Source organism: Setaria viridis, chromosome 1 (assembly GCF_005286985.2).
Source record: "Setaria viridis chromosome 1, Setaria_viridis_v4.0, whole genome shotgun sequence".
Taxonomy (NCBI): Eukaryota; Viridiplantae; Streptophyta; class Magnoliopsida; order Poales; family Poaceae; genus Setaria; species Setaria viridis.
The window spans coordinates 38,774,722-38,912,667 of record NC_048263.2 but is presented as its reverse complement, the minus strand read 5'-3'; the positions used below and the strand labels follow the sequence as shown (position 1 = coordinate 38,912,667).

General features: G+C 46.1%; 16 protein-coding genes, 1 non-coding gene and 1 pseudogene across 24 annotated transcripts in view; 12 read left to right on the top strand and 6 right to left on the bottom strand.

The window, feature by feature from the left end:
* LOC117839996 (replication protein A 70 kDa DNA-binding subunit A) overlaps window positions 1–2,081 on the top strand; it is a 3,428-nt gene extending 1,347 nt beyond the window's left edge. Inside the window, exon 2 of the mRNA XM_034720452.2 lies at window positions 43–2,081. Within this exon, the coding sequence (XP_034576343.1) occupies window positions 43–1,726 (1,684 nt within the window). The 3' untranslated portion in view covers window positions 1,727–2,081. The remainder of the gene's footprint in view (window positions 1–42) is intronic.
* A 75-nt stretch (window positions 2,082–2,156) lies between these two features.
* Window positions 2,157–6,918, bottom strand: LOC117840006 (uncharacterized). 2 transcript variants are annotated; one of them, XM_034720463.2, is made up of 9 exons: window positions 6,695–6,918; window positions 5,738–5,897; window positions 5,455–5,620; window positions 5,186–5,247; window positions 4,008–4,958; window positions 3,143–3,250; window positions 2,805–3,056; window positions 2,676–2,732; window positions 2,157–2,580 (listed from the first exon to the last, which is right to left on the bottom strand). In XM_034720463.2, exons 2-9 carry the CDS (start codon window positions 5,837–5,839, stop codon window positions 2,407–2,409), a joined length of 1,872 nt encoding a protein of 623 aa, XP_034576354.1. In that variant the 5' UTR covers window positions 5,840–5,897; window positions 6,695–6,918; the 3' UTR covers window positions 2,157–2,406. The 2 variants fall into 2 exon arrangements, with proteins under 2 accessions (XP_034576354.1, XP_034576362.1); XM_034720471.2 differs by lacking the exon at window positions 3,143–3,250.
* A 4,766-nt stretch (window positions 6,919–11,684) lies between these two features.
* Window positions 11,685–13,100, top strand: LOC117856726 (uncharacterized). Its single transcript, XM_034739103.2, has one exon. It carries the CDS (start codon window positions 12,037–12,039, stop codon window positions 13,018–13,020), a length of 984 nt encoding a protein of 327 aa, XP_034594994.1. The 5' UTR covers window positions 11,685–12,036; the 3' UTR covers window positions 13,021–13,100.
* Window positions 13,101–19,168: 6,068 nt separating this feature from the next.
* On the top strand, window positions 19,169–28,454 carry LOC117837523 (nuclear transcription factor Y subunit A-5). Of its 4 annotated transcripts, none has more exons than XM_034717297.2 (5): window positions 19,169–19,336; window positions 24,732–24,838; window positions 24,961–25,044; window positions 27,433–27,603; window positions 27,725–28,454. In XM_034717297.2, the coding sequence occupies exons 1-5, from the start codon at window positions 19,297–19,299 to the stop codon at window positions 28,130–28,132; spliced, it is 810 nt and encodes a 269-aa protein (XP_034573188.1). In that variant the 5' UTR covers window positions 19,169–19,296; the 3' UTR covers window positions 28,133–28,454. The 4 variants fall into 4 exon arrangements, with proteins under 4 accessions (XP_034573188.1, XP_034573114.1, XP_034573266.1 ...); XM_034717223.2 differs by having other exon boundaries at window positions 27,430–27,603; XM_034717375.2 differs by lacking the exon at window positions 19,169–19,336 and having other exon boundaries at window positions 24,759–24,852; window positions 27,430–27,603.
* A 7,587-nt stretch (window positions 28,455–36,041) lies between these two features.
* On the bottom strand, window positions 36,042–37,073 carry LOC117856716 (protein ALP1-like; annotated as a pseudogene).
* A 21,465-nt stretch (window positions 37,074–58,538) lies between these two features.
* LOC117854140 (uncharacterized) lies at window positions 58,539–60,079 on the top strand. The gene has a single exon (XM_034736471.2). It carries the CDS (start codon window positions 58,957–58,959, stop codon window positions 59,974–59,976), a length of 1,020 nt encoding a protein of 339 aa, XP_034592362.1. The 5' UTR covers window positions 58,539–58,956; the 3' UTR covers window positions 59,977–60,079.
* A 10,512-nt stretch (window positions 60,080–70,591) lies between these two features.
* On the top strand, window positions 70,592–81,982 carry LOC117839899 (kinesin-like protein KIN-7D, chloroplastic). Its single transcript, XM_034720334.2, has 23 exons — window positions 70,592–71,036; window positions 71,142–71,239; window positions 72,213–72,302; window positions 72,616–72,668; window positions 73,112–73,177; window positions 73,283–73,336; window positions 73,492–73,551; window positions 74,645–74,723; window positions 75,913–75,980; window positions 76,171–76,233; window positions 76,399–76,503; window positions 77,010–77,114; window positions 77,189–77,296; window positions 77,408–77,554; window positions 77,790–77,972; window positions 78,133–78,288; window positions 78,472–78,690; window positions 79,127–79,267; window positions 79,347–79,472; window positions 79,561–79,611; window positions 80,054–80,101; window positions 80,187–80,387; window positions 81,016–81,982. Exons 1-23 carry the CDS (start codon window positions 70,780–70,782, stop codon window positions 81,532–81,534), a joined length of 2,997 nt encoding a protein of 998 aa, XP_034576225.1. The 5' UTR covers window positions 70,592–70,779; the 3' UTR covers window positions 81,535–81,982.
* A 1,463-nt stretch (window positions 81,983–83,445) lies between these two features.
* Window positions 83,446–84,455, top strand: LOC117839907 (uncharacterized). The gene has a single exon (XM_034720344.2). The coding sequence runs from the start codon at window positions 83,659–83,661 to the stop codon at window positions 84,118–84,120; it is 462 nt and encodes a 153-aa protein (XP_034576235.1). The 5' UTR covers window positions 83,446–83,658; the 3' UTR covers window positions 84,121–84,455.
* Window positions 84,456–85,578: 1,123 nt separating this feature from the next.
* LOC117839878 (replication factor C subunit 3) lies at window positions 85,579–88,992 on the top strand. The gene is made up of 9 exons (XM_034720313.2): window positions 85,579–85,903; window positions 86,293–86,509; window positions 86,622–86,701; window positions 86,795–86,954; window positions 87,126–87,207; window positions 87,473–87,602; window positions 87,680–87,743; window positions 87,863–87,931; window positions 88,597–88,992. The coding sequence occupies exons 1-9, from the start codon at window positions 85,717–85,719 to the stop codon at window positions 88,691–88,693; spliced, it is 1,086 nt and encodes a 361-aa protein (XP_034576204.1). The 5' UTR covers window positions 85,579–85,716; the 3' UTR covers window positions 88,694–88,992.
* Window positions 88,993–89,070: 78 nt separating this feature from the next.
* LOC117839870 (metal tolerance protein 3) lies at window positions 89,071–91,476 on the bottom strand. Its single transcript, XM_034720303.2, has 7 exons — window positions 91,215–91,476; window positions 90,913–91,106; window positions 90,639–90,837; window positions 90,305–90,483; window positions 89,971–90,121; window positions 89,554–89,687; window positions 89,071–89,437 (listed from the first exon to the last, which is right to left on the bottom strand). The coding sequence occupies exons 1-7, from the start codon at window positions 91,402–91,404 to the stop codon at window positions 89,258–89,260; spliced, it is 1,227 nt and encodes a 408-aa protein (XP_034576194.1). The 5' UTR covers window positions 91,405–91,476; the 3' UTR covers window positions 89,071–89,257.
* A 665-nt stretch (window positions 91,477–92,141) lies between these two features.
* Window positions 92,142–96,594, top strand: LOC117839889 (DNA-3-methyladenine glycosylase). The gene is made up of 8 exons (XM_034720323.2): window positions 92,142–93,446; window positions 93,671–93,742; window positions 93,842–93,965; window positions 94,739–94,809; window positions 94,902–94,959; window positions 95,047–95,508; window positions 95,596–96,057; window positions 96,145–96,594. The coding sequence occupies exons 1-6, from the start codon at window positions 93,057–93,059 to the stop codon at window positions 95,208–95,210; spliced, it is 879 nt and encodes a 292-aa protein (XP_034576214.1). The 5' UTR covers window positions 92,142–93,056; the 3' UTR covers window positions 95,211–95,508; window positions 95,596–96,057; window positions 96,145–96,594.
* Window positions 96,572–96,653, bottom strand: TRNAS-GCU (transfer RNA serine (anticodon GCU)). Its single transcript has one exon. It is a non-coding gene; the product is annotated as a tRNA-Ser (tRNA).
* Window positions 96,654–105,046: 8,393 nt separating this feature from the next.
* LOC117839850 (uncharacterized) lies at window positions 105,047–105,666 on the top strand. The gene has a single exon (XM_034720283.2). The coding sequence runs from the start codon at window positions 105,186–105,188 to the stop codon at window positions 105,474–105,476; it is 291 nt and encodes a 96-aa protein (XP_034576174.1). The 5' UTR covers window positions 105,047–105,185; the 3' UTR covers window positions 105,477–105,666.
* Window positions 105,667–106,012: 346 nt separating this feature from the next.
* Window positions 106,013–107,961, bottom strand: LOC117839841 (thioredoxin-like 3-1, chloroplastic). The gene is made up of 5 exons (XM_034720271.2): window positions 107,488–107,961; window positions 107,207–107,278; window positions 106,974–107,040; window positions 106,797–106,814; window positions 106,013–106,707 (listed from the first exon to the last, which is right to left on the bottom strand). The coding sequence occupies exons 1-5, from the start codon at window positions 107,793–107,795 to the stop codon at window positions 106,609–106,611; spliced, it is 564 nt and encodes a 187-aa protein (XP_034576162.1). The 5' UTR covers window positions 107,796–107,961; the 3' UTR covers window positions 106,013–106,608.
* A 6,728-nt stretch (window positions 107,962–114,689) lies between these two features.
* On the top strand, window positions 114,690–117,899 carry LOC117841728 (protein trichome birefringence-like 1). Its single transcript, XM_034722213.2, has 5 exons — window positions 114,690–116,265; window positions 116,345–116,537; window positions 116,630–116,826; window positions 116,931–117,089; window positions 117,182–117,899. The coding sequence occupies exons 1-5, from the start codon at window positions 114,947–114,949 to the stop codon at window positions 117,522–117,524; spliced, it is 2,211 nt and encodes a 736-aa protein (XP_034578104.1). The 5' UTR covers window positions 114,690–114,946; the 3' UTR covers window positions 117,525–117,899.
* Window positions 117,900–120,505: 2,606 nt separating this feature from the next.
* LOC117839820 (uncharacterized) lies at window positions 120,506–123,095 on the top strand. The gene is made up of 3 exons (XM_034720251.2): window positions 120,506–121,079; window positions 121,242–121,309; window positions 122,364–123,095. The coding sequence occupies exons 1-3, from the start codon at window positions 120,714–120,716 to the stop codon at window positions 122,800–122,802; spliced, it is 873 nt and encodes a 290-aa protein (XP_034576142.1). The 5' UTR covers window positions 120,506–120,713; the 3' UTR covers window positions 122,803–123,095.
* A 1,134-nt stretch (window positions 123,096–124,229) lies between these two features.
* LOC117839831 (uncharacterized) lies at window positions 124,230–125,162 on the top strand. Its single transcript, XM_034720261.2, has one exon. It carries the CDS (start codon window positions 124,340–124,342, stop codon window positions 124,946–124,948), a length of 609 nt encoding a protein of 202 aa, XP_034576152.1. The 5' UTR covers window positions 124,230–124,339; the 3' UTR covers window positions 124,949–125,162.
* A 2,692-nt stretch (window positions 125,163–127,854) lies between these two features.
* On the bottom strand, window positions 127,855–137,532 carry LOC117839784 (probable cyclic nucleotide-gated ion channel 20, chloroplastic). 4 transcript variants are annotated; one of them, XM_034720205.2, is made up of 14 exons: window positions 137,338–137,532; window positions 136,533–136,604; window positions 135,697–136,143; window positions 135,411–135,596; window positions 135,164–135,262; window positions 134,206–134,343; window positions 133,342–133,590; window positions 132,704–132,958; window positions 132,222–132,367; window positions 131,295–131,372; window positions 130,645–130,774; window positions 128,645–128,891; window positions 128,397–128,559; window positions 127,855–128,219 (listed from the first exon to the last, which is right to left on the bottom strand). In XM_034720205.2, the coding sequence occupies exons 3-14, from the start codon at window positions 136,132–136,134 to the stop codon at window positions 128,051–128,053; spliced, it is 2,298 nt and encodes a 765-aa protein (XP_034576096.1). In that variant the 5' UTR covers window positions 136,135–136,143; window positions 136,533–136,604; window positions 137,338–137,532; the 3' UTR covers window positions 127,855–128,050. The 4 variants fall into 4 exon arrangements, with proteins under 4 accessions (XP_034576096.1, XP_034576118.1, XP_034576104.1 ...); XM_034720227.2 differs by having other exon boundaries at window positions 136,533–136,595; XM_034720213.2 differs by having other exon boundaries at window positions 137,275–137,350.
* Window positions 137,533–137,946: the final 414 nt, after the last annotated feature.

The window sequence follows — 137,946 nt, the reverse complement described above, 5'->3', positions numbered from 1 at the left end:
TTCTTGCACATTATGATAAGCTGATTGGTTGCAATATCACAGGGCTATGGTCATTCTTAACATGGAAGTTCTTGTTCCAGAGTGTGAGATTATTGGAAATCCAACACTACCTCCTGAATCTGGAGTTTCTAATTCGAATTCCATGAGAGCAGACCAGTTTAATGGAACACCTGGTTCGACTGCAGGGAGTACTTTGAGCACAGTGGCAAGGTCCACTAACAATGCTCTAGTAATCCAGCGATCGATGGCAGGGAACTCTTCGAACATGATCCCTAGGCCAAGTGACAATGCACAGGTCTTCCAACCAACAGTACAGCCATCCTATCGCCCCACACCTAATTACAGAAACCATGGCACAATCATGAAAAACGATGCTCCCGCTAGAATAATCCCAATATCCATACTAAATCCTTATCAGGGCCGCTGGGCTATCAAGGCTCGAGTTACTGCCAAGGGAGAGATCCGCCGGTACCATAATGCAAAAGGTGATGGCAAAGTGTTCTCTTTTGACCTGCTTGATTCTGATGGTGGTGAGATACGGGCTACATGTTTCAATGCTCTAGTTGATCGCTTCTATGAAGCTGTGGAAGTTGGTAAGGTCTATGTGGTATCAAGAGGAAGCTTAAAACCTGCAAAAAAGGACTACAACCATCTGAATAATGAGTGGGAAATTTTCTTGGAATCTCAGTCAACCATTGAACTTTGTCCTGATGAGAACAGCTCCATTCCTGCTCAGCGGTTTAGCTTTACATTGATTGATAAAATTGAAGATTCAGAGAACAACGCTATTGTTGATGTTATTGGTGTTGTTACATCTGTCAACCCTAGTACCACAATACAGAGGAAAAACGGCATGGAAACTCAGAAAAGGACCATTACCCTGAAGGATATGTCTGGTCGAAGTGTTGAGGTTACCATGTGGGGTGACTTCTGCAACAGAGAAGGCTTGCAGCTGCAAGAAATGGTTGAATCTGGGGCCTTTCCTGTACTGGCTGTCAAAGCTGGAAGAGTGAATGATTACAGTGGCAAGTCTGTTGGCACAATTTCTTCATCTCAACTCCTCATAAACCCTGATCTTGCTGAAGCTCAGAGTCTTAGGCAGTGGTTTGATTGCGGTGGAAGAGATGCTTCTACTCAGTCCATATCCAGGGATTTCACTCCAGCAGCATCAAGGAATGAGATCCGAAGGACAGTAGCACAGATAAAGGATGATGGTCTTGGTATGGGAGACAAGCCCGATTGGGTCACGGTGAAGGCTACTGTTGTATTCTTTAAGACTGACTCCTTCTGCTACACAGCTTGCCCCAATGTGATCGGAGAGAGGCAATGCAATAAGAAGGTGACAAAGTCTGACTCAGGCAACTGGCTCTGTGACAAGTGCAATCAAGAGTTTCCAGAGTGCGATTACAGGTATCTCCTGCAGTTACAGATCCAAGACCACTCTGGAACAGCTTGGGCAACAGCATTCCAAGAGCCTGGGCAGGAGCTACTTGGTTGCTCGGCGCGAGAACTCTACATGTTTAAAGAGAACGAGGATCCTCGCTACACTGATGTTTTGCTCCAAGCCTTACATCGGGAGTATCTTCTGAGGCTGAAAGTGAAAGAAGAAACATACGGCGACGAGCGGCGGGTGAAGAACACCGTGGCCAAGGTGGAGAGGGTTGATCCTTCGGCTGAGAGCAAATTTCTGCTTGATGGCATTTCAAGGTTGACAGGATCATATTGACAGCTTTAATTTACATCTAGCAACTGCTGTGTTGGACTCAGAGGTGTGGTAGTATCAGTAGCTCACTCCCACTCGCACTCCCGGAGGTTTCTTTGGCTAATTGAATTTTATTCATTCAGTACTCTTGATCAGTAGAGATTTCTCATTTTTCGTGAGTTCCAGTTAGCTGCACCTTGCAGCTGTGATGTCTCATCTGCTTACAGTTTTTTTCGTGTTTAAGTGTTAATTGAACAATCTGTTTGTAACTGTAGTTTCTCTGGAAATTTTGTTTTGTAAAGTTACTAAGTGGTAACTTAGTTTGGTTTAATTTCATGGAATCGAACATCCATATGGCTCCCAGGAGTCTGTTCACTTATTTGATTCTTTCCGGCAAGATTTGCATGTGCTCTTTAACTCGGCTTCATCGTTTTCTGCCTAGAAGCAAAGCATCTTTAAGTAAGTTTGTTATCGGAACATGTTCGTTAACCTCTGCTTGTTACACGGCAACAGAGCCGCCTGCCCTTTACACAAGTAAGATACAGCAATATTTTCTGGGCATCTGATTATACATGTTGCGCGTGTAGAGAACATTTTGAAGATGATAACGTGGCTTTACTAAGTTGTAAATATGTACTCATCCTTCATCGTCCAAAGCGTACAGCTATCTAACTTCCTTTTCCCCTATATCTACATGACACGTATCACAAAAAACCTAGCCCTTTTCCCTGTACAACCTTGCTGTTCTGCCCGGAGAACTTGACTGGCGCTGTGAAGCTGCCCCCTTGCGACTGCAGCTCATTTAGCTCCTTCACTCGCAACAAAATGGATGGTGGTATAGGTATGATAGAAGGGTTAATCTTCCGTGGACACACACCCTGCACACAAAAAGAAACAATTATCAGATACTACACAAAAGATAAGAACTAATAAGCAAAAATGATGTTCATGTGCGTTGGGGAGAAGTGATTACATCTTTTTGTGCAGGAAGCTGTGTCTGGGTCGCTCTGATCAGGTTCCGCCATTTGTCCTGAATAAACAGCAGGTTTGATTGGAAAATGAAATCGCAATGAGCAAGTTTCAGCTGTGCAAGAAAACACACCTTGAGATCCACTGAAGTGCGGTAAGAATATGAGGAAAAGGATAATTTCCTAATCTCAGACCACTTGCCAGCTCCATACCGGGCCACACCATCAACCAGCTTCACGACTTCACACAGTGTCCATGCTCGATGATGCTTCCGCGTCAAACCCTGCTTTATTTTGGGCTTGGAAGCAGCTTTGTAAACGTTTGCTTGTAGGTTTTGAACCCCCTTCCTATCAACTGCCTCTAAATGTCCTCTCTCCGGATTTACCTGGCAGCAGGTTCAAGAGCAGAAACAAATATTTGAATGTGTATGAAACAGGTAAAAATAGCAACAGCCAAATACAAAAGGCATACTGTTGGTGGAACTTCAGATGCTTTCCTCACATGGTTCCCCTCTTCGCACTCTTTTGACAACATCCCAACTGTTGTCTGAACATTACATTGAACAGAAGGTTCCTTATCCTATTATAAAAGGTATGGAAACAAGTTTAGCAAGGAAATACAAGACAACCAAACGTGTCTAACAGCATATTGCTGCAATTTAATCCATCCATTTAGTTGGATCTATGGAATATAGTATCAGCTTTCTGACCTCCAATAATTAGGTGACTCTGCAAAAATTACTTTCCCATTCAGGAAATCCACCTGACCGATTAGCCTAAATTCTAATAAACACTAGATTTATTAAACGGACTATGGTACAGCAAGGCTCCCATAACAATTATCCATAAAAGATCCCGACATCCCACATCAAACAGACTATTGGCATGTGGATGGAGAAAGGGTGCATATAAGCGAAGACAACATGCTGAGCTCTTTTAGACACCATGAGTGAATGGCTTAATGATGTCAGAGATTTGCTAAATTTGCACAAGGGATTGTAAAGTCTAAATGAGGTAGAGTTTAGATGGAAAGAAAAACATATGTTACCTAATTGAAACTAAATCAAGAATAGTGGATCAATAGGAGTGCATTATTTTACAATTATCTATTTTTGGGGCCATGTTGAAAATTACAAGTCAAACTGAACTAAAAACTTTATTCAAGTCATTCTCATTTTAAGAAATAAATCTAGCTAATGGTGAAGTATTAGATGAAGAGAATGTACTTCCATGAAAGAGATAGAAAGACATGACAAAACTACTGTCTTGTTTCATGGTAATAATAAAGGATCTTCAAATTGGCAAAAGCTGTTAAAACATTATATGTAAACTATTACCACAAATGAAATGAAGTCCTTCCTAGGGCGCCCCCTCCTCATCCTTGAAACATAAGGAACATGCACACTAAATCCTCCAAGAGTATCCTTTCTAGTAGGATAGATCGTGCTGAGAGACTCAAGCTCATGGAAAGGTGCTGCCCGCGGTTTCAGCAACACTTCATCATGTGCAGTCCTTTTTGCTGGTGAAGAAAGTTTTCCAGTGGACTCGTGAGTTTCAATGTCTGAAAGCTCCTCTATGTATCTTTTTGTTGGCTTTCTAGTTCTCTTGTTAGTGCATTGTCCGGCAAGGAGATTTCCTTGCGGTTCATCATTATGTATTGGTACTCTTTTGAACCTCTTGGAAGATCCTTGTTGGTCCTCACTCTGATAGTAAGAGCTAGATGGTGAGTCCCCTTCGTTTCCTGGATATGTGACTTGATCCCTAACCAGAGTAGATTGAAGTCCAATCTTAGGTATTCCACCTGTGTTTGATACCTCTTGTCTGACATCCTTTCCAACAATTTTATAGTCTTTAACTACACAGCCGGAACTTGGAACATCACAGGAATTGGTTAAGCCCATTGTAATCCTTCTTTTGAGCCATATCTTGTCCTTGACAGTAGTCTGACGCCCAAATGTGGCTCTAAATGCCTCCTGAAGTTCTCTAATAGTAAGATCATCCAAACAGACCTCTCCTCTTAATATTGAAAAATCAGGCACATAACTAGTAACTCCAGAAACAGATGGTTCTGTAGATGTGTCGTCTACAGGTCTTGAGCAGGCATCAGCCTTGTCCTTTTCAGCACTGCAAGAGTCATTCAACACTATTGGTTTTGTAGTCTCAGTTGAAGCATTGTCCTGTTGAGCGATGTTGCTGTCCCCTTGTTCTGCAAGAAATTTATCTGGCTGCTGACCATGAAGAACTTCAGAATTTGAGGGAGGACCAAGGGAACCATCCAACCTGTTTTCCTGTGCAATGATATGCATCTTCTTAAAGTTGCATCGACTTGAACATGTACAAAAGTAGTTTTTTACTTAAAGTTGACATTATATAAGTAAAATTTATTGAAGCAGGCAAATTGAATTCTCAATAATTCTACAAAACAAGATAATAAGTACTCCATATCAACACCATGCCAAGTTTAATGTTACTCCTATGGCAGATAACTATGATGAACAAGAGAGAAACAATATACCTCTAAGTCAGTCCCCATTTTTTGTGTGTGCAGTTCTAAAGTCTTCACTTTGGAAGAGCCATCTGCGCGAATTTAGTAAACAGTGAACATCACTAGAAGTGTAAGCGGTTGAATTAATACAGGAATCTTGTCAGTTTCTAGGCTAGCAAGCTGCATTCCCTATTCCAATAAGACAGCATGAAGTCTTGTTCTAATTTAGTGAGATTTACCCAAGAAAACATGTACTAACAAAGTAGTAGTTCAAAACTTGATAATTCTATAGAGATCACCTTCCAAGTCTGACTTCTTCAGCAAGATACAATCGTTGCTGAAAAACTCTTCCACATGCCCTACATCTTCAATAGAGGGAAAATTAACCTTCTCATCCTGAAGAAAATGTTCAAATTCCAAAACATCATCCTCTGTAGCAGGAACAAGTGTTCCATCGCCTTCAACCTGCACAGCACAAATTTAAGTAGTTCTCGAAGTACTCAGTAATCATCTAGAAATATCCTGCTGAGTTTTTTATATTAGTATATGAGTATATGACCAATATAACAACTATGAATTTACCCGAACTAGCTGATAAACCACAGGATCAGAACTGCCCTTCTTTTCAAAGTCATTCTCTTCACTTTTATTAACTAGGGCACTGTTTGAGCCATCCACTTCCATAGATAAGTACAAACTTCATCCAAAGCTTGCAGCAACCAAAAGAAGCCAATATCAAAACCTACAATCAGCGAGCGGATTCAAAATTATAATTTCACAGGATTAGTGATACAGTGTGTCAATTCATCATAAACCTAAAAGCTGAAATAACAGAACAACAATTGCTTCCAGCATCTTGCTAGACGAACAAGCCACATCACCAGTTGCTCCTAAAAGCTAAAATCAAACGATAGCTCTAGGTTCTTTTATTATTATTTTTACAAAAAAACACCCCTAGGCAATACTGAATTTGTTAGCTAAATTGATCTCGTGGTAGAAAATAAAAGGGATCAAGTCCAAAGCAAGGCCTTCACAAACCTAAACCCATCTGAGTTCCAAGTGATCTCAGCAAAAACTCCTGAAAATATTTATTCCCACAGTTTAATCCACACTTACAACCTCTCCACTCAGCGGCACCTGTGACCAAAGATTCCCCACGTATTTACAACATAGATACATAGACCGAGTTATGGAAACAGAAACAAAATCCCCACCAAGAATAGCAATTTCCAGTACATGGATAGGCAGAATCAAGCCTACTTTGCACCTCACACGAAACCCGCATCACGCGCAACGGTTCCAGCACAAAAAAAACTCACTAATCCACTACCACATCAAAGCTCTGGAGCAATCACCCTCCTCGAAGCTCCACCAACCACATCGCAATTGGGAGCAAGAACACATCAACCAAGCAGAAGCCGAGACGTCTGACCACACAGGACCCAAATTGACACAAAAACAGCCGAATCGCACCGAAACCAGCCGCGAAAAGCAGCCTGCAAAAGCATCAATCGAGCGGATCCCAGTGGGACGGCTCACCGTGATCAGCAGCAGCTGCAGCTCGATCCACGCAGCATTGCCCCGGTCGTCGGAGCCGTGGGGCCGATCAGATCGCGCGCCGGGTCCCGATTGCTCACTCCGCTTCGCTTCGGCAGGAGGGGGAGCTCGGTTCCGTCGCGATCTAGAGAACAGGGGAGGAAAAGGGTCGGGGGGAGCCGGGAGGCCTCGTTTGGCATCGGGAGGAGGAGCCGAGGTGGTGGTTTCGAAAAGGTGAGGGGAAGAAGGGAGGGGGATTCCAGGGGTGGCAGCGCCGGCGGACGGCTGGGATGGATTCTGGATGGGGATCGTACGGCTGGGCGTCGAGGGACCACCGCCCACGCCCCAACGGGGATGGGCTTCTCGAGCACGCAAAGATTGGCGAGTGAGGTGAGCCGAGCGGACCGGGCGAGCCAGAGCGAGCTCACTTCCGCGAAAAAGCGGTGACGTGTAACATAGGGTGTTTGGATACACGTGCTAAAATTTAGCAACTGTCACATCGGATGTTTGGATGCTAATTAGGAGTATTAAATATAGGCTAATTACAAAACTAATTGCACAGATGGAGTCTAATTCGTCAGACGAATCTATTAAGCTTAATTAGTCCATGATTTGACAATGTGGTGCTACAGTAACCGTTTGCTAATGACGGATTAATTAGGCTTAATAGATTCGTCTCGCGAATTAGCACAGGGTTCTGCAATTAATTTTATAATTAGCTCATGTTTAATCCTCCTAATTAGCATCCGAACATTTGATGTGACACTGCTAAAGTTTAGCATCTGTTTGTTTCCGTGTGCTCGGCCGCTCGGGGAGGCGGAGAGTTTGGGATACCAACGTTCCGTAGGATTCGCGTGTGTTTGCTTTTGTTTGCATTGCTCAGGCAAACTCTTGCAGAATATTTCGACAATTTTTCTTCGGTTTGAATTTAGCTTCTTTGAAGGCCTTGTGACTACAAGCGAGGCTAAGCTCAACTGTAAATACCAGTACTAGCATGTTAGAATTGGATAGTTTTGCTTGAGGCGAAATAGCAACTGCCTGGTTGCTGTCCAAATTAGTGTTTGCTTGGAGCAGAATGTGGTTATGGTTGCCGAATTAGTTCCCGTGCAGAGTTTGAGAGTGACTGTACGTGTTGATCCGTGCATATTTGACTTTTCGAAAGAGTTTGCGTAATACGGTCTTCCAAATTCAAACCATGACACGAGCATGGGCTTAACTAATCTTAGAGCATCTCAAAGAGTGCCCAAAATAAAATCCCAAAAAACAGTTTTGGGAATAAACGAGAAAAACACCAGCTCCAACCGTGCCCAAACTGGTACCCAATTTATTGGCTCGGGCCAATCCTGGCGGTGAATCGAGCTAAATTTGCCTCCCTCGCTCACACGCCTAATCCTCGATTTTTTCCATCCTCCCCTTCCCGGTACCGTTCAAGCTATTTTGCCACTGCTGATCTGCTCCATCCTTTTCTCTTCCCGGAGGCGGCAACAGCGCACACCTAGGGGTACCTCAATCCGGCGGCCTCTCCGCGCTTGGCAATCAACGGTAGTACGGCAACAGCGGCTCGCCAGACCAATCCTTGCCTCCGTTTCCAAGTTTTCCCCAACGGCCCCATCTGCTTATCGAATTTTTTTTTCCGAACGGGCATAATACCAATTTCATTGATAGAGAAGATGATACAAGAATACAGTCCTGAAAGGCTATAATCAAAAATAGAAAAAAAAACAACAACAAAAAGCCACACCACCAGAAGACTCCACAACTCTATCATCACCGGCCACCACCGCATTTCTAGCTTTTGTATCAAAAGATCGAACACTTGTATCAAAAGATTGAACGGAGTACCTCCCAAAAACCACAACACTAGCTCGTCGCGCGAGATGGCTGTTGCCACGCAAAGCCAATGCAGCCACAGCACTGGATCAACCTCGTCCACAAGTCATGCACATGTAGTCGTTGAAAACCGCAAACATATCTTCACAACATTAGAAAATTGAAGGAGAAGTAGACTACATCGTGCCGAGAAGGTCGCCGCCATGCAGGTAACATTGCCGTAGTGCTGCAGCCACATCGCACTCCCAAATTGACCAAAGAAATTCATCAGATCTGGACCACTCAAGGCTGCCTCACAGTCACCGCTACGAAAAACGGGGGGGGGGGGGAGGGGGGGCTCGCCACTTCCACCGTCGGACTCCTCGCCTCAATCTCGTCGCCTTGAAAGAAACACAACACGCAGGGCTCGCCTCGCCCACCGTTGGACTCCACATCACGGATCTATCTTATGTATCGCCATCAAAGTGATAACGCAGCACTGCCCCACAACTCTAAGCTCTGCCTCCTTCTGCCAAGTCACCACCAAAATCTCAATTGCACCTCCTTCTGCCAAGTCACCACCAAAATCTCAATTGCACCAGAAGCACAGCCACCAGAAGCCTCTAAAAATACTGGTCCAACTACTTCTTTTTCCCACCTTGAAAATACGATCACCACCGTCGTGTCAACCAGCCATCATTGCTGCTTGCGCTGTCTTTCGACGATGTCCCACGCCGAATTAGCCCTAGCTGTGCCGGGCTAACCGCCACAGGTCGTTGCAAGGTGTGTTGCCGGCACATTGTTGTTGTTGCAAGCTCCATCTTCCGACGTTGTTCCGCACCGCATTAGCCGCTGCAAACCAGGACCAACCGCTACGTTCCGCTGCAAGCAACCTGACCAACACATATGTTGCAACCTGAAGCCATCGCCACGCCATCGATGAACCAGATCCATCTCCTTGGCGTTGTCATCTCCCAAAGCCACACAATGAACCATCACAGCCTTCGGCACCGGTATAAACGCTCGCCGCTTGCTATAGACACTTGCATCACCAACGACAAGGTAGCTCCGGCCAGCCGCCGCAACACATGGCCGCCGCAAGCCGCAGCGCCGGCGCAGCGCACGACTGCATATCGCAGCTCGCACCGCTGACAGCCGCCCGCTGCAGCTGTGCGCACCATTCTGCCAAGGCGCAAGCAAGCCTCGTTGCCATCGCCGCCGCCGCCGCCACGCACCCCTGGAACTAGGCGCACCTGCCCCTGCCCCAGGTCCAGGCTGCCAGCAACGACAACTGCCAGAAGCCCCGGAAGCAGGTTGCGGCCAGCGCCCCTGTCGCCGCCACACGGCCCCTGCCAGTTGTGCGGGCACGGATAGATCGCCGCCAAGACGCGCGCAGCAGGGCCCGCTGCCTTAGATCCGGATAAGGAGGAGCCGAATCCGGACGTGCCCATACCGGATCGAGCGTCGCCGGGTCGGAGCAGGCCTCCCAGGCGGCTCATCTGTGCAGCCATCGACGGATTCTGCGGGGAAGAAAAAGAGAGAGACGGAAGGGGAAAAGAAGAGGAGGGCCTCGCCGCCACCGTCCTCGCCGCCGCACGGACTTCCGGCGGCATGCTCTGACGGCAGCACGGTCGGGAAGAGGGTGGGAGGTGCTCGGGCGACGTTGGTGTCGTTCCGCCCATGCTGCCCGAGAGGGGCGACGCGGGGGCGCTCCCAGCCAAAGAATGACTTGCTAAGGCCTGGTTTGGTTCCACTGACTTATTTTTAGCACCCATCACATCGAATGTTTAGATATTAATTAGGAGTATTAAACGTAGACTATTTACAAAACCCATTACATAAGTGGAGGCTAAACGGCGAGACGAATCTATTAAGCCTAATTAGTCCATGATTTGACAATGTGTTGCTACAGTAAACATTTGCTAATGATGAATTAATTAGGCTTAATAGATTCGTCTCGTCGTTTAGCCTCCACTTATGTAATGGATTTTGTAAATAGTCTACATTTAGTACTCCTATTTAGTATCTAAACATTCGATTTGACACGTGCTAAAAATAAGCAAAGGGAATTAAATACCCCCTAAATCTGTTGAAGCACGGCGCTTGTGATTTGTTTTCCTTTTCGACGGAATCTCGCATGCTTCGTCATGGAGTGGGCGTTCGGTAATTCCCATGGATTAATCATATGCTGGGCCCACGCATAATGATACGCCAGTAATTAAATTTATTTTTGGAATCGATTTTTTGGGAACTGTTGGAGATGACACTTTTTTTTCTCTCCCAATAATTTTTGGACACGTCCCAAAACTAGTTTTTGGACTTTATTTTTTAGGCAGAGATGCTCTTATTGCTTTGTAACACGATTTTTGGGCGGCGCAAATCGTAATCCCACGAAGGCGGTTTCTGTAGCAACATTGGCGCGTGTCAAGCATCATCGACTCATCGTCGTTCATTAACAACGTGTTGATGCGTTGCTCTTCGGCCTTTGTGGCCCAGCGGAAACCGGCTCTGTTGGGCTATTGTGTGTAAGGTGCAATGTGGCCGAAAGGCTCTGTTGGGCTGTTATAATCGCCGCATTCCAGCCCTCCTCCCACCCAGCAAAATTCAAGCCCAGGTGAAGCGTGGAATGTGGATGGACCGCGTGGACAAGGCAAGAAACTGCCAGTGCGCGGCGATGGTGGATGCCGCGGCGCACGGCCCCGCCCGGCGTGGGTCATCATCGCTTCGGCGCGGTGCCTCTGACTTGCATTACTCTTCATCTTGTTGATTCGACTTCGGCAGCGGGCAGATCCGGAGCATCCAGCAAAGTATCAAAGTCGGGACAAAGATCATGGCGAGGTGATGATCGCAATTAGTGATTCCTAGGTTCACTGGTTTGTAAGCTCTGCACTTTTTCTGGCTTTTGTAGGGATCATCAGGCTTTCTAATAAAGTTCGTCTAACAGCACTCTCTTTAGTCTTTATGCCCTGGTATTGGGCTGCACAATCATGAAACCGTAGTTAGAAAAGGCAGGGAGCGCATCATTCGGGTGCCTTGCAAGCAAAGCCATCCGTCCATTGCACCGGGCGCGCCGGAGAAACGGCGCCTCTTCTTTGGCCCCGGCCGGAAACAGCTTTGGCGCCACCTGGGCTTGGCATTCATGCATGTGAGATCTCTCGAGCGCACACACTATCAGAGGGTGCGAGGTCGCAGTGCAGTCACTGACTCGCACGCACGCATCAGTCATCAGCTTTCGTCGCCCCATCAGCGGCGCAGAAAGCTCCCCGGCCCGGCCGTTCCCAACAAACTCCATCGTGGGGGGAGAATCGCAGAAAAGTAATCGGGAACTCGAGTGCGGACGGTGCCACCCAACTCCATTTCCACCTGTGCCTCTGTGTGTGCGCCGCATTTCCCAAACCCCCTGATCGTTCACCCCCGCACGAACGCGCCACCACCACCAGCGCCAACCACACCACAGCATCCTCCTCAGAGTTCTCTCCTCGCCGCAAGACGCAAGTCCACCCGATCACCTACACCACCGCACGCACGCGGCCACCATGTCTTCCGCGCACGAGAGCGCCCGCGCCCCGCCCGCTCGGCCAAGCCGGGGGCACCAGCCGTCCTTCTCCGCCGCGCTGCTCGACGCCATCTACCAATCGCTCGAGGCCGACGCCGACGCGCGCTCGTCCACGGAGACGCGCCCGGCGCCAGCGTCCCCACCGCAGCGGACGCCGGTCTCAAGCCGTCACGGCCATCGTGCTACGTCAGCCGTATCATCGCCGTCCCGTTCCTCGGTCCGGTCTCCGCGGCTGCAGAGGCCGCCGCGGCCGTGCCGTGTCCGGCCGGACCCGCAGCCCAACTCGCTCCTCCTGCCGCCGCCGCCGCCGCCACCACATGAGCCGACCGGGGACCGTGCGGATCAGAAGAAGAAGGGCAGGAAGAGCAAGAGGAATGCGAAGAAGACCAAGGTGGCGCCGTTCGCGTGCCTTCTGAACGCCCTGCTCTGCAACAGGAGGCCGGCCACCAGGTCGGTCGAGCACACGCCGCGGGCGACGGCCGCCGCGTTCGCGGCGCCGGAGCCGGCTTCCGCGAGGTCGATCCTCTCGTCGCGCGCGTCCCGGCGGGAATCCATGGCGACGGGAGGGATCCTGACCCCGGCGCGGCGGGCGGTGAGGTTCTCGCCCGTGGCGGTGGTCGTGGACGACGACCGCGGCGGCGGGGGAGCGGTCGTCGGGACGGCGACGAGGCTGCGGGACGCCGCGGAGATGGAGACGATGGTGCAGGCGAAGGAGTCCGCGGCGGAGGCGGAGAGGAGGGTGGAGGAGCTGCTGCGCGCGCTCGGCGTGGCGGAGGAGCGGGAGCGGGAGAGGGCCAAGGAGAGCAGCGAGTCCAGCTCCGACCTCTTCGAGCTCGAGAGCTTGCCGGCGGCGTTGGACGATGCCGAACCGCCTCGCCCCCGAGCTTCCGCCGCCGCAAGGCTGCTGGCGCGGCCGCGGCCGCGGCCGCGGCCCCGAGTTGTACGAGATAGTTCGCCATCGTAGCTGTAAATCTTGTACTACCGTGTACAACGACGAATCCCGCGGTTTCTGTGATCTTAATGAAGGGGCTTGTCTATCCGTCACTCTGGTGAATTAGAGGCTCCCGTCTCTCGATTTACGAGCCATCCGATTGTTGTCCAACGTTCATCTTTCACCTCCCTTCCCCTATCTAAACCTCGCTTCTCCGCGGCTCGCCGTCCACCGCCCTCGTGCCTCCACCCTTGCCGCGGGCAGGCTAGGGTCCTACCGGAGCTCCGCACCAATTTCGGTGGGACCATAGCCCGCTCGCGGCGGCCAACTTCCTGCCCCTCCCGCTGCCGCCTCCAAACATCGCTGTCGTCGTTCCCCCAACACAGCATTGCCCAACCGTCCTCCTCCACCGCCCGGCCGATGGTGCCACCGCCGCTGAGCCTCACCACCCCGCACCCGCCACCTCCGCCGGGCCGACCTACCACTGGCAACCTCCCTCTATAACCGGCATATTTTAGTGAACCCCAACTCCGGATCCCGAATCCCTAATCCTGATCCCTAATTTCTCACCGGAGCTCAATTCCAACTCTCAGATGGGTTCAAAAAATTTGAGCGAGGAGTGGCTTTAAATCACTCGGTGTGAGTGATAGCTTTTCCTTATTGGAAAGTTGCGCGCTTTTATTTTTATTCTTGTGAATCAGTGAATCCTAGCTCTGCAGAGAAGTTGGAAATGGATGACGTTCCAGACTTGGCAACCAATGCGATGACGCCTCTTGCGAGTTGAGAACATGGATATTTCACATGTGCATGTGACCGCATGGGTTATCCGAGCCATTCATTTTTGAATCAATAATGTGATAGATCATGGGTAGGTAAGAAGTACGGTAGTGAATCAACGGTTGGATGGAGAAAAACCAACAACTGAGATAAACCATGTGATCATATGTACACGTGATTTTGCATTTTTCAGCAACGCGGTAGCACTTGCGACGTGGTTTTGCATTTTTCAGCAACGCGGTAGCACTTGCGGTGCCATGGCTTGATTGACAAACAGGCGCAGCATTTTATGCACGTAGTTCTTTTTCTACTTGCAGTTGCATTTGTCCTTTTCTCTTCATTTTTTTGAGATTAACTGCATTGAATTTGTTGATTAGGAACGTCGATAAAAAAAAATACAGAAGCAGCAGCGTAGCAAAAATATAGAATACAGGCCATCCAGTGGGCCGCGCATATAGCTATCTGGATTATATTTAACGAGAGTGAGACCCCGGCCCATAAAGAGTAGACATGCATGGTGTGTTTTTGCCTGGTTGCCTTTAAAATGTAGGACAAATAATAAGCAACTAGTGATTTGCACGCGTCCATGCGCGCGTGGAGTTATTATGTTTAACAATAACTCGAATCAAACAAAGAGCCATTGTGCTGATCGTTGAGTGTATATCTGCTGAATGTTTTGATGCAAAGATAATTTGGACCGTACATGGTGTACAGATGGAAGATAATAAGTAAAATATATTTCACAATGTGTATGGATGGGGTCAAGCTAAGCTATATATTACAAGGAATTGCTAATGATCTTAAGAGGTTATAAGTGTGAAACAAGCAGACATAGAGTCTGAACATAATAGCTACTGATCTGAATACAGTAGGGAACTATGGTGAAGTCAGTGGTGACGGGGTGCATGCTATGTAGATAGTTCTTCATCAGCCTTTTTTGTTTCTGCAGCCATCGTCAGAAACATTGTCAAGGCTTGGGGTTAGAAGAATCAACAAGGTAAATATATAAAGAATTAGAAAAATCAAAAGAATGTATGCAGGCCGTATGATTCCATAATGCTGCTGTGTACCGACATGTTGTTTTGCCAATGTTTGGTTGGAAATAGAAGGGTACAAATAGCTAAACCGAGAGAACATTCATGACTGAAATATAGTAGTGACTGTATGTGAGTTCTGTGCATATGTCTCTTGCATGAATGATCTTTTGTGTGGTGAGCATTGAAGGGCTATGCTACGGGTGCTGTGTAAGGGATGATTATAGTTTTGGCTGAGATGAAAGAGGTTAGAAAATAGTACCAAGTAATGATAAAACAACTTCACCTGTGAAACGTTGCACTACTGAACTGAAAGCACTTGTGGTCTAATAGCAAAAAAATAAAAGCCACTTTGAACAAATTGAAGATGCTTCTGCCCATTCAATTTTTTTTTGACTGGCTAATTACCAAACTTATTTGCAATTTATTGAGAATGTTAGCCATTATTGGTTACACAACATTATTGTTTAGGGAGGATGTCTGTAGTCTGTACTGTTTAGGGTGGTTGCCAGCAACGGTGCTGAAAGAGAAAATGGAAAGTAGGAAGTGAAACTGGGAAATTTTCCATACACTTGTGCTAGTAATTCTATGGAGTATTTCACTCAATAAAAAATATAAATTACATATATAGCAAGCGAAGAACCAGATTGAATTTGTAAGCTTAAATTTGCAAAAGAAAAAAGCAAATAGCAATATTGCTAACAACAGAATGGTTAGCTGGAAGTTACATGCTGCAAGCATGGACATGGACTTACCTGGCACTATCAGCAAGCAATCAGCACAAAGACATACACTACCATCAGTGCAACCTTCATTCTGGAAAGAACCTCTCAAAAGTTAGGAAAAGAACATTAAGATAAAAAGATGCATGGAACAACAGTCAGCATGAGGGAAGAAAAAAAACAGAAGGCACTTTTTTCTTGATCTAAGAAAAGTACATGTGTTTCCACCGTTGTTCTGTAATAGAGACCTGCGCCTTGGTTACGCCGAAGAAACGGCTTCAAGCATGGCAGCAGCATATGCTGTCAATCTTTGTCTAGGCCCATTGATCGGTTGCTTTCCGCCTGTCTGTTCAGTGGTGAATATACATACCCTGCTGCTAACTTTCACGGTATGCTGAAAAGGATCCCATATTTCACACTTACTTTAAAAGACACCAATCACCTATAAAAAAAAACTGGAATATTCACCAATCTGTGGACAAATCAGTACCCCATTGAGGTTCTGCACATGCACATGCCACTCTTTATTCAGAAGTGGCAACGAGCTGAACTTCTGGTTCTCCACTCTTTTTCCCGGCGAATCCTGAGAAAATAGATATTGAAAAAGTTCTGTTACTTCCAGTGGGCGGCTGAATGAAGCTTTGTATAGAAGGTACCAAAGTACAAGCATTCCGGATAGAGTGGTAGGCCAGCTAGTACCCATGCCATTGCACTTGCTCGTCCTTTGGAAACTGGAACTTCCCCTGGCCACTGTACTGACTGCTGACTATTCTTCCATGGAGAAAGGCAGGCAGCCTACCCAGATCTCACGGGTCACTGCCATTGGAGTTCATCATGAAAGCTAACGGGGCAGGCAACCTTTCGCAGAAATAGCAAGCGCTGGGGAGAATCATGCTACTTCGGGAGCCCTGGCAGGCACGCAATGGGCATGGAGCCCCCAAAGTGGATAGCATCATCGGCTGCATGCAGATGCAGGAGGGCTTTTCTGGGTGCTTCGGTGGTCCGGCGATGCCCGATTCGGCACAGGTTCTCCATTACGGCAGAACAAGTTGCTGCTTTGTAGGAATTCTTTGTTTTTTTTTTTGAAAGAAGCTTTGTAGGAGTTCTCATTGGGACCATTCCTCGTAAGCGTGCTGCTGCTTGCTACCATTACTAGTAAGCTTGAGATTCTCATGGTGGTGCTTTGAGCAGTAAGACAGTCACAGCGGCACTGCAGTACTGCACTACTGCGCGGCAATGGGAAGAAGAAGATTCTTGGTATCTTTGCATGACTGCCGGTGAGGCACATCTTTCTGTGAAGCCGGCCTGAGTCAGAAACTAAATTCTGACAGTTTGCAGATTTCGAGCGATATAGGTAAACTAAGGACTATAATCTTTTGTCTGCTTGTCGAGACAGGCAAAACACTAAAAACTGTTTGTCAGCATGTCGAGACAGGCAAAAACACTAAAAACCGAAGATATCTAAAAATGACTGAAATGCAGGGTGCTTATTATTTTAACGAACTGACAACATAGGCATGTATGACTTGTCAAAAGATGCAGTTTTATGCCAATTGCTCAGGCAGAGCGTGCAAAAGTTATCTGTCGGTCTCCTTAAAAGTGGTCCTAGTCCTACTGCTAATTTTCAAATATGTGTTCCAACTTTGGTTATGTGTAGTGCTAGTGTAGTTTATACATGGGATCTATATAATGTCGGCAGTTTTTGGATATTACCACTTGCCTTTTTAGTAGTATTGTACTACTAATCTTGAGTCGCTAAATAATAGGTACTTACCAGTAATGTAGGAATTTAGATATAAATATATAAGCTTCACCAAATTTGTGGTTTCGAACAAGATAAGATTCAGTTTGAAGAGCTAATGTTTCTGGAGCAATCTTTCTGCTTAGTACCAGAAGATGTCGATCGGCCTAATTTCTCATAGGAGTTCACAAAGACAGGATTTGCATGCGTGTATGTATATATATGAGCGTTCGTTTGAAGCGTACACCAGCGCAAGTTAACAGTTAATCCAAATTCGCGCACCGTCATTGCCAAGCCTATGCGTGCCCAGAAGCCGTACTCCATTACATTATCTTTAATGAACGTTGCTATAGATAGCAACGCCTGGAATAAACTACTGGGACCTAGCTACCAGCCATTCATCGAACCAGGCCCACTCCCAGTTCTATTGGACCATCTGATGTTTGCCCCAACAAACCTCGGTGACCTCAGGGGATGGGCCACGGCCTGACGTTGCCAATTGGAAATTTTGGTGCTCATGATGTTTAGTGCCATTTTTCTCTTTTTAATTATATTGAGGTGTCATGTTTAACCATACTTATTGCTATGGGCACATCAACTTGGGATATAGTAGAACGGTTCTCTTTCCTTTTGCCTTTTGAAGTCATGTAGTCGGCGGATGGCTTTTCTTTTTTTCTTATTTGGAAAGATCATTACTGTGGCTAATTCAACATGATTCAAATAGAGTTAGACACATGATATATTGATTTGACTACAATCCTTGTTATATAATTTTTTCGAAAAAATATATGAAGAATAAAAGAGACCAATAGTATTGTTTCTCTAAGTACTATAGGATTTATGACAATATCCACATGCCAAAACCCAATATAGCAAACTAGATCATGAGCATTGTGTTCTTCAAGAAATGTATACTGAACTTTGAAAAGTGGCCACAACAAACTACATTTTACGCATCATGCTGCACCATTACCATTTTATAATTGATACTCGAGTCAATACAATTACTATATCTGATTATACTATTTGTTTGTCGTGTATAGCAACAACTATATAGTGCATTATTATTATAATACAAATTGGTCCCCTCTATTAATAAAACAACACTTAGTAAAAGACAAAAATAGCTCATGTAAACAAGCAATAATAGATATATTTTTTCTAGCCATGTGATCCGTGTATTCTTTTATCTTTATTTACTAGAACAAATCATTACCACGACTAACTCAACATTATTCAAATCGTGGCGTGACCGAACATACATAATTTGCCTGCAATCCATGCTATATTTTATTTAAAAATATGCAAAGATGATTGAAAATCAATGATAATGTTTGTTTTAGGTAGCATAACAATTGCTATCATAGCAATGTTGGTATTGAATGGCCTTAAAATAAACTATGAGCATTGTATTCCCGAAGAAAAGTACACCGTATGTCTGAAAAGTCGTGACACCCACCGCTACATTATATATGACAAGATGCGCTATTATTAATTTGTTACTCTCTTCAAGAATAAAAATCTGTTACCTCGACCCACTGATCAGACCAGGCTAAGTCATAATAATACCTGCTTGTATGATTCGTTCCTCGCTTACAGCGACAGCTACTACTTAATGAATCTAGAATCTAGATACAAATTGGTCCCCTACGCTGAGATAAAACCAACAACCACACTTAAAAATAACAGTTGCACCCTCTTGTTCCTGATATAAACCTGCAAAGCCGGAATACAACCTTGCCTTCGGGTAGCGAAACCATTGCTGTCTAGTGTTTCTGGCTGCCCCCACTCGCCAAAGCAAAAAGTGGCACGCTGGATGTGGCCATGTGGGCATACAAAATCGCGATAAAATAAGGAGCTGTGGGGGCTCCTTGGAACAAGACGAGGGGATAAAAGAACGGCGCAAGTGGAGTGATGCAGTCGAGGGGGCAGGGTCCAGAGTCCAGTCCAGAGGAAGGGACGGCCGGGAGGTGGCAAGGCGCAGAGAGCAGCTTTGCTAGCTCGGCGGACGCACCGAGGGAGGCGCGTGGGAGCCATGCTTCTCCCCTCTTCGTCTTCCTCTTCCGCTTCCAAAGGTTTCCATCTCTCTCTCCGCCATGAGACTAGTATGAGCATCCTTCTTGCTGCGTTGATCCGCCTTTTGGATTGCGCTCGTAATTAATCCTACACCTGCTTTCTTGGAGCGTGTTTCTTCCCCACATGCGTTCTTGATCCCCGAAACGGTGGCGGATTAGATGTTTGCGTAATTACTATTAAAACTTGTTGAATCTTTAGGATCTTGGTTGGGTTCTTTGGAGCTAGCGTCTTCTTTTGATATGGGATTATGTGTGCTAGCATATTTGGTTGCTTGCATGTCCTCTGGACACACAGGTTGACTAGTCTTCTGGACTTGGGACGCTGCTATTGGATGTCACTGCGATGGAGCATTTCTAAGTTAAACTCGATGGTAGACATGGTGCTTCTTTGCCTTCCTTACCATGAACTAGCTAGTAACTAGGAGTTGTTCTTGACTTGTTGTAGTCTTTGTACTACGTCTTGCGATCTATATGCATGTTACTGGAATTTTGGGATCATATCATTGTATATACTTTTGTTGAATTGTTGTAGTTTTGTTAAAGATGTTCTGTTATTGCCTAGTATTGACCTTTCGTAGATGTGCTTGTTAGTTGCAGTTGTTTGGTCTGAAACATGTTTTATGGATCATATACTGATGGTATTTACTAATCTTACGTATACGGCCGGCATTCATATTTAGGTTTCGTTTGTTCTTTTCCCCTTCCCTCTTGTCTTTCCATATGTATACATTTTTTTAGCAGGTTTCCTTGTTATGTGTGTATACATATATATGTTCCTAGGTAGTGAAATTATTAACTATTGTAGTCTCTTGAAGCTTTGATTTGCTGATCTTTGCCTAAAAGAACGAATGAGGTCAGGCCTGTTCTCAGGTGAAGCTAGACAGCTTATCCAACTTGTTTAGTGTGCATTATGCAGATCAAGCATGGCAACTGTTATATTTCTCATTATGCTATGCTATATAATATTTTTAATGGCAGATGAAGAGTTATTTTGTTAAATGGGGTCTCACCCCCATAGCTGTAAGAGAAGTCCGCCATGTATGAGTCTGTCTTAAGCGACGATAATGCATGACGAACATTGACCTCGGAGGCATTATGTGTGTATGCATCATCTTCTTTTCTGAGCATAAGTTTATGGTGTGAGCAACATAACATTAACAAGCACATGACTCCAAATTGTCATGAGTAGTAAGATGCTTGTTCCCAAGCAACACAGACTGTTTTCTGCTCTTGCTGGGTAACTAATTAACCATTCTGTGGGATTCCCCTCCATGTCACAAACAAGTGTCAATTTGGTATTTAAAAAACTACAAAAATATAACTGTGTACCCATATAATTTTGAAATGGCCAGTCTTAATATCCATTAAGATATTGTTAGTGAAAATTAAGAGTTTGGCAACACACTCTACAACTCTACTTTCTTTTCACTGGAGTAACTGTTTTCTTGCTCTAGTTTACTAGGGAAAAGCTCCCCAAAATAGGCAGAGATGACTAGTCTACACAGGATATAACACACTACATGGAACTTAAATGACACTGACAAGATATCAGTTCTGATCTTTACTCTGTTAGTATAAGAAACACATAATCAAGAAGTACTATATATTTCAGAGGATATTATTTGAAACGACCCGAATTCCCATTTCCGAGAATTCAAGCCTACACACCTCCATGCTAGTCCCAGGAAGGCTATCATGTGCGAATCCCTATATCAGATAGTACAAATCCATACCAACACAGAAATATAGAATAGCAACAGAGTAACAATATCATAGATATCGAGTACAACACTTCGGCACATGCCAGTACAAGTCCATCAGGACTTAATCGTGAAAGGTAAAATATCTACGCAGCGGTAACACGTAGCGTGGCGAACAACAACTCTAGAGGCGACTTGAGCGAGGGACCATCCCTAGTCTTCCCATTCATCGTTATCGAAGTCGTAGTCGGGCTCCGACCCTGAAAAGCCACTATCTACTCGAGAAGCGGGCAGGCCATGTCAACTCCCAAAAGCAGCAAGCCAAGAAAATGGGGGAAGAATAATACTATATGCATGGTTCAACCTATATATGGCTGTAGAGGTATACGCAGCAGCTGCAGCTGCAATCAAGGATGCATCAAGCAATACCATCCTCGAGGTCAACACCTCATATCAAGAAAGTTGTCATAAACCACTAGATCCTTCACCCAAGAATTCAGCACCCAAATACACTAGGCGATGTGAGAGCTTCCTCCCCTCACATCTCAACGGCAACCGCCGGCCTATCTAAAAAAGGGAAGGTAGAAGTATAATAAAGTCTAGTCAGAGTAACAGATCAGAGGACTGTCCATACCAGTGGACATGGACTATAGCTACAGGTTAGACACTCTATAGAGGTTGTACATCTGTACCCGCCCTGATGGAGCCTGAACGGTAGCTAGTTGTCCAGACCCCACCTAACGACCGGAGCCCTAGTAGGTGGCTAGCGCTCTCCTGTTCCCTCGAGTCTGGTAGTGTCTTCGACTACAGGGCACGCCGTCACCAGTCGGAGACCTCGAAGCTGTGAAACCTACCCATACGCGGGGTGCAGTCTAGTTGGAGCAGGTCAACGCCTCGAACTCCTTACACTGATCTTCCAATCCGCCTACAGGCTGAGCACTATTCACCACTAGTCTCGGACCAAACCCCGCCCATAACAAGGTGAACGGTATGTACGTATATAGTCCAAAGAAACATGGTTATACTGACTCGGTCCTTAGGGGCCGAGAGCGAGCACTCAACTCCACAAAAATATGTGCCGAAGCACCTGCAACATACAAGTACGCCACCTACTCCTCAGTGTCAAACAAGGTACTAGCCACAGGCACAGGGGGGTGGAGAGAGACTAGAATGTTCTCTCCTAGCAAGGCACTCCTTAGTACCAACCGCGGTTCGCTCCCGTCCCGCCAAAACACGTCAAGGGATCACACTCACCCAAAACACACGCGAGAGTGCACAAGGAACCCCACCCCCAAATCCATGGCATATACCCATCTATAACTCAAAAGCATGTATATGGATATAAGTAAGGTGGACTAGCTAGGGGTCTGTAGCTAGCCCACAGGTAGGTAACAAGGAAAAAAGGATAAACAATTATCAAGGCATGGCTAGAATCATGGAGTATGCAGTCAATCATCATCCAAGCATCATAAATAAAGCACTAACAACTAAGCGTGCATAGGATCTATATGATTGGGAGTGACAAGACACCTTGTCCGTAGTAGTTAGGATCCTCCTCGGTGTAGTCGGGGTCTTGAGAGTCTTCCGGGTCGTAGCTTGGGTCTGAACAAAACGACATACGATGCAATATAAATTAATCGGCATTACATCTAGGCAAAAACTCCAAGAAAACCAAATTTAGAAGATCCAAATAACATCAAACTAGCTATTAACAGCACGGGCTTGATTTTAATGCAACAGGTTTCATATTTTTTTGAGTTCCAATGAATTAGTTATGAATTTTTAAAGATTAAAGAATTTATTTAATTATTTAATTAATTTTGAAAAAACATTAATGAGGGTGACACGTGTCAGCTTCTGGTCGTGCCATGTGGTAGCACGGGAGGGTGCCACGTGTCAGCTGACGATGTTGGCCGGTCAGCGATCAACTAGGCCCCACCGGTTAATGGGCCCCATGTGTGGCCTAGCCCATGCCACGTCAGCGCCACGTGGCAGCCATGTGGCCAACCTATCCTACGTGGCACTGCCACGTGGCGCACACGTGGCCGCACAGGGTTAGCTCGGGATCCGCACACCGAACCCGTGCGCCACGCTCATGTAGCCGAGCATGTGGCGCTCGCCTGATTGGCTGGCGGAGCTGCGGGCGGCGGCGAGGCGGGCGCACGGTGTCGCGGCTAAGGGCGCGTGGTGACCGCGCCCTCAACCTCGTGGCCGGGAGCACGACGGCGCGGCATGGCGAGGCTACAGACGGCGTGGCGTGGCTGCGGCCCGGCCAAGGCTCTGCCTTTGGCCGTGGCGAGGCAGGGTGCGGCAGCGAGGCTACGCGTGCGCGCGGTGCATGGAAAAGCTCCCTGCCCGCAGCACGGCCAGCCACGCACATGGCGCCTCGGGGTTCTAGGGCCGCGGCGAGGGCGTGGCTGCTTGGACGGCGGTGGCGGCACCTGCACAAGAAGCGTAGCACGAAGGCCGGTAGCACAACGGCGACGACAAGCAGCGGCGGCTCGAAGGCGAACAGGGGTGCCAAAGGAAAGAGAAGAGGGAGCGGCGGCTCGAAGGCCGAACATGGGTGCCAAAGCAGAGAGAAGAGGGAGCGACGATGCTCACGGTGGGGTGGAGGAGTAGAGCGTGGCCGGCTCGGTGGTGACTCGCGGTACGGCAACAGTGGCAGCGCGTCCTTGGCTTCGCTCAGGCAGCAGCTGCTCCAACGGACAGCGGCTCCGGCTCCTCCCCACGACGGTGGCCTCGTCTTCCTTCCGATGCGGCCTCCCTTCCTCTTCTCCTCCTCTCCTCCCTTCTCCTCCTCTTCCTTTCCCTTCCCCTCTCTCCTCTCGAGCGAGCGTGGTGGCGGCGGCAAGGGGAAAACCCCATATGGATGGCGAGAGGCCAGGGCTCTGCCTCCTTATATAGCGGCTAGGGCTAGGGCTTCGGGGGTGCAGCGGTTGTGAGCGGGCGGCTAAGATGCGACGGCAAGACAAGGCGGCGTGGTGGCCATCCACGGCCTCCAGCGCGAAAGCGGAGGAGTGGGGGAGGGTCACGGGCGCGCGCGCGGGCAAGGTAGTGCGCGCTAGCACGGACGCGGCCGGCGAGCCCGTCCCATCGGGCGCGCACGCGCTGAGCGTGTGACGCGTACGACGCGAGGTGGAAGAAGGGGCAATAGGGTCACGGTGGTTGACGGGTGGGGCTCGCGTGTCAATGGTGGAAAGGAGAGGGAGAGGGTCGCGGCAGCCTGGCGGGCCGGTGGGGTTGGCTGGGCCGGTCCAGTGGGCTGCTGCAAGAGAGGATAGGCAGGCCAGGCCGGTTGGTTGCGGGCCGGCCTAGTGGGTTAGATGTTAGGTTAGGTTTTTGTTTTTATTTATATTTAGTTTGAATTTTGAATTAGATTCAAAATTCAAACACACTCATTTTTGAAATCCAACAAAATCCAAAAAGAGCCAAATCAAACTAGCACATAAATTCTGAAATTAAATTGAGATTTAATTTATTAGGGAATTTCTAGAAGAGAGTAGAATTTCTCTTCCATTTCAAATGAGCACAGAATTCAAATAAAAAGTTTTAAATTTTTGAAATTTCACTCAATTCAATATTTCAATTTTTTGGAATATTACATTATTACTTCTCTTTTGCTGCATCGGCTTACATTGAAATTTCTTTTAGTAACTTACACTGTGCAATAATGCCTTCATTTCTTTTATCAGGTAACTCCTTAAGGAAAATGGTTAATGATCACATGAGATCAACTTTAACTTTTGATAATAAGCAACCTCTATTTGCAAGTCAAGACATTGACTACATCCAGCCAATAGTAAGACTCACATGGTGATCCATAACTTTATTTGTTTTCAACACTGTTAAAGTCACTATTCTAGCTAAACAATTTTGAGAGTTCGTCCCTATTGTTTACATCTGATTGTTTTCTGTACCCAGGCTTGCATTTCATACCCATACAATGATTCTGGCTCTGGAGGTGTTTGGGCAGCCTATGGGTCACGCGCCAGTGCTGCCACTGTGGTATGCCCCTCTAATAAATTGTTGCACTAAATTCTCTCAAGGGCTTTGAACATAAGTGCTGATGGCATATTTTAGCGTTTCAATTTTCAAATTTTACATGATAACATTTAATAATTTGGGCAATCTCCTAGTTTTCAGTTCATTCTGAATCGATTCTGTTATTTTATCAGAACTGTCCATTGTACTACAATCTAATGTAGAAACTTAAGCAGACTAGTAGCCTAATGCCTTACTGATTTTCCATTTCAAGCAGACACTGTTTGGGTAGATCCTTAGTTCCTTGCATAAGCTATCAACTCAACACAAGCTCTTCTCGGAAGCATATTTACATTGCCTTTTTTATTTCAAAAGCACAGCCTCCCTGACAGGTATAGGTCATAACTGTAATGGGAAACATATGGCTACTCTGCTAGTAATATATAAGCTTTTTTTCCGAAAACACGCAGGAGAGCTGCGTGTCTTTGTATTAAGAAGAAATTATTGGTTACAACGCAGACCAAACCAGGCACACGCACACGGACACATTACACATAAGGCGTTTATACAGCCAAAAACACGCACACAATAGCTAGCTAATGTTGTACATGATCCCCTGAGCCTAGACCAACCGTTGCTGTCGCCGGTCAGCCCAGAGCTGCTGGATGCGTCAAGGAGACTAAAGTCCCCGGCGATCATCCAGGTGCAACCAATGGAGGTTTGGATTAAACGCAGCTCGTCAAGGAACTCGATCTTGTCGACATCAGCCTTGCGGAGATTGTCGCGACGACATCGCACATTCAATCCGCGAGTATTCCGCACGAGGATATTGTAGTTTTGCTGATCCATGAAGAATGGCGACCAAGTGGCAGCGCCCGGCTGATCAACAGACGCTGATCGCCCCGCTCAGCTGAACGGCTACCGCCCTCAGATCATCATCTGAAAGTGCCTGGGCAGCGGGGAAGATGTCCCTGATGGCGCAGAAGTACTTTGCGTCCAGTGGCCCTTGGAAGATCGAAGCCAACTGAGGGTGAGGCTGGTCTGGCGCAGGTCCATCAGTGGAGCAAAGGCCAAGCTTGCGCATGACGAGCACCTCACCCTTCTTGGATGCACGAACCGTGGAGTTCAGAGTTTGCTTGGCCAATCTTCCGCTACGGCGAGGTCCGGACTGAATTGGTGTGGCCGGTACTGACGATGCCATGGCAGCGCCTCCCCTGGCTGGCATGCTCGCCAGGGGCACCTGGAGTGCTTGACTGACGCTGGCGAGGAAGGCTGTTGTCGCGGCCTTGGCCTCCTCCAGGCTTCCGCGGCGTGGGGTCGATGTTGGGCCGTCTAGCTTTTAGGCCGGTTCCTCTGCTTGACTGGGCTTCGTTTCCCTGAACCACGCGCAGCTCGGAATCGAGAGATCCTCCCGGCTCTGTCGGCTCAGCGGTCGGCTCGCAAGGCGGCTGAGCCTCGCCTGATGGATCCAGCTCCTGATCCTCGGCTGACTCCGTCGTCGGGTCGCAGGCTTGCTCAAAGCTGAGCAAGGTTGGTGGTGGCAGCAGGGCGGCCTTGTCACGGGCCGCAGCGCTGCGCACCCTGCGCCGGTACGACTTGATAGCTAGCGAAGGCGTCAGCTGGTGTGGGGCGGCGCTGCCTCCCTCCGGGCGGGTCCTCGAGGGCATCATCAACTTTCTGGTTGGTGCGATGGATTCAAACAGCATCGGACCCCCAGAGGCACCCCCTTGGCCGTCGCGGACGGGGCAAGTAATATGTAAGCTACTTGCAGCTGTTTCTATTCTCCAGTGATGAATAGTATCTTGAAGGCAAGGATGAGGCCACTTGATTTTGGTCTATTTGCGCTACTCTTAGCCAGATTTTGCATTTCTACTCACGCACATACATTGTTCCATAAATCTTTCTACTATTTAGCACATAGAAAATGGCCAGTCTCCATTGATTCTCAAGCTCCTTGTGAGAATCTAAACTAAACTAGCTAGTTTTCGGTAGAGTAGATTTTGATATCCGGGTTGACAAGTGAAAACAATACTTGAGTGGGTGCCATGTCTGCTCAACTCCCTGGTCTAGTACCGTTTTCAGAACACTGGCCACCGATGCGTTGTGTGTCCACAGGTACTAGCGTTCTGGCAACTCTCATACACGCATATAGCACAGTTTAGATGGTTGCTGCTGTTTGTACCTGTATAAATTGACCTGTGTTACGTTTCAAAAAAAAATAAATTGACCTGTGTTATCAAGACATCAAATCTTTTCTCTAGTATTCCATTATATTCCAATGTTAAACCACATATAGTGCAGAGTTATCCACATATCTTTGAGGCATCCGTCCATTAAACAGCTCACCTGCATTTTTTAGTAAAACAATATCAGTTTTGTGAGTTTGTCTGATCAGTTGTACATAAAAAGCAGTTTCCTCCCAAAATTGCTGGTGGGGGGACATCTGCAAGAATTCCGTTGCCTTTGGAATTAGCAGAGAATGAGCCCATATATGTGAATCCGAAACAATATCACGGGATACTTCGCAGAAGACAGCTACGTGCTAAGTTAGAGGCTCAGAACAAGCTAGTCAGAGCACGAAAGGTCCGTGTTATTAGTCCCATTTTTATTTTGATCTTGTTGTCTCATCCGTCCGCTCTTCTTTCAACTTCTTATCTGCAATCTCTTATGCTTGGCCTAATATCGGATATAATCTGCATGGCAGCCTTACCTTCATGAGTCTCGGCATCTTCATGCCATGAAGAGGGCAAGAGGTTCCGGTGGACGATTCCTCAATACTAAGCAGCTCCAGCAGCAGCAGCAGTCTCACACTGCCTCCACTAGGTCCACCGCAAATGGCACAAGCTCCTCAGGTTCAACTCATCTACGGCTTGGTGGTGGCACAGCTGGAAATCAAGCTATGCCGACAACCAAAGCAATGGCTTCACATGACAATTGCAAGAAGGCTGTTGCTTCAGCTCCTGCCTTCACCGTGACCCCAATGTTGCGCAGAGATGACGCCTTCTTCCAGCACCCAAGCCATCATCTCAGCTTCTCTGGCCATTTTGGGCAGGCAAGTGCGCAAGCCGGCATGCATAAAGGGACTCAGCAGAGGGTTCCAGTTATGAGATGACGGTTTGGGAACCTTAGTTGGTGATCCAGGATTCTAGGTGTCCTCGTCCAGTGTCATGGTCTCTCAGGCAATTCATCCTTGGCTTAATTTCTGGTGTGTTAGAAGCTACCAAATGTTTCATACTGTGTTGTGGTTTGCAGAGCCCATAAGTCAGGGCTTGATGGTGAACACTGCTATTGTTGCATTGGTGTGTACGTGTTACAATAAACCCATATGCTTTATGGTGATAGTTGTACGTTATGCTGCACGATTTGCCCTTCTTTCTGTTCATACAGTCTGATGTAGTGTTAATTAGTGGTACAGATTGTGTCAAAGAATTCAAGACCTGTCTACCTGCCTGTTATTTATAAGGGTATTACCAATGCTTTGTATCATACTACTATATTCAACACGACCAAATCACTTAAGAGTACTATCCATGGGCAGAGTGATCACTATTGGCAGTGCTTTCTCTTTGATTTTCGTAGTCTAAATCACAAGCAGTAGTAACTTCTAGACTCTTGGACACAAGGTATCAGTAATTTGCTTGGAAAGCATTCACAGAAAAACGTTAGTTGAAAACTGTGCTATCTGCTATCCTTGTTTGTTCATGTCTTGACTAGGACCCAAAATGTGGGGCGTTTCATGTTCCACAGTAATCTCGGATTCAGGGCGTGTTTGGATTTGGCCCTAGCGTGCCCTGCCAAACTACTTCGGCCGGCCAAAATCTGGCGAAGGAATCGGCCGCCCCGATTTGGCACTGAACAACCTGCAAAATGAACTGCGCATAGGCAGCCTGTACAGTGCCCTGCCAAATCGCGTCAGTCATCCAAACGCTGCCTCCACCCACGGTCAATGGCCGAATATTGGCTTGGCATCTGCCGGCCTCAATCCAAACGCGCCCTCAGTTTCTCCAAATCCATGGAAAAAGCAAAGCAAATCAAGAAACACCAAGCTCAGCCTGGGATCTGCCACTATATAAAACCTCACCTCAACCCATCAGAAATCAAGAATGCGCATAGAAAGGACAACACTCAGCAATGTTTGTCAATCTGCAGGCACAATGCTCAGCAATCAGCTGGCTTAATCAGTGCAATCTTGCATGTGTGTGTAGTCCCGCCGAGGTTCAGAATGACAGAACCACCTGATTCAACAAAAATTCGGCATCTACAAACTCAAACAAGCTCATGAAAATACTCGTTCAGATTGCTAAAACATCACGAAAATTCAGCATGACAGCAGCGCCGGCTAGACATTGTTTATGGCCCAGCCTGTCAGGCGAAGATCACAACCACCAGGCTGATGGACTTTGCAAATACTGGTACGACTGAACAATGGACTGCATGGTGTTGGCAACTACCTCGATTGGGAAGGTTCCTGCGCGCGGCCGGCGGCGGTGACGTGGCCTTGACCCGGGAGAAGGTCCGCAGCGGAACGGAGCCCGGAGGGAGGTCGCACGGCGCGGCGAGCGCGGCCATCTCCTCGCCGCGGGCGCGCGAGCTGGGCAGTGGCTGTTACAGGTTCATAGGCGAGGTAGTGATGGTGCACGGACGGAGGGCGAGGGTCAATAATAGCCGCAGAAGCTCGATCCAACGGCCGCCATAGCCCCAAAGGGTGGACGGTATTTCATTTACCGTCCACCCCCAGGGTCCAGGGCGCGGCTCGCGCATGGCGTGTCGCCGATGCGCCACCCCCGCCTCGGCCGCCTCCTGCGTCCAATGATCCTTCGTGGAGTTCTCCGGCCGTTGCACGGACGAGGATGTGTCTGCGGACCTCGCGGGACGGCCTGGTGCCGGCGGCATCCTCGGCAGCTGCCTGCCGCCATCGCAATTCATAAAGGATTACACAATTTGCAACAGCTCATTCCACCGTCGCTCTCTGCGATGTCGCGCTTCCGCCATATTTCAGCTGCCCAGCCGACATCCGTGCTTCCTGGAGGCCTGGATGGCCCCGATTCCCTTGCCGACTTCATTGTCTCGCCGGAGTACCTCTGCTTTTGCGGCACGCTCTTCGTACTCGGGGGATGTCAGACGATCACCAATGGGCATGAAGGCCCTTGAAGGATCTCGAGTGCAGGGGCCGGCTCTAACCCCCGGGCATGAGGGGCGACGGCCATGGGCCCTTCCCAGAGAGGGCCCAAGTATATGTGTACGTAGTACGTATACGTGCACATGACTATGTGAGGCAACGAGACCCAGGTCTGCTAGTATAGCTGCGATAGCAATCACGTAGAAAAACAAATCGTCGCTCGCGGCCGCCGTCCCTGTCGCCGCAAAATCAAGCGACCCATTCACAAGTCGCGGCCTCACGTTTTCCGCTCATCGGTATTCGATCCTTGTCCACAAAATCAAAACAAAGTTAGCAAATCAATCTTCAATCGTTTGCCCTCACCCCTGTGCTTCGATTGGTAAACAATGAGTAATTCTTTTGCTTATCAAATTACTGATTTACTGTCTTAGACTAGGTATCTAGGGTTTTAAATTTCTAATTTCAATGTTTATTTTCTTTCTCAATTTAGGTGTTAGAATCATAGAATGTTTGATGCCAGCTATGTTACAAGAAAGATTGAATGACTTGCTATGTGCAGATAGCAAGCATTGAGAAGTATGTCTTAGACAACATTGATCTTGACATTGTTCTTAATGATTTTGCATCAAGAAATGCACGAACCAGTTTTTTTAAAGCACTAAAGCATCATTGTCGATGGAATCTGGTTCTTGATTTAAGGCAATCAATTAACCATACTAGTTTCATTTTGTTGCTCTTTTAGTTTGTAATATTAACATTATTTTCCAAAAACTAAGTACACATTATAAGTACTACTATCTATTTTTTATATTATAACTGAAAAATATTTAGATTAAAGGGCCTATAGTTTCCAGTTGCTCAAGGGCCTTTGAAAGCTTAGAGCCGGCCCTGCGTGCAGCGGCGTGTCATGTTCAGGACGAGGGCGGCGGCATCTCAGAGGGAGGGCGCCTGGCCGGTGCGGTGGACGGCGATGGGTGCGCGTGCGGCAGACCGGCATCTACAAGCGCGGCTGCGCGGGTCGTGGACGGCGCTCTTGAGAACAGAGGCAGAGTCAGGTTCAGCATGCATGGTATGCAGTAGCCTGTTCGGCTGGACTTATAAGCCAGCTGAAAAGCTGAAACGGATGATTTGTTGTGAGAGAAAAATACTGTTCGGTGGCTGATAAGCCGGCTGATAAGCTGAAACGAACAGGCTTTAGGTGGGCATCCGGCCGTGATGATGTCAAGATCAGTGTCTAAATCCAACAAGCATCCCTACTCTGAGTCTATGAAATGGACTCCGTACTCTATCGCGGCATTGCCCTGAATCTGAATGAATAATTTCCATAAAAAAACATGAATGAATAATGATCATAAATGAATGGTTTGGATTGCTTATCTTGCTGCTTACAGTGTCTTCAGTCTTGATCTGTGCACCTGTGCTATCTGCCAGCACGAAGCTAAGCAGCAAACAGTGTGGCCAGCTAAACGATTCAGCCCAGAACAATGTGCCAACGCCAAACGGAAAAGTTCGCTGAATTCTGACATAGGCATCACAAATCTGAATTCCAGGGAGACTTGCGCTTGGCAGCCAGGCCGCAGGCTTTCTTCTGTCGAGGCTTTTTACGAAAGGGCGGCCGGTCAATCGACGGCAGCAAGTTTCAACTTGTTCAAACTTGCTGCAACCGTGGATCACTTCAATCTTGGTGAGCAGCCGCGGGCGCCACTGTATTCAAGCGGAACGCGCGGCCGAGTTGCTCCGACCCTGACAGTTTGAACAAGCTTCTGAAGAAGAGGAACAGAGATTGGTTGTCGCCCCAGCCCAATCACAATCAGTATGGCTGGATCTTGCAACCAGCCCATGCCACCATCTTCTTCGTGTGCTGCCTTGACGAGGTATTGCCTACCGACCTCCAGTGCCATTCCTGCCTTCCTGGTTGGGCGCTGCGGTCTCGAGTCTCGACTCGCCGGCGGCCCGGCGCTGCCCGCTGCCGCGTGAGCATCTCCAGGGTAGCTAGGGTCATGACGGGCGCGCGGAGGGATGATGTGGCGGGTGGGATCTTGAACAGGAAGAGGATTACTCAGGGGTGCATGGCGACAGGCTAGCGGAGAACGCCGCCTCGCCGGCGGCGGCGAGCGACCTCGCCGTTTACCTGGTCGGAGTCCCTAAATTTACATATTGCCCCCTGATTTGGATCGCGATTAATAATCGCGATCCAAATATTTACATATAACCCCCCTATATTGGATCGCAACTAATAATCGCAATCCAAATATTTTGCAGAAAGATCTATATATATTTACAAATAGGCCCCTTCTTGGGCTCACCTCTCTCTCTTCCTCCTCTCACCGGCTCCTCCCACCGCCCAGGCACCGACGGCCGCCATGGTCGTCCTCCCACCTTCATTTCCAGCCGGAAGCTAGAGCATTACCCATCCCAATCATCCCACGCTGAGGCTGCCCGCACCGGTGAACGCTACGTGTTCCTCCAGTACCACGGTAGCGTAAAATGGACCCCACCGCGGTACTCGGAGGGTCACGCTAAAGAAGAGGAACGGTCCCCTCCCTCTATTTCCAGCGGACTCCCAGTATACGCCATCTCGGCCTCCCGCCGCCGCCAGCCCCAACCACCCCACCCTCGCGCCCGTGCTCAGAACCGAGAGGCTGTGTCGTCGCTTGCCGAAGGAGGGTGCCGACGAGCGGCGTCGCAGTGAAGAGGCCGAGTGCGGCCGCTCCGGCCAATTTGTTCGGCGCAAGAGAAGGGCGCCATCCTGGAGAACGCAGGTTCTCCCCCTAGATCCGAGGGCCTCGGAGGTGGGGGAGCAAAGGAGGAGGCCCGTTCCGACGGCCGGAGTAGCGTGGCAGGTGGAAACAGGTGCGGAGAGGTTCGGCGAGAGGGTGGACGTCCGCGCAAGCAGCGGCGGCGAGGTTCACCGGTTCGGGCGGGCACATCTGAGGAGAGCTCCACCGCGCGCTCCAGCCGGCGTCCTGCCCAACTCAGGTATGTCCTCCCTTGGTACCCCCTACATTTGTCCAAGATCTAGCTGCAGATGCCCACAGCAGCAGCGCGCGACTACAGTTCCTCCAGGAAGCACCCATCCAAGATCTAGATGTAGATGCCCACAGCAGCAACTGCGCGCGAATACGGATCCTCCAGGAAGCACCTGCCGGCGAACCTGGGGGCTGCGTTCCTAGCCAGGGTGGCCAGGAAGCACCCGCCGCCAGCAGGCCTCGTCCCTGACATGGACGACTTCCTCCAGCTCCTCGAGGAAGACAACAGGGACAAGCTGCAATGTTTGCTTTTTATCTATTGCCGTGAACTGAATCGGTCAAACCGATTCACTGTCAAAATGCAACAAGTTTTTTTTCATGTTATCGTTTCAGATCAGAGCCTCAACAGGTTCATGGAGATTTAATCTTTGAGGGATGAAACCAATATTATTTTGATTGGATTTGCAGCTTTGTTTGTTTTGAGAGGGCATACTTGTGCTTGTTGTTTGCCTTTCATTTAGCCTGCAAAAATTTGTCATTTCCTTTTTGTCAGATGGTTAATATTTTGCATTGTTTCATCCAGCAAGTTAATTCATGAACCAAACTGTCCAGCTTATCAATTATCTTTCTGTTGAAGTTTTCATAATGGTCTCTTACAGGAGCTAGTAAGAGATAATATTTTTGTGTAAATTTAGACTATCAGCTCCTCAAATGCCATTTTCATAAGACCATTCGGGCTGCCCATGTGAAACAAAATAGCTTAGGTTGTCTCTTCCTTTTTTAAGGGGAAACTGAAAATTCGTTCAGAATATGGCGAAGTATGGTGACCTATCTTCATGAAGTTTTGATGGCAATCTAATGAGGCTGGCAGTGTGGATTTATAACTAGCAGAAAGCTGGTACATTTTCTCTCATTACATTTTAGTAAGTGCAAGCTTGGCTCTGACTATTTGCTATGACTTGAATTAAGTTTATGCATTTCACAGTTAGTGCTTAGGTTTTGCTTGCTGTTCCAAAGTCTGGATTTGAGCATAGCTTTGATCTGGAAAAAAAAATCCAAAAGGTTTTTATTAATCATTCTCAATTTCAGCATACCTGCAGTATCTGAAAAAATAAATTCCTGGAACTAGTTTGTTCTGATGGAAAGCTTGCTGTTTCAAAAGTAACCTATCATTATTATGTTCACAATGCACCTTTTTAGATATAACCAGTTACTTGAAAAAAGTAAATTGTGCCCTACATTTAATCTAAATTTGGTAGCTCATAAGAACTTTGGATACTCACATATCATGCTTAAATCATGCTTAGATATAACCATTGATATCTTGTTTGCCTATGATTTCAGGATGGATCCTAACCAGTCCAAAGTTCCTGATGGATCCCAGGGAGTTTTTCCTAGTGGCAACAGTTCTTCCTACCAAGCTACCTGGAACCCATACATGTATGGCTTCCAAGGTCCTCCATCCTGGTTCCCCCAAGGATTCCAGCAGCTTCCACCCAATGTCCCAATAATGCATCCAAGTACTGATGATCCACAAGTGTTTCATCCGGCTAAAATGGCAGATGCATCTGTGCAAAATGATGAGGTAGATGTGGAGGAAGTGCCTATCCCACCAGCGCCAGATCCTATAGGAAAAGGAAGGAGGAAAAGGATGGTCAATAGGACCAAGTTAGGCAACTTCAACCCAGACGAAGATGTAAACATTGTGAAGTCATGGCTTGAAATAAGTTGTGACCCAATTACAAGTACTGCACAAAAAAAGATCGCATGTGGGATAGGATTGTGCAGCGGTACAATTTGAGGAGGGGATCCTACCCAGAAAGGAGTTTGAGGTCTTTACAGAGCCGTTGAGACATAATCAAGGCTGAAGTGGGGAAGTTTTCATCCTTCTATGCTGATGCCATTTGAGAGAATCCTAGCGGGATGTCGGATGCCGATAAGGTTTGCGGTTTGTTGACCCATTTTATTTTCTATGCATTTTGTTATAAATTTAACAACAATTATTTCCTGTTGCAGACCACTCATGCAGCAGCTAATTTTGCTGGTATCCTCAAACACAACTTTTCTTACATGCATTGTTGGGAGATTATGAAGGATGAGCCCAAATGGCAGAATCCAAAGCCTAGAGGATTTGGAAAATCAACTGGAGGTGATGGTTTTGGAGAGGACAGTAGCCATGAACCTGACACCAACGACCTTGGAGATGATAATTCTAGCCTTACTGGATCAGCTAGGAGGAGGCCCATGGGCAGGGATTCAGCTAAAGCAGCCAGGAAGAAAGCAAATTCCTCTGCGGGTTCAACATCATCTTCGGAGTATGCTTCAAGGATGCAAGATCTATCATTGCAAAAAAAATTTATCCTACAAGAAGCGGTTTGAGGAAATACGAAGCCACAATCAATCACTGTTAGACATTGAGCAAGAGAAGATTCGGATCATGCGTGAGAAGCATGACATAGACAAGCAAGAGAAGGAGAAGCAAGAGGATGAAAGAATCCTTAGGATTGATCTTAATGCCTGCACACCAGCTCAGCGAATGTATTACGAAGCTCTTTAGGAAGAAATTTTTGAGAAGATTGCAGCTAGGCGCGGGAAGAGACAGGGGTCTTGAACCATGGATGGGAGAGGCAACCTTATTTATGTTTTCTTGATTTTATTTCAGGGAACTAATTGTAACTGTTATTTGTTCTATCATCATGACACAATTTTATCTGATGTTGAGCTCATGCGGAATTAATTGGAACTGTTATTTATCTGGTGTTGCCCTATGTCTAGTGAATATTTGTTGAATTAGATGTTGTGTGTGATGATCACGGAATATTACAAGTCTTAATAAATATTACATGATCACCGAATATTACAAGTCTTAATAAATATTACATGACCACCGAATACTACAAGTCTTAATAAATATTACATGACCACTAATTCATCTACTGATGATGAGATCCCAACCTCATCCACTGGTGCTCGATGAGATCATATTGTAGCTGAAAGTGCGTGTTTTGATCATGAAGCCTATGGTGTGCGGCAACAAATGCCTCCCTGTCCGGATTGTTGCGGTACCGAACTGCTAGTTCTCCAATGTTCAAGAAATCAGTATCACGAGCATTGTCTTGTTCATCCTCCACTATCATGTTATGCAAAATAATGCAAGTCACCATTATATCATTAATCTGGTTACGGTCCCAACCATACGCGGGTCCTTGGATGCAAACCGAGTTTGCAGGATACCAAATGCACGCTCTATATCCTTGTGTGCACTTTCCTATGCAGTGGAAAAGTGCTGGGTCTTTTGCTCCATGGGGTAACGAATAGTCTTAACAAAGGCTGCCCACTCGGGGTAAATCCCATCGGCGAGGTAGTACCCCATGTTATAGGTCCTTCCATTGACCGCAAACGACACGGGGGTTGAATGACCCCTAAGGTAAGCAGAGAATACTGGGGATCTATGAAGCACGTTAATGTCATTGTTACTTCCAGGCATGCCGAAGTAAGCATGCCATATCCATAGATCATGCGATGCAACCGCCTCTAAGATTATAGAGGGATGCTTCCCTCTGCCCGTGAACTGACCCTTCCATGATGTGGGGCAGTTCCTCCACTCCCAGTGCATGCAGTCAATGCTACCTAGCATCCCCGGGAACCCACGATCCTCACCCTCTTGAAGAAGCCTAGCTACATCGGCAGCATTGGGTGCCCGTAGGTAATACTCGCCGAAAACATCAATGACAGCCCGACAGAAATGATGCAAAGCTTTTCGAGCAGTTGACTCACCAATACGCACGTACTCGTCAACGGCATCCGCTGGGACACCATAAGCGAGAATGCGCATAGCGGCGACACACTTCTGAAGAGCCGATAGTCCTTCCTTGCCAGTGGCATCATACTTCTTTTTGAAATAGTTATCTTGATTTTTAACAGCCTCTTTAATGTGCTTGAATAAATGCTGACGCATCCGAAACCTGCAAGAACACTTCTGATATGAGGTACTAGAGACATGGGCTGATCGATCTTTGAAATATGCTCAACTTTACCTTCTACGGAACTGCTTATCATTGTAAACAGGGTTTGGAGCAAAGTAGTCGGCTTTGATCCTCTTGTGACCAGAAGGAAGTTCCCTCGGCCGAATGACCTTTCGTGGCGCATCAAACTGACGGCGCGTGCTAGAGCTCTATGCTTGCACTAGGTGGTTGTATGTCGCGGCCTCCGCTTCATCATCATCAACCAAGAAATGAGTATCATCGTCTTCCTCCTCCATCATCCAGTACCTTGCGAAGGAGCCTGGGTAGTCTATGGCGTTGGTAAAACACGAGGAAGTGAAGTTGTCCATGGTGCTTGGCCACTAGATGGAGGCAGGCAAGTTGTAGCTAGCAAGGGCATCGGTTCATATACTTGTCATTGCCGTGCAATCATATTGTAGTGCTTCACGAGTGCAACAATCCTCGCAAGAACCGTTTGCATGTGATCATACAGACTGCTTTTGCAAAGCTGCACCATGCTACTTTGTTCAGCAGGTGAGCATATTTTTTAATTACATATCATTAATTAAATAGTACTACTAACAATTACTACTTAATGAAAAAGTTGTATTACTAATTATTCGCATTCCATGATTTAGGATAACCATTCTAAATGACCGTGTTACGAAGAAATGTGTTTGTTTAATGAAATAGTAGTTGGAGATGGTTGAAAAAAATATGGGGTAGTTGGTATAGAGTATGTGATATAGAGTAACACGGGTGCGGGAGAAATTGGTATAGAGGAGAGAATCTCGATGACTAGGATAGAATATTCTTTTTAGAGTATGGAAATAGAGTACGACGAGTGCGGACAGCCTGAGACTCGGATCAGCTGTCAGCTCCTCTTCCTCCCGCGGCAAGAACAGGAAAGCGCCCGGTTCGTCGCCATCGAAGCCGGGCGACCACGAGCAGCCGCGCTTGAGCTCGCGTTTGGCCGGGAATGGCGGCTTGTTCCGTAGAGAGCGCGCATTCGTCTCGTCCGTCACCACCAACCGCAACTGCCATGGGGGCGTCTGGTGGTCTGGTGGACAGAAATCTCTTTCATTTCGCTTCTGTTGTTATTTGTACGAACGGTAACCTGCTCCGAATCATTTAGGTGCCATATGCTCACAACTCAGAAGTCATGTTGTTCTCTCTTTAGGATGTAATCTAGGCATCTAGCACATGCAAAATCAACCCTCCAAATTCATAGAAAATCGAAGTGAATCAAGAAACACCAAGTGCAGCCTGGGATCTGCCACTATATAAATCCTCACCTCAACCAATCAGAAATTCAGAATGCATTTCTTGACAGGAAAATGCTCAGCAATATTTGTAAATCTGTAAGCACTGCACAATGCTCAGCAATCAGCTGGCTTAAACAGTGAAAGATTGCATGTGTGTGTAGTTTCAGTCTTTCAGGCTTTCAGTAACCAACAGAGTACCAACCTCTCAAACCGATTCTGGAGTGCATTTTTGTGCTTCCTGTTAACTTTACTAGAGAAGAACTGAACCAGGATTTGTTATCCGTGTTCTGTTGTAATGATATGTGTTAGAATAAACACACTATAAAGTTAAGCTAATACACTTCGGCATAAGTTGCTCCTTTGTTACAGGTCTAGTATGCAACACAAATTTGCCGGACTTGAACTTGGTGGCATAAGGGTACATCGATCTACATATCCTCGACCAACCGAGCCCCTCTTCCTTGCGTCAAGATACAGTTCCGTCATGACCTTATGCTAAATGATCACAATGACGTCTGTTACTACAGTTGTCAATTAGTACTACTTGTGCTTCCTTAATTTTTAGTAGCACAAATCAGGATGGAGTAACCGTAATCGGCTAGCTAAATACATCATGATTTTCTTTGGCAGACACTAAAAGTGTGCTATACTTTGTATCTGGATGAGAAGCATATCAATTTTTACCCTGATGATCTATCAGGCAGTTACTCCAAATCGATTATCTAAACAAAACGAATAAAAAATTAATGAGCTCAAACCTCCAATTTTCCAGTATAAAACCGCCTCGCAACCAATCAGAATGCATATGCTCTCGGTCACTATCTAAAGTAGACAATCAATTGATCAACGATCCCATCTTTACCAGCACCGACCATGAGGACCTGCCACGGAGCACTGCTCCTCGCTGTTGCCATGGTGCTCCTGTCAACAGGTAACTATCTCCAACTCTAAGCAGTGAGTGCCACTGATTTTCAATCACACGACCGTAGTAGCTGTTCGTAGCACTAACATGATATGCATTTCTCCCTGCAGGGATGTGCACAGCGCCGGCGCCGGGTTCAGGCTTGCACGAGCACCACCCGCCGAAGCACGCGCCGGAGCCGGGCCCGGGCTTGTACTCCTGCTACAAGATCCTCTACTCCGACGGCTGCGACGCCGAGACGTGCCTCGACAAGTGCTTCAGCAAGATGAAGGGCGACGGGATCTGCATCCGCGAGGCTTGCAAGTGCTCGTACAAGTGCCCGACACCGCCTCTTGACATCTGATACGCTACGCATGCGGCCCGGCCGAGGTGATATCGAGATTGTTGGTGTCTCATCCAAGTATCCTAGAGGCTGTGAAATGGATTTTGTACTTAGTCGTGGCCGTGACTATACTTGATTGCCCTGAAGGCCTGAATGAACAATAATCGAAGTTGAACGGGCTCGATTGCAACGTTGCTGCTTACAGCTTGAATCTTGATCTGTGCACTTGTGACTTGTGCTATCAGTTTGCAGGGTGGGTGGGTTTCTTTACAGAGAGACCGGCGCTTGGCCACTACCAGACCGTGTTGGGTCCAATAGACCGCAGGCTGACATGTCACATGTTCAGAGTTGAACTCGACATTTTAGCCAACTCATCTTCAGTATTCACTGCACAATAATGCGTGACATTTAGATTAATTAAGGTTAGAGCCTTGGACAAATACTATTCTCCCAACGCAACACCCAGACTCATGATGGTGTCAATATATTTGTCATAGTATGTGTTAAAATAAACACTTATATGATCAGTCTGGGGTTGTTATATGTCGCTTAAACTACTAGAACTTGTTAGTCGCTTAAGACCCGATAAGCATGAGCCCCAGCTCGCCTTATTCTTCTTCATGGGGAGTAGATGCATTCAAGGAAGACAAATCGTTGATGTCACCGTACATGAAAAAAAGTAAACTAAAAAACCATAATACTCAAATAAAATATGCAAACTAAATTCGGATAGCCTCACTACACTTCTTATGGCAAGATCTTCAAGAAGATCGCGTTTGAATGCCATTTTCTAAGAATATTTTTACCAAGCAGGAGTATTTTTATGAAGCTGGGATAAATATTCCATGTTCAAGACAAACTTATTCCATCTACAAAAAAATGTTCCATTGAAATATAGAATATACCACAGAATAATACAAAAATATAACATGGAAAATAATTACAAAAAATATAAATGATAATAAAAATATTCCAACTTCCAAGGAAAATATTTTGAGGTTCATGAAAAAAATATTCTAGCATCACAAAACGTTTTAAAACACAAAGAAATAAATGTTACAGAAAAACAAAGGAAAATGAGAGGAAAGAGAAAAATACAAGTGAAGGGGCCTCTAGCCTAGTGGTTAGAGCAACTGAGTAGCACTCAGCAGGTCCAAGTTCGACTCCCATAGGAGCGAATTAAACGGGTCTGAAATAAAAAATTATAAAAAAAAATAGGTAGGGGCTTCCCTACTGACTTCGGTAAAAAAAGAGAAAAATACAAAATGGTTCCTCCTGGTATTATATGTTGATTAATTTTCATTCATAACCACATTAGTACCCCCACTAAGATAATTCAATTATCATAATTTTTCAAAATGTTTTTTGTTCTTTTACTTTTTTGCTCCATGATATATTTTAATTTGTTAACTATAAAATTTATTGTTCTAAAAAATGTATTCAATTTCTAATTAATTTATACTAATATTTTTTCACCATTATTTTATAGTATTAGGTGCATATCCATATGTTCTTTCTCAAGTGGACAAACTGTCGATTCATGAGTTTGTATGATTTTTTGGTCAGAGAATGCAAAGTGTTTGATCCTCCTGCACCTTTCTTTTAAATATTCAGTATTTTTCTCATCAAGCTAGAACATTTTTCTTCTCAACTTGGACTAGTTTTGCCAAATTCATCAACGATCAAAGTAACAACAATTTACTCGCAATATAACCTTGACATGATTTAGCTTTTTTTGTGCATAGCAGTGGTACAAAGTTCTTTGTACACACTTCCTCTTCAGAACGCGTTGCCTCTCTTAAGTCTTAAGAAAAATTGTCAGGATCAAGCAATTTCACCATTGTTCTTGGCTGTCTCTGCTCTACATAATTGATCTTTTAGGCTTTGAAATATTCTATGTTGGACCCAACATTTTGGCTAGTTCATCTTCAGTAATGTTTTTTTCGAGGAATCTTCAGTACTCACTGCACAATGCACACTAATGCATGACAAAATTTAGATTGAGCTAGACTAAACTAGCCTCGTAAGGCCACTCCCTGACTGCACCTGATGCCAATATCGCGGCAAGGGGTTCATCACGTAGAAATTGTATTTTCTTTGGAGCGGAAGGAGAAGTTAATGGTGATACTGATATCCATGTGTTGCTGTATTTGTATGTGTCAGAATAAACACCGTCAGATAGGCTAGTACACTGTGCTGCATAACTTGCTCCTTTCTTACTAGTTTAGACTTAAATTTGCCAGACTTGAACTTGGGTGGCACAAGTATACATCTACATCCTTCGCCAGCTGAGCCCCTTTCTTGCGTCAAGAACTCAAGATGCAGTTCACCTGCCTGCATGTCATGACCTATGCTAAATGATCACAATGACGTCTGTTAGTACAGTAGTCGATTAGTGCTACTTGTTCTCCCATAATTTTTTGTAGCACAAATCAGGATGGAGTAACTGTAGTTGGTTGGCTAAATACATCATGATTTTCTTTGGCAGACATTAAAAGTGTGCTGTACTTCTTTGTATCTGGACGAGAAGCATATCAATTTTTACCCCGATCTTGCAGGCAGTTACTCCAAGTCGATTATCTAAACAAAACTAGCAAAAAAAATAATGAGCTTGAACCTCGATTTTTAAACTATAAAACCACCCCACCCCATCAGAATGCATATGCACTTGGTCACTATCTACAGTAAACAATAAAACAACTGCATCTGTAGCAGGCCTGATACCAACACCGATCATGAGGACCTGCCACGGAGCACTGCTCCTCGCCGTTGCCATGGTGCTATTGTCAACAGGTAAATTTTATACTCCATGCTACTGATTTTCCGTCATCATACTATCGTAGCATCTGTTCGTAGCACTAATGTGATCTTCATTTCTGCCTTCAGGGATCTGCACAGCGCCAGCGCCAGCGCCGGCGCCGGGCCCAGGCTTGAACGAGTTCCCACCGGAGTACGCGCGGGCGCCGGGTCCGGGATTCGATGAATTCCCGCCGGAGTACGCGCCGGCGCCGGGGCCGGGCATGGACAAGTTCCCGCCGGAGTACTCATGCCCGAAGATCCTCTACTCCGGCGGCTGCGACGACAAGACGTGCCACGACAAATGCTTCAGCCAGCTAAAGGGCGACGGACTCTGCGTCGGCACGGCGTGCCAGTGCTCGTACTTGTGCAAGCCGCCGCCTCTTGACATCTGATGCGCCGCACAGGCGGGCGGCCGGGATGACATCGCCATTAGATTGGTGTCTCATCATCCAAGTATCCTAGAGGCTATGAAATGGATTTTGTACTCTGTTGCAGCTGCAACTGTGGTTGGTTGCCTTGCATGAACAATAATCACAGATGAACGGGCTCGATTGCGAACGTTCCTGCTTAAAGCTTCTTGAATCTTGATGACTTGACCTGTGCACGTGTGCTATCCATTTATGCGCATCAGTCTTGGCAACACAAGGGTTTCTTTTCAGAGTAGGCCAGGATACATCCTTATTTCAGAGAGACTTCACTTTGCCACTGCCAGACCGCAGGGTTTCTTTTCTGTAGAACTGAAGTGGACGCCGACGCTGCGATGAACCGACGAGGGATTCGCCGCGGCGGCCGGTGTCGGAGAACGGCCCGATCGGCAGGGCTTATCGGCGGGCAGCGACTTGGTGAACAGCCGTCGGGCCTGTAGCACTATTCGCCCAACGAACACTTGGTGAGCAACCGCGCACGCCACCCATGGGGCATGGGCCATGGCCACCACATGCAAGTTTTTTTTTTTTTGAAACATTGGGAAGGAGCACTACCTTACATGTTCCAAATTACAGGGGAAGGACTGTTACATAAGAACGATTGATCTCTCTCACTACTAAAACAAAATGTAAACACGAAGACATTAAGATACATGGAGCTCATCAGAGTCCCACACGCCCGTCTACGTATTATGATATCGTTTTGAATTAACCCAAACATTTGATCAGGCCAAAACGTTGTTGTCGAAGACCCTTCGATTTCTTTCCTTCCATATATTCCATGTTGTGTACATCAAGATTGCTACTACTGATCTTCGTTGCTTACCATGTAGTGGTGCCAAAATTTTGCTCCACCACTCTTAAATATCACCGTCGTCCCCTCTCAGTACACTTGCATTATGACCCACCTAGTTGGAAACAAGGAGCCAGATCTTTTTTGCATAGCAGCACTGCAAGCAAATATGTGATGCAGTTTCCAGGACTTCATCACATAGTGCATACATTTCTGAACATGGCTGATTTCTTGCCATCAGCTGTGAGGATCTTACTTTGGACTAGGAGCTATGCAAAATTTTTGTTTTCCTTCAGCATGAGCTCTCTATATGTTACTGCCTTGAAAGGTTGAATATGTTCCTTGTAACTGTGCAAGCTACGCGAACTTTGAAGTGTATCCACCAGTTGATATCCAACGCCACCATATGCTATCTTCTTCTCCATTTAACTAGAAATTTTACATTATATCCCACAATGTAACAAACTTAGCTATTTTTTCAACGGAGTTCATACGCCAGAGCTCCACATGCAAGTGGAATCGCGGCCTTGCACTTCATTTTTTTTCTTTTTTTTTTCCCGGCTATGTCATCCTCTGCACAACGTGGTGTAATTTGTACTTGCGTGCTTTTTCTTCCTCTTGATGAAAAACGCCGTGAGCGTCTGGTTGCCCCAGCCCACACCGTAATACTGGATCTGGCCCACTGGGCTCGCGATACTTCGGCGCTAAGCAAGCAAGACTGTGAACCTGCATACTCCGTAATTGTGTTTAGATCGACGAGCTGGTGACATGGGCCTATTTGTGTCAGTTGGGCCCATTTGAGTCGAGCACCTCGGTCACTCTGGGGCCTGATTGTTCGGTTCCAATTTACCAAAACTATGGCATGCTTAAAATTTCTGACTATCTATTGGTTCATTATCAAAAATTGGCATGCTAATATTTAGAGCCAAAATTAAGGTAAGTCACTAAAAACTTCTTGAGATTCAAAAGTGTGGAAAGTAGTGGTTGCCATGCATTGACACCAAACCAAATGGATACCAAAATTTCTTGCTCTAACTTTAGCATGCCTTGATTTTGGCAAGCCTAGATTTTGGCATGCACTGATTTTAGCTTGGCACAAATCGGAACCCAACTTGGCACGAATCGGAACCCAACCAATCAGGCTCTCTACCCCACCGCCCGCACCAACCAACCAATGGGGAGCCCTCTTTCAAGATTATCTTTGGTCCAGTAAATAATTTTCTATGAAACATACAGTGATGAACTGAAGAGTGTGCGAGGATCGTGTTGTGTGTCTTTGGGTCAACATGGGCCAATAATATGACGTGGGCTGGTCTGGAGTGTAGGTGACGTTTTGTTGCCTTGCAGTAACCTGGACGATGATGAGCTTCCTCTAGCCTAGACCAAAGATGCAACCTGTAAAAGTACTACTAACATGGTGGTTGGATTTGTAGCAGTATTCAAATTCATAGATATAAAACATTGTGAAAACTAGCTACTAGTGATTATTATAGCTTATATAGAATGCATAATATAAAGTTTATCCAAATATAATGTCAGCACATCTTCTATACATGAGACCCAAATTTTGGTGCAGCTTTTACCATTGACACAACACACTCTGAGCTCTAACTTTCGACGACATCTCTACCGTGAACCTGCAGGATGAGGATCAGTCCCCTGTTGCTAGCTGCCATCGCCCTCCTGCTAGTATCTTCAGGTACCTTGATCCTTCGGAAGTATGCTGCACATCCTGTTTAATCAAGATATTGCAATATTTCAGAGCAGGTAGCGATCTGTTACTGATTTATTTCTTCTGACTTCTGAGATTTATAGGTACGACGGTGAAGGTGTCGGTCGGATGCACGCAACCCCAATCGGTAATCCTGTACCCAGGCAAGCCGTGTAATCCCCAGGTGTGCAAAACGAATTGCGCCGAGCAATACAACGATGGTATCGGCACCTGCATGAAGCCCGATGGATGTGATTGCGAGTACTGCCAGGGCCGGGATATCCCAACTCCCTTGACACGAAACTGGACGGAGTAGCAATGTAGGTGGATGCAATTGAATGATGTGCGCAAGTTTTCCTACCAAAGTAATTGACGGCAGCAAAGTAATAATGTAATCCCTCCGTTATAAAATCATAAGGCCTGTTCTGTTTTATTGGGCGGAGACAAAATACAATTTTTTTACGATAAAGGTTTGATGTCATTACTGCTAAAAGTATTTTATAATAGTTACACTTCCGTATCCTATGAATGAAATATTAATTAATAGAGGAGTCAAAATCTTATCATAACAAAATAAATACAACATATTAAAAAAGATTAGAACCAAGATGGTTTGGAGCGGTGCTTTCAAATAGCTCAATTAATCACTGACTAGTCAATGATTAATTGAGGAATCGGTTCCTAAACATCTATCAGGCATTTCGAAATCAACCATTAACCGAGAATTCAGTCCCCAGCTAGCTGTTTAGTTGACTATTCGTCAATTAATCATAACTAGTCGATATGTCTAGTTGAGAATAGCTCTGAGTCTCCGACGCCTAACTTGGGTTAGTTTCACCCTACTTTAGGCCTAGGCAGGCTACCCGACAACATATATTAGATCAGTTTTTGACATAACCCGATTTGTAGCCTCCACAGGTCGTTGAGCACTAGTAGGAGGGGTGCGTTGACACTTGTTAACGACATGTTTTGAGTATTGTTTAGTGGTTTTTTTGAATTAACTTTTTTATTAACCTGCCACTCAGAGGTTTAACTCGTATGTGCCTATATGTTGTGTGTTGGACACTTGGACTTTACTGTAAAATTATAAGACAACACCAACAAATAGCTAACCTCATAGTCCGGAAGAAGTCTCCGACCTCTCAGTGAATCGCTGTCTCACGTCTATTTTTATGGTGCCGCGTTGTTCGCTCCTAGGATTGAAGGGGACTTATGTACCTGCTACACTTGTGTTACTAACTTCTTTTTTAGGCAACAACGGGGAGCTAGCGGCCCACCTGAACCATTTTTCATTAATAAACGGTTGTGAGTGCATGTCACATAGGTATGAATCTCGGTGGAGTTGTAGTAACCGTGGTGTTTAGTATGATTTATGGGGATATATCAATATAGTGTATCCCTGTGTAGCGAGTATGCAGGACAGTATGCATGAGGGAAAAGATCAAGCATGCATATAACCAATTAACCATTGTGTAGCACCTTAGATCAGTACTGTTTTGTAATCATGTGCAAATGAACCTAGATCTGAATGTTTCGAATATCTTGTTTGCACCCACTTTAGACGATCTCCACCACATGGATACCTTATGCGCATCATTACATGGATTTCTACTTGTGTACTCTTGCTACCTGTGTGTGATTAACTTCACTAAACAAAATCCTTGTGTGATTAAATTTGTGTTAGCTTGCAGTGTGGTTCGCAATTAATACAACAAAGATAAGTTACAACATGAATTAATTTTCTTGAAAATTAAACTTTTTGCTACGAGCCGGTAGGCTATTGGCTAGGGGCACTCCAAAAAGGTTGGTTGAATTTTTAGCAGGATGTGAATGCATCCAAATGCAAATCAGTCAAAAATAGCTATCAATAACTTTTGTACTTATCTTAACTCAAAAGTAACGCCAGTGTAGCTTCTATAAAACCCATTGGTTTGCAATAGCCCTCTCCATCATAAGCTTAAGAGAGATAAATCACCAGTTCACCATCAACAACACAGTCTACTGGCCATCTTAGCTTTCGACACTTTTGTGAGAAAAACCAGCATGAGGACTAGTCACTTGTTGCTAGTTGCCATCGCCCTCCTGGTAGTATCTTCAGGTACTTTCGATCGTTCAGATATGTGTACGCTTCAATGTACGGAGTAGTTAGTAACCCATAATTTTGCGACGTTTTAGAGCTCGTCCTAATAGTCTCCTTACTGTTTCATCTCTACTGAGATCTACCACAGATAAGACAGTAAAGGTGTCGCCCCGATGCCCGGATCCCGACTCCGTAGCCCTGAATCCAGGCGAGCCGTGTGATAACCAGACGTGCAGGACGGACTGCGCAACCAAATACCATGACGGCGTCGGCATCTGCTTGAATCCCACTAGCTGCTACTGCGAGTACTGCCTGGATCATCACTCGACCCTTGCGGCCTCCACTCCCGCTACGCAAAGCAGGATGAACTAGCCTATCGGCAAGCAAGATGGAACATGTACCGCAGCTTTTTGATGCAAAAATAATGACAGATATGTAAACCGGTTTATTCGAGCATACAAACCTTGCTAAAATTCATGGTGTTTCCGAATAGCTTGTAGCTGACCGCTGCGAGATGCACTCTGAGTCTCTCACGCACGAAGCCGCAACGTCGTTTGGGCTGTGATGGGCCGTATGCACCGCAGAAATCTTGGAAATTAGGCTTATATTAGGCTTTACGTGGTGTAGCACAACCTGGGCTTCTAGTGGCCTTCCCTCCTCTCTCTCTCTCTGTCTCTCTCACATGCATGTCTGCCAGTGGCCCACCGAGGCCTTCGAGATGCCTCTATGAGTACTCCTTTTTTTTTCTCCTTGAAAATGCCTCTATGAGTACTTTGGCACTGCTGCTAGCACAGGACTGCAGGAGGCATTGTTGGATTGGTCCCAGGCTAGTCCCGGCATTGAACTTGATCACCGACCAGCATCGCAACACCATGCCCTCTCTGAATTCCAGCGAGGTGTTCTAAATGCCATGTTCCCTAGAGACAAACCTCTGCACTATGGTTGCAGTTGCACACATGCATGATCGGCGAGTTAGGCTCAAATCCTAGACAGCTCTCGGAAAAGAGAGAGAGAGCATCCAAAGTCACCGTTTCCTGCGACTCCGTGAGATCGATCTGCAAATGTGGGAAACAGAGGCTTTGCCACAAATAAAAGCACCCCGACGTACGCGGTTGCCTTCAAGTGCCGCAATCCCGACGCGATTCCCCATCTTGAGACAGAGACCTGCCACTACGTTACGATCCCCGGCAGCTTTTGCCTTAGCTCTCTCCTCCTGTGCGGCCTGCCAAAATCGAGTTGGCTCACAGCGACGTCGCTGGCCGCGATTCTTTCAACGATCCCCGCAGGAGCTGTGCCTTTCAGGCAGAAAAAAACTCGAGGGTTCAACGTGTGGGCGCCCAACCAGCCACGGCTGGGGCGAATGCGAATTACCCTCGGATCGGAGGTGGACGAACCCATCAGCTTCGGTTCACGTAGCTCTCCGACGCGATGATGCCGCCTTGCCGCGGCTTCGTTCTGAGGACCCGCGGGCGCCACCCACACATGCGCTGATGCGCAGGCGGGCGTCACGTCACGTCGACGGACGGCAAAGGAGCCTGCGAGAAAGACAACCCTGCAATATTGATGATGGTCAGCCTGATGGAGATTGGGAACACACAGTTCCTAAATTTTTCCTCTGAATTTTTTCCCATCTTTAGGAAAAGCTGGCACGACAGGGCCATGCTACTGCTCCTGAAAAGATATGCGTTCAGGTTTGTGTGATCCGAGGCTACCGTCATATCAACGTCGGGACACAGTGGAAATATATACAAGCATGTGACAAACCAAGCGTTCATCAGGGGGGTCAGATCACTTGGACCATGTAGACACAGGTGATGTGGTTGGTTGGGCTATAGCCATCCCAACAGCACTGCAGTGTGGCTTCCCCTGTTCGAACAGTACATCATGTCATCAATCAAAGCGAGATCGTTTGATGCTAATGTGAGCTTATTAAGCGTAGCTTAGCCGAGGCAAGCAGAGGCACATAAACGTACACCTATCTGTCAGTTGTTGCGCCCGTGCATTATTGGTCGGCCATGTTCTCCGGAGAGGAGGCTAGCAGCTTGCGTTGCTGCAGATAGGGCGTCGCTCTCATGCAAACGAAAATGGAGAAGTGGACATATCCTGTACTGTGCAGGAGCCGGAAATTGACGAATTGCCATGCCAAGGTCTTATTGAATTAATATGGCAGTTCACTACTTGTCCCAGAAGTTTCTCTCTCTCTTTTTGGAAATAAAAGAACAGTTCATGAACCAGAACAGGATAAGGGTGCCTACGTGGCGACGTACCTGTACGGCATGCGTCCATCCACATTAGCTGCGCTTAAACCTTGCCCATGCTATGACCATCAATTGCAGAACTCAGCTGGTTTCAGGTCAGATCTTGGTTCCTGCTGATCTGGAAGACATTGAAGGCGACCTTCTACTTCACAAATCATAAGTTGTTAGAAGATTGAAGGGTAATCAGCCAAGGAGAGGAAAAATTGCGAAAACGAACAGACTATCTCTCACTTCAATTCAGCATTAGTGGTCCTGCAACGGCTAGCTACAGTGCACATGCTTGCCACAGTGACTGGTCCCATCCAATCAGCGAGCAGCACATCAGGGCGAAAATAAATACACGGAGAAATGTGGTCTACTATATTTCTTCTTTTAAAAAAAATGTGGTCTAATGTAGTATATACAAAGGAAAGTTGGGTGCAATTTCAATACCTGATACATATGAATGCCCTCCATTTGGTACTAGAAAACAAAAGCGCCAGGAACCCAGGGGTCCCATGTACTTCCCCCATTTGCTCCTTTTCGTTTGTTCTGCCATGCATGGCATCCTACTGCTTAACAGCTACACGCAGCAGATGCAGTACTAAGCTTTACTTCAGGACCACGTTTAAATGATGCTCAGAGTGGCTTCTGGCCCGTTCGTCTCATCATAAAAAAGCAGGGTGGTAGCAGCAGATGCAGAGCAGTGTGCGACGTCATGGGCTTGTTCAGTCAGTCAGCCTACTACATGCTGCTGGCGCTGGGACACCGGAGGCACAGTAGCATGCACGGCTTTCCTACCACTTGTGGATCCGGCGAGAAGGAATTGAATTCCCCCGTGGTACTGAAACCAAGGACGAATGGACGATACCCCCCCAAATTTCAGATCTGTACACGTACCATGTCCTCCTCATAAATTTCGTGTAGCTTTCCAGATTGGTGTGCTGATAAGTGATAACGTCCCTCTACACTACTGCTACTGCTCCACCTCCAAATAGAGCGATTTTTCCTGCTCGTTACCATATACTACTCCTATATCTACCAGTCACGTAGCGTGACTGCAGGCTGACTGGAATGGATGGGTCAGCTTTCATTTCAACGATCCTTGGAGCACATTTCCTCTCGGTCGGTCGCGCTGGCTGCTCGTGCACCCGAACAGCCGGACACATAACTTCGCTGCAACGTACCGACCGGAGCTCGCAACTTCACATGCCAATTTGCACGCCACGACATGCGGGCAGGTACGCTGCGTACTCCAGTCTCGCGGCATCAGTTTCCGGCCTATTAACTGGCGGTAGTTCGCGGTCGATCGCATTCACATGCCTGGGCTGACGAGGCCAAACTGCCGCATGTGCCTCTGCTGCACGTACGGTGGTGCGTACGCGTCCACGACCAGCCAACCAGCCCATCGAACCCCCCCCCCCCCCCCCCCCCCCCCCCCCCACCCCGGCGCGCCTACCACGCTGCGGCCGCCGGCGCGGGCTCGCCGTGCGTCTCCATGGGTATTCTGCTTGCCCGTCGCGGACGGCTGGCGAGCACGGCGATCGAGACCGAGCGGATGGTTGGCGCATCATCTCCGGTGCCAGTGCGCGCCGAGGCCGACATGTCACGTCGGCCACGGTAGCGCGTGCGTGCCGCCGGATCACGATCACGAGGCGGATGGTCGTGGCTTCCATCGCGGCGCGGCGCCGACACATCGCACGAGCGTCCGGTCGACGGATTCAAGTGGGGAGTGGGAGCCGGTGTTGAAATGGGGTGCGCTGCGCGACAGATTAGCCGTGAACCGTGGGGCGTACGATGCGTACGGTGCAGCGTCAGTGCGCAGGGGTGTGCTTGCAAGGGAATTTACACGAGCACCTCTGCCGCCGTGCAGCGGCCGGGGAGAACACGGCAGAAGGCAGTGAAGCCAGTAATGCACGGACCTCAAAAGTAGCTGAAGGATAAGGTAAAATCCCTTGCGTGTGTTCAGAAGTCAGAACAGAGCATGTTCAGAAACACCGTCCGTTTACCTGTTCTAGCACGGACCAGACAGCCAGACAGGGTATGCAACTTGATTATCTGATCTTGAATGTTAAATGTTAAATCTGATCTTGATTATCTCCGAGTAATAAACAAATAATAGATTCCTAGTCATCATGTTTCGATAGTTTTGATACCTGTCTATTCCATCTAAGTTTGGGCATGCAAGCCTGAAACCCTGATGCCTGGAAATAATTGGGCATGCAATGAAATTCCAAGGGCGAAGACATACCCCCTAGCTGAAAGCAACCTTCTACCCCACAACTCTGTCTTCTATGGGCTCTTCGGAACCAATCAACGCAAACATAATAATATCTCCAACTCTTGCTCCACGGATCATGTGAGCAGTACGGGCACACACCACCCACCACGGTCCCTTTCTTGAATCCTGCTTGATGAGCAGGGCAGCCAGCCAGCCTCCGAGCAAGCTGAGCCGAACCTGAGCCTGAGCCTGAGGAGGAGAGGAGAGGTGAGGTGAAGACTGAGCCGCTGGAGCTGAGGTGGTCCTAGGTAGTAGGATTGGAGATCTCCCTCCCGACAGCAAGATCAGACCCATATTTATGCTTTGAGAGGAACACCACCAAAAAGCCTTTGGCAAAGCCTACCCTCCATCCCTATCTGCATTAACAGCTTGACACTGCACCTTCAGTTGTCAGCATGCATGTCCTCCTCCAGATCCTCTGAGGCATCCAAGTAGTATTTTGTTTTGTTTTTCCTTCATCAGACAAATAGTTCATCAGTCAGCAGCAGTCAACTGCCCTAGCATGTTTAGCTCGGATTTACTGGATATACACACAATTATTTTCGCCAAGATTTATTCAGTCATTTTACCCATCAATTTGGACCCCCCTTTGTTTCCCTCTCCGGAAAATTCTTGGCGGATGCGCTAATGTTGATGCCTCATGGCCGTACATGTGCAAATTGGGGCACACAAGAAAAGTAGGACAGGGACAAGTTCTGATCACTGAGTCCAAGGATCAATTGGGCGGGCCGGCTCCATGTTTGGTCCCAAGCAGCAGCATCCAAAGTCTCATCTAAAAGCTAAAGGGGGACAGGGAGCTCCATCAATAGAGCTGGAATTCGATGGCTGTTTTGGAGTACTGTCTCTAGCTTACTTTAATTGGAGAGGACTTTGGCATATGATGTGATGGTGACAAGTGCTTAGAAAGCTAGCATAGCATAAAAGCAAGCAACGCGCGCACACATGCCTCACCGTGCAGCCAGAAAATTCAGCAGCCCCTGAACTGAACGTTACGCTGCTGCAGGTCAAATAATCAGGAAAGCATCTAGCTAGCAAGAATACAATTCCTCGAGGATGAAACGAAACCTACCTCGGTCGTCGCAGTCGCAGACTCCTTTCCTGAAGGATCTCAGTATCCATCTCTTTGGAAGCTGGGGAGCTCGAAAAGGAGAGAACCTATGCATAGCAAGGCTCCACGGCCAGCAACATCAGCCAGAAGCAACCGCAGAATTGAAGCAGTCATCGCTAATCCTACCGAAAATAACACGCACGTCAAGTCTTTCTCCGGGGAATTATGAGCATTACGTTGCCGATGCCGCCACCGCAACTCTTCCGCGCGCAAGCAAGTAACCCACACACAACACACACGGAAATACTACTGACAAAAGGGACGGGTGGTAGGTTTTCAGATCAGTCACTCGCCCGGCCGCTGTGACTGTGCGCGCGGCACCACCGAATAATTGCGCCCCGGACGACATGGAGGATGGATAGATGGATCATGGAGCTATAGCTACTTGTAGCAACTAGCAACCGTACTTTTCTGTCAATCCTTTCCAGCCCAGCCTGACTGACAGGCATATCTACCGGCTCCAGCCTCTCCATCACACTGTCACTGTTTCGTACTGCCGCTATAGCGATCATGTGGTCGCAGGAGGGTTATCGTCTGTAGCCTGGCGTGTGACTGTTTTAACCTCGCTCGCTCGCATCGACCTCATCCGAGCGGTTGCGGTTAGTGAATTTGGCGAGCCGGTCGGGTCGATCTGCGGGCAAATGATGAGTAGGATGGAGCATATGGAATGGAAGGCCCACCTCCGTCCCGGTCGAGAATATTTGGCGTCGCCTGCAAGATCTTGGGCGTGGGGCACGCGAGGGCCGGGCGATGATCGAGTGGCAGCGCGGCCGCCGCGACATCCACCGCGACAGCGGCGCGCACCCGACTGCGGGGAGCTGAGCCGGCCGGTCGCCGTCCGTCGACGTGCGCGCCGTAGCAGAAGACGCCCGGGCATATGCCCAGATGCACGCACGCACGCACGCATCAGAACCTGAACCTCCACTTGGAGTTGGAGAGAAGAGATGTTGCTGCTTTCGTCTGTCGCATCGCGCGTTTGTGCTCGCTTCGTCGCCGTGCCTTTTCCACCTTCGATCTGTTACCACTTTTGCTGACAGCACGGACCTTCAACGTTCTCGTCCGTGGAGTTTTTTAACTGCAACTCGCTCGGAAGTTGAAAAGCGAACCTTGGCCGGCCTGCCCGGTGAGATCGACCGATAGATCTGTGTACCAGCAAGGAAATTAAAGAGATGTAGATTTATTTCACTGTTGCCATAATGGTGTACTTGTGGCGAGACACATGGATGTACTGGTTGATGTTGGCCATGTACTTATCCAGACGGACCCGCGTACGCAGGTTCAATTCAAATAACGTTGCAGTTGGATCGATCACGGCTTTACGCGCGCCATCGGACTTGAGATTGCTCGCCGTCCCATCCAATATTAAAGCCCGTGGCAAGTTGAGGAGGGGAAGAACTGAATGGGTCGGGTACGTACCAGTCTGGTTAGGAGAGACCTAGCTTAGCATCAATGTGCTACTTTTCGTCTCTATTCGGACAGCTAGTGCCTGAACAACGACGCACTACCGGAGGATCAACTTTTAGTAACCCACTTCAGTAGCGGACGTCCGACCGAGCCCGAGCCCGTACCGGGCGTCTGATCGAGCCAACCGATACTAAATACGCTATTTAGTACCGGTTGGTAAACCAGTTTGTTAGTAAACTAACCGGTACTATTCTTTTTCTTTTTTTACCTTTTTTTTAATTCGTATTTGCATCCGACGGAGCTTTTACTAATAATATTACGTTAATATATCAACCCATTCAAACCATTAACACTCAATAGTTCATACTATCAATACTAAGGTATTAGAGAAAACAAGTTCAAATCTATAAAAAAAGGGTACGGTAGGAGTACATCCATGCATGCTACATATTTAATAATTCGCTTCGCTTATGTAGATACGCCACATCTCCAATTGTAAAATCTAGAACTTCATCAATATAAGCTAGAATATGAATTAGTGCACTCTCTAGTGCTTCACAAGGACGGTCACATGCACTACCATAAATTTCAAACAATGGAGACAACATCAACTGAAATGGCCTCTAGAAGGTGAGATGAGCCTGGAGCTTGGAATCTCTGGTGCGTATCGAATTTCTATCGGTGTGACTATAATTCAACATATCCAAGACTTGAGCTAGAATCGCATGAAAGCTCATTGCCGCCAAGGTTTGACCAAAGATATCCTAAAAGAATAGAATAACGTGATGAAATTTAAAAGATGTAACATAATTAAAGATAAAAGGATGATTTGATATGTTCCATACCGTGTCATGTTGATTCAGCTGACAAAGCTTCTCAGTAGTCCTAGTCACATTGCTTTCTCCCTCCTCGAGCGCCTTTATTCAAAAATATGAGAAGTCTGGCACAAAGTACCCATAATCCTTAAGCTGTTGTAGCCAGGCCTCCATGACGGTCCTTTCAAAAGTTACCCTACTTTGTGCTAATTGACCCCATGCGGCAATTGAAACCATCGGGATAGGTTGTCCTGGTACTCTCATCCAATTGACCTGTGTTTCTCGAACAGGTACGTGAAAAGAGATTTTTACTCTTTTAAAAAGAGATTTTTACTCTTTTAAAATCCCATGGACCAACTATCTCGGATTGCACTAAAGAAGAAGTACCACCTAGAGTTTCGACAACATTTTTCAACCATCTAATATTGTCGATAAGCTACACTGCATGTAAGTAAATTTAGAAATTATTCATGTGTAGTAAAAAAACAAATTATAAGAAGGAAAGAATATTAATATGTTGGCCTTTTGGCAAGTCAATGACGCGATTACGGAAGTGAATTCCTCGAGGACGAGCCAACGATAGCTCCTAAAAAATGTAGTGTTCACGGCCGCCACCACCACGGCGGCCACCTCCACACTTGCCACCATCACGGCGAGAAGAACTTCCGCTTGCCATAGTTAGCCTAAACTATCCAAATAAAATTGTGATAAGATAATTTACCACCGGCTTTCTTAACTAGTCAACTTTGCCACCAATAATACATTGTCATATATGCACATCATATACATTGAAATAAATCTATACCATCATTTCATAGCCATCCACAATTCTATCACAATGCTACCCGTGAATATTTACATGTCATCTAAGAGATATAGCCTCATGCCATAATTGTATCACAAAAAATAATTACTTAGCATCCAATATAAATTGGTATCCAATTAAAGTAAAATTATAGCCATTTTAATCCAATACGGGTAGCAAAAATATTTTAATGCATCAAAATTAAAATTATTAAAAAAAATAAAAACTAACCGGGGAGGGCGTGCAGGGGAGGTGCGGCGGCCCGCGGGGGAGGCGGGGGAGGGAGAAGCGCGGCAGCGGCCCGCAGGGGAGGCGGGAAAGGTAGAGGCATGATGACGGGGATGGTAGCTGGGACGGGGTGGCAGTGGTCGGGGACGGGGCAACAACAATGGGAGCGACGGGAGACGGCGACACGAGCAGGGACGGCGGCTGGGGATGGGGTGGCGGCAGTCGGGGACGGGTCGACGGCGACGGGGACGACGGAGCTGGGGACGAAAGGAGGAATAACTATGGCTTGTTGGAAACTGCTAAGTGTTTGGAGAAGATGAAGTATTTGTAGGTGGGACATTTAGTACCGGTTATAGCCCTTGCCCAGTACGTGTACACGAGACAAAGATCCCACACGCAGTGGCAATGGCTAAACTGGGATTGAGAGCCTAAACGTAATAGGCTAACTCCTCAGGAAAAATATGACCGAAACAAGAGCATGAAACACAACATTTACATTACATTCATCACTGAATAAATTTCAGTAGTTTCAATATTCTACAATATGTATAATGTATGCATCTCTTTTTGCAGGTCAAGCTTTGGCGACGACTCTCCTGGACGCTCAACGTACTTCCAATGGCTCCGCTAGCTTCCAAGCTCAGGGGCTAAGCGCTAATTACTACTCGGAATATCTCCAGTGACTCTAGCTTCCAAGATCGGGGGCTAAACGCCAATTACTACTCGGAATATCTTCAGTAGCTCAGCTAGCTTCCAAGCTCGGGGGCTAAACGGCAAATAACTACTCGACGTGGCTCCTATAGCTCACATGGCGCATAAGCTCGGGGGCTTGACGCCAAATGACTACTCAAAAGACGACTGGAGTGAAGACTAAAAACCCTCATATTGATTAATTAATCATTCCAAGGCTCGGGGCTGATTAGCTACACCTAGTAGTTGTTTTTTCAAGATAAAGAAAGAAGATTCTAAGATTTTGTTGACCCTCGGCCTGATTCTTCGATTCAACCTAAGGCTCGGGGGCTAACATTCTAAAGATGAATATTACAAAATCAAGACGGTCAAGGGCTTGAGCACACCATAGCCTCATGGCAGCTTTGAAGAACTTTGAAGATTCAGCTAGACAAAGTGAAGCTGTTTTTGGCTTCACCGGCTTTGGCTTTACTTGTGAAGCCGTTTTGGAAGAATCCCTCCCAAACAGCCCCTTACTCTTTGACGAATTACCAGAGATCGATCACTATGTGCGTTATTGGTCGTGCATGAACAGGTAACAAAGAAAAGGAGGCATTTTTCTCCGCCAGGAGCTAGGGTATGTACGTGACAGTCACAACTTTTCACATGCTCCGGTAATAATGGTATGGTAGTGTCCAGCAATCCAGTGAAGACGAACGCCCTTTACCAGCTCATTATTGGGCGAAAAATCACATGCAGCGTGCATGAAATTCGGTAAAAGAGCTAGACACAGTTGAAAAAGACGACTGCGCAAAGGAGGAGAGGAAAAGGAGCAAGCTATGTCATGATCTCATAGAGTACGTACGTACTGGTTAGCTTTTGATCCAGCAATCAAACATGTGGATCCCAGTCCAAAGCGCCATCGATCGAGCACGTACATACTCACTGCAGCTGGTACTGCTAAGCACCTAAAATTACGATGGTCTGTTAGCCTGTCAGGAAGAAGGAAAAAAATCCAAAGAGGGTGAAACGGACGGGAACTGTAATTTCACTCTGGAAGTCTGGATTGTGAACATTGTACTATGTCCATTTGAAACCACATGACATATATTGTTTCGTTAGAATAAGGCTTTGGCCAACAATTACTCAGTTGATATATCATTTAAGTGGTAAAAATAAAGTCACAATCATTAAATAAGTATTTTTGAATGCAAATATAATAAGATCTTGTTACGTACAAAAAATATGTATTAAAATAAAAAATTTCTTGTTATTTTAAAATTGGAGAAGTGTTTAGCATGTACCATGTATATGCATGCACCTGCACCGCAAAAATGTATACGGAGATAAAAACTTGCATGCACCGTCGGCACATCCATTTCCATGGATCCCTGCACTGGCACGCAGTAATCATGCAGCATGAGCAGCGGGCAGTACGCAACAACACAAGGGGGCGGGCAGGGGCAAGCACGTCGCCGTCCCCAGGAGGACCACCTGTGGTCTCCGCCTCCGCGTCTCTCATGTTCTAAAGAAGCCAACCTCCCATAAAGAAGCCTTCGAGCCAATCCAGAGGTCGCAGAGGAGAGGAGGAGAGCGATGGATAGATGGAGTCGCGCAACACCCATCTCCCCACTTGATGCCCACTGATGGCTACGGAAGCACGAGACCGGGCTGAGCTAGTGGCATTTTTCTTTTTACCAAAACTATATTCTCTCTGCGTGTACAAATCTGTACCAGTTCCAAATTTGCCAAGAAATATGAGAGGTGAGGTGAGACAAGACGGGATGAGATGGCCTCCCTCATGCTAGCTACCACTGCTGCACACTAGCTATAGGAGAGGTGAGGTGACTAGCTAGCTAGCACCAGCAGGCCACAGCCAGGGCACAACCAGCAACTGCAACTGCCACTGCAGCTGCATGCATCTGTACTTGGTGGTGAGAGGGAGGGAGCTTTAAGCCTAGTCGTCCCCTCGACCCCTCGGCTCGGCAGGCTCTTACTTGCATGGTCCCCCTCCTCTCCGACCTCACCTCACCTCACGGCGCCCATCCCCTTAAAACTGCACCAACTCGTAGCCAAATTCTTGAGCGAGCTCTCTCTCTCACACACACACCAACACATCGAAGCTTGTCGCCTCACAACCTACGACGGAGCCATCTCGCTCGAGCTAGGTGGAATTCTTGGGGGGCAGCTAGCCAGCAGCCGGCCATGGCGAAGCCGCAGGAGGTGCGCAGCGTCGACTCCTTCTCGCAGCTGCCGTTCATCCGGCCGGCCCCGCCGGCGCCGGCGCCGCGGGACACCATCCGGCTGTTCGGCTGCGAGTTCTCCAACGACCATCAGGCGCAGGCCAAGCAGGAGGCCGCCGCCGCCGCCGACTCCCCGGACGCGGCCAACGGCAGCACGGTCACGTCGTCCGAGAGCAACGCCAAGCAGAGCGTCGGCGCCTCCGCCGCGGCCGAGAGGAAGTTCGAGTGCCACTACTGCTGCCGCAACTTCCCGACGTCGCAGGCGCTGGGCGGGCACCAGAACGCGCACAAGCGCGAGCGCCAGCACGCCAAGCGGGCCCACCTCCAGGCCTCCCTCGCCATGCACCGCTACGTCCCCGGCCACATGTACGGCCTCTTCAACTACCACCACCACCTCGGCCGTTTCGACCAGCCGGCGCCGCTGCCGCCACCACCGCCGGCGCACTACCCGATGTGGACCAGCGCCAGCCCGCCGGGTCCCTACGGCGGAGGGCCAGGCTCCATGTCGCAGCCGATTAACGGCAGCCCGGTGCCGGGGCTATGGAGGATGCCGCCGACGCCCATGGAGAATTTCGGCATGACCGGCCGGCACGGCGCTGACACGGCGGCCATCCTGGTCGGGCCGGGCGGGGAGGCGGCGTGCAAGGACGAGAAGGCGGTGATGAGCTTGCTGTCCTCGTCTCCCTCGCTCTCGTCGTGCTCGTCCACGTCGCCGGAGAAGCTAGGTAGGTATGAATTGGGCCAAAAGGAGAGTGTTAGCTTGGACCTCCATTTGTAATTCTTGTGTTTATTTAGGTTTCTTCTTGTGGATTAGCATCAGTTGCAAGTGCATGTTAATTCTCATAGTTTCTAAATAATCTCTACGTACCCTTTTTGCCGTACGTCTGAAATTCAAGTTTAACAGGAGCTTCCTAGCCTGTGGCCCTTTAACAAGTGATGAGGATCAGAAAGAAGCTTCTAACTTTGTTACAACAAGAACAAAATATAGTAAAGATACGCTTGTTTAAGATCTTATTAGAACTGTTTGGAGGGCGGGTACATGAACTACGAGAAATTCTTCAAAATCCCCATAGATATTCTTGTAGAATTTCTAAGAAATTCCTGTAGTGTTCCAAACATGCTTTTAATTTACTGGCATGGTGACACACAAAACTTCTTGGTCTTTTTACATGGGGAAGAGGGAAAACAAGGCCTTAGAAAATGCAGAAGAAACTGCATCCATGGTAGATTGGAAATGTGTGGATCTAATGGCCTAAAAAAAGTATGGATCCAGCACTGCCGTACATGGTCCCGTAGGTACACACATAATGTACATGACCTTTCTTTTTCGCACCCTGGCCCAACTATACGTCCGTCTGAATTGCTTTGTATAGAGATGGCTCTTTTTAGCATGTGCTCTGCCACGAGCCAGGTGTTTCATGTACTTTCCGCTTCCTCATATAGACGTGTAATATAATTTACTAACGGCAGTTTGGCACGTGAAGGAAAAGGGCCGTCGATGGTAACAGCTAACAGGGAATTTTAAATTTGGGGAAGGGACATCTTCTTTCTGCAATAATGTACGGACATAAAGATTCTATAGTATTTCACGTTTACAAAAAGGCATGGGAATACTATTATTTTTGGTTCACTACTCCGACTCAGCATAAAGAAATGAGCATAGATGTTATGTGACTAAAGCTCTTAACTCATCCAGTCACGTGACACCACTGGCTAAAGACTGTCGCATCCCTGGACCTGCCATCAGTTTAGCACGGAGATACTCCCTCCGATCCTTAAAAAATGCAACCCTCGCTTCATGAGAAGTCAATCAATTTTAATTTTGATCAAATTTGACTAAATTTATATAAAATAGTACTAACATTTGTGGTACAAAATAAATATTAATAGATTAATCATATAACATATTTTCGTACTAAATTTATTTGAAGACGTGAATGTTAGTACTTTATTTTTTAAATTTGGTCAAACTTGAAACTGTTTCACTTCTCTAGAAGCGAGAGTTGTATTCTTGTTGGGAGGCAAGATCCTCTATCAAAATCATGAATTTCATCATAACCTTGCGCAGACATCATGAAGTAAGCACTCAAAGGCATGGCCTGCTTGCATGTCATGCACAGCTTTAGATTGTACGACCACACGACAGTACTTTCCCGGAATTCAATTTAGCTAGGGCCATGTTTAGTTACCCAGATTCCTAACTTTGACACTATGTAAAAAGAAGATTCCCTATCACATCAAATTTGCGGTACATGCATGAAGTACTAAATGTAGACGAAATTAAAAACTAATTGCACAGTTTTGTTGTACTTTGCGAGACGAGTCTTTTGAGTCTAATTAGTCAATGTTTGGACAATAATTCACAAATACAAACGAAATGCTACAGTTGCGCATTTATGGCAAAATCCCAACTTTGACACTCCCAAATTGGGAACTAAACAAGGCCTAGTTCTCTTACGACTCACTTGGGCCTTGTTTAGGGGGTGTTTGGGAGGCATGTGCTAAATTTTAGCACCTGTCACATCGGATGTTTGGACACTAGTTAGGAGTATTAAATATAGTCTAATTACAAAACTAATTGCACAACCCCTAGGCTAAATCGCGAGACGAATCTATTAAACCTAATTAGTCCATGATTTGACAATGTGGTGCTACAGTAACCATTCGCTAATGATGGATTAATTAGGCTTAATAGATTCGTCTCGCGATTTAGCCTAGGGGTTGTGCAATTAGTTTTGTAATTAGGCTATGTTTAATACTCCTAATTAGTGTCCAAACATCCGATGTGACAGGTGCTAAAATTTAGCACCTGCTATCCAAACACCCCCTTAGTTGGCCAATTTGGAAGATGCAAAATTACTGTACCAGCACTGTAGCACACTGTAGCGTTTCGTTTGTATTTGTGAATTATTGTCCAAATATTGACTAATTAGGCTTAAAAGATTCGTCTCGCAAAGTACAACAAAACTGTGCAATTAGTTTTTAATTTCGTCTATATTTAGTACTTCATAAGTTTGATGTGATGGGGAATATTCTTTTTGTATAGTGTCAAAGTTGGGAGTTGGGAGGTAAACATGACCTTGGTGTCTCGATGTCTCATGGCATCGCCCCCAACAAATTGCACAGGGTCCTGAGTCCTGACATATTCTCTGCGGCGCCTTCCTTTACCCTCTAAGTAACTACTGCATTACCACCGAAGTTTTAGTGGTAATGCATCCGTAGATCAAACTAAGGTAGTTTGCCAGCTTCTTTTCATGGAAGATTTCCGACCAGCAACATGACAGTCGGACGCAACTTCTTGATAACTGGAGTACTCCAGCATCTTATCATGCATATAGCCATTGGTTTACCAAACAAAGAAAAAACAAGCTTACCATCAATTGCTCATTGACGTCTTACAACAGAGTGGTGCTGGCATGCACTGCGCTTCTGTAATCTGTAGCATCGTGTGCAGTGGTCATCGTCGTGAATGCATACCAATAGATCGCTCTGAATTTTGAGTGGCCCGAAACACTTGAGAGGCGGATCAGGCAAGTTCCAGGAGACAACCGGACAAAGAAGCCTCAAGCAACCAGCGGACAAACCAAACGATGAGGCCTGCATTCGCAGCAGATGCTGCTGCTGCTGCATAGCTACCTATCGAACTGGCGCATGCATGCACAGCCAGAGCCAGCAGATGCCGCTGGGTGCTAGCTTCCTATGCCATCATGGCGCTATCTGGCTGCTATACTATACATACACCAAGAAAGCTACATGTCACTGAGAAGCCGCGGACGCACGCATCAGGACGCGGCGCATGCCGTGTAGTGGTGTACTCCTCCACAGATCTAAACAGGGCGCACTGCGGCTGCCGCTGCACTGCACGCGCCCCGCCCCGCCCCGCCCCGCCCAGCTCCAGCAGCAGGCAGGCAGGCGGCTGCAGTACCACCACGGCACCACCACCGCTGCATGCAGCGGTTGCCGGGCGGCCGGGCAGGGGCTGGACCAGCGGGCGCTGTACTTGGGCAGTGCTAAGCCATACGCAGAGATCAGATCGATCAGTTCAGTAGCTAAGCCTCCGTTCGGAGACACGGCTGTCACATCGAATGTTTAGATAGAAATATTAAATATAAATTAATTACAAAACCAATTGCGAAGATTAATTCGCGAGATGAATATATTAAACCTAATTAGCTCATAATTTGACCATGTGATTATACTAAATATGTGCTAATTATGAATAATCATGCTTAATAGATTCATCTCGCGGATTAGTCACGACTTATGCAATTAGTTTTATAATTAGCTCACATTTAATCCTTTTTATTGGTATCAAATATTCGATGTGACCTGAATAAAAAAATTAGCCCATAATCAAACAATGCCCAATTCTTTCCATTTATTAATTGCTGCGAAATTCCTAACTAAAAAAACAAAATCACCCACTTGCACCCACCTCGCTCATGCGTCATCTCGGCTCGCCTGCTGCGGCGGCATTTGCGGTTTCAGTGAGAGATGATGATGCGTGCTGCAGTCTCGCCGTGCCGCCCGGATAGATCTCTCTTCCCTTCTTCCTGTTGCTTCCTCCCACTGTTGTTATGCGTTGTCGACGACCCATGGGTGAGCTAGGATGATGGATCAGTGCATGTGCCCGGACGGCGAGCCTCGGAATGCGCGTGGGCGCGGCTCCATCGAACGGGTTGGGGGAGGGTGAGGTGGGTTGATCGGTCGGCGAGGCGGCCGCATCGGCATGCTTGCCAGCGCCGCGCGTTCGATCCGTTCCGATCCCTACAGCCTACAGCTGAGCGCGCGCTGGGCCGCAGGGGTCGATCTGGCGAGAGTGGGACTGTGGGAGAGAGAGAACGATCGATCGGGTGCAGCAAGTACAGCTGTAGCCTGTAGCCTGCGCGCGGTTACAGGGATTTGATAATGCGACGCACGCAGCGGCTGAACTGAGTCAGTGAGTCACAGTGTTGCAGGGCCATGCATCTGACGACGTGCAACATGCATAAAAGCCGACCTGCTTAACCTTAAATGTACGGTCTCTGATCTCTCTCTCTCTCTTGATAAGTGTCTCTGATCTCCTTTTGCATGCATGCTGTGCATGGCACGCTCTTTTAAGGACGACGTGATAATGGGAGCCTGCAGTAGAGTCAGATGATCAGTTGTAAAGGGCGCGTAGTACCCTCGCCCGCAGAATGCATGCTTCTTCTCTGATTTCTGAGGTGTCGTGGTGTAACAGAGTGTGTTGACCGAAAGGTTCTGTCCGCCCCGGCCCTTTGACGTCAACTCTCAGTCGAGAAACTATCTTCGCAAACTGCTTGCAGGCACGACGATGCGAAAAAGGAGGCAGGAAGATTGACATTGAGTTGCACGTATTATAACTTAGGCATCTTCCATCATTATTGAAGCTAGGTTCATGAACGACGCCTCAGATATGTTGTCTTTTTTAAAAAAACGTCCTCAGATATGTTGTCGACGACCTCAGGGGGCATGCAGGACCTCCTAGCTAGGAGCCCAGCTAGTTCGAAGCAGGGTTTCGTTGTTTGTGAGTGAGGGAGTGATTGACATGTGACAAGAAGCGAATCTACTAACCAGCAGTCTTGGCTGCACTTGATGTCGCCAAGAGACCGCCGAGCTTGTATAACTGTATCGGTACGACCACTCTGGCACGGGAAACAATCCTGCACGAGTCAGAGTGACGCTTTACTGTCGCACCGCACAGGGCAAGCAGTGAACTGGCGATGCCTAGCTAGCATCTCCAAAAATTTTTCCTGTGGCTCGAATCGTTTGGACGATGCTGGCGTCTTCCACTCCAGTTCTGAATCTCTTCCATAGTTCCATTTGCATAAATAAACTAAATAAAAGTATAAAACGGGCGCAAATTTCTTGCATTTGTTTTTTGCAAATAATCTTCTAGGCTCAAAATGTGTGCCTTCGGCTCGCGGTCATTTGCTCAAGGGACGCAGGCCCATAAATCAATCGGTCCAGCCAGCAGGAAATACAAGCACAACAAGAAAGGGCCAATTCCGGGCCACTCTATACCTTATTTGGGCCGGGCCCACACTATTCCTGCCGAGCCAAACAATTCATACTCCCTCCCAGTCCCCACCAGGTCCAGGTCTTTGTAAAACAAAAAAAAAAAGTTCTCCGGGTCGCGACTCGTGAGCTCAAGCAGCAGCAGCTCACAAGCCGATGAACCGCTGAAGCCTTTAGGCATGTACGTACACCAGTGCAGATAGCTGCTGTTTGCGAGTACTTACCACCTCGAGACAACAAAATAGACAGTTTATAGTTATTTATTTATATACCATCTGTATTTAATTTATACATAAACACAGAAATCATGATGATCAAACATATACCATCTTTGTATACCATATTGTTTCTTGTTTGAGACCATTGCATTTAGGAGAATATAATCCTATTAGAGGGACTGTATTGTACATTTTCATTTAATTTCAGACCTTCTTGCATGTCTAAAGGATCTCTTTGTGATTTGTTTCTCTACTGAGGGACACATTAAAGGTACAAGATCCTTATCTGAACTTCTGAACTACCCCTCTCGCACGTTGACTCTCGTATCTCCTCTCTCTCTCTCTCTCTCTCTCTCTCTCTCTCTCTCTCTCTCTCTCTCAGTCCCATCTCTCGATCCATTCAGGGCGCAGAGGCCGGCGGCAGGCGTGATGTCCGGCAGCCGGTGCGGCTCGGCACGGGGCACGGGTAGCGCAGTGCGGGCGGTGTCCGGCGGCTCGGCACGAGGAGCGTGCCGCGGCAGCTCGGCGCGGGCGACAGACGGCGGCGCGGAGCAGGTGACCGCCGGCCTGCAGCGCGGTGTGGCCGGCGCAAGCACAAACCAGGTTTGCTCACCATTGCTGATCTTTTTTCCCGGCAAAAGAACAGCAGATCAGCGCTGTCATCAAACAAACCGCACGCGCCCGCACCGGATCGGCCGGCGCGGTCGTCGGGAGAAGTCGACCGATACAACGCGTCGGCGCCTTCTCGGAGCACAGAGCACGGGCCGTGGCCGTCGTCTCACGAGGGGACGGCTCGCATCTCTCTTCATTGAATACTGTACACGTCGGATGCTTTTTGTGTGGCGCTACAAAGACGGGTGTCGTCTCTCTGTTGTACGTGCCCTTAGACGTCACGAAACCGGAAAGCTTGGTGTTTGGCATCGAAGGCACGGCGACCAGGGTCCCGGCAGGACGCTACGTTTTTCTCTTGTCCCGGCCGCGTGCACCTGACTCCCATACGATCCAGCGACTCGCGCGCACGAATCGCTCGAGAAGAAGGTTGCAAGGTCCAGCGTACCTTTCGCCGAGTCGCGCTCGCCACCGACCTGCTTATAATTAGTTAATTCGTACCTACACGGGCTAGGGTCGTCGACTTTTGGTGGGATCGCACGCACTCTTCATTCCGACGGGTATCGCGTGCACATCAGCTTACGAGACCGTGACCGGAGCCAGATCGCTCGGTTATATTGGCCCTTGCCGGCGGCACGTACAAGCCATGCGCTGCTTCCAGAAGTCTGAGGCGTTCGCGTTCGCAGCCAGATACTCCACGAAGAATGTGAGCTCGAGTCGATCCAGACCGTCCTGGAGTTCGATCGGGCGCTTGGCTCAGAGATTTGCTCAAATCGAATGCACGTTCACGTCTCCACCTCTCGGATCTAGATGGTGACGAAACACTAGCAGATCTCAAGTCCCGTTCCATCATAAAGTGATTGGGCAGGTCACCTTGCCCTGCTGGGACCTCAATTATGTCGGTTGAGATATGTTGAACCATCTCTATTTGGCCTGGCTAATCGTAGCGACTACTGTTCTGACGAAGCCCTTTTAATCACGATAGCATATGGGCAGGTGATACAGCTACCATGGCAGGACACTTTAAAAAGAGGAAAATCAGAAGTGAGAGACTGAGAGTGTGAGACTGGGAGTAAACAAAACAAGGTTGACTGCTGACTAGTCGCCGCCTCTTTTGGCGTTGCACGCGACGAAGTGTCCCAGTCAGGTAGATTTTGTTTGGCACGTTGTCTTTTACGTAATCAATCAGGCGTCTAGTTCATTGTAGGTATGACTATGAATAAGTAACTCCTGAACTTCCACTACTCAAAGGAAGAAATCGACAGTCGAAGGCCTGTCCTGAACTCACCCCCGCTTCCGATCATCCAATGCCTGCGCTTGCAGAGTAGCAGCATAGCCCGGAAAAGCGTGCAATACCCCAAGCCTAGTGTATAGGCCACGTCAGTGGAGTATAGAACAGGCTATTCACGATTGTCTAGCACTAGCACGATGCTCGCTGGTCCACCTGAAAAGTGAAATTCATGGAATCTATGCAAAAGTGCACGCCCTAGGCCGCCACCTTCACCCATTTCCATCAACGACAATCACAATCCCCTCTCATGCTAGTGCTACAGGCCTACAGCTAAGAACGATTGCACCTTCAGATCTCTATCCTCTCGGAGCTGGAAGAAGGGGTGTTTGTTTCTTCGGTTCCTCCTAAAATTTTTGTCATTTCGATTGTTTAGATACTAATTAGAAGTATTAAATATAGACTAATTACAATACCAATTACATAGATGGAGACTAATCTATTAGAGACGAATCTATTAAGCCTAATTAGTACATGATTTGATAATGTGATGCTACAGTAAACACGTGCTAATGATGGATTAATTAGGCTTAATAGATTCGTCTCTAATAGATTCGTCTCGTGAATTAACCTCCATCCGTGCAATTAGTTTTATAATTAGCTCATGTTTAATCCTCCTAATTAGCTTCCGAATATTCGATGTGACGTGAATTTTAGTCCGGACTAAAGATACAAGCACCTCCGAAGATGATGAATCTGGCAAATCCCATCAACTCCCATTCGAGCATAAGTTGATTAGGCGGGTGGGTCACCTACTGCTCACCTTGCCCGGTCGCCTCAAATTCCAGTTGGTGAACGTATTGGCCTACTGGGGGTGACACTGTGGCTCGGCTAATAATCGGAGAAATTATTGTCCTGCTGAAACGCTGGCTTGCATCACGATAGCAGATGGGCAGGTGTTCGATAATTTCACGTAGCCTTGCAGGACGATGTTTGTTGGTTGGGAGTGAGATCAGTAGCAGACAGTCGAGGTCGAGGATGACTGGTCACCGCCTCACGGGACCAACCCTTTACTTTTGCATCACCTTTTTTCGGCATTGCACGCGACGTAGCGTCCCCATCAGGTAGATTGTGTTTGGCACATTATTTGTTAGTATCATCGGTTGGGCGTCTAGCTCATTAGATATGACTACGAATAAAAGAACTCAGGTACTTCTACTCAAAAAAAGACATCAATAATTGGAGGTCCGTGTCCTTGTACTGAAGTCACTCTGCTTTGCATTGCAACGCCTGGGCTTGCAGAGCCCGGAGTACAGCCCAGAAAAGCGTTCAATAATCCAATCCAAGTATAGGCCACAATCTTGTCACTAGAACGGTGGAATACAGCACAGGCAATTGTCTAGTGCTCCTACCTACGATGCTCACTGGTCCACCTGGACATCATGGAAACTATGTGAAGTGCACGTCTTAGTCCGCCACGTCCACTCATTCCACCAACTAGAATCCATCCATGGATATCTAAACAGGAGCCAGAGCGAAAATGGGGGGAGATGGCACTAAAAGCAGCTTTGACTTTAACAGCTTGTTTTTTTTACACATGGCACACACGATCTGTATATGGCTGTCGCAGTAAACACTCACGGGCTTTGCCAACACCCAAGGCTTGGAGCCATGTGCCGAGCAACTAAACTACTAAAACCTCTGGCCGTTCGAATTGGCGTTTTAGCCTTTGTCCACTAGCCCACTAGTGTAAACGGCCAAATGCATGTGGCGCGGTTCATGTCCACACGCAGCTGAGCTGACCTTCACTTGGCACTACACCCCGACACTGGCCAGCCCACAAACCACAGCGCCAGGCAGCGAAGCACGATTGCACGAAGCACCTGCATAACCCGCAAACAACGACGTCCATCCAAGGTGAGTTCGCTACAGGCTACAGCCTCTAGAGTCTAGACGCAACCCAACTCATTACTCCCGGGGAGTTCTGCGCGCCGTTGGCACTTGGCATGCGCGCACGCACCACGGCGGCACGGCACCAGTCACGAGTGCTAGTGCGCTGCCGCCGTATGGACGCATGGTTCGGCTCGATCGTTTGGCCCTTGGCGGGCGCGCGGTCCCGGCGACGGGGAAGGAAACGGCCGAGGCCCTTCGCTGTTGGAAAACGACCGGGGCGCGCGGATTCCGCAGCCGGGCGCGCCCGCCGCGGCGGTCGCTTCCTCCGCCGGGCCGTGCTGTCGCTGGCACGGATTCGGTCTCGCTCGGCATGTTCCGGCGCCCCGTCCGGCCCCGGTCCGTCGCGGACGGAGCACGGCGACGCTGATCGCGACGGGAGATCGATCGGTAGCGCCTGGCGACGCCGAACTGACCTGTCGCACATGCGTCGCGCCCTGTGGAGACTTGCTCTGGTAAAACTTCGTTGTTCGTTCGATGGGCTTCCGTTGGTGTCTCCGTTTTCACAGACCGGAAGCTCGCATCTGTTAATAATTGCTAGCGTGGAAACAAAAAAAAAAGGGAGATGCATTTAGTTGTTTGCATGTTGCTGGTCTGGTCTGGTCACTGGTCAGTGGCTCAGCGGTCAGCGCGCCCGTGCTTCATTCAATGGGCGGTTCATGCAAAGTCATACTACTCGCAAGCAATATTATTTTACGGACGTGTCAGCGTGTCAGAAGGTCTTACGAATCACTGGAACACTCATTCTTCCTCCATTGATGATCAAACTAAAACAAAGGTGCATTGTTCGTTCCGAGCGACTATTATTCTCCACTGAACTTGCTACCGGTGCTTGTTAATTACCAGCAGTACGGCTGACTGATAATCAAAACGTTCGGTTGCACAGTGCTGCAGCAACCAGCGTTCAGGCTATGTAGCGGCTGCTGCATGCCGGTGCTGTTTCATACCCTGCTTGCGCTGCAACCTAACACAGCCGAGCGGCTTGCTTGTGCAGCTGCAGCAGCCGAAAGTAGCGCAGCCGAGCAAGCCAACTAGACTATCTTAAATTCGATCAATTTGCGCACCCTTTAAAGCTCCAAAACAATCGATAATTTCTTCCTGTGCCCGCAAGCAAAACTACCCTACACAAACAGTTGGACACCATCCCAATCCGGCAGCCAATCGCAATTCGCAAGACTCCCCCATCAACTTTGTCGAGTCAACACCTACTAAACCATTGTGTTGACCTGTCAGCGTCGGGGCCCGCCCGGCAGCGTCGCCGCCAGGCTTGCGCCCACACCCCGTCCCGCTCCCTCCGCTACCCAGTTGGCGAACGGAAAAAAAAATTGTGGGGTTGGTCTCGCTTTCTTTTCTTCCACAACATCATCTTGCAGCGGCGGCAACCCCCGCATCGCTTCCGACGGAAGCAAAAAAGGGGAAGCCATCCGAAAGGGGGAGCCGCCCCACGAGTGAGCCGACCCAACCGGAAAGGGGGGAAAAGCCCTAGAAGAAACCCGCGTAAAGCGACCGGATCCAATGGCGGGTGCCTCGTGCTGCTAGATCTCGCACCCTGCCGGCAATGGCGACGCGGCCGGCGTCGCGGCAGCGGAAGGCGGGGTCCGCATCGGCGGCGGCGGCGGCGAAGGGCTCGCATCAGCAGCAGCAGCAGCCGCAGCCGGGCTCGCCGACGTCGACAACCACAACGACCACGTCATCGTCGCGTCTCACACCGGAGCTCTCGCTCGACGGGCCCGCGTCCCCGCTGTTCGCCGGGTTGGACGAGGACCCGGCGCCCAAGGAGAATGTCACCGTCACTGTCCGCTTCCGCCCGCTCAGGTTCAGTTCGCTTTGGCTTCTGGAGTGGCAGTCCGTTTGGTTGCGGTTGGATTGGGGGAATGTAGACTGATTTAGTGATTTCGGTATTGTGTCTCGCTTGTGAAGCCCGCGGGAGATTCGGCAGGGGGAGGAGGTCGCGTGGTATGCGGATGGTGACACGGTCGTGCGGAGCGAGCAGAACCCCAACGTCGCCTATGCTTATGGTATGTGTGCAGTTTTGGTGTGGCATTTGTGGTTGCTGTGGCACTTCACTACTTCGTAGTCATTGGCTTCATAGCTTCATATCTGCCATATGCGATACGCCTTTCCATATTATCAGTTTTCCAATCAGGCAGGAGAAACTTAGGTGATTCAGCACATTCGTAGGTAAACACTGAGAATAGCCTGTCCTTGAATAGCGCAAACTTGTACCCTCGAATAGCTTGCCACATCCATTGGGAGACTTGGGCTTTGTGACAATTTGTGGCTATGCATGAGAAATGATTGTCTCGAAATTCACACTTATGCTAACTTTTCCTACGGTGTTGGTAGAATGACTGTTTTACATCAGATCATCAATTCAAAAGGAATTTGTGTTGTGATATGGTAGTTTTGTCATCCAATTCATCGGGGATGAATTTCGTGCACAGGATGTGGCTCCTGTGCTTTATCATAATCCATATGCTGGGTGACTGGTTCATAATGTGTGGTTCTATACAGGCTAACGTAAAATAGTCTTCCAATGGCAGTCCATCTTGTTTCATCCATATTTGAATGTATCTTTATGTTCTCACTTACCTTTTAGCTACTGAGGCCCCTCAGTGCTACTTAATTATCTCACTGTAGTCTCCAAAAACAATTTAAATGGACAGTGTCACATGAGTACAAGGAATTCCAATTTACTAAATATTTTTCTTTACACTATTCTCCCTGTTTGCGGGAGTCAAATTTGCTATTTCCAGGTTTGGGTACAAAATTACTTGTTCCAAACAAAGAAACTTTGTAGTACTGGTGTCACATGTCTCCTGTTATATAATAAGTCATTTAAGATAATCATGTTGCAGAGTTGCATGTAGTAGCAAGTGCAAATTATTATTTTGGCAAGTTCTGGGTAAATAGGCAGATTTCTTAAGCTACCAATTTGCAATTCTCTTAAACTCTAATTGTGAACACAGGCTAACACCGTTTATTATCCAGATCGAGTTTTTGCACCAACTACTACTACCCGTCATGTATATGATGTTGCCGCTCAACATGTTGTTAGTGGTTCCATGGAGGGAGTAAATGGTAAATGATCTCCTGTTTTAGTGATTATGCTTTCTCCAGTATTTTATGACTTAGATCATTGCAGCATATTGCTTTCTCTTTTTTTAATATTATCTTAAAATATAAAAACAAGCAAGTTTCTATTTACAGAATGTCATGTTACTATGAGCTATGTTCTATATATCATAACACTATTACAGTTCGGTTGCATACAATATTAAACCTTGGCCACGTTCATCGGTTGAATGCAATAATGGATCCTGTGTTTCATTGCATGCATGTATATTTGATTCTTTAAAGTTAACTCGGATAAACTTCTTCAATACTGTTGCAGGTACAATATTTGCATATGGTGTTACAAGCAGTGGGAAGACCCACACGATGCATGTGAGAGAACTACAAGCTTTTTCATATAATTGCTTTTGTCTTAAACATTAGCTACCTCATTCTTAGTTTATCACTGACTCTGTGTACAAGAATTCTGAAAAAAAATGTGGGTTGCTAAAATATGATTGCAGATTGTAGTGTAGGTTTTCTTTTCTGATGCAGTTATCTAAGGTTTATGTATCCCTATACCAAGTCTGCCATCCCCATAAAAAGGAGAGGAAATGAAATTGCTTCACTCGCTAAACTGCTATCATGCATGGGCATAAACAACTTTCATTTCTATTTTGAAGCATATGATGTGCAAATTGCAACTTACTGTTTCATGACAGCATCTATATTCCCTTTCTTATAATTTACTAGACCAATATTGTACAACATTCATTAGTTTCTTCACATTTCAAAATGCTTATTAGTATCTTGATATACTTGTTCTTTTGATTCAGGGAGACCAAAGATCCCCAGGGATTATACCTTTGGCTGTCAAAGATGCATTTAGCATTATACAAGAGGTACTCTTTAAATACAAGCCTTCTTGTATCATGATATGATGAAATATGCATAGAGATGATGCAGCCAAACCTCTATACTTATCACTGCTTTGTTTCTCTTTGTAGACACCGAATCGTGAGTTTCTCCTACGTGTGTCGTACTTGGAAATTTATAATGAGGTTTGTCTATGTAATCATTTTTGTTATCATCATAATATTTTTAATTTGAGGTACTTCTGCTTGTTCTATAAATGTCTCTCGATCAGTGTTTGTTCTACAAAATGAATTGTAATTCTCGATTATACTGTTCTGATCCAGGGCTCATTGGTTTGTAGGTTGTCCATGATCTACTAAATCCTGCTGGTCAGAATTTGCGAATTAGAGAGGATCCTCAGGTGCTATTATATCCACTCTTCATCCATATAACTCTTCTTTCTACAAACTGGCTAAGTTTTCAAGCTACTAAGAAACCAATGATTTCCCTGGTGTATTAATACTGCACCTTTTTCCGAAAATTTAATACCAAGATGATAGTGCCATTCAAAGGTTCATAGTTGCTTGTTCCCATTCATAATGTCTTTCAACATATACTGAATACTGATAACATGTATTTGGTAGGGTCTTAAAATTGGTACCTGTATTAGGTTAATGTTAGAGTACACTCTTCTGTGGAAGTCAGGAACAGGAGTCCTTGAGGGTTGAAATATAATATTTTATGAGGAGTTTCAACTGGTAGAATAATTAAAATCCACTCCTAAACCTGCTAGCATTTAGTATGGATGCAATTTATTGTTTTATGAAGAGTTTCAACTGGTAGAATAATTAAAATCCACTCCTAAATCTGCTAGCATTTAGTATGGATGCAATTTATTGTTTTTCTTTTATGACAAGAAGGTGACATAGAAGCTAAAAGGTAAGTTCTTTGGGATGGCGATTAAACCTATGATGTTGTTTGATGCAAAATGTTGGCCTACTAAAAGGCAACTTGTTTGATAGTTAAGTGTCGCAGAAATGCATAAGTTGAATTGCATTTGTGGTCACTGGTCATACAAAAACGGACCGGGTCTTGATAGGCTTGGGTTAATACCAATTGAAGAAATGCTTGTCCAACATTGGTTGAGATGGTTTGGACATGTCCAACAGAGACTCCCCACCCCCACCCCCACCCCCAGAAGCACATGTGCATAGCTGAATCCTAAGGTGGGACAATAATGTAAGGAGAGATAGGGGTTGGCCGAACTTGACATGGGACTTGAAAGTTTGGTATGCAGAGATTTTGTCCTTGGATAGGAGCGCGTCAATATCAGCTATTCACTTGCCTGAACCATGAACGGACTATAGATACCCTAATAGTATCACTATTGTTGATGCTTTATATCTTTATATATTTTCCTTTTCTCTTTCTTTTCCCTTTTTTGTTGGTGTTGTTGTAATGTATTATTTTGTACAGTTTTCTGATGGTTTCTTGATCTGCATTAACATTCTCAGGGAACGTTTGTTGAGGGTATCAAGGAAGAAGTTGTATTGTCTCCTGCACATGCACTGTCCCTTATTGCAGCTGGAGAAGGTGATTTCCAACATCTTTACATGATGATTCTGTTTGAGAATGATCTTCACGATAGATCTAAACTTTCATGTGAAAAGTAGTGTTATAGCATGACATTGAACTAGATTTAGGGGAAATTTCTTTTCATGTTCCTGAAAAAAATGCTCTTGTAGAGCTCTGAAGCTGATTAAAAATATCTTCCTAAAGACTATAAAGGTCAAAAGTTGATATGCCACTTCATAGTGTAACAAATGAGTGGAATGTTACTCTAAAAGAACCTCTTGGCTGCCATTGCAAAAAAAAAAAATTATTGAGAAAATGCTTCTAAGAAAATTTATTGAGAAAATGCTTCTAAGAGGAAATACTTCACATGCAACTAATTTGTACAGCTCTTTTACAACCAGGTGTTTGGTCCCTTTTTTGATGATTGAGTCACCTTCCAACTGATTAGCCATTTGATTTCCTGGTTGTGGAGTTGTACAAATAGGTTATACAAATAGCAACACTCCTGGTTATAAGATTTTTAAACAGTGACCACTGACCAGGTTTGCAGTGGGTTAGGTCTGTCAAGCCTTTCCTGCTCGTGTTCCATCCACCTTCCTATATCAATCTACTTCATCAGACACCTCCTTAAACAAAAAATAAAACCCTGCTGTTATGGGCTAAATTGGAATTGGGTCACAGGGAGTAGGAGTTTAACCGCCGTAGTGGCTAGGTGGCCTGCCATGTTGAAGGTGATGTGGGTGTGGGCAGTGTCACTGTCACAAGAAGATGGATCACTCGCGCTGTTGCTTGTTTGAATGGATACAGTGCTATCCCTCTTATAGGGATGATTTGACTTGATTCATAAGGAACTATAAGTTTCTACTTTCTACCTTAAGTAGGAAACCCAGATGAGTGCCTCCTAAAAGGAGGTGTTTCCGAGGTCTCCCCACACTCTTGGTGACTCCAAGAAAGAGAGAAAACACCTCTAAAATAAGGTAGTTACCCCCTAATACATCGAATAAATCTAAAAATAAATAATTCTGCAACTCCTTATCCAATACACTTCCAAGTTTGAACTAACTCATAACCTTCGAAAAATGATGCTATCTAAGGCTGCACATGCAGTGCCCATAGTTCTTTGTTTACTATTTTGTTCCACTGGGTTTTATTTTTTGTTGATCAACATATTTAAGACATACTAATTACTGTGTCCATTTGATTGCAGAGCATAGACATGTTGGATCCACCAACTTCAATCTACTAAGTAGCAGAAGTCATACTATTTTCACACTGGTAATGAGGTGTAACAATTCCATGTAGAGTACATATGTATCTATCTGCTATTTGAAGAACAATGGAGCACTAATATTTGGTTTTACATTGGCATATGCAAGCCATTAACTGTATCTGAAAAACATACTTAAATTGGAAGAGCTGTTGATGCTAGGGATGAACTTTTATTTCTCCTCTCATTATATGACAGACAATAGAGAGCAGCCCTTGTGGTGAGTCTAATGAAGGGGAAGCTGTCACCTTCTCACAGCTGGTGGGTTTTTCTCCTGCTACTTATTAGTTGTAGAATTACCACCTTAGCACTTAGTTAAATGTACTAGTGCGATATTTATGCATTTTCTTTTGTTTTGCATCCAACATCTCTTGGCCTGACAGCCAGAGCATAAATTGATTCTTTAGTTGTGTCACTCAATTGCAGAACCTCATCGATCTGGCAGGTTCGGAGAGCTCAAGGGCGGAAACAACTGGAGTACGGCGGAAGGAAGGATCTTATATCAACAAAAGCTTGCTAACTCTTGGAACGGTAGGACTTACTACTAAAACAGATAATTTTGGTTGTTTGTCATTGTATTTTGACACCCAAGCATCCGCGTACTCATGTTTTATCCATTCTAAACATGCTCCAACATGACACGTGTTGATTCACTTGATTTTTCATGAGTACTACACTGTTGGATGATTTAAAATGTATACATCATAGTGTGTTAGATTGTTGATCAATGGAGTCCATCTGAAAATGTTTACATCATTTGGATGTGTGGCACAGTTTATTTACTTTACTACACGTAATGTCCTATGCTGACCTCATTGTTTCAGTAAATCACATTTTTATGTGGTAAATATTAGGTCATGCGAAAATGCTTTTTAAATTAAGTTTGATAAAAGAATATTGCCATTTGCCCTTTTATCCCCTTTACTTTCAAAAATCTAGTTAAGCAATGCTTTTATTTTGCGTGTCAGCTCTGTGTGAATATATGCTGCGTGCCTGATATCTCGAATTAGAAATGAGCCCATGTTTCCCCATGTCAGGTGATATCAAAGCTGACTGATGGAAAGGCTACACATATTCCGTATCGAGATTCAAAATTAACACGACTACTTCAGTCGTCCCTCAGTGGTCAAGGGCGTGTTTCTGTAAGTTGCTCATTGCATGCTGGGAGCTACTTGTTATGTTATCAGAATTTCTCCTAACTTTTTTTCTTTTGCAGCTAATTTGCACAGTGACACCAGCATCAAGTAATTCTGAAGAGACCCATAATACACTAAAATTTGCCCACCGTGCGAAACGTATTGAGATCCAAGCATCACAGAACAAAGTAGGCCTGACATTCACGTAACAGTAATTTTTAGTCTGTGTTTTGTCCCTGGTATATATGAAATGAGTTATTTCTAATATATGCTTCTGGTTTTGTCTTTATGTTTTGCAGATTATAGATGAGAAATCTTTAATAAAGAAGTATCAAACTGAGATTCGCAGATTAAAGGAAGAGCTAGAGCAGCTGAAAATGGGTATTATTACTGGCACACCCTCAAAAGATACTGGGGAAGATAATATCATCCTTTGGAAACAAAAGGTGCTATTTTGTGACATTATGTTGGACATAATATTTTCTTTCTTTTGGAAATGTCACTAAATATCTTGTACGATTAACTGGAGTGGTTTTAGTGATTTTTTTATCAGCTACCCTTATGCCTTCTTTTAAGTGTGCTTTAGATTTAGTATAGGTTATGTATATTATGTAATGCCACATATTTGTTTTGCTGGGTGTGTCCTCTGTCCTAATTATTGTTTTTCCAACATATGAAAAGTTAGAAGATGGTAACGTCAAGCTGCAGTCTAGGCTGGAACAAGAGGAGGAAGCTAAAGCTGCTTTACTTGCAAGGATACAGCGTTTAACAAAACTTATACTGGTTTCTACTAAAGCGACCCAGACTTCTAGATTTTCTCCACATCCTGGACCAAGACGAAGACATTCTTTTGGTGAAGAGGAGGTCTGGCTATATATGCTTATGAAATTATTACATTGGGGGCACTCAACTAACTTATATATTCATTTTATTGCCCATGCCTCTTTGGAAAAATTGGAGGAATCCCTTATCAGTGTATCTGTAAAAACATGGAGTTGCTAAAGTTTGCCTGCTAATACTGCAGCTGGCGTATCTTCCATACAGAAGACGAGATATAATGATGGATAATGAAAGCAATGAATTGCTTCTTCCTGTTGAAGGGTTTGGTGTATCACTTGAAGATTCTTCAAAGGAGGAAAAAAAGAATAGGAAAGGACTTCTAAACTGGTTCAAACTCCGGGTATGCCAGCTTTGCAGTACATTTCATCTTGGACTTAAAATGTTTGCATGCCAATACTGCATTGACTTAATTTTTTTGGCTACTCTTTTACAACTTTTCAAGTGGAATACCAAAGAGATTGAATGTTGAATCCTGGTGTCAAATTAAAGAAATAATCAATTGATGTGCTATATTGATTTCCAGAAACGTGATGGAGCTTCTATTCTGACAAGTTCAGAAGGTGATAAGTCCAGTTTGACTAAATCAACCGCTCCTTCAACACCTATTGGGGAAAGTGTCAATTTTCGTGTAGAACCAAGAATTTCAAATTCTTTGGCTGGTGAGAATGTATCAGCTGACCTGTTTATCATTGGCCATGGGGAATTTCCTTCTGGAAGCATTCATGGTGAAGAAATTGCTTTGGTACGTTTCTCTTTTTGATTAAGACACATATTATCAGACGGTACATAGCAGTTCCAGAATAAGAATTGCTGCTACACAAGTCAGTTTGCAGAAGAAAAAGATGTTCAGAAGTACATTGTTGTTGAGAGGCCAATTCTGGCAGCCTCTCAATTACTGTTATATATGTAGGATATATTTGTCTGGACGATAATTTTACTACCATAGTAGTCGTTGTTTGTTCATTGCTATCAGCAGAACCTAGTCTTTGTAGGTACTGCACTGTCTAGGTGTTTAGAAGATGCATGTAAGTTAAAAAAATGATTTTATTCTTTTTTGACAACGTTGTGATAGTGTCCCCTTGTTCAGGATCCAATGGCATCAGAGATGTATGCATTTTTTTATTTTTGTGTCAAGAGATTCGATTGCTGACATGCTGTTATATGTGATGTGGTACCAGACCAGTGGAAAAACGATGGACCATGTTGATTTACTGAGAGAGCAGTTGAAGATTTTGTCAGGGGAGGTAGCACTTCAGACTAGTGTTCTTAAGCGCCTTACAGAGGAAGCCGGAAGAAGCCCACTGAGTGAGAACATTCAGGTACTCCCTTACCTAATGTTCATTGTTGTGCTTTTACAAGCTTTCGAGGATATTAACCTTTTACCTTTTGGTATCAAAGATGGAAATGAAGAAGATCAGTGATGAAATTAAGGGGAAGAAGCGGCAAATAGCATCTTTGGAAAGGGAAATAGCTCATGCAACATTGGGAAGTCAAGGAAAGGCTGACAAGTTAGAACTTTCACCGGTAATGTTCTATATTTGTTTTGGTTTCATGCTATCTCTTTGCTGAGCATTTATGTTTAACAATTCGATGGTTCTTACTGATTTCGCAGTCTTATCCTGAATTACTTGAGCAGCTCAATGAGAAATCTTTCGAACTTGAGGTATATAGACTCTGCCTTGCTCAACTAATTTTGGACTGTCTTGTCTCCCTGTCACTGGAAATTGGGGTGCATTAGTTCACAAGCAGAAAAGAAATACCAATCACCTTTTTTTAGAGATAGATGACATACCACAAGCATTTTAAGATTTTTAAAGAAATTTCATCACTAAGTTTCATGCTTGCGTATCTGACATTTCATAGACACAAGACACCAAAATTGTTTCAATTACAGCCCCCCTTCTCAAAATCGGAAATTAGTATGCCTTTCAAATGGATTTAATTTTGAGTTCGATCAACCACTTATTCATTGTTAAATGGTTTCATTTAACTGTATAAAATATATGATTGTTTAGTGCATTTTTAATGACCACGGTAATCGTATTATATTTCATGGTCTTTTCATTCATTGGTGTTTGGTTATCATTTAATATTTCTTATCGCAGGTGAAGGCTGCAGATAATAGAGTAATACAAGATCAGCTAAATGAGAAGGTTAGAAGCATGGGATATTTTTAGGTGAATGGTGAAATGATGTACGATGCATTTATGACACTTTTTTATTTATTTCTGTTATCAGATAAATGAATGCATGGGATTACAAGCTGAAGTTACTCATCTCAAAGAACAGCTGTCCCAAGCTCTTGAAGCTAAGGATTTGCTGTCAAATAGCATGGTACAGAATAATAGAGTAGTTAACCATGAAGTTGAACGCCATGCTGATCAAGAAAGTGCTGTTCCAAGAGAGGTTTCTTCCGAACTGCTACAAAAACAGCAGCAGGTTTGCTTTCTTTGCTCTAGCTTCCACTTTCTTTATAATTGCTTTCTGTGTTCCAAGAGAGGTATCTTTTGAACTACTAAAAAAACAGTAGCAGGGATTGTAGCTGTTTGCTAAACAAATAACAACCTACCTTGCAATTAGCCTTTGTGTTAGTGCTTGGGATGTATTAATGGCTTCACTGACACTCATTTTTCAAAGTATACACGTAAGGATTATTAATCATAAATGCTAACAAGCACTGACTGACTATTCAAACTTCCATGAATGCTGCTGTTAACAAGCGACTGTGTAGAAAATAGTTGGACTATGTAAACAAAAGCTAACTCATTTTCACTGAAAATTTCTGCTGTCTTGTATTCTGTGGTGATGATGGTATTTGAGGCGAATGAATTTATTTAAATAGACTGTCTTTCATCCACATTTTGTGGTTGTACACTTCGTTGCAATTGCAACCATTACCATGTTTCAAACATAGATTATCGAAAACATTCTTTGGTGTTATTACTTGAGATGTTCAAATAGGCTAATAATTTTTGAGATTTACATTCTTTATTACAGCGCTACCATATAGTGTTATTATTCTTACTTTTGATTACCTTTTCCAATTTTTTGGCATTATGATCATCAGTCAATTGAGATTGATGAACTGAAGCAAAAGGTGTCTGAACTCATTGAAATCAAAGCTCAACTTGAGGATCGCAATCAAAAGCTACTGGAGGAAAGTACTTATGCAAAAGGCTTGGCTTCAGCTGCAGGCGTCGAATTGAAAGCATTGTCAGAAGAAGTGACCAAGCTGATGAACCAAAATGAGAAGCTTGCGACTGAGTTGGCATCACTGAGAAGTCCAACTCCACGCAGAGTTACCAATGGACCAAGAGGTGGTAGGAGGGAAAGCATGAGCAGACGACACGAGCCAGCTAGCAGAAGAGACACCAATGCAAGCCATGAAAGAGAAAAAGCTCTAGAGAATATGCTTATGGAGAAGGAACAAAAAGAAGCAGAGCTCCAAAGGAAAGTCGAGGAGTCAAAGCAGAAGGAAGCCTTCCTGGAAAGTGAGCTCGCCAACATGTGGGTTCTAGTAGCGAAACTGAAGAAGTCTCAGGGTTATGAACACGAGGATTCGGAAGCCAAACATGATGTCTCGTGACCTTGTAAGTTAATCATGAAAAGTCTGCCTGGCTTGGGTGTGGGTTTTCTGTATGTATGTAAGTTGCTAGTATCGGTTTTTCTGTTTGTTAGTGTGAATTAGCCTCTCATTCTGTATATTCTCCGCGTGATCAAATATGCCAGTAGTGCCTTGCCTGACTCGTGTGCCTAGAGATTTCTGTTGATGCTACAGCGGCATTTTGGGTTCTTCAGGCACATAACCCGGCATTGCAGGAACATTGAACAGATGTCTGGAAATCTGACGAGTTTCTGATGCCCATTCAAAATATCTAACCTGTATTAGTTCTACTCATCCTGCTCTTAATATTGAAAGGATATCAAATGTGAATATATCCTTAAAGAGTGAATTCCATTGTATTACCACACTTGTTCTGACAACATCTTCAATAATATACATTGCATGGTTGCCTGCCCTTAGTTTTGACAAATGTTATCTGTTTCATCATACAGCTATGCGTGTTTCTTTTTTCACTTCTGATGTGATGATGCAATGCTATGGTATGAGGCTATGATGCTGCATGCTGGGCCTCGACTAGCCCCTATCCCTGAGTCCACGGTTCTTGCAGCTCGGCAGCTCGCCATGACTCTTTGGGTTTCTGTCAGTCAACTCCAAAAGATGCATGACTATATGATTGGGGATTTACCGGTTGCATTGTCAAGACCACAGACGGGAGACATAAAGCGAAAGTAGGTGGTGGGAAATGCAAAGGCAAAGCGTGTTTCGAAAAAATTCTGTGGGTTAAAAATTAAGGTGACGTCTGGTAGAGCTCCAACGCCTTCTAAAATAGCTTCGGCCCTAGCTCTTTTGGTGGAGTGATTTCTTTAGTGGAGTTGAAGCCGTTTTGGAAAACATTTGGTAAAATGGCTTCTCAATGATAATATGGGTAATTTTATCATCAATTAATACTTGGAGAGAGAGGAGAAGTCAGTGAAGCTATTTTTTTCTCCTCCTTTTTATCAGTGTAAGCTGTTTTGTAGTTTCTCCTTTGCTTCGGTGGTGGAGCCGTTTAGATGCCCATTTGGTAGAGTTTTACCAAAAGCCAATGAAGAAGCCATCTGAGAAGCCCTACAAAAAAGGTCTTGAAGTAACTTATGATGGAGCGGGGTCGATGCGGGATAGATATAACCTAGCGCCGAGGAGGATGAGATTTGCCAAGTTATTTACTTTTCCTAGCTGTTCTTTACCTGCAATTTTACACAAGTTATCTAGTTTTCTAGTCGAGTTCTTTCTGTTCTTGACATGCAGGGCACGAGCACTCTTGAATTTGATGGCTGCCTTCCTATTAGATCTTGAGTGCCCAGCGAGCAGCAGCTTTGATAGATGCTCTAATCACAATTGAATTGGAGAAAGGGATGCTGCTAAAGATTGGGGAAGGAGAGATTGCTGGAGGTACTCTAAGCGCAATTAAATACTAGCGTTTTCGCAGGAAGGAGATGCCAATGTCTTCAAATTGAATTCGACCGAATGGAAAATAACATGCCAGACTGGCTGACTTCATCATCATTTAATGAGTTAAATACACTCGAGCAGAAACGCTCACACACGTAGGTAGACCCCACGGCAGCGGCAGCTCTTGTGCAGCAGAAGGCCAGCAGGTCGCCGTGATTCTCCCTCCAGACTTTGGCTGTCGCGGACACGTACAGGGACGTTGTATGGCGCACCACCGACCCCGGCCAGGCTCGGGGAATCAACCGCGCCGACGTGTGAGCAGCGCTTTCCACGCCTCCATCTATTCATCCCCAACGGCCGGTTCCATCCGTCGGCGCCTGGTGGTGGTGGACGAGCCTTTCTGGCGGCCAGCCCGGCTCCATCCGTCGCCGCCTGATCACCGGCAGGGCACGCGTCCCCGCGCGGTTGGCTCACTGTCGCGTCGCGTCTCGCCTCGCGTTCACCCCCTCGTGAAGGAACGGCGGAATCCTCCCGTACCAAGTAAAGCACACAGCTCGAGTGGGTGTCCCTCTAGCCCTCTCATCCTTTCCTTAATTCCTTTCCCTTCCTCTGCCGCCTATATAAACCGCTCCGATCCCTCCTCAGCTTGCTGTACACTGGCACGCCACACGCTCGCATGAACAGCTAGCTGATCGATCGAGGCATCGAGCAAACATGGCGAGCGGCGGCGGCTACTACTACGACCAGACCACGGCGACCTACCTGCCGGCGCCGGCGCCGAGGGCGACGTCGTTCCACCTCCTTTTGTTCCTGGCCACCGCGGCGCTGCTCGGCGCCACCTCCTTCTACTCGCGCTACGAGTCCGCGGTGGAGAGCCTGGTCGACCAGGTCCGGATCGCCGTCGTGCTGTCCCCGCTGCTGCTCCTGCTCGCGGTGCAGTACTGGGCGGCCACGTCCGGGGCGCGGACGCGGGGCGGCGGGGTCTCGTCGCTGCTCCTCGGGGACCAGCCCTCGTGGTACGGCGGCGGCGGATGGGGCCAGCAGCAGCGTGACGGCGCGGGAGCGTCGTCATCTCCGTGGGGGGTGGCGCTCGCGCTCGCCCTCGTCCTGCTGCTCGTCTCCTACCAGTCGTGCTTCCGGAACCTGTGGTTCCCGCTGGTCAGCCGCCGGTGGTGAGCCTTAGGCCAGAGCTTATCGAGGCTGCCACTTCAATTCTTGCCGTGCAGCTCACCGGGTGCGAAAAGAGTCGTCATCAATTGGCAGCTCACCGGTGAATATTTGGCAGTGAACCGGTTGCATCCATAAACAGAACTAGTTACCTAGGCAGAGCAGATTCCAATATGACTGGAGAATTACTGGAGCTTCAAAGAGCAACGAATTTGCTGTTTGTATTCTGGAAGCTGTAGTGTTAGACTGACAGCTTGGGTAGCTACCCCGGGCTGTGATCAACAATATACGTGTAATTATTGATAGAATATTGAATAGAATAAGGAAAGTTTCGCTTTCTTTGATTTCTGACTTGTAAGAATCTGAGCATCAGAGCATGTGAACTGTGAAGAACTGAGAAAACTATTATTTGCACATACCATTATATCAGCGTGTGCCCATTTGCTCAGGAATAGGACAGACCATCCATCCATTCCCCCTGCCGTGCCACACGTTGCTGCTGAATTAAGTGGCGATCGAATAAGGTCGTCGGAAAGGTGAAAAGATACTGCAAAGCCTAACGATAGCTGCTGGCATACATCAAGGTGGCCATTTGCAACCATGCAACGAATCTAGATTTTATAAGACGTAGAATGTGGAATCTGCTTAGTCCCCGACTTTCGGCAACAGGACAAGAACCTGGCACTTTCGTTCCTTCTCTGCTTTCGGCCCCTGATGGACGACCAAAGTAACTTTCTGAGCTAATGACCGTGTGGGGCTTGATACTCGAGCTACCATCCAGGCACACATGCCGCCCTAAAGCAAAAGACGCGAGTATTCCAGATTCTTGTTACCTGCTGCTACTTGCAGGTCTCCGGTCTCCCGTCTACGTCTAATTAACTGCTGCTATATATCCGCAGATGATCTACTCCCTCCGTTCCAAATTGTAGTATGTTTTAACTTTTCTATTGAACATACATTATATCTGATGCATAATAATGCCTATAAATCTAAAAAAAACTAAAACAACCTACAATTTGGAACGGAAGGAGTACTATGATTCTCGCTACTACTCCTAATTAGTATTATAACTTGCATAATTATTACTCCCTTCGTCCAAATTGTAGGTCATTTTGGCATTTCTAAATTCATAAATTTTGCTATGCACCTAGATATATATTATGACTAGATACATAACAAAAGCTACGAATCTAAAAATAGTAAAACGACCTACAATTTAGGATGGAGGGAGTATATACTTGTAGGATAATTGAACAGCGTGGCACCCGCAATTCTACAAACTTTTACTTTTATTATTTTTAGAGCCATTTTTTTATTTTTTGAGTGAATTTCCTTTTCTTGAGGGGAAGGAGTGTTCCAAAGCCCAGACGTTACACATGGGCTGGGCTAAGGCAGTAAGGCCTCCCAGATTGTGCTCGAGCCCAAAGCTTGGCCTTCTTCGATGCGGCGCGGCAGCATCCTTTGGTCTGACCACTCCGTGCATTTTCTGTCGCCTCGCTCGTGAAGTCGGCAAGGTAGAGCAGCAGAGCGGCGAGAGGGTTTCGAATTGGCGCCAATTATTCCCCACAATCCCGCCTTCTAGCTCTAGGGTTTCCACCCTCTGCCATGGCGGGAGCCACCGCCGCCACTCCCATGGACGTCGACGCTGCCGCGCCGCCCCCTCCGCCGGCCGGGGCGGCGGCGAAGGGCAAGGCCCCACTCAACGCGCCCGGGAGGGCTGCGCCATGGGTGGAGAAGTACCGGCCCCAGTCCCTCGCCGACGTTGCCGCCCACCGCGACATAGTCGACACCAGTAAGTGGCCGCGGCCGTTGCGCTCATCCGATGCCTGGCGCGGGTTTTAGGGTTTTAGGAGGGATTCAATTAGGTTTTGGTGAAGGAATTTTATTAGATTTGTGTTTCAGTGACCATTAATTCGTGGGTTGTGGTCGATCTGCTACCGGGATTTTGTTTAATGCTTCAGTGATCTTATGCTATTGGTCATGTTTCATATAACCAGTATGATGGTGGATTTTGGCCCCAAATTTATGTCTCTGTATGATACCACATATTCTGAGATTCATGAGTTGTAACTTGGTATTAGCTACTAACGTTTCTTTGCCACTGTGCTCATTGTAACACATTGTTATATATAGTTGGCATGAGTTAAACTGATGATTTTTGTCTTCAATGTTTTGTTGTAGTCGACATGCTCACCAATGAGAATAGACTTCCTCATTTGTTGCTATATGGACCACCTGGCACTGGTAAAACATCGACGATACTTGCGGTTGCGAGGAAGCTATATGGGTCTCAGTATAGCAACATGATTCTGGAGCTCAATGCATCAGATGAACGTGGTATTGATGTTGTAAGGCTGCAGATCCAGGATTTTGCTGGCGCACGCAGCCTCTCTTTTGGGTATGCATCACAAGTCATGCAGACTTGATAAATGATCATGCAATTTTTGTTTGCCATAATACTGTGAACTTGTGAAGTAATACCCCTTTGCTTTCTATTTAACACTCTACAGAGCAAGGCCTTCTGTTAAGTTGGTCCTCCTGGATGAAGCAGACGCAATGACTAAAGATGCACAATTTGCATTGCGAAGAGGTGTTTCTGTTGTTAAGAGTTTACTTTGTTCATTGCTGTAATATTGCTGTGCATTTTCTTCCTTACATCTATTTACTCTGCTCCTCCTTGCAGTCATTGAAAAATATACAAGAAGCACAAGGTTTGCGCTCATATGCAATCATGTCAACAAAATTATCCCTGCACTACAATCCAGGTGCACTAGGTTTAGATTTGCTCCACTTGATGGCAGTCATGTTCGAGAGCGCCTTCAACATATAATAAAATCCGAGGGGTAAGCATATGTTTTTCCTTCTAAGATTATACAAGAATTTCTCAATGATTACTTTATATTACCTGGGAACTCACTATATTTGTTTTTCTTGATATCATGGTACATGATCTTCATTTTGTGGTCTGGGATTCTAACCCTACCTGCAATGTTAATTTTTGCATGTACTTGCAGGCTCAGTGTAGATGAGGGTGGCTTGACAGCCCTAGTGCGGTTGAGCAATGGTGATATGAGGAAGGCTTTGAATATATTGCAGGTTATCCCTGATTTTTGCATTTGAACCCAACTGTTTTTTTTTTGCCGTGTGTGTGAATTAAAAAAAAGGCATGAACATCTTGTCCTTTTAGATCTTGATAAATTGTACTACATGTATTTCACTAATGCCATACTGCCATTCTTTCAGTGTTACTTTTACTAATTTCAGCAGAGATGAACTATAAAGCATAGTTTTTTTTTTCATGATATCCACCTTTTGTTCTATAAGCGTGTGCGCCAATGACTTACCTTCTTTTTATATACAGTCAACACACATGGCATCCCAACAAATCACAGAAGAAGCTGTCTATCTTTGCACAGGAAACCCCATGCCAAAAGATATTGAGGAGATAGCATTTTGGCTACTAAATGAACCATTTTCAACCAGCTTCAAACGTAATCTTAATTACCACATATCAGTATGACCCTTCTAATAATTCATTGTCTAAATGTATGCTTCCTTATCTGTTTAGATATATCTGACATGAAGATGAGAAAAGGGCTGGCCTTGGTTGATATCATACGGGAGGTTACTATGTAAGCAGTACCTGCTGCCTACCATACGAGCTCATCATTTTCATACACATTCTTAACTAACACTGAACTTTGAACCCTCTGTAGCAGTGTTCTAAATTTTCTGTATGCCTTTTATGCAGGTTTGTGTTCAAAATACAGATGCCATCCGATGTTCGTGTAAAGCTGATCAATGACCTGGCTGATATTGAGTATGTCCCGTATAAACCTTTACAGCTGAATTGTGTGGTTCTGCACATAAACTAGCTTACTGTTAACGCACTATATGCTTCTCTTCCATTAACTAATTATGTTTCGTTGCTAACTCTACTCAGATTGGCATGAATATACTAATAGTCATTTTAGTTCACATAAAAGTGCATAAGGTAGGTAGTTGCCCAAGTTCTGTGAGAATATGATGGACGCAAGACCAGCAATGTATGGCCATGCTGCCTATTTACTTGATACACCTAACCCTTAGATCTTAATTTACTAAAGAGAAGCCTTAGAACTTGGTTAACTGAAAATGCTATGAAATCATTAAATTAGCTCATTGGTATAGTTTAGGCCTTGCAACGTTGCAACACTGCAAAATGTTCTTTTTATTCAGTAAACTTCAGATGTAGTAGTTCTCCAAATGTGGAACTTGTGCTTTCGGAGAAAGTGGAAACTGTAGTTGTTTCCGTGAAGAAATTACTTAAAAGTTCACTGCAATGTCTCGGGGGTAATGCAATAAGTCAGTAGTGACCTATGGTTCTTTGACTTAAACCCGTGCATTTGGGCTATGATCAGTTGGGGGAAATGTGATAGCTCTTTCTGGTATTTACTTTTTATGGGCTAAGTAACATTATTCATGGCATCTGTCTTTGATATGCAGGTACAGGCTAAGCTTTGCGTGCAATGACAAACTGCAGCTGGGCGCACTGATCTCAACTTTCACCAGTGCTCGCACAGCTATGGTTGCTGCCTCTTAACTAATTGCAGTTATGTGATGGATGTTTTTGTTGCCCTTGCTGCCAACTGGAATCTGGAGATGAAGGGCAGCTACCTTTGTGGGTCACCGTCTTGTCCTGTAGTTAGCAAGCTGAAAAGCTTGGTGAGGGCTGTCTTAGATCTGTATGCTGCTGGATGCAATGTGTTAACTTACTGGGAACTTGGGAGTCTCCCATGACCGAATGCTGTAGGGCGTTGTTAAGCTATGATGCATCATGCATGTAAGATTTTATCCAGTCTAGTAATGAAGCAATTATAACCGAACTTTTTCTTTGATGAAGCATGTGAAACTGCAAATACAACACTACAAGTCTACAACAATGATTCATGGTTATCCACAACGGAAACACGATCAGGATCAGTAAACCGGAAAGGTTAAATCATGTATTATTCCGGTGAGACAGCCGTGCTGCCCTTATTTTACAGGTGCAAAGGAAAGGAAATTACATTTTACCATCGAGTTCGTCGCTGATCTCCGGTGCCTTAAGTGAAAGCACCGTGCTCTCAGTTAAATCTAACACTGTACATGAGTATGTGAAAATCTGTCAAGGATCAGTAGCCGGCAGCCTGCTCCGGACTTTGTGTTCAGGCTTATGAGTGCTCTCAAAATCAATATGAACAAACGCCCGCTCGACTTCAGGCAGCTTCTCGATCTTCTCCTGCAGTGATTCGCCAATGGTGTGCGCCTCTCGTAGCGGCATGTCCTCTGAGAGTTCAATGTCAACCTGCGTTGTCATAAAAGTAGATCATACCATGAGAACAAAAATGGCACCACACCAACAAGACATGGGAAGGACACAAAGTTTGCTACCGTTCTTCTAACGGTAAGTTGTTAACTGACCTCAACGAAGTAGAGAGCTCCGAAGCTGTAAGCTCTAACAGTGTCAACCCGCTTGACTCGTGTGTCATGCTTCATGGCGAGGTAGGTCAGCATCTGCAGCATCTCTGGGGGGGCACATCGGCCCACTAGGGTAACTGGAGCAAAATAAAATACAGGTCAGATGCTGTCAAGCTGATCAGGCACTCAGATGACTACTGATGCATAACTTTCTCTGCTGAACAATAGTCATAATCACTATAGTAACCGGCAACAGCAAGAGGATAATCAATCTACATCTATGACTTAGTTAGCTTTTAAGTGAAGTTTTCTTTTTTTCGTTTTTTTATCAGCTATCCCAGGCTCAGTGTTCCTAAATGGGGGAATAAAGCACTTCTAGAATTTCATGACACTTGGGAACGCAAAGAATTTTGGAAGTACCTGCATTTTCTAACACGGTTTTGGACCAGTTCACAATGGTATATACAGCAAGCAGTACAGCCCCCGCGGGGTCGATCCACCATACGAATTTGTCCCCAAGAACAGCAGCCACCAGACCGACAACATTGGTTATCACATCAAAATAGTGATCCTGGATGGCACAAGTACAGCTGAATTTAAATAACAAATTTGATATCAGTTAAATTATGTATTCAACTAAACTAATGCCAAACATCTAGTTTATGTTCATATATGCCAAACAGCTAGTGTATGTTCATTTATGACAAACAGCTAGTGTATGTTCATGTACTCTGGTCAAGGCAAGTATTCATACCTTTGCATAAGCCCGGACAATGCTGTTTCCTGAACTCTTGCAGTAAAACCAGAGAGCAAGTTTCACAGCAGTTGCTGAAAGCATGATGGAGTACAACCATATTAGCTGCTCTGATGTCATCTTCGCGACAGGTTTATTCTCCACCAATTGCTCAATAGCTTTGACCAAGACCTGGAAACCTAACATATTGACGAAAAAACTCATTTTAGTCATTACTCATTTGTACAGACATTTCTACATTGCATTTGTTTGACAGATAGTAAAAGTTAAACATTTCTTGATAGAGGAATTAAGTCTTAGAGATGGAGATCTGCCATTGCAAAGATGCCAATACCCAGAGTTGCCATGATGGCCGCGAAGACGATGATCCCAACAGGCTGAACACGCAACTTCCCAATTGGGTACATGTAAATGTTCACTCTCTTCATGGAAAGGTGTGTGAACCAAAGGATACCGCCGGCCATTAAATCGAGCAACGAATCAAGCGTTGACGCTGCAATTGCCATGGACCCCGTCCTGATCGTAGCATACACCTGCCAATTTTGCAGCACAAATGCATCAGCGTAAAGGCTTCAGTTCTGATCGGTGCCCATGACGCGAGAAATTACCTTGAAAACCAGTAGCACAATATTGGTGTAATTGGAAATCTTCATGGAGAACTCGCTCTGCTTCTGCTCCACCATGTCATCGAAGGCCCCATGATCCGAGCCATCCGAGTCGAATTCGCCGGGCATGCAGAGCGCCTCCACCTCCTCGAAGGTTCTCAGGGTCGCGAGCTGCTTCTCGTAGTACTCCCTCTCACCTACACGGCACGCAGGTGGGGAATCGAAGCCCCCATGGATGTTGATGGCTGATGGCTACTGACTAGCTTCAAATTGAGCTGCCAAGCTGGCGCTGCATGCTGAGTTACCTTGGGAAAGGCCTCTGGCGCGGGCGAGGTCGGCGTCGGCGGGGCGCTCGGGGTCGAGCCCGGCGCGCACCTTGTCGGGCAGCCGCGCCAGGAAGCTGCTGCGCAGCGACCGGGCCGAGTCCCGGCGCCGCATAGACGGGGGACGGCCGCCGGCGCCCAGCAGCGGGGCCCTCCGGTCGTCGCCCTCCATGATAGTATCGGTGCCGGCGGGTCCGCTGACACGCTCTGTTGGCAAATTCTCTTTTTGTAAGGTTCTTTCTGTGACAGTGAGGTCTTGGGTGTTTGGGATTCTAGTTTATCCAATTTTAGTGGTAATCTACGATGTTTAGAGGCAAGTCACTTATAAGTGGTGTGCTCAGCAACTTTTCAGCAGCACCGAAGAATGAAACCTGTGCATGGCAAGTATAGCTGCCATTCAGTACGAGTCAAGAGGCGTCAAGAAGTTACAGCCCAGATACAGGACTGACTAGTCTCTCCATAGGGCAAACTTTTGATGAGATCACTAGATAGGCTGATGTTGTGCGTGCCCAATTTGCATAGCTCAAACTGTTTAGTTTACCCATGCTCCCATAAAGATGCTCAATGTGCAAGGCTTGCACATATTAAACGATCAGCTGACCTCAAATAGTTAAATTTTGAGTGGGTGTCCCAAGAAATTGCTTGTTCTCCTCGATTAAATTCGTAACGTTAGTAAAATGCATAGGCGGTACATGAAGGGGTGTCATCCAGATCCTTAAACTTTGAAAATGAGATCTAAATCTCCATAATCCGTGTTAAACTGCATGCATCGCACGCTAACTGTACGATGACGTGGACCTGCTATGTGGGGCTCACATGTCAGATCAGCCTTCCTTCCTTCTTCTCTTTCTCTCTCCACACGATGGAGATCGAGCTCCCATGACGGAGCTAGTCCGGCCGGCGGCCGCGGCCTTGCGCGAGAGGGGCGGCGGCGGCTCGGCCCGCGGGAGCGCGAGGAGCAGACGGCCTTGACCGCCGTCGTCCTCGGCAGGGCCGCCGTACGCTCGAGCCTAGTCACCGCCACTCATTCCTCCTGCACCCGATAGTCGGCGTCGTCCCTCCTGATCGGGCCCGCCGCCATTCCCTCCACCCGCGTGGAGCCATCGCGGTCGTTGGCTCCTTCAATCCTCCCGCTCCCGAGCCCGACCGTCGCCGCCGCCCACTCCTCCCGCGCCCAGCCGTCGCCGCCATCCCTCCTGCGTGGGCCCGTCGCCGTTCATTCCACCCGTGCGGGGCGTCGTGGCCGTCCGCTCCTCCCGCTCCTGTAGGCCTGGCCGCTGCCGCCGTCCCTCTCGCGCGAGGCCGAGGTCGCCGGCCGGGCTAGCTCCGTCACGGGTAGCTTGATCTCCATCGTGGGAAGAGAGAGGAAGGGAGGGGAAAGGCAGGTTGACCTGTCATGTGGGCTCCACATAGCAGGTCCATGTCATCGTACAGTGCCACGCGTGCAGTTTAACATGAATTATGGAGATTTGGACCTCATGTGAACCGATTAGCAGGTTTAGGAACTTCGATGTACATTTTTAAAGTTTGGGACCTGGATTACACCCGTCATGTACCGCCCGTGCATTTTTTACTCAAACGTCATCAACAATTTAGTAACACTTGCTTTAGTCGTTGACATTTTTAGTGGTTCACGTCAAAGCAAACTGCATCGTATTGACTTCATCAACCGAAACCGGCCCAATCTGTGCCGCTGCGGCTTCATGTTTTTGTTTCTTTTTTCTCTTGAAAACCTTTGCTATTGACTTCATCGGCTTGCTATGTCAAACAAGATTTTCGCCAGCAACCTTCGGATACGATTTCGTAGTTGACATCGTCACATCGATGCGATCCATCCCGTCCGTCCATTCCACGCATCCCCTCCTCCGCCGAACACTCGGACTCAAACCCCACCTCTCGCCGTCGGCGAGCGCCGCCGTTGAGGCATCGCCGATGACCACCTCCGGCGCACCCACGCCCCAACGCTTCAAGCGCTCCTCCCCAAGGAAGAAGTCGCAGCTAAGAAGCCGCCGCCTCGCCGCCGGAGAGGCCGAGGCTTCGAAGGCCTCGGCGTTGGCCAGAGCGCCGCTTCCCGCACCGCTGGAGGTGGACGCGGTGCCGCCTGTTGGGCGCGCATTGCCGCGACAGTTCTTCGAGGTGGATGCCCTCGACCTCGCCCCCCGCCTCCTCGGCAAGCTCCTGCGCCGCGACGAAGTTGTCCTCCGCATCACCGAGGTTGTTGTTCTTCAGAAATCTCGCATTTTCCGTATGATCAAGATTTTGTTCTGTTGCAACGGCGCCAGGCTAAATTTCCCCTCCATATCATCTCTCTTTGTTTGGAAAAATGCTTCTCTTTGATGGTAAACTTAGTGAAGCATCATTGCAGTTATGATTGATATTCTGAAATTTCCCTTTTTTGAAATGGATTCTAACATTTTCCTGTGTATGCTTTGATTCAGGTGGAGGCCTACAGGCCAAATGATTCCGCATGCCACGGCCGGTTCGGCATCACCGCGAGGACTGCCCCAGTGGTAGGATTGGTGCCTCCTTGCATTCTTCTTTTGGGCATCACAAATTTGCGGGACTGAAATTTGAGCTTTGCGCTAAAATCTTTGCATCTTTGAGTGTAGTTTGGACCGGGAGGCCATGCATATGTGTATCTATGCTATGGGCTCCACATGATGCTCAATGTCGTTGCCGACGTGGAGGGAGTTGGTGCTGCTGTTTTGATCCGGTCATGTTCTCCGGTTAGCGGTATGCTCCATCTTTAAAAGAAATTTACAGAGAGCAAATGAAATGTCATATCTATGCATTGTGGCCTTATGTTTGGTAACTTTTGTTGCAGTTTGCTAGTACCATAAGATATGATACAATTACAGTCTCACATTAACTTGCTGGTACCATAATGGTTGATGTTAGGTGCTGAGGTCATGCCGGAGTTCTATATATGGTTCTTGCTTTGCTGCGCTTTCTTTTTCCTTATGGTGAACTCTGCATACATAAATTGAATTGCTTGTTTTCAAATCTGTACAAACCTGTAGGAATTTCTACCACTAGATAGTTATGTGACCTCCCAGCTTATCTAGTTAGGAACTCTGGATACATCAATTGAATTGCTTATTTTCAAACCTGTACAAACTCTTACTTTAAGTTTACCTTTTTCACATCTCCCAGCTTGAAAAGGAAATTAGAAATTTCTACCACTGGATGGTTATGTGATCATGTAGGATATGCTGAGCTGTTTGCTCACTTGTCTCCCAACATTTTTTTTTCTTCATGTTTCTCCAGATTTGAATTAGAAAAGTACTCAAGTCTTGTTGGTTGGACAACTGGAGTACAACCTTTGTCCCAAAATTCCAATTCTACAAACTGAGCGGCATGCTCCCACTACAAATTGTAGTTCCTTTATTTTTCAGTTATAAAGGTCTTCCTGTGGTTTCAGGTTTTCAGCGTCTCTTGTCTTATCAATGCAAGCGTATATAAAGCACTTTAAGCTGGACATAAATCAATTTCTTGAAATTGTTTAGGCCTTGAAACAATTCAGTGGCGCCGTGGTCAACAAACTGAGAAACCAGTCCTACTTACAGGACCAGGAAAGGTATGTGCCTCTTCCCTTGGTTACCAGGTTCTTGTTTTCTTACTGTTCCTACACTACTGTGTCAGTATAAGATTTCTGTCTACCGTATTCAGGTTGGGCAAGCTCTGGGTCTATCCACTGATTGGTCGAACCATCCTCTTTACACACCTGGTATGCTTGGCTGATCTCCAACATCGCCCAGAATCGCTGGCACTGGTTCATTTTGTTCACCTAGTAATGATCTGTTTACCCTCTCAGGTGGGTTGGAAGTGTTGGACGGACCAGAGCCGGATGGCATTTTGGTTGGTCCCCGCGTCGGCATCGAATACGCATCTCCGGAGCATGTCGCCGCGCCCTGGAGGTTCGCCATTGCCGGCACTCCGTGGATCAGCGCCCCCAAAAATACCCTTCGGCCACGCTGAAGACCTGTAGGTACTAGGTAGTAGGGGGAAGCTTGAGGTCGAGGATGAACGAAGCGGTGTCTCGCAACAAACAGCTCGAGTCCAATTCCCCGTTTAACCCAAAATGTTCATTTGTCTGTTGTATTTTGTTCGAAAACAAAGGGTGGATGTCTAAACCTTGCTCCGTTTTTTTTGCTGCTTGCTCGTGGAAATCGCCGGATTACTCGCGGTCCGGATTTGTGTTGAAGTTGGTACCAAAAATAAAATAAAATAAAAATAATAAACGACGCCTGAGAGATTCGAACTCTTTACACACCTGGTATGCTTGGCTGATCTCCAACATCGCCCAGAATCGCTGGCACTGGTTCATTTTGTTCACCTAGTAATGATCTGTTTACCCTCTCAGGTGGGTTGGAAGTGTTGGACGGACCAGAGCCGGATGGCATTTTGGTTGGTCCCCGCGTCGGCATCGAATACGCATCTCCGGAGCATGTCGCCGCGCCCTGGAGGTTCGCCATTGCCGGCACTCCGTGGATCAGCGCCCCCAAAAATACCCTTCGGCCACGCTGAAGACCTGTAGGTACTAGGTAGTAGGGGGAAGCTTGAGGTCGAGGATGAACGAAGCGGTGTCTCGCAACAAACAGCTCGAGTCCAATTCCCCGTTTAACCCAAAATGTTCATTTGTCTGTTGTATTTTGTTCGAAAACAAAGGGTGGATGTCTAAACCTTGCTCCGTTTTTTTTGCTGCTTGCTCGTGGAAATCGCCGGATTACTCGCGGTCCGGATTTGTGTTGAAGTTGGTACCAAAAATAAAATAAAATAAAAATAATAAACGACGCCTGAGAGATTCGAACTCTTTACACACCTGGTATGCTTGGCTGATCTCCAACATCGCCCAGAATCGCTGGCACTGGTTCATTTTGTTCACCTAGTAATGATCTGTTTACCCTCTCAGGTGGGTTGGAAGTGTTGGACGGACCAGAGCCGGATGGCATTTTGGTTGGTCCCCGCGTCGGCATCGAATACGCATCTCCGGAGCATGTCGCCGCGCCCTGGAGGTTCGCCATTGCCGGCACTCCGTGGATCAGCGCCCCCAAAAATACCCTTCGGCCACGCTGAAGACCTGTAGGTACTAGGTAGTAGGGGGAAGCTTGAGGTCGAGGATGAACGAAGCGGTGTCTCGCAACAAACAGCTCGAGTCCAATTCCCCGTTTAACCCAAAATGTTCATTTGTCTGTTGTATTTTGTTCGAAAACAAAGGGTGGATGTCTAAACCTTGCTCCGTTTTTTTTGCTGCTTGCTCGTGGAAATCGCCGGATTACTCGCGGTCCGGATTTGTGTTGAAGTTGGTACCAAAAATAAAATAAAATAAAAATAATAAACGACGCCTGAGAGATTCGAACTCTCGCGGGGAAACCCCATGTACTTAGCAGGCACACGCCTTAACCACTCGGCCAAAGCGTCGTTTGATGAAAGCGTTCCTTACGTGTACGTCTAGTAGATAATGTAAATCCATAACACAACAAATGATCCCCTATGGATTTAGAGACCAGTTCTTCCTGCCCAAGCCCACCGGAGCAAATTTTCTCATAGAGTTCTGTCCTTTGAATTTTGAAAGTGCACCTGTTCGTAACAGAACAGTAGAATCTAAATGAAACGGAAAAAAGAGGGAAAAAGAAAAATAATAGAAGAGCCCAAAGCACATAATAACGGAATAAAAAGCACATAGTCCTGGGTGGAGATGGATGGGTTGCTCAAAAGCTTTGGCTGCGTCGAGATTTGGTGGAATTCCTTTACGGCGCAGGTAAAATCGTAGGGCTCTAGTATTGTGTTCATATCTTCAGGCTATGAGAGGCCTGAAGGTTCAAGCCTATGGGTTTGAAGGGGTGATGCACGTCTTACATATTGCAGCTAGGATTTGGTGCTTAAGGAGAAGTTGGGAAGGTGATTTATTTACTCGTCGCATGCATCTTCTCATTGAGCTTTAGGTTAGATGAAAAACATGTGCATCTGCAGGGTTTCATAGCTATTTGATTTCTCATTTTGCTTGCAATTTTGCAATTTGCCGATGCAATTGAGTGACTGTTCATTCTGAATCATCTTTTGATTGAAAGAAATGCAGGTTAGATGCATATATGAGCATTTTTAGGTTGGCACTAGTTTGGTTTCTTGTATCTTGCAAAATGCATTACCAAATATCTTTCATAAGTTTGTTCTGCTTTGTCTCGTATTCCCAATTGATGCCGTGATGATTAACTGCATTGTGTCTGAAGCTATGAAACGAGATTGCACGTTTGGGTTTGTGCTGTTATCAGGATCATGGAGTGGTATCTTATGTTGATTACATGCATTATGGTTTTCAGTCTTAGATTACTAGTAATTTTATCTCTCTGTGGAAGAAATGATAACCTGTCAGGTTGTCACTCTGTCAGTTTGTTAAGTTTTCCAAAAGACAGGTTTCTCTGAAATGTTTATTTCATCAAAAATTTTAAACTGCTTTGCTCTCTATTTTGAAAAATTGATAACGGTTATTGTGCTTACCTTGTTATACTTAGTCTTTGTCCGCGTGTTTCTTGGCTATAACATAAACTGTTGTGCCTACCAATAACCTGATCTTTAGTTTAACACATACAAACCTTTTGTTCTTGTAGCTGTTTAAAGAAATTTGCTACATTTTTCAATGGTAAGTGAAATTTCTGGTTGCAGGCAGTTTCTATTAATATTCTTTTTAGTTAGTTCTTTCTGCTAGTTAATCTTTACTTCTACCGAGTATACTATTCTATTCAATTCTGAACAATATAAAATAAAAATGCCAGCTGTAATTTACCCTCTTTTTTTTAGAATTACATGCCTTTGGGTTACTGCTTTTGCAGAACAAAGTTGTGCTGTTTAAGTCATGTAGCTACCTGATTCCAGCATATGCACAGCGGGAATTGATCTCACAAACTATTTTGATCCTCAAATTGTTGCATAGTAATTTGTTGCCTTTTTTAATTTCAAGGTCTTTCTTGTAACATGTATAATATGGTACTCATACTTTTTTTTTTGTTGAAAAGTGAGCATGTGGTATTCTTCTGGAGGGTTGCAGTTTTTAGTCTATCCTTATGTTACTCTAATAGTTTACCCTTCATGAAAGATCCACGCCATATTAAATCACTCATGCATCTTTAAATTGAACATTAGACGGTAAATAAGCATACGCAGGATTACATCCATCTGTTTTTCAGTTGCTTATAGCACAAATCTGAAGGACTTGTAAATTAGACATTTTACTACATTTTTTAGTGCATATTTTATTATAATATTCATTAGACGGTAAATACGCACACGCAGGATTTCATCCATCTGTTTTTTCAGTTGCTTATAGCAAGGATTGAAAGGGCATGTAAATTAGACATTTACTACATTTGTGAGTGCATATTTTATTATTCATTGGATGGTAAATAAGCATACGTAGGATTACAGCCATCTGGTTTTCAGATGCTTATAGCAAGGATTGAAAGGGCTTGTAAATTAGACATTTTAATACATTTGTGAGTGCACATTTTATTTTTGAAGCATCTCATATCACATGCCAAGCCTGTTTAATTATTCTTTGCTGGTTGGCATCGGGCATGAGGGAAGTGAATATCTGATCTACTGTTTTGTGAACCCACTTCTTGATTTCGTTTTTGTAGTACCTAGGGAAGGGAACCCTTATCAATACACAACCTTTACCGTTATTGTAATTCATGCCATCATTTAAAGATAATTTCCGTATTTTTCAATAATGGTTGAATTTTCCTAATGTTCTCTGTACAAAATAATTTATTTGTTTAATTTAAGACCTTGGGCGTAAATATCAGTAAGGACCTATGGTACCATATTCCTTATAGTTAATGTTTTTATTAGTGTCTATGCCATTTTTCTAGTACATCAAATCTTGTGGTCTCCTAATAGGACGTCGTGTCTAGTTCTACGAGACATTGTTTGTGTTGGAAAAGGTTAGGCATTTCAGGAAAACTCATGCTCAACTTTGCATACTAGAGACTTAGTTCTCGGCCTCCCTGTCGCTGATTGCAAGCCATTTCCCAGCTATTCCGGATTTATCTTAGCCGAGAAAAACTACTCTAGTAGATTTATCTAAGCTTAACATCTTCACCAGTTGGTAGCCTACTCTAACCAAACTTCGTTGTATAAAGCGCGCTACAAAAGTCCATACTACAAGGTGTTTGTTAAGCTATGTTACTATCTTTCGTGGAGCCTATTGTAACAAAATTTCTTCGTATCTGCAGGTTACAACTGTCCATTCCACATGGCGTTCGTAGCAAAAGGCGACACACTATTGAGGAGACAAATTCATCCAATTTGTCGACAAATTCATAAGACAGGTCTTGTTTGTCGCCTCCAAAACTCACAATTCAAACCTGTAGGACATTGCGGCTAGATCAGACACATTATCATGTCATGAATAAGCGGACTGATCAAGTTCGGTGGAGTGCAGAAATGTCAATACGTCTACGAGTTCCGTGGAGTGCAGAATATTGTGATTACGTTGTGAATTTGAAAACGTTAGCTCAATATAATGCAGAACTAGATGCTGAATTGTGAAATAATATAGCGTTGAATAGATTAATTCACAGCTAAGAAAAGCACTGCTCACTTTGTTCCAAATTATAGTTCTTTTTAGATTTGTCCTAAGTCATGTTTAACTTTGACCAAGTTTATAGAAAATATATTAATATACAATATCAAATAGATGCACTAAACAAAATTTCATGGTCTATCTAGTGAAAATATTTTGATGCTGTAGATATCTATATGCAGTTTTCTATAAATTTGGTCAAAGCTAGAGAAGTTTGACTTAGGACAAAGTTAGAACTTACAATTTGGAATAGCGGGAGTACGTTGCAAATGCTTTCTAACATGTAAAAACTTGGAAGTTAACTCAAAATATGTGGGAACAACTATGAACATGGCTGCTGAACAGACTACAGACAAAAGGAGAGTAAAACTTAATATATCAAAACAAATTTCAGTAGCAACAGAAAGGTTACTTTGTTCCATAAAAGTAAAGTGTAGAGTCCTTCATGAGTGAAATATGGAACAGAAGGAATGATAACTTAGTTATCACAGCCCAGTACACCACAAGACAATAAGGTTGTTGGAGCACGAGGAGGCAGATGATACCCAAAATGGTACAATTTTCCTACAGATCCTCACGCCTGCAAGTCCTTACACTTTTAAGACTTCAACTGTCCATAACTTGTTTCTGGTACATTAATGAATACGGTTATATCAGCTATCAATTCTGAAGTTTTGTAAGAGAAAACTATGGTACATATGGCCAACATAAATCACCATATACAAACATTGGCATTGAATAGTGGTACGAACTAGAATATATTACCATGTACAAGTAGTCATGCAGGGTATAATTTTTGTTATTGAGCGGGGTATTAGCATGCCAGTAAAACTAACAGCACATCCTAATGAAACTACAAGGGACAGTAACCTCTTAGCTCTGAAATTGTTTTATAACTGACCAAACGACAACACTGACAGTTCAGATAACTTTAACCATGCAAAAACAACAGCAGCAGTTTTGAAAAGGACACAATCTAATCATTTTTAAATTTTTACACACTCCTTGGAAAATCAGAAATGAAACGTATTTGATAGATGGCTTTGCCACTGAAATATAGTCACACCTAACCTAAGCGCCCACAACTTTCTACCATGCACAAGCACCCCATATGCACAATTCCATGAAAGCTCTTCCCTACTTCCAAAAAAGCAGATAAATTAATAGAGAAAAATCAAAAGGCTCAGATTTTCAGTAGATAATGCAATAACAGCATAACGAGATGATTATGTTACAACTATACACAACTAGTCTTGCACCATGTTTACTTAAGCTAATACAGAAACTATAGTATAATTAGCCTGTTAATAGGCTTGGACCAGTCCTGTCTTTTTGAAGATTTCTTAAGGGCTGGGTCGACATAAAGTTCTGTCATGGGCTGTCTTCTGTCAGGTCATGACCAGTAGCAAGTAGCAACCCTTGCACCACATTTATCCCCAGTTGCCATTCACTGCTTTATGGACAAAATAGGACCTCTGAACTAGCGCAATTCCACTGGAGAAAATACTAAATCACTTAGTTGGCATGTGCCAATTACCCATGGGGCCCGCACAGTGGCAGATAAGGGATTGTGCAAAATTACAATGCAAGGAAAAGATTGTCCCAGATGATAACATGTATATGGTATGTGTGCACACTCGATGAATGTTTCCAAATCATCAGTTCTCCAAAAATGAAAGGTCATAGATATATGAAAGTACATCAAAACTACAAATGACCGAATACCCAATATAAGCTCATCTCAATCCAGGCACGCATTTGGACTTGGACTGGGGCTTTCTACACAACTCAACTAGTCAACAGACATTTTAATACACTTAGGCCATTCTTGTCCCCTGGAATTAGAAAGCCCATAATAGCTCTGCTCTTAATTCTAAATATATGCCAATCCTCCCAGGCCATCGTTTGGACTTAGAATGGACCATGGGCACATATTAATAGAACTTCTACAAGCTTGAGCAGGGATTTGACCCGTTAGCAGCCTAACCTACAACTACGATAAGAACTAGCTATTGTGCAAATGGGTGACCATTGCATTGAGGTTGTAAATGCCAGACATCCACAAATAAGATATAAACCATCGGACGGTTAAAGCAATTCTAAAGTTATTTGAGATTAAGATAGTAATAGCAGGAAAAAATTATCGGTGGACAAAATTTCAGGTAAACACCAGCAGCTGCCACATTATGAGGACGTTGAGCACTGGAGTTTGGCAGGGGCCAAAAGTCTCACCTTGCTGAATGTAAGAGGGATGGGCTAATTGGTCTCGATCTCCATAGGTTTGGTAGTGATCTCCTGTAACAAGTGGGGGTGAGTGGGGGGTGTGCGTGTGCGTGTGTGAGGGGGTGTGTGGGGTTTTGTGTTCGTGAGTCTATGTATGACTCTTTCTTCTCCTATTAATACAATGATACGCAGCTCTCCTGCGTGTTCGGAAAAAAAAATCAGGAATACTCTCTCAAAAAGAATAATCAGCAAAAACAAATTCAGACAAATATCCATGATCAATGTTGACAGGACCATTATCAAAGACCGGTTGAGGTACGGAAATGATAGGGGCTTAAGTAGCAGCACACCTGCATTTCGTCACTCACCTCATGTTCAATGACAGCCCAAAATGTAGCATGATGGATCACAATTTTGGTAGAAACTTCTGGTGATGCCAACATAGGTCTGCAATGAAAATATACTTCAAAACATAAGACAAACGATTGCCATTGTCAACACATATACCTAAAATCATACTCTTGTACCTAAGCTCTTACTATCCATCGTACTCCGCAAAGAAATGTATATTCTAGTTCTTAGATATTGCAATTTGTTTAGGCATAAAAGATGTCAACATAGCTTACTAAAACTCACATAATCATTAATAATCTAAGAAGACAAACAAACAACTCACACTTCTATTATTCATCTATATTGCAAGTTTATGTACTGAATAACAAAACTCATCAACAAGTCCAGCTGACAATTTATCATAAAACAAGACATCAAAGCAAATACAGGTCGGCTTGTGGGTGGTGTTTTTGGCAGGAATTCAGTTTCCGCAGACACTGTCACTTCCACTTTGCTATCATTCTTGCTTTACAGTACCAAGCAAGCTAGGAAATCAACTAGAGTATGCTATGCTACAAAAATTGCACATATACGCAAGCTGAAGCCTAGTTTAACACAAACCAGGATAAAAATTGATTCAATATGGTACAAATCGAACAATTGATCATGCCAAATACGGGCACGCTGCCAAGGATACGGACACGCACGCATCATACATCTGATTTGCGATGAAATGACACACGCACGCGAGTACCTCAGTACCATCAAACCGTTTATTATCTAAAACCAAATGAAATACGAGCCACAACAATTTCTGACAGACACAAACAACGTCACCAGCCAAACACGACAACCAAACCCAGAAAAAAAAATGGATCGACGCAGCATCGATCCAGCAACGGATGCAGGAGAATACGAACACGCGCACGCAAACCCTAGATCCGCCTTGCGCATCAAACGCGGCAGGCACGCCTGCACCATCAAACCCTAGATTATCTCGGACAAAAAAAACCTGGACGGCACCAACTTCAATGGCGAGAGGAGAGGCGCTCGAACTCGAAGCTGGGACCGATCAGGAAGGAGAGGCACCTGAACTCGACGACGGAGCCCGGGAGTCGAGGAGGGGCGAGCACCGCTATGGCGGAGACCGCGAGCGGCGCGGCTCTGCGGGTGCGGACGCCGACGGCGAGGTGGGGCGGGGAAGCGGCATCTAGGGTTTCACCCGTCTCCGTCTCCCACACGCGGATTGGGAATTGGGATGACTCGCTCCGACCTCCGAGTCGAGAAGATCATGCGCGGAAAATTCCGGGGTGGCGATCGGGGATGTCGGTTGCCGGCCGCGAGCTGGCGAGCAAGGAGCTTGAAGCGTAAGCCATTCTGTCAGGTGGGCCAGAATCCAGGTAGACAAATTGACCTCCTGTTCTGATTTGCGGGCCCAGACACAACCATCGCTGATTTTCTTTTATTTTTCTAAATTGGCCGGTTTAACCACCGACCATTCCCACACTGACGTCATCTCTTCGCTGCTCTCGTACAGTCGTGGTGGAAGCGCACTCGCCGGTGACCGGCCGGCCGAGCCGCAACGGATCGAGCCGCCACGTTTCTGCTGGCATCTCTCGCGAGAAATCAAGTAATCAAATGGGCATGGCCCGCCCGCGACAGTTTGGGCGCTGTCACGTTTTCCCGGCTTGCAAACCGCGTGCCAGCGTGAGGCCGCCGAACAGGTTACGCGGCGGACTTGAGCTGGCGTATCCAGGTAAGCCGGTGCCGGTGGTGTTCTTGGGCAGGCAGAGAAGACGAGGCCACGTTCTCGCTGGTACGGCCGTTGAAAATACGAGCAAATCAAGGTGGCACGTGGAATGTCAAGTCCAAGAAGGTTCTCACGACTATGAGCCTTTTTCCGAACGAATCTGAGGAGTTCCAGAAGAAGGCGGTAAATGGAAGTTGAGGTATTTCTTTGTGAACGATACACGCCTCATTATGAATCGGAGTATCTCGAAACATATCAATGCGTATCGTTTTCTCGCTGGCTGCTGTTGGGCAAATCAAATACTCTGAGAGATCCCTGATCGAAATATTCATTTGATGGTATGAGGCGACAATGAGTAGCGAGTCACAATTGACAACAAAAAAAATTAAAAAAAGGTTTATGACTCGATCTTTTCTACTCTTCCATGATTAACCCATTAAAGCCTTGCGCCCAAAGTCATGTGCTTGATCTGATTGGTTACGTGTGTATATAAAAATCAACTTCCAAGATGGCGACTGCTCGGAAAGGGGTGGATGTGGATCAGATACGTCATTGGCTAGCTGGAGAATAAGGATGCCATGTCACCCCTCACTTTTCCTTCAATCACACCTAGCAGCCTGCACACCATGACAGATGTCCCGGACCCCAGGGTCAAACCGCTCCGGTAAGCAAAGATGTTCACCCACCGGCACGGTCAATTGAGCAAGCAGAAAACGTGAACAGTTACGAGCATGGACTTGTTCTTCTTCCTCGCAAAGCAAACTAAAATACTAGTGTATCCTAACTTCGCCAAACGAAGATACCTACGAAACCCACAGCACTTCACCGCTTGCGTGTACGACCAAGGAAAAACAACTTGCAAGCTGCAGCCGCAAGAGCACATGCTGCAAACGCACAAGCCAAGTGGCTCTATATAAAGCGAGCAAGCAGTAGAAGGCTAACGCCACTACACAAACACAACCGTGACATCTCGGCATCATACGCGCATTCACACGCACCTCCCTTATTCCATTGCCAGCAGCATCCTCTCGATCCCCTCTCGCCGCCGATCGACCGGCCGGTAGCCATGGACACCGCCGCCTTCCTGTCGCTCTCGCCGGAGCTCCGCGACGCGCTCGTCAAGGTCGCCGTGTTCGTGTTCGTCCAGGGACTGGTCTACCTCATCCTCCGCAGCTCGTCCGACGTCTTCTCCAAGGACGGCAGGCTCAGGTCCCTCAGCTTCCGGCCCATGCGGTCCATGAGCGTCAGGCGCGTGCTGGCGCCGCTCTCCGACGTCCCCGTCGGCACCGACGAGCCCTCCACGTCACCGTCGCTGTCCTCCGCGGCGTCGCGCCGCAGGGCTAGCCGTGAGGATTGAGATGCCCGGAGTGGGTGCCGGTGGTGCACCTGACCGGGCAAGCTAGGTAGTTTGGTCATTCTGAATTGTAATTTGTTTGTTATACGGTTGAAGGGAATAGTATTTGAGTTTTAATGTAATGTAAGGGGAATAGATGTAATCTTGTAGATATATTGATTAAAAAGAATTGGAGGAGTGGATTATTTGATTCTTTGCTGTTTTCTTCTTGTGAATACACTATTTGTGGCTCTTGTTGGAAATGATCTAGAAGAACAATTAAATTGGAAGACTAGATTATTGAAAAGCCCTTCTCCATACTTCAATAACTGTCTATGAATGTGTACTCTTGGATCAAATTTTATCTAATTCCAACGGTGCATTTTTCTGAAGGTAGAAGCACAGACAAATGGAAAATCTGGTACAGAAAGGACAGAGGAATTGGAAAACTGGATTATTTTGGGGGTTTTTATATACAACATGCATGATTGCTCTATCTTCTTGAGAATATAGCTGTTGGCTTCCGTGTTATAAGCAGAACATTTGTACCATTTGAGGAATTCATTCGGAATATCGAAACAGTATTATTAACCAGTTCTGCTCTGATTTTTTTTAGATAAAGGATAAAATCAAGCCTACTATATCCATATGGTGGATATATACAGCTAAGGGTTATAAAGAGTTCTTAGACTCTAATCCAGAAAAAAAGAGGAGCTCAAAAACACAGGAAAGAAAACTCTTAAGACAAAGAAAGACCATTAGAAGACTAAACTTCAATCTTCTTTTTTCGTCCATGTTTCAACCTTGTGTTGTCTTTATGCGGTAACAATCCATCACATCTCTTGTCTGCTTAGAAACTTAATGTTGGACCCATCCTGTTACAAAATTTGTCTTCTATTGCTCGCCAAACCTTGTTGTGCAGAAACCATGAAAACAGACTCCGCCTAAATAATGAATGCTGGGCCAGAGGACCTCCAAGGCAACGCCTCCAAGGAGGACACGATGTCGAAGACGCCATCGCCGCCCATCCAGCTGTGATAAGGAGCTGAAATATAGCTTTATTGATTTGGTTGCGACTTAGTATATGAAGAGATCATCCGAATCTCTCTATATACATTTTGCAGTACAATATCAGTTGCAGGGCTTAGGTGTTTAGTCATTTGTTCGCCTGGATCATTTCTCTAACTTCATCCATCACAAGCCAAGCTTTATGGCCTCCTATTACTTCTGCTTTCCATTCTCCATCCTTCCATAACTGTATAGGATGTGTAGTTTAGGATCAACAATTCGAGTTTTCGAATGATATAGGAATGGGAATTAAATGATGGGAGAATGTGGTGGTACCTGAATAGTTGGCATTTTCTGAAGGTATATGTACAGACAAATGGAAAAGCAGTATGCAAAGCACAGAGAAAGGTAAATCAGATGCTTTCAGAGTCATTTTAAATCAAGGAATAAAAAATTTAGTCACTCTAAATCAATAACAATCTTGTGAATAAACTCTAGAATTTGCTGACTTACAGTTATATTCCCTCTTTTTACCACCGCTTGTGGAACTTGGTTGACATCAACAAAGTAAAACCTGACTCTGCAACAGAAATTTGTAGGAATATTTAATCCAACAAATCATTAACACATTCCACAATATGGTATGCATATATTCAGAGCTTGGGAACAGTTTACAGGATAACAGATCAATACGACAGAACTGGAAATTGTGCCAATCCACAGAGGTGCAGTGAATTTACACCAACCCTGGATATTCCCCTGCTATCTTCTCCAGCCTGGGCTTCAGGTAAATGCATTTCCGGCACCAACTAGCCATCCTGGCAACAATAAACAACATCTCGACTTACTGATGAAGTATTATAATATATCTAGAGCGGAGCATCTCAGTGATCTCACTATCTCAGTTGTACTATAACAACAATCAGTATCTAGATCATTGGCCACACACCAGACAGGTCCATGGAGTTGAGTAATTTAAGAAGCCAAAGAATCGTTAGGTCAGGCAGCATGGTAGCAGTTTTCGTACCAGTCGATGACGACGGCGTGGTTGTTCTCGACGGACCACCTGAGCGCGTCGTCGAGCTTGTCCATGCTGTCGATCTCCTCCATCTCCACCGGCTTGGACACGTCCCAGAAGTATGCGCCCGCCCTGACCCTCTGCCCGCGCTCCCTCCTCCCCCTCTCCCTCCCGCCGCCGTTCCACAGCCACAGGACCCGCCCGGCCGCCCCGCCGCCGACGGTCGAGCAAGCGGCTGACGAGTGCGGGTGCGGCGATGCCGCCGCCGCGGCCTCCCGCACGCAGAGCGCGCGCGGGCTCGGCGCGAGGAGCGCCATTGGTTCCGGATGCCGCTGCGACGGTGACCGGCAGGATTCAGAGGGAGATGGGGCTGTGGCGTTCGGGTGGGCGGCGGAGCAGAGGATGGGGGTATATGCGTCGAATCGGAGAAGGCGAAAGTGGCGACGGGAGGCGAGAGTTGATCGAGCTGTGGGATCGGAAGCGGTGGCTTATCCAGTGAGAGGAGTAGAAGAGAAGATTCGTAGTACTCGTAGCCGCGATCGGCGCGGACGTGGCTGTGGGGTCAAAAGCGTCGGGCCGTCGTCGTCTGGGCCCAGCGGATCGTAAAATATCTCGAGATCTTTTGCGTGCGTACCTACCTTTTTTTGGTTCGAGAGCAATCTAATCCAGTATCCCTCGAGTCGGAGTGTGGGCTGCGGCCCATTATAGTCCAAGCCTCGGGGTCCAAGGGCAGGAAAATGGGCCCTATATGAGGTCCAGACCACTGTTCAAAAAGAGGCTGTCGAATGCGTTTCCGGGCCGCTTCACTTGGGCCCCATTCCCTCTCTGTTTTCATTTGAAGCTCACGCAAGTCACGCTCCAAACTTCTTCGCTTCGAGAGTCGAGACGATCTACGAGCTAGTCCACTCGACGTAATCGACAGAGGGAGACGGAGCAGAAAGTACTACTCCAGTCTCCAGAAGACATCATGATGGACAGGCCGGTGACCGTAGTACGGTACTTCAGTAGTACGGTACGGGCACCGTAGTACGATCCAGCAGACCAGCAGGACCGAATCGAACCGGCACGTCCAGATCAGCCGCCGCCGCTGCAGCAGGTCGTGACAGTTCCTATCGCGATCACGACTCTAAGGTAAACGGTGTGTCAGGATACTGAAGTTCATCGCCGTTCATTATCTCTCGTCGCCGTTCGGTTATCTGACGAGCTACAGAAAGAAGCTGGCGGCCCTAGGTTCACCGATTTCACCATGAGACGTTGATCAGCCATCCAACGGTCAGCGTCGCTCGTATCGTTCAGATGACGGCCTACAGTTAAATCAGACGGGAAATAGTAGTTACTTAGGTGCTTTGAGCTGTAAAAGGAGCTCTTTTACTTCTCTGTTAATTTTGGTTTGCTATGTAACAGATTGGACCGGTGAACAGGGTCTTTGTCGAAGAACACGAACCCTAATCTATCTCTAGAATAGCAGTAGCTCTAGGCGCCGCCTCCATGGCTGGCTTTTCTGTATTTGAAGCTTAAGTTCTGGAGTGAATGGAGCTGCTGTTCTTCGCCAGTTGCCCTTTCCCCCTTTTTGAATTGGCTCGGTTTCAGGTATTCTCGTTGTTTCTTTTGCCAATCTCTTTGAGGTTTTGACACGGTGGAAATGATTAGCCTGCACCGGCCGGGCCGGCAAGCGCACGCAGCTCAGCTCGTCATCCATCCCGTTCACCTGGCTCTTGGGCGTTGGTAGCGCCAGAGAAGATCGACGAAAATCTTGGTTGGTGGTGGGGGCTTGGAGATTTGGAAGGCAACTTCAGCCCGAATTCAGGCACCTCCCCCTCATCATCATGCCTCTCTAGTCTCTACCCTTCCACTCACGGCGGTTTTTGCAGAGTCGGTGAAGTCCAGACCCAGAAGGTGTTCGTTTTAGCCTTTTTTTTCGGACCCGGTACTGTGTAGGAACTAGGAAGGCATGTCCTTGCGTTGCTGCACTTGCATGCTGCCTGCATTCCTTGCAAACCGGCATGCATGTCCCGCTAGCTCCTCGCCTTTGTGTTGTGGTCCCAAAAACCCACGGCAACAAAAGCTCCAAAGCCACGAACCCTTGCTTAAGGCGTACTCCACGGATCTTTCGAGTACTCCGCAACTTTCATGTCTCATCTGAGCTTTGGGAAAGATGCGCTTGCAATGCATGGTTCTGATCATTACGTTGTACTCATAGACCCCCGATGCATGTGTCTGTACGTAAGGTCATATCTGAGCTTAATTTTTACTACTAGCTAGGTTTATGATGCATGACGTGTCGTTCGCTGTCAACAAGATTATATCGTGGTTAAGGTGTGCGTGAATCTAGTTAGCCACAGGGACAAAATCATTTCGTTCAAAAGAAACCACGGACACCAGCTTACAATTGTGCCATTACCGTAGAGTTTATGATGATGCTAAGGTACGGTACGGTTCTATCCATCTCGACACTCTGGCGCTCGATCGTGTCCCATTTGCCATGGAGAATTATTCAAGGTCTGAACCAATCCGATCGCTGCACGCGTAGCCTCAGTATGCTAATTGCTTTCTACTGGATCCCCAGATAGGCCAGCCAGCCAGTAGTGATCGACCAACCTCTCCAGCTAGTGGACCTTTCCGCATGTGGCCATCGCGCGTGGCGAACATGATAGGTCAAAAGGAGCAGAGGAAAACAGACTGGTTTACCAAAGCAACAAAGAGGGAGGGGTTCGCAAGTGGAGCATCGACACGATGGGATCCTCTGACTGATGCAGCCAACAAGCAAGTGAACTGAGACCTAACCAACCCCCTCTTCACACCTCCTCTTTGAGATTCAGAGTCAAGTTCACAACACAACGCTATCTTCTTCCACGCAAGTATATGTGTGCACTCCCTGCTGTAGCTCAATTTCTGAATGTGTTAGGCTCACCTTCACTATTTGGCAACCCTTCTACTTTTGGCCGGAATCTTTCTCTCGCTTTTCCTCGCCGCGTCGTCGATTAGTAGTGACTAATCTGGATTATTTTAGAGTTGGCATCGATCCGATCAGTCAACAAGGAGTTTATTAGGCTGCTCCCCGGCTAATTTTCTTTTGATAACACTCACCTGGGCACAGTTTTTATAATCAAGATGGCCAATCCTATATATGTTTTGGAGTTAGGCAGCAATGCAGAAGAGCTGCCTCCTTCAATCATATTTTGCAACCTGTTGTAGGTTTCGGCTTGTGCGGATGGTCCGGCTGCATAGAAATGGTTAACCTCGTATTAGCCTGCATGAACCACTGCTGAACTAGATTTGCATATAATTATTCAAATAGCCGGCTAGATCAGTTCGGATTCAGACCGGACGCATGGAGCAGTTTCGCCTAGATTAAACTGGCACACTTATCGTCTCTCTCTCTCTCTCTCTCTCTCTCTCTCTCTCCACCTAGTTGCTCTCTCTCATGCAAACTTCCATATTGCTGTTAGGTTCGTGATTTTTTGCAAACTTAAAATTGTAATTTTTTGCGAGATTTTTTTAATTGCTAGAATTGCAGGGGGTTTCCCCCCAAAGAGTACTCGTATCATCTATCCGAGTCCGTTAAAAGCCTGCTGTTTCTTTATCGCAGTTTATATAGGAAAGCATGCTGTTAGGTGCGTGCAAATAAAGAAATGATGCCGCGTCTGCTCTCGGACCATAGAGTGGCAAATACACACAACGGCGTCGACGGCGTGTGTCGTAACGCAACGAACAAGTGTACCGTACGGACTTGGAAGGCAGGGTCGCACTGGGTACGGGCAGATGCACACGATAGGCGTGTGGGTGTGGCGTGGGGCCAAACAGTCAAAAGAGCATTTCCATATGTGCGCAAACACCCAGCCTCTAGCCTATAGGGGAAGTCAAGGGTGCGGTTCTGCATTGCGTAGATAGTTGGGCTAAAAGAAATGAGCTTGTAACTACATGCTCTGTTTGTAATAAAGAAGTACGCTGCTCTGCTGGTTAAGAAAGTACATTGCTCTATTTGTGTCGGCAACCTATTAAGAGGTATCTCGAAGTAGTAGATTGGTTGGTGGGGGATCGTCGGACTTGGAACTTAACGGTAAAAGTGAGGACACACGAGTACTTTGTCTGGCTAAATCTTCAAAATTCCTCAAAGCTGCTAAGAGGTTATGGTGTGCTCAAGCCCTTGATCGTCTTGACTTTGTAATATTCATTGTGATATGGAGGGCGGCGAAAGTCGCACTCCACATGAAGTAGCGCAAGAGCTTTAGGTTGAATCGAAGAATCAGGCGGAGGGTCAATAAAATCTTGAATCTTCTTCTTTCATCTTGAAAAAATCAACTGCTGCGTATAGCTTATCAGCCCTCGAGCCTTGTAATGATTAAATAATCAATCCGAGGGTCTTTCATCTTCACACCCGTCGTCTTTTGAGTTCAGCCCCCAAGCTTATACGCCAGGTGAGCCGTAGAAGCCACATTGAGTAGTTATTTGGAGCTTAACCCCCGAGCTTGGAAGCTAGCTAAGTCATTGGAGATATTCTGAGTAGTAATTGGCGCTTAGCCCTCTGAGCTTGGGAGCTAGCGGAGCTATTGGAGCTACGCCGAGCGTCCTGGAGAGTCGTCATCGAAGCTTCACCCGAAAAAAAAGAAGCATACATTATGTAGCATATTTGTAAAATTTTGAAGATACTATCAAAATTTATTCAGTGATGAATGTAAATGTTTTGTGTTATACTCTTGTTTCGGCCATATTTTTCCCAAGTAGTTAGCCTGTTACATTTAGACTCTCAGTCCCTGTTTAGCCATTGTCACTGCGTGTGAGATGTTTGTCTCGTATACGCGTACTGGCACTGTTGCTACGCATCTGAGATCTTTGTCTCGCGTACGCGTCCTAGCGCTTAGGCATGACAGAAGATTCGAGACTTTCACGAATTAAGGCATGTTCTACTCGAGTAGATTAGTAACCTTAAGAGAAGACACTGAAAATAAGTAGTCGACATTGCGACAAAAATCTGCGCAATTGCGCGTAAAGTAGTTTTTTTCTGCCTTTTGGCGAGAAGAGCACGTGTTGCCGCGCATAGGATTTATGCCTCCATGGGATGTAGCCGCTGTGAGTCTCCAGCATCCAGTGCACCAAACTCGTGACCATAGCCTCCTAATTCGATGTACCTAGCCCGTGGTGGTCGGTCAACATACCCAAGAACAGTCGGCATGGTGTAGCTTCAAAGGCTAATTCCCATCGAGAGGCGTACACAAATAAATACTCGGCGCGTTGCCCATCACGTAGAAAACAAGCCGGAATAAATAGATGAAATAATTAAAAAAATGACTTAGCTTGATTCGTGGATGATTGTCGACGAAACCATGGCGATCGTTGATGAAGCTGCGACGGTTGTTGATGAAGCCGACTAGTTGGGACTTGTCCTCGACTAGTTGTCGATGATGTAGTGTCCGTCCTCGACTAGTTGTCGATGATGTAGTGTCCGTCCTCGACTAGTTTCTGGTCAAGACGAGTAGTCGAGATAGTCGTTGGTGAGTTGGCGAGCGTCGTGATGAAGTCGAAGTAGTCGATGCGGCCGGACATGGGTGCAGTAGTGCTCGTGTACATCCTCTGTGTATGTTAGGCGAAGATCTGGAAGTTTGACGTGTAGGAACTATGAACTCATCCTCTGAATGATTAGTTTGACATGTTAACCCTGCCTGTAGATGACAGATCGGCAGAGCAGAGAGCCAGAAACTGATGTGCTAGTGCCAAATTATTGTCCAATATTGTGCAACGATGAAAGTGCCCCTCCTTTCTGCGCTGCGTACTGTTGATGCTAAGTGTAACCCTTCTTAGGAGATTTTACAAGTTGAATTATGGGTCATGGGTACTATGCTAAAATATTACTTTGGTATCTAATGGGATCACAAATAATCTGAAATAAACTAGTCTTGGGTAGCTTGCTTATTTCAGATTATTTGTGGTCCCATAATGATCTTTTACCCAACTACCTTGAACTATAATCCAACTTATATAATCTAGAAGGAAAACAAACAGACTCGTAATAAAGTCGCGATCATTGCTTGGGGAAAAGAGAGATTGTAACTCTCAAATTTGAGCTACACTGTGCTCAAAATAGTGGAGGATCGTTCATATGTGCATGGGTTTACTGTGATTGTATACATAATGTTGAACAGAATGGACCTTGGCACCCTTATTGTGAAGGTTGTGTATGGTTTTGCTTATATCCGAAGTGAAGCAAGAGACTGCACATGGAAGTACCTATTATGAGTTCAGAACACAATAATTTCAGCAGTAATTTTAAAGTGATAGTTCAATTTTTATATGACCCGGAATAAGAAGGAAACCATATGATTTCGGACAAACAAAAGTGTTCTTGTTCGATGTTGAAATGCCACGTTATGTTATATTTAATCGCCAAACACTTAAGAGGCTTAAGACTTAAATATGACAACAATTACAAATCACCATTAAGCATTTGAGAGAATCGACTTCTCCCGAGCTCACTCTAACGTTCCCACAAAACCCTCTAGACATGTTTTATTCGACGCACACTACACATGTTAAGTGCCCAAATACAACACAACAACCAAGACTCTGCAACTAGGTCATTTTTTCCATGAGTTATGTGAAAAACTGGTCTATTTGTGGACCCGTGTCTAAATCCTCTTACATCCCTAAACATAATAATCAGTTTCCTAAACATAATAACCTGACGTTCATAAGACACATGTGAACCAAATATGTGACGTTTAAGAATCCCAAAGATCAAGAAGGCGGTTAGATTACAGCATCCGTAAAAACAATAATCAGTTTCTTAAGGACCTCGTTCCTTTTGAGCGTAGGCAATCTTGCACAATCCGATGTTCACGTATACTCCCTCAGTCCTAATACAGATCATTTTGACTTTTCAATATTTATAAATATTATTATGCATCTAGATATAGGGTATATCTAAGTGCATAACAAAATATCTGAATTGAAAAAAATTAAAATAATATATAATTTGGGACAGAAGGGAGTACTTGTGTTTCGTTCAACTAAACTGGTTGTACATATTTTTGTTGAATTGGAACAAAATGCGTTCCCAACGGTCACGACTCATAGTTAGGTTTCACGAAAAAAATGATGTATTTGTGGGTTCGTGGACAAACTAGCCTGCATCTCTGAGTACAATAATCAGCTCTGCTATATAGATCCCGTATTTCTTTAGCGTTGGCAGTCCGGCACAACCCGGCTTCGGCAAAACAACCAAAAGCGTGAGTTTGAAAAATCCCCAAAGATCACGCAGGTAGTTAGCTTCGCTGCCAGCCCGCACCACGCCGCCTCCCTACAAAAGCCTTTACCGCAGTAGCAGCAGATCGATCGCCACGCACGGCGCGCTCCCTCCTCCCCACCCCGGCACCGCCTGCGCGGCTAGGCCTCCGCACGGCCGCCTCGCCTCCTCTAAACCCTAACCAACTACCGCTGCGCCCCGCTCGCCTGCCCACGCGTGCCGCCGGGGATGAAGGGCGCGTGGAGGCACAGCGGCGGCGTGGCGGCCGTGGCCGACCACCTCGGCCACCTGGGGGGAGCAGGGCTCGTCGGGCGCGCGCGGCCGGCCAGGCTCTGCCTCTACGGCCTCGCGCTCACCTTCGCCGGTTTCGCGGTCATCCTCGCCTTCGCGCCCTCCCTCCCCGCGCCACCGGCCTCGACGCCGGCCGCGGCGTGGTTCGACGGCCTGATCGCCTCCGCGTCGCCGTACCGCGCTCAGGTCTCGGGCTTCCTCTCCTCCCTGTTCCCCGCCAATTCGTCCTCCTCGGTGCCTCCCAGCGGCGTTGCAGCGAGGCGTGGCGGGCCGAGGGGCGGCGGATTCGCGGCGAGCGCTCCGCAAGCGGGGGGCAGTATCTCCAGTGCGGTTCGGCCGGGTGAGCAGTTGGGAAGCGGAGGCGGAGTTCCGGCCAGCAGTGCGGGCGGCGCTCCCAGCAGGGATCACGCGCCAGCACCTGGCGATGCTACTGCGGCGGTGCCGATCGGCGCGCCACCCGACGATGATCATGTGCAAGTCGGTGCCGAAGCCAAACATTCCACCGGAACTGCCACTGCCGAGGCGAAGGGTGGTGGGCCCGGACCTGCACTTCCGAGCGGCGGTTCAGCCCAGGATGGCACAACGGCGAAGGGAGGCCAGCGTGTTCGGATCAATGGCTCCGACGCGAACGCGAGTTCCGTGGATGCCGGAGATGGCAGCGGGATGAAAGCCAGTGCAAGGAATGCTGCCGGCTCAACGCACCAGTTTGGAAGCGGAAGTGCAGCTTTAAGCAATGGAACTGCTGTTCCATTCATTAATCATGCTACAAGTGCAGTTGCAGCGGCCATGGATGGTAATGGAACTGCATCTCACAGCAGTGGAGCTGCAGGCAACAACCAGACTCTGCTGATTCAGTTTCCTGCAGATAACAAGAACCATACTAGAAGTTCAGCTGCTTCAGATGGAAGCAGCAGTTCAGAGAATAAGCAGATTGAATCAACTGCTAGTCCTCAGGGAAGTACTAGTTCGGCGAAAGATCAATCTGCACAAGTGGTTACCCCAATAGCCAATAACAACACTACTGTGCTGGTGAAAGCGGCTGCTAATGCTGGCAGACGCAAGAAGGTTGATTGGATTGAGAACATGGCCAGCTGCGACATGTTCTACGGGAATTGGGTCCAAGATGACTCGTACCCTTTGTACCCTGCGGGATCATGTCCTCACATCGATGAGTCCTTCAACTGCCATCTCAACGGCCGGCCTGACAAAGCTTACCAGAGGCTACGGTGGCAACCCAGCGCATGCAGAATCCCAAGGTGAGAAAAAGTTTACCTGAACAACTGAGTAGTTAGTTATTGGCATGTGACAAATACAGTTATCTGTTTCTTATGTTAGATTGAACCCAGCTGATATGTTGGAGAGGCTGAGGGGAAAGAGATTGGTGTTTGTCGGTGACTCACTCAACAGGAACATGTGGGAATCCTTGATTTGTATCTTGAGGAATTCTGTCAAAGACAAGAGCAAGGTTTTTGAGGTATCCGGCAGGCACCAATTCAAGGCTGAGGGCTCCTACTCGTTCTTGTTCCAGGTAGATATGCTGTATTCGAATTCTCTTATCTCAAGCTATGCTAGTTTCAGCAATTACGACATTCTCATGCGCAAACATCCTGTTGTTTATAGGACTACAATTGCACCGTGGAGTTCTTCCGATCCCCTTTCCTTGTTCAGGAATGGGAGATGCCAATCGGAAACGGAAATGGTACCAGGGAAACTCTCAGGCTTGACATAGTCGATCGAGCGTTTCCGAGGTATAAGAATGCAGATATCATTATCTTCAATACCGGTCACTGGTGGACGCATGACAAAACTTCTCTAGGGTGAGCACAACAAAGCCCTGCCTGATTCACTAAAATCTGCAGTTCATACATCCTGCATTTCATTTGCAGTTTATTGTTCTGAGTATTCTTAAAATGTGACACAGGAAAGATTACTATCAAGAGGGCAACCGCGTATACAGTGAGCTGGATGTCCATGATGCCTATCGGAGAGCTCTCAACACCTGGGCCAAGTGGGTTGATTCCAATGTAAATCCCAAGAAAACCACTGTGTTTTTCAGAGGCTACTCAGCATCCCATTTCAGGTATGTATGCCGGGCTATTTCTTGATCCTTGCAAGTTCAGCATGATGTGCTATATGAGTAGCTGATGTTTACAAACTATTTCTGTTATGCAGTGGGGGTCAATGGAATTCAGGAGGCAGTTGTGACAAGGAAACGGAGCCAATAACGAATGAGCAGTACCTCACACCATACCCAACAAAGATGAGCATTTTGGAGGAGGTGCTCCATGGTATGAAAACACCAGTTGTGTACCTGAACATAACAAGGATGACTGACTACAGGAAGGAGGCACACCCTTCAGTCTATCGCAAGCAGAAGTTGTCCGAGGAGGAGAGGAAATCGCCTGAGCTGTACCAGGACTGCAGCCACTGGTGCCTTCCTGGAGTACCAGACTCCTGGAACGAGCTTCTCTACGCACAGATTTTGGTGAAACAGCGCCATACGATGCAACAATAAAGGCAAGTGTGCGTTGTTCTTGTACATGAACTGTTGTAGTCAGACGGCGAGTTGCATATATAGGATCCATACGAATCGATCAAAAGAAAGCTGATATAACTGAGATCAAGGATTTTAATTTGGAATCCTTGCATAGAGTAAAGCAGGCAGTTAGTCAGATCTCTAGCTCCGAATAACAACACGAAATCTGTATAGGCTCAATAGGATTATATGATTTAAACATCATGTCTATTAGCGAAAATAATATGAAAAAATAGAATAGATAGTGCATTACATGACATAGGAGGATCAATCTTTTGTGAGACTTTTTTCTGTCTGTATATTAATATAGTATTATGAGTTCATTTTTGGTATACTTGCTGGATTATATGGAAAGTGGTTGTAATCGATGTTGTACAAGAAAACTGTCGTGCCTTACGACCCCCTCTCGTTGGTTGATTCACCTAGTCACAAGAAGAAAGAAATGTAAAATTATGTGATTACTTGGCAAAATTAAGTATTAATCGAACCGTAGGTTAATTGTTTCAAACAGAATGAAATCCCTGAACACCAGGCTAAAAGTATTATCAAATTGTAAAAGCTGACAATTTAAGTTATGGAATGGAGATGAAGATATAGATGTATTAATCCTTTTTGTTGCTTAGTGAAATTCTGCTATGCTCTTAATTATCCCAATCTGATTGCACACTGTCTAAGATCACACTACTAAGGTCAAAATGCTAAAGATCAAACAATCGTCGACGTAGCAAATGAATAAAAGGATGGGCAGTAACTTGAGGTTCAGAACACTGTGTCATCCAAGAAGCCGATGTAGTGCCGCAGTTTGCATCGAGATGGGAAGTAACTTGAGGTTCAGAACACAGTGTCGTCCAAGGAGGTGCTAAGTACATGGACAAGACAATCGTCAGGAACGCATCCGGACTAGTCCAGCTCGGCCTACGGATAATGGAAGCTGCTACAGCGCAACTCACTGTCGTCCTCCACCGGTAGCAGGATTTTACATTTGTAGCCAACATTTATATCAGAAAAAAAGCAGGCGCCGCCCACTTGGGCGGGTATGTTGTTCGCCCTGAACTCGATTGCAATGCATGGACCATGTCCCTGGTCCTTCCTCTCCCTTGTCGTATGGCATCACCTTGTCCCCCCTCTCCCTCAGTCCCTCTAAACACAGGATGATCCTACCCAAGGAACGCTTAAATTTTGGGACCTGTACATGGGTCACACACCTTCCCTGGCATGGTGGTTTCTGATCTGGCACAGCGTGTTGACATCTCCTGGGGTCTTTCAGGCTTTCAGCAGCTACTGCTACTGCTACTGCTACTGCATGGGCTTGGAGTTGGAGCTTTATACATCGACATCTGCAGCACATGAGGACAGGAGATGAGTCCAGAATCTGGGTAGTGTACGTTCTGCTCACCATTGCCCCATCGGCATTCACCGAACCATCTATCTGATGGTCCATATGCGAAGTCCATGCCGGCATGTTTAGCCAGCCATTAACCCTGTCTGGCTGTCTGTGTGCCTCCCTCTCTCTGAATTTTCTTCTGAGAGGAATAGGGCACATCATGGGGAGTGCATGTAGGCCATCCCCATGATCATGACATACCTACACGAACCGTACCCACCACACATACAGGCGCGCCCCCACATTCCCATGCCGGCTAATTGTCTCACGACCCACGGGTGGATGGATCTATGGTCAGATAGATAGATATTAAAAATTTCTGAAACCCATGAGGCCATCAGCATGAGGGTTTTGCCAATCCTAATCACACTGCCCAGGCTGACGAGAGGGAGGGAGGAGACCAGTCGAATATACTCATTGGTAGATACGGATGGAAAGGGAGCTGAACAACAGCGCTTCTTGGGCCCAATGGGCTTTGACAGAAGAAGGTCGATCCACCCATGATGCAAGCCCGGTGTCAGGCTGGGTTCCCAGTTGTTTTTCCTCCTTCCTGAAACAACTGGCTTGCTTACGTCTGAACGCGAGAGAATGGGCCCCACGGGTCAGTTGACTCCATTATACCGGCGCGGGTACGCGTAGCAGATCTGGCGTGAGATCATCATGGTAAGCTGGTAACCGCTAGAGCACAACTCACTGTTCTCGTAGTGATTCATATGTTGCCAATTATATTAGGCACGTCATGCTGGTCAAAAAGCTGGATACACGCCAATCTTAGCATGTCAAAATGCAAGAGATTTGCTCAAGAGTTGTCACCCATGTTAATTCTTACCATAATTGCTATTTTGCGCTCGATGTATCGTGCTAGTCTACCAGCCACCTCATATTTCGATCTACTCCATTTAATTTTGTGAAATAAGGACAAAATATCAAGCAAGATATCGTGCAATTGCTACAGGTTGGTTTTAATCATTTTCTTTATATAAAAGTTTTGACTATTTGTCGTGCGCAACCAGTGCTCTGATGTTTGATTTATCTCCACGTGTCCATATCATTTGGATAGACGCACTTTGCCATCAAAGTAAAATTAACACCATAGATTCATCATGCAATCCTCTTCATCTACTTTAAAATTGATTTAACTGTTGTCGGATCATTAAAATACAGTTGCACTACCACTAAAAATATATTATGAGACTTTGCTATTTCATGCCAAGATACTATATATTTAATACACTTCACGACGTTGCCGTGCCGAACACGAAACCACCCATTTTTTCACCCTTTGCCTTTTCGCGCCAAAACACCATATTTGCCACTTTTCTCCCAATCATGCCGTGGCGCACACGAAATACTTACGATACACGTATCTTTCTAGCATCACTCTAACTCTCGCTCGGGACGCTAAACCTCGAATGTGGATATTACATACACCATACATACTTTCGGAACAACTCGCTTACACAAATACACAAATGCTTGTACACCTAGCAATACTACCCCTAGGACAAATCTCACCTGCCTTGGCACCCATCCCCTCCCCCTCCCTATAGAACAGTTCAGTGCACATGGTGTATTGCATGCAAAAACAAAGGATCCCACCACTGAACCCCCTCACGCCATCCGCCCCCTTCCTCTCCTCTCTTCTCTAGATAGCTGCTGCATCCGCCACCGTGTCTCCTCTCCTCTCTCATGCCAAAATCGACCCAGGAAGGAAGTCAGCCTAGTGCCGGAGTGAAACTGCACCAATCCATCGCATTTACTGGCTCCCATAAATAAATGCCTCCATGAGCGAGAGCCCAACCAAAACCAAGGAACCAACACACACAAAGCCCCCCTCTTTTAATTTGCACCCTCCCCAAATCTCTCTTCCATTGCCCCCCCTCTCTCCTCTCCAGCTCCGTTCCCCTCGTCCTCCGTCCATGAGGATCAGGAGGCGGCCTCCAGGCCAGCCTCTCGGCTACCTGCTGCCGTCAGATCCGCCCGCCGCGCCACGGCCGTCGCCGGCCGCGTCGGTGGATCACCAGGAGCGCCCCGCGGCGGACAAGAGAGAGGAGGCAGGCTTGCACTTGCACCCGTTTGCCGCCGCGGATCTCGGGGAAGGGCACTCCTCGCCGGCGAGGTGCCCGGCATTGCTGCCATTGCTGCCGAAGGTACGCATGCTGGCTTCATGTTCTTGATTCCATAATCGGCGTGTTGATTCCTGGACGAGGGAATTCGTTAGGACACAGCTCTGCTGGGGGAAGTCGCGTTCTGTTGTTGCACCCATTCCAGATCTAGCTAACCCCATGTTCTTGGATTACGGGCTTCTGCAGGACAGCGTGGTGGAGCGCGGCAGGGTCCTGGGTGCACAACAGCAGGTGCCTGCAGATGGCCGCAGGAGGTATGTGATGAACTGTCGAACTGATGCCTGAAAACGGAACAGGAGCGAGAACAAGAAGCGCTGCCTGCTTGCTGTGTGCCATCCATTTTTTTTCTTTGAAAGACTTGCGTGTGTTGTGTCTTGTGTGCCATCCATTTCGTGGGTGTGTGGGAGCGATGGCTGTGTGTGAATTCTAAATGGAAAAGGGAAAGCATCCAAGGCCCTTTTTTATTTGCGCAGGGCTTGGGTTCACTGTTTCATACGGAGTACTAGTGGGCAATGCCAGCTTGACACATGAGACACGTCAGTCCACTCGATGGGTACCCCTCCTTGCCAGACAAACCCCTCATGTACCCATCTAGTGTAGAGCCACCGCTGCCACCCCCTATATGCATGCATACCACATCGATCCAGTGCACCCTCCCTCCGATCCTTTGCCAGTTTTGATCGGGGCCTTTCCTTTTGTTTGTGTGTGCCATCCATTTTGCTCGATCGCGCCTGTAACTAGATCGATGATGCTTGTTCGTTTGTTTGTTTTGGTTGCTGCTTGCTTTCCCTCCTGCGTCGTCCATGTTCTCTCGATCTGTATTTGTGAGTGCAACTCGATCAGTGCTTTGGGAAACATGGACCATGTGCGGTTGTGCGTGCGCATCATGAACAATTCAGCTCACTTGCGCACCGCGCTTTGTTTCCGTTCGGCGCTAGTGCTTTGTATCCGGGCCTGCTTGGAAATTGGAATTGCATCGATGCACTCAGATGAGGTGAAAGAAGAGGGGCCTGCTGACCTGCACCGTAGCATTTACTCAATGGCCAAGAATAGGCTCTGTGATCTCCACTGTCTCCACCATGATGGACCGTGGGGGTGCAGTGCTGTTGATCAAGAGGACTGGGTTGTCATAATTTCCTGAACACCGTTCATTAGTTTAGTCTCATCTACTACGTACGATCGATGTGTTGCATGTTGTGATCTGTCTATTTTTGAGCTTTACTTTATTTATGACGTACTGATTGTTTGGCCAACTTGATGATTGCATTTTTGCCCCGTCTAAGCATGGACTGCGTCGTGCACTTGCAGCCTAGAGAATGGTCATCACCACGTGCCGGAGCCGGTGATCAAGGCCGGAGTGCATCTCAGCAACGGCGGCGCCGGGGCAGCAGTGTCAGCGACGACGACGACAACAACAATAGGCGCGAACGCGACAAAGCCACAAGTGATGAAGGATGACGGCGGCGGCGGCGGCAGCAAGAAAACGCGGGGCCCGGGTGTGCTACTGGAGGGGTCACGGTGCAGCCGGAAGAACGGGCGCGGGTGGCGCTGCAGCCAACCGACGATGGTGGGCTACGCACTCTGCCAGTACCACCTCGGCAAGGGCCGGATGCGGAGCGCCGCCGCGGCCGCCGCCGGCAAACTCGGCCGCACCGAGAACGGCAAGAGAGCGTCCGCCGCCCCTTCCCCGGCCGCCGCCGCGCCGCCCAAGGCCGACATGCCGCCTCCGAGCGTGCAGCACTGCTAAGCGCGCGCATGGCTGGCTCTGGATGAGAGCCTGGTCGAGATCGATGGGACCGTAAGATTCTTGGACATCGTGGTGGGGTTGCATATAATCTGGTGGCGAGATCGAATTCTTTGCAGCGTGCCCAAACTTGCGAATGCTGCGGTGTCGTACCCCGGTGAGGAAAATTTTTGCGGCGGATTGTGTTCGTCGTTATACCGAGCTTAATTTCTTCCGTGCTCCGTGCATATATGGTCCAAACACAACTGCAGTTGCACCACCAATGGCAGTAGCAGAGGTAAACTCCTGTGACTCCAGTGCTACTGTACCGTGGCTGTTGCTGCTTTTTTTTTTTTTTGCGGTTCGGTGGTGCGTCAAGTAACTGTGCATTTGCTTTTTTGAAAAAAAATATTCTAGGAATTTTAAAAATGCTGTTGCTGATGCAACGGTGCATCAACAGCGCGTTGAGAACATTATCTCCTGTAAAATTACTTCATATCACCTGAAAAGCTGGAACAGCGATCCGGACAAGGTCTGACATGACATAAGGCTGCCACGGACATAGGATGGCAGTGTCAAGGCGAGGCTCCCACTGAAGTACACTGCGCAGAGGAACAAAACACATTTTCCTAACAATTTTCTTAGGCTCATCAACGTATAATAGCATAGGATCCGGGCATAATCATACCAACGCATGCGCGCGCGTACACACACGACACATCGTCAGCGTCTCGCATCGTTTTCACAAGGAGAGGAGAGAAAAAAAAAGAGCGTAGAGTTGGGTGAAAAAGGATGCGTCTGTTAGGTGCTTTTGGATGGTAGCACGTAGAGGAGATCCGGCTGAGCTAGCAGATCTCAAGGCTGCATGTGGGGGTAGCGAGCGGCTGTGCCAGTGCACATATGTTGCCTTGTTTGCATGGCTTGTAGCTGGAGGCAACGAGCTCGAGCACGAAGGGTCGCTGGTGCAGACAAAGCAAGTGTCAGTGTGGAATAGAGAACCATGTGGCCCAGCAACGCCAGTCGGCGCTTTCTTTTTGTTTAGAGATGAGAAGAGGTTTTTAAGTCAAACCCCGTCAGTCAGTGGACATTGCATCGTCTCGTGCACAAGCACAATAAACTACGCTCCCCAATCCCCTACCATGTGGCCAAATCACCGTCCTCAAATCGGGACAAATTTCATTTAGCAAATGATTGTGCACCATTCCTACTAGAGCTGTTTATTCTCCTGCCTTATGGTAAGTTTAACACAAATCTAAAATGAGGGCTAGAACATAGGATTTTTTTTAAAAAAAGTTTATAGGAATTTCGCAAACTCGGGGGGATAGGATCCAACATTTCAAAAAATATGTATTTTTTCTCTCTTTTTTTCGATTTTAATGTTACACCGGGCCAAAATATCTCACACGTTGCCATCCCGAGAAAAAGGTTAGGATAACGCATCAGGCCTCTTTTATTCCCGTCTTCACACAGGTGCGTACGGCCAGCCCCGACCCACAGGCCGCAACCGGGAGCACCCCCGCCGGACACCACCACCAGCGCCGCTAAGCTATCCAAAGTAGACATGGGGCTGCTGCTCCTCCCGTCTCGCGCCGCCAGCGCGCGCCCGCTGCTTCCACCAGCCAGCCCCAGCGCCCTTCGCCGCGCCGGTGTCATCGGCGCCCGCCCGGCGGCCAGCTCCAGCAACGTCGAGGTCATCGACGCCACCGCGACGCCGGCGTCGACGTCCGCGCCGGGCGGTGGCGGCGGCGGCGCCAGGAAGTGGGGCGCGGGCGGGCTCGGGCTGGAGCTGTCGGAGGAGATGCGGCGCGGGATGATGTGGCGGATGCTGGCGCCCCCCGCGGCGGCTGTCGCGGCGGACGCGGCGTTCCTGAGGCTGCTCGACCGCGCGGCGCCCGGGGACGCGCCGGCCTGGGCCGCCGCCGCGGGCTCGGCCCTGCTGTTCGCGGCGGGGCTGCTCGGCGTCCACTACGGGTTCCTGTCGTCGAGGTGGGACGCCACGGAGAGGGGATCCGTGTTGGGGTGGGACCTCGCCGTCCGGCACTGGAACGTCATGTCCATGGCCAAGGAGCACTCTTCGTCAGGGGAAGAGGAGGACGACGATGACGAGGAATACGAAGACGAGGAGGAGTACGAGGATGATGACGAGGAGTATGAGGATGACGAGGAATAGGAAGATGATGATTAATTTAAGGGGCTAGTTGTAATTTAAATCACTTGCTCCGTCCGTTCCAAATTGCAGGTTGTTTTAATTTTTCTAGACATATACTATATGCATAATAATATATATGAATCTAGAAAAGTTAAAACGATCAAAAATTTAGAACGGAGGGAGTAGTTTTTAGAGACATGGGGAATAATAAGGGTTCCAATTTCACTTTTGAGTATGTTATTAAGTTTGCGCTACTGTTTTACCTTGGTGAGGTTCGCTGATGCAACTGACGAACATGTTATCTGAACATCTTATTCCAATCTTAGCAATAGGGGAGCATAGGAGTATAGGACATGTGCTTCTTACAAGTTTCATCTGAAATATCATCAATCAACCTTAAAGATGCAATACAGCATCCCCCCTTTCCAGCTTCAATGAACTGCCTAGGCTCCACTCTGAAGTCTGAATGCTTGTAAATGGCGTAGGTTCATTGCTGCTGGCTTCCTGTTCTGAGGCCAAGATTTGGTAACCATAACGAGAATTTGATGAAACCTAACGAAAAAAACTACTTCCCTATGTTAAGAGAGGAAATTCGCAATTCAAAAAGCAAAAAGATGCAGAAAAGGGCCGGAAGGAGCGGGCACGATTTCTGTTGGTTTAGCCCAGAATCTCACACGAATTTGGAGAGAAAAGAACCGAAGGAAAACACACACACAAATTTTCCAGAGCTGCAACAGCTTAGCTCTTACTCCTTTTCTTTTCCCACGTCCTCAATATACCGATGCTTTGCTCTACCTTAGAATACAACTCTACCTTGATCGTGCAGGCACACAAGGCCTGAGTCCATCTCGTCTACGGTCTGGACTTCTCGGACTTGATACATCGGCTGCTGGATTCCAAGGACTTCGCATACCTTTTATACGACTCTGTATAAGGCAACTGGCCGGTAACTATCCTTGCTTCCGACGTGCATGGACTTCGTGCATATACATGTATGACCAGTCCTACAAGGACTCAAATACATGTACGCTTGACTACAAGCACGTTTAGGATGTGTTTAGTTGGTTGTATGATTTGATTTATGTATGGAATGATTCAAAATAATAATGATCCTTTTGTTTGGTTGGGTGAATTAGATCAACTCATCCAGGATGAGGACATTCCACTTAATACATTATTCTACTAATTAGAGTGAACCATATGGTACAACTAAATTGGTTGAACCATCCCATTCAGGATCATCCGTGCATGCATCATGTGGTGGATGCAACCAAACACACCTTTAGTCTATTACCTATACTAAATTACTTTATATATATCCTAAAACTTACTTAAAGCAAGATTAAACTCAACAATTTCAAGGCCCAAACAACCCATGGTGGGTCCTGGGATAAGACCATGGATGGCTTCTGTGCAGCTTCTGTGTGTGATTCTGTCTGTTCAACGCCGAGAGAGACCTCACGAACTCCCCACAGGCCACAGCAATGGAGTATTCCCTTCTACTCCCTCGATTCACCCCCGCCCCCACCCGCACCCCGACCCGCCCCTCTGCTCTTTTCTCTCCCGCCCTCCCCCGCTCCTCGCTCCGCCTTCGCGCTCCCCCTCGTCACATCTGCCTCTCAGCTTCAAGCCCCGGCGGCTCGAACGCCACCGACGACGGCGAGGGCGAGCGCCGCAAGATCAGGAACAAGGAAGACCTCGGGGCGCTGCTAGGGGAGATTCTCAACGCCTACCGCAGCAGCAACAACGACCTCCGGACCTTCCTCCAGAACCTCGTCGACGCCGGCGTGGTCGACGAGTCGGACGTCTTCGGCGGCGCGGAGGACGACGACCTCCTCCGCGCGCTCATCGACGCGGACCTTCCGGGCGGGGACCCCGACCTCGGCGTGCTGTGGAAGCTCCCGGCCGTCGCGGCCTTCTCCTTGGCGGGCGTGCCCGCGCTGCTCGGGTACCTCGGCGACGCGGCGGGCGCGCGCGTGCCCGCGTGGATGCCGCTCGTCTACTCGCTCGCGTCGTTCCTGCTGGGGTCCCTGCTGGTCGTGGACGCGTCGGTAAGCGACGAGGAGTGGGAGGAGTGGGCCCGGCGCCGGGAGCGCGAGGGGGAGCTCGCGTTCCTCGAGTCGGAGGAGGTGCTGTGGCGGGTGGCGCGGAGGGTGCCGGCCGCGGCGCTCGCGGCGTCCGCGGCGGGCGAGGCGGCGCTGCGCGCGGCGGCGCAGGTGACGGGGCTCGACCTGCAGCCGCCGATCTGGGTGGCGTTCCTGCTGTTCGGCCTCCTCCTGGGCGTGCCGTACGGGGTGTTCTCGGCAAGCTTCGATCCCGCGGTGGAGGGCTCGTGGCTCGGGTGGGAGGAGCTCGTGAAGAACATCCGCGATGTCGTGCTCCAAGCCGGCGATGGCTGTAGCCGGAGCAACAAATAGGTAGAGGACTAGCTGCTGTGGCAAGAACACTTCAGTCTGATAAGATCGACGTCTATTTCAGAGAATTTTACTGGGATTTCATATGAAACAATTCGAACCCAGTTGTGTAGGATCGGAGAAATTCAAGTTCCAAACGACCTTTTGGATACAGAATGCTGCAGGAATGTATAATTCCAATCGAATTAAACAAAGAGAAAAGAAAGAATTGTGCGTTGCAAAGGGGCAAGTCCAGTTAGAGTCAGAGACTCGACGGATGAAGATAATGAGCTCTCTGTGTTTTTTTTTAAAAAAAAACTATAATGAACTCTTGTAATCATAGGTTTTTATTACATATTTGTACATGATGTGGGGCCTCTCCGTTCCGGTGGCGTCTCCTCCAAACAGACGAACAACCGACTATTTTATTGTATGGCTCTCCCTCAAAATTTTGCGGTGCGTGTAAACAAGCAACACCTTGTGCACTTGTTCTAGCAGTAACGACGGTGATGTTTCATTCCATGAACGAAACAATTATGCATGAATGAACTATCTTATTATATACAGAAGCGTATTTCTACAGACTACAAGTACCTACAATCTGAAGCTACGAGAGACTAGTGAGCACCAAAACCAAAAATAGCAGCTCAATGTGTTATTCGACCAAGCACACAGGACTCATAATTTCAGAGCTCTAGAAGCTGTAGATGCAGAGTGCTGAAAAGTTAGATCATCCCCTCTGTCCACGTCGAAAAGAATCAAACGCCGTGATCGAGTACGAGGGGTAAGACTCCTCGTTCAGCCTTGACTGCTCAGCTCGCTTCAGCCGCCTTTTCCTATACCTCCATGCAACTTGAATTCGAGTTGCAGCAATAGTTCGCCAGTAGGGGGATTCGTACCTGTTGCACGCAGAGGTTCAAGCTTCAGTCGGCAAAGTATATAGTTGTATCCCATGGATGCATGATTAACTGGCGAACTTTATCATGTTTTGCCATGAATTGCCAAAAGGACCATAAGGAGAACCTCAACAATTTTGGTGAGCAGGAATGTGACAATAAATTAAACATTATGGCTACCTGATCGCTCCCTGCACTCGTGGATTACGCAAAAATCGTGCAAATTGCGAGGTGACTTCTTCGAGATCACTTGCTCTGAGTACAAAAGCTTCAACATTTGTTGAACATGTTACTGTACGTATAGCAACCAACCGCATGCCTTGAAATTTGATTTTCCCAGCATCTGAAACAGGAATAGTCTACATGACGTGACAATTTAAAACATCTAAGAACAATAACAGCAACCAGCCAGGGAAGAAATTGCATACCTCTATTCACCGATGAGTTTTCCAAGTACCATGTGAGGAGCTCCTCTCCACATACATCTCCATCATGTAACGGAGCCTTGCTTCCATCTGCACTGACGCTTTCCAGCTTACCTCTCACTATGAAGACCATCTTGTCAACAGGACCACCTTGATAAAGAATGTCACTTCCACTGATATATAAGTTTTGTCTTAATTTGTCACAGATAGCATCCAAGATAGGCCAATCCATCAAGGTGAACAATCGGACCTGCAAATAAGATAACTTAGTCAATGTTTAATTGAAACTAGTAAGAGTTACCTTTACCAGGCATCATTTAGGGTCTGTTTGGTTGGGAGTCCTAGATGAATTGCCTGGGCTCTACAAATGCCTGTGAGCTGCCTGCTAGTGATTCTAGAATTTCCAGAATTGCCTAATATCGTACATACCTTTATGGACCCACCAGGTTTGGACAATCCTAAATATGGGGCTGGTACCGAGACGCATCTAACATGGAGACCATGGCGCATGACGGCGTAGTCTACTTGGAAAGATAGGAACTAGTCGAGGATTGGGAAAGTACTCGTTGTAATAAGAGTATAACTCCTCTAGTCGTATCCGACTAGTATTCTTGTAACCTTGTAACCAACCGACATGTAACCATGCCCCCGGCAATATAAGGCGAGGCAGGGACCCTCTCCAAAGCAATTCAATACATCAATACACAGGACGTAGGGTATTACGCAATCTAGCGACCCGAACCTGTCTAAATCGTGTATCTGCATTTACCTTCGAGTTCCTGATCTCGACGAGCCCCACTAATCAAAACACTACCTCAAGCACCCCCCTCGGTAGGTTGCCGGATCTAAATACCGACACCTAGTCAGGCAGATGTCTAGTTCAGGATTGAGTTTGGTGTCCTGGAACCATGCAACATTTGGTTCGAAAGTTGCACGTGATGCTCTCGATTAGAGAGATTCAGATATGCTAGGTCACATCTTACGAGGCCAACAGTGGTACATAAACGTGATGCAAACATTGCTCATTCAATCATACATAACACAGACAAAATTATATATAGATTAAAAGCATAAACAAGAAAAAAGAGGATGGAGAAAAGAAACAGATTTGTTTTCTTTTTGGGTGGGGAGGGGGGGTCATGGTGAAAGATGGGAGCGGTCCTTGATAAAAAAAAAGGAAAGAAGCAAACACAATGATGGGACGGGATTGATGTGGAAGAAAAACCCGCCCAACTAAAATGAAGCATCATCAGTGGTGGATTTTGAGTCAACAGGCACAGTTGAACAGGAAAAACTTGAGGATGAGGAGGAAGAAGAAAGATTGTTCTGTAATTATATCCAGGCAGATAGGAAGAGGAACCAGGTGACTGATTTCCTCAGCCTGCAGCCTGGCAGCTCCTTCCAGGCAGAAATCTCAGGATTACAACCCTGCTAGGCAGGGTTCCATCCAAACAGCACCTTGTATAGCACAAATCATGTAAATGAGGTGAGCCTACAACAGGAATGAGAAAATACAAGTAGTATCTCTCTTCTCTTATTTCTTTCCAGTTTCTGTTGTCACTATTGCTTACTCCCATCTTTTCTTTATGTAGGGTGTATTAGCATTTGAAAAGTCCTTGGAAACAAATTTTGAACATTAGTGTCTCTTAGAACAAAATCAATATCATATTGAAAATATGTGAAATATAAATCTTTGGTAAAACTATTAGACACTAAACCATTTGGGAGTATTTGGAGTGCGGAGCCATAACTCGAGATTCAGCTACATTTGGTTGTGGTCCTATATCAATTCAAACTCTTTTTCTCTGGAGATTAAGTTCTTTTCCAGTCTTTCTCCTCATATAACAGTTTCATTTACCAATTTTTATCCCAAACAGTACCGGTCAAGGTTCTGGAATGGTGGAATGTGATATAAGCACAACATCAAATACAAGAATGGTAGAAGAAAGAATGGATGGGAGTAGGCATTGGAGTAATAGTTGTTTGTCACCTTAGAAACCGACCTTATTAAGGAATCTAAAGAAATGACGACGTATGTCCCTCTGGATATCTTCAGGTAAATTACTCAAAAGCTCCTCTTCATTCACTCCTTGAGTAGCTGCCCAGGTGAACCTTTCTGCTCGTCTAACCCTCCTACACACATATACCTTTCAACAGTAAGAATAAAATTTCCTGTTCAGCTTAGGGGTATTTGAAAGGTTTTAGTATCTAGTTCAAATTTTGATTGAGCTAAATGCTACAGAATTGTATATAAATACCTCAATCCAAGCAAGCCCTCGTGATTACGATCCGCACACAGCATCCCAAACCACATTCAGTTTTTTCATTAACACTACATTAGATGATACCACTTGTGGATATAACCTTAATCACCTATGTCAATTCTGAACTAATAAAAAATGATTTGTTTTGTTAAAACTATTTCTGACAATATAGCATACACCCTTTTTTTCTTAACTACAAGATAAGATTTGTAAAGCAAATAATTGCTTTCACAACTCACAAGGGCTCTAGTTTTAAAAAGTTAATCATGAAACACGAGCAGATCAGTATTATTGCTCGACAGTAACAAATGGTTGCAGCAGAGAAATAAGTGAAGCTAAGTTTTGTTTTGGGAAAAAAAATTAGCGCTTTATAAGTTCTGTAGAGGAACCTTCTCAAATCTTCAGGCAACCGCCTATGGCTCATCCACTTTTCAACATCGCGGCGCCTAAGTTGCATTTCCAATCTCCTGTGAGAACAGAAAAGGAGAAAAATGTTCACACCTTGAGATGGTTACAATTTAAAACCGAATTAACTACCATGCATGACATGTAGATGACAGTTCATGACTGCAGTGGCAGAACCTGAGGCATAATGAATTTCAAATACATGCATAAGTGCTAATGTAATTAGCAAGGTTTAGTAGAATTTTTGCATGAGACCGCAAGACTATCAACTAAGAAACTTGAGGTAAAGAATTTGCAAAGCATCTCAAGTTCTAGGCACGGAAACAAACTAAAGCTAAGATGTTAGCAATGCACCCATAAGAAAAGGAATTCATCTCAACTGACCTCAAAGCACTATACAATCATCCAACTTTCAACTTCTACCACACACAAGCAGGAGCTAGTCTTGAGAATAGGGAAAGAATGAGCTGATCAAAAGATAGCCTGGAGGCATACTTGCCCTTAGGGCAGTGACAAATAATGTTGTAGTCAGCAAGAGCAGAGGCCAGCGAACAGTCAAGTGAGCACAGCCACGCTCCTGCCTCCTGCCACTACGGCAGACTGCGGCCCTTCCACAGTACAATAGTTCCCTAGACCCCAGAGAACGGAGCTCAAGGCAAACGTGTAGCAGTTTAGGTGGAGGTGAGAATGAGATCAATGGGCTTCCAGACTCTTTACTAGGCTTCAAATTACTGCTAAGTGAATTGATCTACTGATGACTTTTATGAGCTTGTATACCGGGACCTAAAGAGATTTCCTGAGCAAGGGGGGTGCCAGAACCCTGCTTGGCCTCTAACTAGCTGTGCCACTGCATGACTCATGACTATAAAAGCATATAGCATGACAAATAGGCCATCAGTATAACCACATACCGTCTTCCAAGAGCTTGGAGAAAGTTTTGCATGTTTCCGATAAGTAATGCAAAAAGCAACAGTCCCAAACCAATAATAGCCATCGTGAACAGAACTTCCCATGCAAAGTAACTTGGGACAAGGTTGCCAGCTAAGGTACTTATTTGCTGAAATCAAACCGTAAGGTATGAGAAAACACACTTGTCAGAGTTAAAATGTATGTAACTAGAATGAAATGTCATTAGTTTGCATGGCTGAAATGTCATTAGTTTGCATGGCTGATAAGACAGTAAAAACTTAAAAGGATCATGCTGAACAGTCTGATTATAAAAATACTCCCTCTGTCCCAAATTACTATCCACTTTGGCTTTTCTAGGTACATAGCAAAAGCTATGAATCTAGAAAAGCCAAAACGAATAGTAATTTGGGAAGGAGGGATTATTTTGGATGCAACAAACAGATACCAAAGGAGTAGAAAGGCGGAAGCAAATGACGGAGAATACCTGAAACCCCCAAAATAATGAATATATATACCGTTTAACAGCACTTTCTTCTGTAGTTAGTAAAACAGCCTGCCCATAGATTCCATATTGGAAAGTAGCACCATTTCCAGTGTTAAAACAAGCTGCTGCACCTGAGTCATTGAACCACTGCTGTCTGTACAGTCCACTCCCAACGCCACGTCCACAGTCTATAAAAGTATCACAATAAGGAATGGTCGATGCAGAACAAGCATCTCGTAGACATTGGTTAACCCTCTGCGACAAAATGAGAAATAAAAGAAAATAATACGATTCATCAGGACTTATAATATCAGTTAAAATTAAGTACTTTCTTAGTAGGTCAAACTATATAATTACCAGACAAGTTGTGTTTGAACATACAAATTGAGCACATTGAAGGTTAACTTAAGTAGGTGTTTAGAGCAGCATATTTTCCACCTTTAAAACGAAATTAATCAGATCACATACAATTCAAAGAAACAAGAGGTGCCTTACGAACTGTTCCATGACAATGTAAAAGGTACATTCCTCAACAGTGAATAGATTTGTTGGTAAGGATATCCAAATTGGAAAATATTTGAATCAATACGTACTACTAGATTTTGTGCACAACCTCAATAAAAAAATATTCAACTAACCTGTAAGCCAAAGAGATACCAACATGAACCAACAACGTGTCCCGCCAAAACAAACATTAGAAGGTTGATCACAAAATTAGCCCATGCTGACTCGAATATGAATCCATTGGCGGACTGACCATCAAGTAGCGGTACAAATCTGATGATACGGGGCACATATTGAAGAAGAACAGTGGCACGCAATAAATTCTTAGCATAGTTTGCACCTGATAACCCAACATATTTAGGGATAACTAGCAGTATCATCACCTTGATCAAGAAACAAAGAAAAATATTAGCAAAGAACATAAAGACTCCAACAAAGGTCATTCTTTAACTGCATAGTTGTTGTTAACTACAACGAAAAAGAACAGGGATGACTCATCGGAGTTAGACAAAGCAGCTTTGGAAGTAGACAGATAAAAGGCAGTCATGCAAGTAAAATCAGATGAAGTGCTACACAGACAAACATGGATGCAAAGCTGCAAAAGGTGAGGAAGTGGCAAGTCATTGTCACATGCGCCAATGTATTCAGTCAATTTATGGTTATATGCAAGTGCGACTCAATGGACACCAACTGTTCCCAGATGCTCACAAGTCACAAGTTTATAAATAGAAAGAAGGCATGGCATGACTTGGTATATACAATGCACGGGAACAACAATTTATTTTCATTCATATTTCTTGTTGGCCTAAATATGTTGGAAACTGCTCAGACCTTAAAGAGACATAAAAGACAACCTAATAAAACCAAAAGGACTCCACAATAGATATAACTTGAATTACTGTTTCAGAAAAAAAGATGTATCAATTCATACAGAAGAAAAAAAATGAAAATTAATATGTAAAGCGAGAGAATTAATGCAAGTGGGAGGTATATGTTACCTGAGGGAGTGGAAGCACAACAAAAAAATCAAGTAAAAAGTAACCACGAAGATAATGGATAGCAACTTTCTTTGGCTCATCAACCAAGTCTCCAGCTCCCACCACACGTGACTCTGGGGCAACATAAGCCAATCTGAACTGAAAGACAGTATCTAATTATATTCATGAATAAAAAAAACTCGACCTGCGGGGGGGTAAGACAGCCCCCGGGTATTTTGCTAAGAAGAAGAAAACCCCCGAACCCCTGCCCCACCCTTACATAGCGGCACCGTAGCCCGTGTGAGACAACCAACGGACCTGGGCCAGGCCTTAGACTTATGCTTTGGCGTGGGACAGACGAGGGGATTTTTTTAACCCCAGCCTGAAATTCGCTCCTGCATGAAGTCGAACCCAGGACCTGAGGAGTGCTACTAGAGCCACCTAACCAACTCAGCTAGAGGCCTGTTTGCATAAATTTGATGGTAGAACTGAACAAATCCATTTTATCTATCCAAGGGGACAAAATCCAAGACAGTATGAAATAAAATCAGATGCTAACAAAGAGTAGCATGATAAACCAATACGGCAAAGTTTATCAACATTAAGCCAACACTACCAATCAATCTTTTAAGGTAACTAATACATTGATGTTATTGCAATAAGATCAGGATGAATATGCACCGTTACTTTAAGGTTCCCTCACGACAAGTCAACAATAGAAAGTCATTCTGGACAGTGCAATGGTATTTCCAAACTCAGTGTATGGTAAAAGATTTGTTTTAAACAAAGTTCAGAACTTATTGAAAAATTCACAAAGAAGTATGCTGAACAATTAATAAAGAAAGAACATAATGATCTTACATTTGAATCCCAAATCATTGATATATCACAAGCATTCCATCTTGTACCTACTTGTTTATGAGTGACAATATTGTACAAAATGTAAAACCTTATCTGGATGAGCAGATGATGAACTTACTTGAAGCAGCATGTGGAGGAAATAAATAGCATCGGTCACACTTCTCAAAACAGCAAGTGCTGTAGCAAAATCCCAGTTTAACACTATGCATTTATTATCCTGCATTCAATGAAAATAAAACTAAGGGATATGTGGTCATATCTGATTAAAATTACAGCAAGATTGACTAAGAAAATGCAGTAACTGAATGCATAAAAGAAGCATGGACACAGATCTAACATTTCACTGAAAAACTTGTAAATATTACCTGCTCTACTGATAATAGGAAGAAGAACAGTGGATCGATGAAAATGGCAATCAGGCATGATATCACGAAGAATTGATTCCAGTGTTGAACAGGCTTTGCATGTGGGTTCATAATTGGAATGCGTGAAAGAATTTGCTCGATCTTTTTCTTCCATCCACCACCATAACCATAAAGAATATTATGAAGCTTCAAGAGAACAAAGGAAAAACATGTTAGTACCACACACAGCAGGTTTAAGAAATAACATTAGCAACTTTGGAACAAATGTCATATTTCAAGGAGATACCTTATTGTCTTCAGCATTCGAACCTCTGTGGAAATGTCTTTTATTTTTACAAGCAGGAGGGCAATTGACACAATCAGGATTATCACATTGTCCCAAAGGTCCAGACATCAGTAGGTGTTCATTCTTTGGCACTTGTCCACTGTAAGACCACCTAGTTCCTCTGGTTTGTTCTGGCATGACTGCCTGTGGCTTGCTGACTGGTTTCCCCTGTGAAGGTCTAGGCAGCCTATCTGGTGCGTCTCTACTGGTAAATGGACTGCCCGATGTTGTCTGAGTTGGTGGCTGAATGAATAAAGGACCAGTATGGGGTACAAAGGTGCCTTCTTCATATTCATCATCCCTTACTGGTATACACATTGAAGTGCTTCTTAGAGGAAATCTTGGTAGTTCAACATTTCTTAGTAACATAGGAACATCATCTCTCTCCTGATCAGTCATTTTATAACTCTGCAACCATCATCCATTGCATCAGCACATCACTTTCAATTAACTAAATATAAATTCATGACAAGCAGGCAATGTATGTATCCTTTTATGCATGAAAGATGTCATCCATTTTTAGGCAGTAAGGATTCCAATGGATATTCAGGCTAACCAACATTTATTGGTTGAATTAGGTGGGATAACCAGGAAAAACTGTGAAAAAAACAACAGAATACTGATGCTGTGTCCAGGGTGAACCCAATGGATAGAGACAAGAATATAGAATTCTTAGCTTGCAATGGAACACAGACTCCTCAAACAACAAAAAATGAACTTGCATAACGGAATCTGCACAATATCAACCAAACAAAGAACCAGTTTAGCTTCAATACTCAGCTGGTGCTGATACCTACCTGTAGATCTTACAGCAACAACAACCTAATCACAGATTTACGATTGGGTCTTCATTTCAAACTCTGTTGCCCCTGCAAACACAATAGCATCAAAAAAGGTATGAAGAAATACAGAGAACAACGGCATCTCGTAATGTAAAAATTACTGGAACTCTGGAAGCACGTGCGAATAAAAAAAGTGTGTACAGATACAAAAATCTTCACTGCGAGTTGCGTCTGTCAGCGTGATATTATCAATCAAGAGAACCTAACTGGCGTTATTAGCATCCAATGAAGGTTCTGCGTACCCATAACATCCGACTAAGAGAAACGATCAGGAAGGGAAGCAATTCGTTGGCCTTAGATATACCTTCCCGCAAACAGAGAGCGCATCAATGAAATCAGATGAACCAATCCGCGCCTACTACAAACGATTAAGTTCATCCCCGTAAACCCCATACGAGAAGAATCACTCGAAATTAAAGACGCGAGACGCGCAGATAAAATAAATAAAATTCCAACAAAGGAACAGAGGCATCAGCGTTCTGTACTTCCATATCTCAACCTCCCCTGCTGAGATTTGGCAAATGTGAGAAAACGCGGAAACCGCGGCGCCTTAGGAAAATGCTGGAAACTATTCCAAAAGTTACTCCAATCCCGCGTGGCGTGGGCCTTGCAGCGCGTCGAAACCCCCGCAAAACACCCCCAAATCGCACAAAATTAAGCAGAAAATCAACCACAGGCATTAAACACCTCTTCCTACCACATCTCCCGAGAAGCGCCCGGAAATAGGAAAGGGGTGGCGAAGCGAAGCGGAGCGGCTAACCTGAACTTGTTCCACACGAGGCGGGGGAGAGTGCTCGGATCAGCAGCGGCAGCAAATCGCTTTCGAGTTGTTCGATTCGGACAGCGGATGAGAGCGAGCTTTCTCTCTTTTTTATTTTTTTTATTTGTTCCGTTTTTGTAGCTTCGCCGCTAAGCGCAGACAGAAAGAGCGAGAGCGCAGTGCGGAGACGGGGGCGTGGGCACTGGGGTGTGGGGGAGTCAACAAGGCGTCGCTTTTTCGAGGAGAGGAGGCGGCGGCGGTGCCGGGTTTGTGAACTTTTTCTCTCACTGACATCATGGCACGAGGGGTGTGTGGAGTGGTGGGGCCATCTAGTCAGTTTCTGTGGAGGTGTGAACGTGGTGAGGTGGAAGTGTCGCTAGCGGCGAACAGCGTATCGCCACGGCGCCCCCGGTGGGAGTGGTGGGGGCTACCCGGTGGAGGATGGACCGGTGGAGTCTGGTCCACCTCCGGTGGTCTCGGCCTCTCGGGAAGACATGTTTCTCCATGGTCATTATTTTTCTTCTTTTATGTCAAACAAATTATTTTTCCTTCTTTATTTCAATTTTCCCTTCTAAATGCAATGTAGGAGTGGTTGTTGGATTTTTATTG

Excerpts from the sequence above, each read along its gene's own strand:
- LOC117839820 (XM_034720251.2), top strand. The coding sequence starts at position 120,714 with ATGAGCGAGAGCCCAACCAAAACCAAGGAACCAACACACACAAAGCCC. Across the intron at positions 121,080-121,241 it reads TGCTGCCATTGCTGCCGAAG|GACAGCGTGGTGGAGCGCGG; the intron begins GTACGCATGCTG and ends GGGCTTCTGCAG. Across the intron at positions 121,310-122,363 it reads CCTGCAGATGGCCGCAGGAG|CCTAGAGAATGGTCATCACC; the intron begins GTATGTGATGAA and ends GTGCACTTGCAG.
- LOC117839870 (XM_034720303.2), bottom strand. The coding sequence starts at position 91,404 with ATGGAGGGCGACGACCGGAGGGCCCCGCTGCTGGGCGCCGGCGGCCGT. Across the intron at positions 90,122-90,304 it reads TTGTCCGGGCTTATGCAAAG|GATCACTATTTTGATGTGAT; the intron begins GTATGAATACTT and ends TGTGCCATCCAG. Across the intron at positions 89,438-89,553 it reads GAGCTCTCTACTTCGTTGAG|GTTGACATTGAACTCTCAGA; the intron begins GTCAGTTAACAA and ends ATGACAACGCAG.
- LOC117839878 (XM_034720313.2), top strand. The coding sequence starts at position 85,717 with ATGGCGGGAGCCACCGCCGCCACTCCCATGGACGTCGACGCTGCCGCG. Across the intron at positions 87,208-87,472 it reads AGGCTTTGAATATATTGCAG|TCAACACACATGGCATCCCA; the intron begins GTTATCCCTGAT and ends TTTTATATACAG. Across the intron at positions 87,603-87,679 it reads ATTTTCAACCAGCTTCAAAC|ATATATCTGACATGAAGATG; the intron begins GTAATCTTAATT and ends TTATCTGTTTAG.
- LOC117839784 (XM_034720205.2), bottom strand. The coding sequence starts at position 136,134 with ATGACTGATCAGGAGAGAGATGATGTTCCTATGTTACTAAGAAATGTT. Across the intron at positions 132,368-132,703 it reads CATTATTTTGGGGGTTTCAG|CAAATAAGTACCTTAGCTGG; the intron begins GTATTCTCCGTC and ends GTTTGATTTCAG. Across the intron at positions 128,220-128,396 it reads CGAGTGCAGGGAGCGATCAG|GTACGAATCCCCCTACTGGC; the intron begins GTAGCCATAATG and ends TGCGTGCAACAG.
- LOC117839889 (XM_034720323.2), top strand. The coding sequence starts at position 93,057 with ATGCGATCCATCCCGTCCGTCCATTCCACGCATCCCCTCCTCCGCCGA. Across the intron at positions 93,966-94,738 it reads GTCATGTTCTCCGGTTAGCG|GCCTTGAAACAATTCAGTGG; the intron begins GTATGCTCCATC and ends GAAATTGTTTAG. Across the intron at positions 94,810-94,901 it reads TACTTACAGGACCAGGAAAG|GTTGGGCAAGCTCTGGGTCT; the intron begins GTATGTGCCTCT and ends TACCGTATTCAG.
- LOC117840006 (XM_034720463.2), bottom strand. The coding sequence starts at position 5,839 with ATGGAAGTGGATGGCTCAAACAGTGCCCTAGTTAATAAAAGTGAAGAG. Across the intron at positions 3,057-3,142 it reads CATCTGAAGTTCCACCAACA|GTAAATCCGGAGAGAGGACA; the intron begins GTATGCCTTTTG and ends ACCTGCTGCCAG. Across the intron at positions 2,733-2,804 it reads GCACTTCAGTGGATCTCAAG|GACAAATGGCGGAACCTGAT; the intron begins GTGTGTTTTCTT and ends CTGTTTATTCAG.
- LOC117839831 (XM_034720261.2), top strand. The coding sequence starts at position 124,340 with ATGGGGCTGCTGCTCCTCCCGTCTCGCGCCGCCAGCGCGCGCCCGCTG.
- LOC117837523 (XM_034717223.2), top strand. The coding sequence starts at position 19,297 with ATGCTTCTCCCCTCTTCGTCTTCCTCTTCCGCTTCCAAAG. Across the intron at positions 19,337-24,731 it reads TTCCTCTTCCGCTTCCAAAG|GTAACTCCTTAAGGAAAATG; the intron begins GTTTCCATCTCT and ends TTCTTTTATCAG. Across the intron at positions 27,604-27,724 it reads AGCTAGTCAGAGCACGAAAG|CCTTACCTTCATGAGTCTCG; the intron begins GTCCGTGTTATT and ends TCTGCATGGCAG.
- LOC117839899 (XM_034720334.2), top strand. The coding sequence starts at position 70,780 with ATGGCGACGCGGCCGGCGTCGCGGCAGCGGAAGGCGGGGTCCGCATCG. Across the intron at positions 71,240-72,212 it reads CAACGTCGCCTATGCTTATG|ATCGAGTTTTTGCACCAACT; the intron begins GTATGTGTGCAG and ends TTTATTATCCAG. Across the intron at positions 73,337-73,491 it reads ACTTGGAAATTTATAATGAG|GTTGTCCATGATCTACTAAA; the intron begins GTTTGTCTATGT and ends ATTGGTTTGTAG.
- LOC117856726 (XM_034739103.2), top strand. The coding sequence starts at position 12,037 with ATGTCTTCCGCGCACGAGAGCGCCCGCGCCCCGCCCGCTCGGCCAAGC.
- LOC117839841 (XM_034720271.2), bottom strand. The coding sequence starts at position 107,795 with ATGGCGCTCCTCGCGCCGAGCCCGCGCGCGCTCTGCGTGCGGGAGGCC. Across the intron at positions 107,279-107,487 it reads CACGCCGTCGTCATCGACTG|GATGGCTAGTTGGTGCCGGA; the intron begins GTACGAAAACTG and ends TATTGTTGCCAG. Across the intron at positions 107,041-107,206 it reads ATAGCAGGGGAATATCCAGG|AGTCAGGTTTTACTTTGTTG; the intron begins GTTGGTGTAAAT and ends TTTCTGTTGCAG.
- LOC117854140 (XM_034736471.2), top strand. The coding sequence starts at position 58,957 with ATGGTCCCCCTCCTCTCCGACCTCACCTCACCTCACGGCGCCCATCCC.
- LOC117839850 (XM_034720283.2), top strand. The coding sequence starts at position 105,186 with ATGGACACCGCCGCCTTCCTGTCGCTCTCGCCGGAGCTCCGCGACGCG.
- LOC117839907 (XM_034720344.2), top strand. The coding sequence starts at position 83,659 with ATGGCGAGCGGCGGCGGCTACTACTACGACCAGACCACGGCGACCTAC.
- LOC117841728 (XM_034722213.2), top strand. The coding sequence starts at position 114,947 with ATGAAGGGCGCGTGGAGGCACAGCGGCGGCGTGGCGGCCGTGGCCGAC. Across the intron at positions 116,538-116,629 it reads CCTACTCGTTCTTGTTCCAG|GACTACAATTGCACCGTGGA; the intron begins GTAGATATGCTG and ends TGTTGTTTATAG. Across the intron at positions 117,090-117,181 it reads TACTCAGCATCCCATTTCAG|TGGGGGTCAATGGAATTCAG; the intron begins GTATGTATGCCG and ends TCTGTTATGCAG.